At 36.3% G+C, this 135634-nt stretch overlaps 4 protein-coding genes and 2 long non-coding RNA genes across 21 annotated transcripts in view; 4 read left to right on the forward strand and 2 right to left on the reverse strand.

Moving 5' to 3' along the window:
* The first annotated feature begins 546 nt into the window (after positions 1-546).
* LOC124382771 (diacylglycerol kinase beta) lies at positions 547-86434 on the forward strand. 4 transcript variants are annotated; one of them, XM_046845003.1, is made up of 27 exons: positions 547-1327; positions 24326-24682; positions 30645-30721; positions 33664-33684; positions 34185-34338; positions 35132-35194; positions 35591-35821; positions 36463-36615; positions 37853-37902; positions 39967-40041; positions 40698-40817; positions 40925-41042; positions 41265-41353; positions 42716-42832; positions 43405-43503; positions 43603-43710; positions 43802-43875; positions 45105-45179; positions 48067-48152; positions 49770-49859; positions 50974-51134; positions 61356-61420; positions 70317-70407; positions 73442-73643; positions 81114-81234; positions 82178-82238; positions 83313-86434. In XM_046845003.1, the coding sequence occupies exons 2-27, from the start codon at positions 24616-24618 to the stop codon at positions 83409-83411; spliced, it is 2667 nt and encodes an 888-aa protein (XP_046700959.1). In that variant the 5' UTR covers positions 547-1327; positions 24326-24615; the 3' UTR covers positions 83412-86434. The 4 variants fall into 4 exon arrangements, with proteins under 4 accessions (XP_046700959.1, XP_046700958.1, XP_046700960.1 ...); XM_046845002.1 differs by lacking the exon at positions 547-1327 and adding an exon at positions 10842-11161; XM_046845004.1 differs by lacking the exons at positions 547-1327; positions 33664-33684 and adding an exon at positions 10842-11161.
* Positions 63996-80908, reverse strand: LOC124382774. The gene is made up of 3 exons (XR_006925119.1): positions 79467-80908; positions 68491-68599; positions 63996-67998 (listed from the first exon to the last, which is right to left on the reverse strand). It is a non-coding gene; the product is annotated as an uncharacterized LOC124382774 (long non-coding RNA).
* A 4989-nt stretch (positions 86435-91423) lies between the features above and the next one.
* Positions 91424-101320, forward strand: etv5a (ETS variant transcription factor 5a). 3 transcript variants are annotated; one of them, XM_046845740.1, is made up of 13 exons: positions 91424-91558; positions 92971-93101; positions 93193-93286; positions 93474-93521; positions 93963-94013; positions 95557-95680; positions 96280-96555; positions 97230-97516; positions 98282-98341; positions 98662-98730; positions 98844-99013; positions 99127-99228; positions 99344-101320. In XM_046845740.1, the coding sequence occupies exons 2-13, from the start codon at positions 93054-93056 to the stop codon at positions 99572-99574; spliced, it is 1560 nt and encodes a 519-aa protein (XP_046701696.1). In that variant the 5' UTR covers positions 91424-91558; positions 92971-93053; the 3' UTR covers positions 99575-101320. The 3 variants fall into 3 exon arrangements, with proteins under 3 accessions (XP_046701696.1, XP_046701695.1, XP_046701698.1); XM_046845739.1 differs by having other exon boundaries at positions 91441-91544; XM_046845742.1 differs by having other exon boundaries at positions 91441-91544; positions 93196-93286.
* A 501-nt stretch (positions 101321-101821) lies between these two features.
* Positions 101822-105985, reverse strand: LOC124379088. Its single transcript, XR_006924373.1, has 2 exons — positions 105846-105985; positions 101822-102713 (listed from the first exon to the last, which is right to left on the reverse strand). It is a non-coding gene; the product is annotated as an uncharacterized LOC124379088 (long non-coding RNA).
* rbm44 (RNA binding motif protein 44) lies at positions 103554-114257 on the forward strand. Of its 9 annotated transcripts, none has more exons than XM_046839126.1 (18): positions 103564-103618; positions 107719-107773; positions 107847-107953; positions 108062-108136; positions 108237-108297; positions 108391-108521; positions 108600-109684; positions 109783-109844; positions 110129-110311; positions 110394-110559; positions 110645-110691; positions 110780-110885; positions 111126-111237; positions 112437-112568; positions 112645-112715; positions 112833-112903; positions 113046-113259; positions 113401-114257. In XM_046839126.1, the coding sequence occupies exons 1-18, from the start codon at positions 103588-103590 to the stop codon at positions 113668-113670; spliced, it is 2979 nt and encodes a 992-aa protein (XP_046695082.1). In that variant the 5' UTR covers positions 103564-103587; the 3' UTR covers positions 113671-114257. The 9 variants fall into 9 exon arrangements, with proteins under 9 accessions (XP_046695091.1, XP_046695082.1, XP_046695056.1 ...); XM_046839100.1 differs by lacking the exon at positions 103564-103618 and adding an exon at positions 106114-106371; XM_046839110.1 differs by lacking the exon at positions 103564-103618 and adding an exon at positions 106114-106371 and having other exon boundaries at positions 110394-110535.
* Positions 114258-115289: 1032 nt separating this feature from the next.
* Positions 115290-135634, forward strand: part of itgb5 (integrin, beta 5) — a 33849-nt gene continuing 13504 nt past the window's right edge. Inside the window, exons 1-11 of one of the 3 annotated variants that reach the window (XM_046845196.1) lie at positions 115290-115315; positions 116471-116560; positions 116709-116794; positions 117576-117783; positions 117911-118160; positions 120000-120168; positions 120734-120895; positions 122172-122267; positions 122352-122441; positions 123452-123586; positions 126814-127243. In XM_046845196.1, the coding sequence (XP_046701152.1) occupies positions 116476-116560; positions 116709-116794; positions 117576-117783; positions 117911-118160; positions 120000-120168; positions 120734-120895; positions 122172-122267; positions 122352-122441; positions 123452-123586; positions 126814-127243 (1711 nt within the window). In that variant the 5' untranslated portion in view covers positions 115290-115315; positions 116471-116475. Of the gene's footprint in view, positions 115316-115671; positions 115973-116023; positions 116561-116708; positions 116795-117575; positions 117784-117910; positions 118161-119999; positions 120169-120733; positions 120896-122171; positions 122268-122351; positions 122442-123451; positions 123587-126813; positions 127244-135634 lie in introns of those variants that run through there. The other 2 variants (XM_046845195.1, XM_046845194.1) reach the window with 2 other exon arrangements.

The raw sequence follows: 135634 nt of genomic DNA on the forward strand, positions 1-135634 counted from the left end.
CATACACCTGGCTGAGGAGGGCATGCTGAGACCTTAATTATGGAACTTGGCCTGGGACAGGTGACCTTCTAGTGATCTTAAAACACACACACACACACACACACACACACACACACACACACACACACACACCTAGAGTTACTGAGCACTCTTGTATCTTTACATTTTATGACTGCAATCTCATTATTTCACACAGTAAGCCAGAACAATAAAAAATAACAATAATATAGAACAACTAAAACTAAACTAAAGGCTTGTAGAATGGTATAGTATCAGATCCTTGAAGTTATCGATCTTTTTCTTGCCACGGGCATTAGAATAAACAAAAAACCAAAAAACTTCTTGCATACAACTCTGTAACCTCTTTATGTCTGTAAAGCTGCTTTGAGACAATGTCCATTTTGAAAAGCGCTATACAGTTACAAATATTTTTTTCGCCATAAGGTGGCAGCACTGAATTTATTTTATTAGAAGGTGAGACACGTTACAGAGAAATGATAGGCAAATATTTGATCAGTGATTGCAGTGATATTTTTTTCACGGATGTCCTTGTAGATGATGAAGTATGAGTTGGGAGGGTGTGGGGTTTCATGTGTGCTGTACGTGTTATGAAGCCCAGCGTTGATTGATCTGATCAAATCGTGCCGCGGGGTCGCATGAAGACGCTTAGAAAACCTGATTAAGGGGTGATCCTGCTGTCAGACACGACTGCTGCTCTGTTTTACTTGGACCCCAGCGCCCAATGACGTCATCACGTGCTCACGTTCGAACCTCAGAGAACAGGGATTCACCACGAGCGACGCGTGACGTCAGCATGGAAAAAAAAGTATCGCCATGGCAACCAATATCCTCGTCGCAACCCATCATTGCTGCAGCACCAGGAGGCTTCTTCAGCCGAAAAAGCTTCTGATACCGTACATAGTATAGTTACCCAAAAGACCGTGCAAAAAAAAAAAAAATAATAAAAAAGAAGAACGTGTGTGCAAATGAACTAAATGAGATGCACTGACATTATCACGTGTCCCGTATTTTCCGTATTGAACATTTTTTAAAGGGAAAAAAGGCAAGATGAGTCCCCATGTGAGACACTTGGGATGAAACCTGAAAGCTCAGCTGCTTCACACGTTGCAATTACTCTGCTTAGGACACGTCTATTTAGCGTTTACCTTTTATTGGCGTGTCCGGCGTGACAGCTGCACAAAAAGAGCTCATTAAAAAAAACACCCTTTTCCAAAACTGCTTGGATGATCAGATTTCTCTCTTTGTTCGAGCTCCAACATCACGGAAATCAGGAGGAGAAACACACACGGACACACACAGGCTACAGGTAGGTGGTTTGATTTCTTTCCTCACTGTGAGAAATGGACCAGTGCAGTTTCACATCCTGCTTACAAGCTGATACATGTTCACACTGGTCCAAACAGGAACCACTGAGATACAGTCTATCGATCCGTCACGATATCACTCTGACTATATGTATTTTGTGCACTATTGCCCTACTTGAATGTTGTATAAGGTTCACTAAATGGCCCTTGAAACTTTATCTTTTAAAATCAGCTTGAACCTAAATGAATCTTACCACTTTTATTACTCAATACTTAAATAGTGTAGCCCTTTCTCACACCGGTTTGAACAAGAAATCATACATGGTGTATAGGCTCAGTTTCCCTTCTGCTGAACATCTACTAGAAAAAAAAACACCCACCCAGTTTAGTTCTCAATGTGTGGTGTAGGAATTCTAATGCATTTCTTATACCATTCTTCAATGATTCAAAACCACCTTCTGCAGTCTATGTATATACCTGCTCAGTGCCATTTTAGTATATCTTTAGTATATCTATCATTGTTTGACTTGCACACGATTGCTTAATCTCTCACTGCTGCGACTGTTACTATGCTGGCTGGCAAATAGGATCCTCCAAATCAAGCCAGTTGATGCAATGCAGAACAAGAATGCAAGTTTTTTTTTTTTACAGAAGTTTATATTTGATAGCTTTACACAATTGCCTCCATACATGATTGACCCACTGCATTAAGAGTGATGACAAGAAATAGTTTATTTCCACATACTTGTTTATCTCTAATGACGTCTCTAACTGGACACACTGAAGCAGGCCTGTCTTTTTATTAAACAGTATTATTAATATAGATTGTAGAAAGCTACTAGAATCTAAACATTTTATATCCAATGTGGTCCTTTTTCATCCCACAAGCGAAATATTAAACAGCCTGCTTCCACCTGTAAACTTCATATTAAATTAAATACTTGTGCCTTTATGAAAATGAAAGCTCTTATATTTTTTCAGTCCACTGCACATCAGATGCCACATATGTGGCCATAGAATACTACCTATTATTAGGTTTTAAATCTGCTCACAATGCATCTGGGCACTCCAAATAATGCATTTGTATTCAGTTATATGCCTACTATTTGATATTTATATTCATTGTCATTTTGGCCTGACAATAAAAGAGATAAGTGGTAAAATATCAGTTAATAATAATTACTTTTTACAAAAATATATATCAAGTGAATTTAGTTTAGGCTACATTTACTAGATTAAACACACTCGCTGGTTGGAGCATCTCCGGGCTGTGAGAAATGGCATTGTGTGTCTTTGCTATTTCCTGAAAAGCACAGATGTGTTCAAGTTTGGCCATTTCAAAATGGGCAAAAATGCTGTCAGCTGTAAATATGATCCATGAACAGTAAATCCATTGCTAAGTAGAGAACAGAACACAATAGTTCCACTACAGCATCCATCTCAAAAGGGAAATTAGCAGACTTTTACACATCCAGTATAGGGTTCGCTAGTCAGTCAGACTGTACTCTGAGAGATTGGTATTGTTAATCATGATAACACTGTTCCTAACACCAACACTTTGGTAGCAGAGCTGCCTTTGGCTATGACATTCATGTTCATAGACACAGTTATTAATAAAAAAAAATAGTTTTTTTAGTGGTTTAATTTTTTAATATTCTTTGAGGACTTGTACATTATATTATCTTTTAAAGCCAGTCTCTGAGCAGTAGCAATGCTAACCCAATAATATTGTCTTTTGGCATGATTTTTAATGCATGTTGTAATGAGTTAGTAATTTTTTCCATCTTGCACCTGTCTATAGGTGAGAAGGGTAAATGAATAAAACGGGGCATACTGAGAAAATCTGAGAAGAAGCAGCATGTGTGCTTTGCTCTGAAATGTTTACAATGTGCGTAAAGGGGATCCTGGGAGGCTGCTATTTATAGCACTTATTTCATCATTCCTCTGCACACAGCAGTGAGCTGCGGTCTGCATTCTAATGACTGGGGCATGGAGCATCCCACTGCTCTTTCAGACAGCAAAAACGATCCTCAGAAAGCAAAAATTATCCTTCTTTTACTTGCTGCAAACAATTTAAAGGATGTAAAAGATATATTTTGTCAGGCTTTCTTTCTTTCCATGCAAAGACATTTGGCAGGATTATTAAAACATCTATAATAATGATTGTTATACACAGAACTATATCTACAGTTTTGCTAAATACTTTGCCTGAGTTTCAGTTGTATAAAATTGGAAGTTCTGTATGCATGCAACAAAAGGCATTCCTTGCTGCCAAACTGAAGTGTCTTTTGATACTAAGCACTGTGCATGCAGACACAGTCCCTCTAACAGTGTTTCTCCTAAGGTTGTCATAACAGATGGGGTAAGATTATTATCAAACACTATGTGCGTTTGCTTTCTCTCAAAATTTTCCATGCCATATATATATTGCATCAGATATCTTTTATTGTTTTTGGTGGATGAATATTTCGGTGATCGATTTTTTATTCCCACCGTTTTGGTTTATCTTTCTGAATACAGTATTTAATTTCTGTTCCAGTTCAGTTTGATATATTGACAAATGAAACCTATGTTATGTTTGGCTATGTGGTCAAAAGTGAGCTGCTCTATACTTCAGATTGTAAACTACAGCAAAGACATAGATCAGTATTCATAACCTGGATTTTTAAGTGTGTTCTTGACACTTCTTAATCCACACCCTTGAGGCATTCATCAGGGACAGTCGTCCATCATGCAGATGAGATTGATTGGTCAGATAAGAGACTCCAAGAAAGGCTATTCTGATTAGCATTGAAGCATGCTAATCAGACTGACAGTTTCAGGGCTAGTGCCTGTGGTACTGTTCAGTATAAGAGACAAGGTTGTTCTTTACCAGTAGTACTTGAATTGGATTTTGCCTCACTTGCAAAGTGCTTTGGAAACAAGTGATTTATTAGTGTTTGGTTAAACACTGATGCATTTAGCCAGATCATTGGAAATTTTTGCTTGAACTCTTTCAAATACAATGCTAAACTTAAGTCAATATGTTACCTTTTAGATATGGTTTGTTGACCATAATGCAGTGCAATGAAATGCTTGGCTCTCACCAACTGCCTGGGGATGAGAGCAGTAATATATTGCCATGTATTCACTGCCAACCAGGATAGGTGGCACAAATGGAGCATTTTAATTAAAAACTGCTGAGACACAGATATCCGAAGGGAGGCGAGCATGCCAGCACTCCAAGGTTTCCTTACCCAAATGTACCACTTCCTCAGAGGAAAACTGATAAAGTAATTTTGATTATGCAGGCAGAGAAAGTTCTTGAATAATTTATTGCAACTACTACTGTGATTCACGCTTGCTCACATCTTATACACCATATGCAGAATTTTTCTGGTTGGGTATTATTTGCATTGTAGAACTGTACTCTCATCCTTTTTGGAAACTATTTAGTCACATGAATAAATAATTTACTGCTACCTAAATTTGTAGCTACAGACGGACTGCTAAATGTTGACAACATTTTTTTGATTATATATTTTGAAGAAGGTGATTACAGAAGAAGCTCTTTAAACATTTATTTTTTTATGTCATTATAAGTTGCATTTTGCTACGTAAATTGTTTTATATATTGCATAAATTGTTTTATATATTGTTTTATACAGTATATTGCTTATATAATGCTCAACAATTGTCAACTTACATGTAAATGTAAATTCCTGCTTTTTAGTTCGAAATTGCACACTAGATGCTGCTATATTATAATGTGTTAGGTAAAATTCTATGTTTACTGGCAAACTAATGGAAGTGTATTTTTTAACCGAGAAGCAGAAAGTATTGGTGGCCATCAAGATGTTTGCTTAGATCCCTGCCTCCAATCGCTCTGCTCACAATTTCCTGAGAGATTTCCATTGCCATGGTGACAGCAAGCTGCTGATGTCATCCAGACCAGGTTGTTGGGGTTGAGTGATGATGTGCTGCATTGCATCCCCATTTTCCCCTCTGTTTATTTTCTCGAGGAAACCTGAACACCAGGCTTAATCAGGAAGGGCTTAATCAGTCCTATTGGGGAATGCGTCCTTCTTCATTTTCTGCTGTATACATAAAATTATGTTAATATGATGGTGTGAGAAATATTTGGTAGCATTCTTGGCTCTCACGAATATTAGGCAATGCCCAACAGGCAGACATGATATAGGATTACATAGACAATAGACAACATGTAGTAAGAAATGAGCTTTGGGCTCCACAAAGAGGGATACAAATAATTACCACATGTAATAATCACATTTTCATTTAGCATATTTGTGTCTGAAAACTCATGAAGTTATTTCTTCCTATTACTCTATCCAGATGATAATATTTCATTCATAATGATTTCTGGAAGTATAGTCTTGATCACTTAGTCTTGATCATAGCTGCTGAAATGAGAAGAAAGGTCACGGTGTGTATTTACATCAGTGCAGCTGGAAAGTACAGAATCTTAATCTGTTAAGGAAATAAAAAGAAATATTTAACATTTTCACAGCAAAATTTCTAGCAGTTTCTTGAACAAATGGAAAGTTTTAAAATGCACAACAAATAAACTACAGTGTATAGGCTTGTGATGATTAATAGGAAATGACGATGTTATCCTTTCACAGGGGGCATTAACACACCCAGGGGAACCTCTCTCACAGTTTCAAAGCTATTCCTGCATCCTGATTCTCAAATTTTGCCAGCTAATTATTTTCACAGTAGCTGATAACCACCTGTCAGTGGTGAGTGTACTGATTAGTTGCCACTTATTATAGCCCAATACACTTCTCAGACACACTAAAAAAATATTGTTCTTTAAAGTCTGTCCTAAAGACTGGCTGGAGTTATTCCTCGGTTCCTCCACTGTTATCTTATTATTCTCCACAGGGTTTAGCTGAAGGATTATACCAAGAGATTTTACTCTCTGGACATTCTCTCAAGGATGATTCACTTTACCAGCTAGGTTGCAACGTTTGTCTGTCTTCTGTCCTCTCAAAATGAAATCAGTCACCAGAGAGACCTTGCATGAACACCAAAATGAATATGCTAGCAACTTTTTATAAGAAGATTCAGTTTTGGATAAACAATAGTCACACTAGTCTGACATGATTCATCCAGTTTAGTTTTCAAAAACAAATAACACTGAGGCAAGTTTTTACTTAGATATTTATTGTTTTGCTGGTCCTCAAGCATGTAATTCCAATGATAAAAAATTTACAAAGGCTTGAACATGTTTGAGTAAAGTAGACTGGCCATGTTGCCCATCCTTCATTATCAATATTTAGTCTTCAGTGCTCCCTAAAGAGTTGAAGGATGATTTGGTTAAAAAGGTGAATAGTTATAACCGGCTATAATAGGCCACAATGTTACAAACACACCCTGTTACACAGAGTGCTGATGTAAAGCATGCCATTTGTCATATATAGACATACTGTTGTAGTAGATGTTTAGAATTTGGTTATATTGCTATGAGTCAAATGACAATCACAGTTTGGACTGGATAAATATAGTGTAAATCCAGAGCTGCATCTTAGTAAAGTACTTGAATGAAAGGGTTTATTTTTTATGCACAAAGAGACTAGTAAGACTAGGAAGAGTTCTAATGATGACATCAGAGGAAATACTGGAGTAAGAGTAGGCGGCCTGCAGAGGAAATGAGAGCTGTGTAAATCCGCAAATGTGCACAACTGTGGTGGTGGCAAAAAAGATGAACCAGATATTTGAACCTTTTGTTATTTTCTTACAAGTACAGGAAGTTTTATTTTGCCTTAGACTGGCAAACTTCAACTCAGATTTCAACTAATGACTGGGTTACTTAAAGCATCTCAAGACCTCAGTAAAAAAAAAAAATACAATTTAAAACACCTGCATGAATTTCTGAATTCAACCATTATACATTGCATGTAGAACATGGACTTTTTTTACATCCATTTTTTTTTTTGTTAGAAGGCAAACGTGTGTGAAAAGAGTTGCAGCAAGATTATCACCTTTGTTTTTGTGTGGGTGTAAACACACAGCACATACAGGATGGGTGCACATTCACGAGCATAAAGTCAGGCAGAAAAAGAGCTGCGTGACATTTTAGGCTACACAATATAAGTACATTCTGCTCACTGAAATATAACTGACAACCCACACACAGTAGCACTAAAATTCACAAGAACTTTACTTTAAAGCGCAGCCATGTGGTCATGTGTTTACTTTTGAAACATTTTATAGCATTAACTTGTCTACTGGTTTCTACAATGATATGTATGCAGTATAATATATATATAAAACTAAGAAAATGTAGAAGTAAGATAATTATATCCTAATAAAATTACTTATTACTCAGCATTCAATAAAAAAAGTTTATAAAACGTACCTTTTATAATTATAACTCCTGATAAGATTACATAATACATAGTTTCAGACAGTAACACATTTTATTCATTTCATTCTCACTCATCCTTTTTATCATTTTTCATCATAATCATTTAACAGTCTTTAAGTCCTTCTGGAATGACCCTAACTGTAGAGGATATGTATCTGATTAGTGAAATGTATTAGTATTGCTGTCTGGCCTCTCCAGCATATGCTACTTTTAACATGTCTATGCTTTCATTTACAGTGTAGAAGGAAATAAAGAAAAGAATGTCTTAATTTCTATTTAGGAATTTACGCTCTTTCTTGTTCCTTCATAGAAGACATTTTATCTTTTGTTGAATCAGACGTTTTTTGTAGAGCAGTTTTTTAAATCTGTTGCATGGAGAGTCCATAAATATAGATGATTACACTGAAGAAGAACAAAACCATTCACCTTGGGTGTCACAGTGACCATTAGCACTGGCTATTTATAGCTGGTGTAAGAACTAATATGCTGCGTCCACATACAGTATAATGCACCATAAATCTTATCCAAGTCGCCCAGAATCTTGCTTATATTGGATAGCTCTATAAAAAAAAATAAAAAGTGATTTTTGTGAATGGATAGCTATGCCTGTGTTTTTTCACCTAGTAGCAGTGACAACCAGAGGTCTAAAAATATTTAATAAATAAATAAATATATATAACTCGTAATTTTGAGAAATCTATTTTTCAGAGATGCCTTTATATTGATTTTTAAGAAAATTGATTTGAAAAGAGGTTATATTTAGTCTCCAATTTATTGCAACAGGTTTATGCAAATGTAAGTGAATTTCTAGCTGTGCTAAATCACAATGTGGATGCTAAATTGAATCTATTTGCAAGCAGCACCATGTATTGTGCAAGGTTCTGCATATTTATTAAGGCAACATTGCAAAACAAGGTGTGATAGTTTGCTCTCGTGAAAGTCTAACTTCTCCATTTCCAAACCTCAATCGTGGCCATATTGTTATCTTATTATAATGTTATGTAAATGACAGTTTAAAATTACAGAAAATAAACCAGTTAGATTAAAGCATATACTGAATAGACAGAAATAAAGCTTTAAGGAACAACATCAAATCTTTCCGTCTTTCAGTCATTGGGAGTTCAAATCATGACAATGCCAGTCTGTGAGTCTAAAAGAGCAAATTGAGAATTGTGCTCTTTGTTTCGAAGTAAATCTTGCCTTATTTTCTCCACTGTTGATCATGTTTTGCTTACCGATACTGGGTGTCTGTGAGCTCAAGCATGCAGAAAAGGGCAGTTTGTGGCTTGCTCTGAGTTTAGCTAACCTTTGACATAATAAAGCATGAGCAGCAGTTCAAAAAGATACAGTGTCTTGCTTCATATGTTTCAGACAACTGTATGTGTTAGCTTCCATTTACTATCTATGATTGGACTTGTATCAGGTGGAGAACCAGATAGTGGGTGTGAATTAGAAATGAACAATAGAGTAAAATTCCTCTTAAAAAATCTAAAAGTTTAACACTGTCAATTTTGCATTTTAGCACCTTAGTCCTTAGTAGTAATTATATTTTTTTCACACAGTAGTAGACAGCACAACTCAGGTAGACAAGCAGCATGGCTTTTTATTTATCTTTCATAATACAGGCTTGGCATAATGTTGACTCTTTTTCCAGTTGCCAATAATGAAAATAAGATCACTACAGGACATGAATGCAAATGCTTTGTTGATGTGAAGCAGAGCTTTTACTCATACACAGCAAATGGAAAAGTCCCAGAGACACACAAAAAAAGAGGGCGGGAGAGAGAGAGAGCGAGGTAGCGGTAGAAATAGTGTTTTCTTTTATCATGGTTTTAATTTATGTCGTATCATTGCAGTGCAGGGATGTTTTGCTGTGACTAGTTTGTTCCTGCGATAGCAAAGAGGTGGGGCTGAAGCAATGCATTGTGTCTTGTTTCACCTTTGACCAGGCTTTAAATGTAATGTTTTGCATCTAATTTCACATCTACTATACAGTAGAAAGTATACCTGACACATGAACTAATAACATACATTTCTGTGGTAACTTTTTATTTGGTATTATAACAAGTCTTGCTGTTTCAGGACTGAGTTAAGTTCTAATCAAAGTCACTAGCAGCTCAAGTTTATTAGCAGCTTTTCGCCAAATATTAAAAGATGAAATAACGAAAAAAAACAAAACAAATAGAGATATGTGAAGAAAAGCTCAAACAAAACTAAGATAGATTCACAATGTCTGCTTTTGAACATAGAGAAATAGAGGAGTAGAACATGTGATATATTTTTGTCCATTTGTCTGCTCTGTTTATTAAATAATGAAATGCTAGTTTTAACCCCTAAATGTGTATGCATATATATGTATATATTTGCAAGGGGACATTTAAAAATAGTTTTAACTTCAACGTTAATTTGTTGTTTTGTTGCAATGAAAAACATTTTTAACCATATTTCTTTTTTTGTGTCCTAGCTCACTGATTGCGAGCAAATTCACACATGACCACACATGTCAATAATTAAGCTAACAGTAGCAAATTAGTTTTTTACAGTAGACATAATGAAAACTAGGGAAAGTGAAAACTTATTTGTGTTTTCTTGGGTGGGGTGATCAATTATTTTTATGTCGCAGAGAGTGATGTTACAGCCAGTCTGTAAAGTCATTCATTCTGAAAACACAATGATACTCACTACAACTCAAAAATCTCATAACATGGAAATGCTCTGATATGTACCACTTTTTTAATAGTCTCTGCTACCCCTAACCCCAAAATCAATTATACATATCATCTAAAGATGTAATTCAACTAAGTAATTTGCTTTCTGTAAATAAAAAATAGAAGAAAAAAAAAAATAGAAAAATCAGAAAATAACTCTAGTCATTAAGTTTTCAGGATGTGACATGTTTGTCCTTTTTATTTTTCATGCAAATACATGAGAACACAAATAATTTTACGTGCTCAAGATTATAAGGCTGATGTAAGAAATATGTTGAAACTGAGCATATGGCAATGAGGCATGGCCTGTGATGTTTGGGCTGGTTCACAGTGGTTGCGCTGGCCCTATTAGACTGACACACTGATGTTGCACTGTCGATGTAGTGGGGGGTGGAAACAAGCGAGAGAGCACAAGCAGGGGAGAGAGAGCGAGAGAGAGAGAGAGAGAGAGAGAGAGAGAGAGAGAGCAGTCATCTCTGTGTAAACAGGCTGTCAGAAAAGAAAGTGCAGAGACATTTCTGCACACTGCAGACGACAGGAGAACGCTGCATAGAAACAGCAGACGGATAATCACGAGAGGAGAGATGTTTAATTAATTCATGCTGGAAGGAAAAGATGTTGCCACTGAGTAAAAAGGCTCAAGTGCTGTGCATACTCTGTGCCTGTAGCTTTGCGCTCGTGCCTGCATGCCAGAAAGAGGGTCTGTGCTCTGACCATTAGAGAAGCTCACGATATCATCACCTGAATTGCCAGAGGTAGGATGTGATGTTTTTTCTGCTATAATCTTTTTCTTGTTCTCTGTTAGCCTACTTTTGTTGTTCTTTTATTTCTGTGCTAATATATGATGCACAGAATGTAAGTGCCGGATGACTGACATGCTTGTGACCCTTTATCTCTTGGGATTACACATGCGCTTCATTTACTGTAGACGAGGAACTGATTGTCGTGTTTAATTTTGGATCTCATTAGGCTAATTCCATGTTTTGTTTTGTTTTTAAAGTGTATACAAATGGCATGTTTACGTGTCTTTCATGCACACCTAATGCATATTCATATTGTAACATTTTGGCTTTGTTTACCCTCATAATAATAATGTATGCAGCTCGACTGAATATCGTATATTATATGACTATCTTTGTAAGTAAAACTGTATATGTAGTAGATTGTTAGGCTGGGGAACATGATTACTACCTTATTATGTTACTGGTTGTGGTTTATGTAGCCTTGTGTCTGGGAAAAAAAAATCAGACCTCTGTGTGTACATGTAACATGCTATACAGCCTTTTACCAAAAAGATCAATACCATAATAGCAAATTGTATCAAGCCTGTGGGATGGATTTTGGTTGTATTGAGCTAAATACACCGCTCAACCATTTTGCTTTGGGTTTTGCACTTTGTGCACTGCAACATTGACTACCAGTCTGTCTTGTTTCTAATCAAATACTTCTGTAGAGCTAATATGTACATTCCCAACATGTAGAGAATGTAGTCGATAGCAACCTTGTATGTTTAGATATGGTCCAAGAGAAATCTCAATCACATTGCTTAATTACAGATTATTGTGTAAACATTTGCAATTCTGGTTCTTCGGGTCTTGTAAAAATCTATGACAGTTATCACTTTCATTATGTGTGTGAATGTGTGAGTACAAATAAAGACAATAAGAAAGTGTTTTGGGTGAAGCATATCCTGTGGATCACTACTTAATATGTTACACATATAATAAGTAGAAGCAGTCATAAGTATAATAATACTTATTAGAGCTAAAATTCCTAGCAATAAGAAAATTTAAACATTGCTTTTCAAATGAGTTGGTTTCGGTTTGCTGCAATTGGTATGTATTTATTCCGCTACGTGTGTACGCATGTATTCATATATTTATTTATATTATATGCACTGCATTGTCAGAAAGTGCACTGTGACATTCACCATCTCATTTTACACCTACTTAATGACTTCCATTAACAGACACTGACTTTGCAGAGGGCAGCAGGTTAAAGAGAAATAGTGGAAGTCCTGTGTAGAATGTGGCTTTAGTTTTGTCATTGCATTGCAGTTTCTAACCAAATTCTTCTGTTTCCATGACATCCTTCCAAGCTTTCTCGAAATAGTTGCAATGTGTTTAAGCAGACTAGCAGATTATAATGATAAGATAGTAAAAATGTATACATTTTCTTATGGGTATGCTTGTATGATTTAGAGGTAGGGTAAGGGGTTAGGGTAAGGGATTATGGATTGTATATGATTTTAATGGTACGACATTTTTTCGAAATAATGAACTATTAATTAGCTTTTGAAGCTTGATATGTAAGGGAGAGTGATGGACACATTTATTAACATTACAAAGAGGATTTTTTTTCATTGTCTTTTCTTGCCTTTCACAGTAATCCACCAATGTTATATATATATATATATATATATATATATATATATATATATATATATATATATATATATATATATATATATTAATCAAGATGTTTTAAATTGTGTAAAATGTCTTGTCTGAACAGAGTGATTGCACAGCTCTGTGTTATTGTATTTTGCCTATCCAAAGTAGGCGACTCGAGCACACAAATTAGCAGGTGGTGGTGGATTCACTCTCTTCAAACTGAGCCATAATGTTCCTTCACACTACTGCAGCTCTTTTCATAAACACTTATTAATATCATAAATAAATTGTAAATCACCATTTTTCTGAACAGTAAGAACACTAGTCATGTGATGACAATGTAAATAAATGTATTACAGTAGGTTGCTAATGCTTCATTCTTGGTTTTGGGATATTTTGGCTTATTTGCTCTGCAGACTTTTTTGCTTCCTATTCTTATTTCTCATCCAGACTGCTGCAGCATAACAATTTAATATTCATACAGTCCTTTAAAAAATTCCTTCAGTTCCAATAGGAGCAGTAAAACATTTCATGGACACCTCCTTTGCTTCTGTTTTTTTTTTAACGAGAGATTGACCATTTTCTTATTTGTGTCATTTTTGCTTTAAAAGAAATATTGATTTGGTTTAAGCTACCAGTATTTAAGCTTTATAATATTAGTAAGGTTTGAGTTCTCATATAAATATTTTAAATTGCACTACATTTGGTTATGTTGCATATCATTTATGCTGCGGATAAGAAATAGAACAGAATGTGTATTATTTAGAAAGAAAAACAATCATCAATGCAGAAATGTATTCTTTTTTTTATAATAGCATGCCCTGAAGTGTTTTTTTTGTTTTATCACCACAGTAGAATACAAAGAATACAAATGCGTGTTAAAGAACTGCACATTGTACATTTGATCAGTTTCTGTTTATTTTTAATGTTTCAAAACCTCTAGGAAAAAACTTAGCTCCTGTTAGTTCCCTTTATTTTAGTGTATTTTAGAGCTTGTCATGTTTCTGAGAAACCACAGTCATCTTCCTGAATAGTTTCTTGTATTAGAAAGTTTAAAGGAAGAAGCTTTGCATCTAACATGTACTGGTACATGCTTTTTAAGTCATGTAACACAGAAACACTTCAGTATGAATGCATAAATTTAAACTGGTTTTACTTGCATCCAGATTAAACAAGCCATTCTGTTAACTCTCACACAACAGAATTCAACAGTACCTTGGTATAAAATGCATTCATTTGGGTCGACATTTTTTCCCTTATGTAATTAAAATATTTAAAGATAAATAGAAATTACATGGAAATCATATCAATAATGTTCACTTAATCCAGCCCTTCTTTTTCATAACTAACAGACTCAAATATAATATGCCTGCTATCAGTCCTTAACCACCATTATGTTGGTTCACTATTTCATGTGAAACACTTGTGACTGACGTTTCCTACTGTGAAATATGGCTTTATCACTTCTTACCCAGCCACTACTGTACAATATGATAACTACACATACGGTATTTAGCAGTGCTAATATTACTTTGCAATCTAGTCACTTATATCTCCTGCAAATACAAGTCATAATGACAAGTCAAGCCAAAGTGTATTGTAACTTGATAATGTGGTAGTGGAGGATGGATAGTGGAGGACCTGGATGATGGTGTGTGTGTGTGTGTGTGTGTGTGTGTGTGTGTGTGTGTGTGTGTGTTTGTGTGAGATCCACACACATGACGGCATTTATTACAGTGGAATCGTGTGTGTTTATGGGTTTGTGGTTATTAGCCAGTGAGTGTCTTATGATCTGTCATTTTTTTTTCAGTCTTTTATGTAATGTCTGCGTTTACCCTTGTTGTAAAATAAGAATGAAATTGGTATAGTTGACAGTGCTATACCCCTGCAGCTTTTTCATCTCATGGGTGGTCAGTGTAGAAATTTGGCAATGTAGCTTGATCAGCAAAGTATTTAGTGATTCAGGGATATTGTTCAAAATGCTTTCTCAAAGAAACAAATTCCATTAGTTTTACAGAAGTTGTCACATGACATAAAAATGTACATAATTTAGTTTGAGACAGGCCATTTGGCATGGAAACTGTAAAAAAATTAAATTAAAAAAATGTTGAAAGGTACTTATAATGCTTTTTAGAGAAAGCTGCATGGAAAATGTGGTGTAATTAATGTGCCAAGCAGGAACTGCGATCTAATGGTGGCTCTGGATTATGTCGAACAGCACTACATAATATTGTAATTCCAGCTGCATTTTGAAAATACATACAATTTTTAACCATTGGCTTTCATGTTTGTTTGTAGAATTACACAACAGCTTTGGTCATTAGTCTGCTCTGCTAAGGAATGTCAAACTGTTCTTTAAATTAGAATGGAAAACTGAGGTTTTGTGTTTTAGTTTTGTGAATTTTTACTTTAAGACTAAATAATCTTGAGGCTATGCTAGTAAAGCAGTGCTTTATTCATGAAGCACAAGTCAAGTGTGTTTTAGGGACTATGTGTTGGGGAATATAACTGTCACCATTAGGACTTTAATGGGTACATTTCTGCCACTTTCCATAAAGTGTCTAAAATAATCTGTGGATGATAAAAAAGCTTTTATTAGATCAGCCGTGTTGTGTAGACAGTCATTGGGTGTGGCTGTCGTAAAGAAGGTAAGCGAGAGGCACAGTCATAAATTCGACTTCAACCGAAATGTAATTAAAAATCAGTCTGCTTGTTAAAGTCGAAATGAGTTGCAGCGGGTGAGGCAGATAGACAGAGTGGGAGAAAAAGAAAGAGAGGGGAAGGAAGAGAAAAAGAGAGAGTATGCCAAAATAGATGTGATGAAATTTAAACAGATTACTATATTGGGGAGAATATAATGGAGTGTCAATGGAAATGAGAGAAGGAACATGGAGCTTCTGCTATGAGACAAAGAAAGAGCAAAGGGACCATTATTTTAAGACACCCAATGTTTAATTAAGCAAAAGATGATATAACCCTGAATTTGAATATCATTCAAAGTCTTCAAGACTGAAGGTCCTTTAAGTGGCCTTACAAAATATGTATTAAAAAAGCCAGGCCCAATTCAGAAAAAGGTAGTCAGTACTAGTGTAGTAACAGATGAAATGTGAAAGAGAGACTGTCCAACAGGGAAATGTTCATTCCTTTTTTGCTTTCTGTGTAGCCTGAATACCTGAATGACTCAGACTCATTATCTCTGTGAATAGAGGTGAGATATGGAGCAGCACAGCACAGTTGATGCCGATTCCATCTAAAAACCTTTCCTTTAAAGTCTCTTTTCCTATGTTTTAAAGATGGTCATGCCCTGATTTGTCTCTCAAGGTTTTCAAATATAGCACATAATATTAATAAACCAATTGAAATCTTATACCTGTGCCCACAAGATCTATTTTTATATTATATAGTACAGCTTCCTAAAACTGAACATACACTGTCTGTTAGAAGTTTGGAACTTGAAGGTTGGCACCTTGCTTTTTTTGTTTTAGTTTCCAAGCGATGTTTGCCTTCAAAAAACACTTATCATAGAGAAATAGACTTAATCACCACACATACGTACATAAGTATAACCTATAAACAAAGATACAGTTTAAATTATTTTCTTTTCATCAGTGAGCTAGGGTCAGAAGGTAGGGTCAGCCTTAATGTGATGTCTCTGGAGAACAGACGGTTGCTCAATGGCCCAACAGTGGCAGCTTGCAGGGATTTACGGAGAGGAAGGAGGAGGTGCTATCCTTGACCTGGGTGTTCTCAGAGCAAAATCAAGCGAAAAGCACAAAATGAACCATCACTGATACTGAATGTAAGAAAACAGGAGAGCTTTAATGTGGCTTAAATGATATATAGAATAATTAATGTTCATGTAATTTCCTGATTGCTATTATTCTTAGATTGGCTACAGATAGGTACTCTAACAGTCACACGAAGATACACACGCAAACACACACACACACACACACACACACACACACACACACACACACACACACACACACACACACATACACACACACACACACCAAACCTTCGTGTTTCACTTCATCTTCTCCTTGCAAATGTATGACGTCAGGTTGCTAGGCAACTGGATGAGCAAACAGAATCCCTCTCTGCATAGAGGGGTCGCCCCATCCTTCAGATCAGCACGTGCTTCTAACAGCCCATTAACTATGTACATGTACATGTACACACACACACACACACACACACACACACACACACCCCATTAAGCTAGTCTCTTTTTGTCTCTTTATATATTTAGAGGGTTTAGGGGATCTTTAAATTATTTTAATTATTCTTTTATGTATTTGATTTCATGATTAATAATAATAATAATAATAATAATAATAATAATATTATTATTATTATTATTATTATTATTATTATTATTATTATTACTATTAATTTACAAAAACAACAAACAAATTACACAATTAAAAAATCTAATAAACACAAAAGTGAGTACACCCCTCACATTTCAGCAACCATTTTAGTACCGGTATATCTCCTTAAGGGATATACTTAATTTAGACAATAATGGCTGTATGTTGAGTTATTTTCAGAGGACAGTGAATCTATACTGCTGTACAAGCTGCAAATTGACTACTCAAATATATCCAAGTTTCATTTCTATAGTATTGTCCCTTGAGAAGATATAATAAAATGGTTGCTGAAATGTGAGGGGTGTATTCACTCTTGTGACATACTGTATATACATAGGCCTTTCAAAATCTGTTCTGATCTTATTTCAGTGTAGCTGCTCACAGTTCCACTGAAGGCCTCTGCTGGCTTTACTACATCTTATACAGACCGTACAAGCTATACAGACTGTACAAGCACAAAGCCACCAGGCACAATTGGACTGAATACTGTGCTGAACTGTTTTGATCTTAAGGCACTGACTTTGGATAAGTCTTTTATCCCCCATACTATCTCTTATCCCTAATTTGTCTTCAGGACTAGGTGAACTAGACTCTTTCTACATACATACTTGAATAACTATGCCCAGAATACATACATACTTTATATTTTGTTGTCTCTCAATTACATTATAATCCAAATCATATTGTTTAATTGTTCATGTGTAACAGTATGTAATTTATTTTTGCAGTCAACTAGTATAAACTGTTCTCTGCCAGTTCTGTGCAATGTGATGATGAAACATAAATAGCAGCGATAATATAACATCCATATTAACATCTATATTATAAATTCAAAGCACTTAAATAGAAACAAGCAGAAACAAACAACTAAATATAATTAATTTTAAATTATATTTTATTAATTTTAAGCTACAATTGAATATAACTTGTAATGGCAACTGAGTGACACTGAAGACAACAGCTTCACTGTGCCTGAGGGCATTTATTACAGTAACATTGCTCACTTGTTTACTAGGATGATGTCACCACCTTGCCTCTCAACCAATTTGATTGTCATTATGATTGGTATCTTCCTGCATGCATTGTTGAATTCCTGTGGCAGAATACTTGAAATATAAATGTAGAACTTTTCCGTGAATCTGATATTTGCACAGCTATTGATTAATTTATTATGGTCATGAAGAAGAGTAAAGTATCCTCTATGGTCTACAAGTCTATTGTGTATTCGCTTATGGCTATAAGTGAATAATTGAATCTCTATCTTCTGATCTACTGATCTGTTTATATCCTATCATATTATTTCTGCCATTTTATAACAGAAAAAAATAGAATAATGATATAAGTAGTACAGAAAAAATGCTGATCCTTTATGACCCCCCCCAAAAAAAAAATACAACCGAAGAGATGGCAAGATTGTTGTAGATGGGAAAAAAAAAGCCTGATTAAAAGACTTTTGACTGATCAGGATATTGTTATGTAATCCGGTTGTGTGATTTTGAAAATCTTCTTATCTTTCCTTATCTTTATCAATTTTCCACTCTTGATTGTCTCTCTTTGGAAGTTAACTTCTAGTTTGACTGGGCACATTATAATAAGCAACCATTATAAAAACTATATAAACTTATATAAACCTATCACACAATACAGAAAATAAGATCTATACATTCAGTTGAAAAAACGTCCTTAGCTTACCAGTGATAAGTTTCTTAAACATTAATACTTGGTAATCAGTTTCACAAATGTTTATTACTAAGACCTAAACTCTGCTTATACATGCTCTCTTACATTTTCTGGTCCAGTTCCCCACCAATCTGTGTGAAGGTTTGGTGGAGCAGACCTGTGTCTGTTGTCTCCTGTCTCCAAATATCCCTTGTACAGAAACACTAAGCTCCAGAAACATTTAGATATTAAAGTCTCCCAATTGAGCAATGTTCATATTTTTAGCGGTAGACTTGTCTTGTGCTGTTATTATTATTGTCACTATTTTTAAAGCTAATCTGTAGTTTTGATGACTACTGAGATACCAACCAATCATATAGTATCACACTAATAATGTGTGCACGTGTGTGTATGTGTGTGTGTCTGTGTGTGTGTCTTATATTTCTAAATTAGGATTTATAATGAGTCTGAGGTCACATTTGGCAAGACTTTTTATTTTGGGCATTTAAAACTGATCAGTGAACCATGGTCATCCCCTTTAAATAGTAATTTGATCTGTTTTTTCATTTCTCCTGGAAATGATTGAGTTATGCATATGTTATGGGATAGCACCAAACATAACACCTGTGATTTATAGGCAAGATTAAATGCAGACAGTTCCATAAGTACTTTAATAGTGCTACAATTTTAATTAGTTTGCCTTTGTGCACACAATGGATGTGAAATCAAGATGTGTTTAAAGTGTAAATTTGAACTTTGATTTATTTATATGGTTTTATTAAAATATAGTGCATTAACCATTTTTTGTATAGTCGCTCTATTTCCACAGGTTTAAAAGTTGACCCAAGCGTTTCTTGGCCAGGTGTAGTCTGTTTCATTTTATGAAAAATAAATTCCAATTCCAAAGTGTTGAATTTGTATTTAATAGCTGTTTATGGGAACTCTTAAATCCATTGTGGAGTTGTACATAATGTGACACTGTCCAAATTCTAATGAACCTGGCAGTATGTAATTTTTGCATACTTTATACACATAGTACAAATGTATTTAGACACCTTACTTGTTCAGCCATATGTGGTTCTTCCCAAATTGTTACCACAATGTAGTAGATGTGATAGCATTACATTTTCCCATTACTTAGTTTCCATTAGACACAAAGCTGTTCCAACATGAGAATGCTCCTGTGCAAATACCTAGCACCATTAGGATATAGTTTATATGGTTAGAGTGAAAGCTCTGCAGTCCTCTGGGAAGATTATGGAGTGTGCTTGTGGAAATTTGTGCTCATTCGGTCACAAGGTACTGATGTAGGATGAGGAGGCCTGGGATGCAGCCAGTGTTCTACTTCATTCGGCCACTATCCAAAATCTTAGGAAAATAAACATAGAATAAAATGGTTAAAAAAACACATACGAATCTTGTGATCAGGTATCCACAAAGTTTTGTTCATTCTTTAGTAGTTATTGTTTTTATTTATATAGCTCGTCATTTTTAGAACGTTCGGATTCCTTTAAATTAAATTTAATAAAACAAGAATAAGAGCCACTAATCAAACCTGATCTAAATTGATGTTTCAATTAGTGTCGATCTTTGAAAGCTTAACATATCCTATGTTAAGTACCTCAGATGGTTAGTTTCCTCTCTGATGAGACAAAGATAAAACAAAGTGAAGGGTTGCAATGAAAAACTATGGTTGGTTATGGATAGTCTCACAGCTAGACGTCAACAAAAGAAAGCTTACCGAGCTTACATTACCCAGAATATCTGGCAACACCTCTAAGTTCTGGAACGATTTACTGTTTAATGTTTTAAAGTACATCAGCATCCCTTAATATGAATATATTCTCACAGCTTTCAACATATTAAAAACTACAGCGTAATGCAAATCAATATTGCGTTAAGGACAGTTATTTTGAAAAGACCTTTGACATCTATTCATTCTGATTAGGTGTGTATTTATGATTTTCACCTTAATTGCCCAACATTTATTCAAAGGTTGCAATTTTTTTTCTGGCTAAAATACAAATTTTTGTGTGAAATGTGCATTAGTTATATCTATCATATTTATATGTATATATAATTTAACTGATTATTCACACATTTTAATATAATACCCACACAATAATACTTACAGGTCAAAAGCAGGGAACCAATAGACAAAAACAATGTAATAGCCTTTTGTTTAGTTTTTTTTTTGTCAATAAACAAAATTTCTGTTATGGCTTAATAAAAATAAGTATTTTTTTTCATTATTTTTAAATAGTATTTTTGGAGTGTTTGTGTGCTCTCATACTGCTCTCAAACCCCTGTTCTAAGAAGCAGTTTTTAGGCTGATTTTGATACATGGCCAATATCTTATTCATTCGTTTAGACTATGCAAAAGTCTTGTTTTTTAAAGAGACAGTTATAACAGATGTCGGTCGTGTCTGTGCTAAGCTGACACATTACCATTAGCTGCACTTAGATTGTGTGACACTAACAGTTATATTCTAAGTGGATTCTTGTGCCAGAACTATAGTTAAACAAAAACATCACAGTGACTATTTTGGATGTACTACTTTTCCATTTGTTCTGTGCTTAAAATAAAACCCTGTGAGTTTACATTTATCAAACTGATATAAACATCATGGTATGTGTGTGGGCCCTTAAGTCTTTCGACCTGCCTGCACTCTGCATACACACACACACACAGACACACACACATACACCCACACATACAGGTCTCAAACCTTTTGGCTTTAAAGAGAGATAACAAAATTGCAACATGCTAATTTATTTTAATTAAACAACTTTTTGAAAGCTTATGATTTATATTTGACTGATACACGTTTAATTAGAAATGTTAAGATAATTACATAGACAAGTGCTAATTTTGCAACACAGAATCTTGATTGATCCTTCCTCTTCTTCTTCTTTGGGCTGCTCCCATTAGGGGTCGCCACAGCAGATCATCCGTCTCCATACCCCCCTGTCCTCTACATCTCCCTCTTTCAACCCAACTACCTGCATGTCTTCCCTCACCACATCCATAAACCTCCTCCTTGGTCTTCCACTTTTTCTTCTGCCTGGCATCTCCATACTTAGCCTTCTCCTATAGATATACCACATGTCCCTCCTCCTATGTCCAAACCTCTTGTCTTGAAAAAACACCACTTTGTCTTGAAAAATATTTTACATGTGCTGTCCCTCTAATAAACTAATTTCTAATTCTGTCCATCCTTGTCACTCCCAATGAAAATCTTCAGCTCTGCTACCTCCAGCTCCACCTCCTGTCTTTTACTCAATGCCACTGTCTCTAATCCATACAACATCGCAGGACTCACCACAGTCCTATAAACTTTCCCTTTTACTCTTGCAGATACCCTTCTATCACAAATCACTCCTGCTACTCTTCTCCACCCACTCCACCCTGCCTGCACTCTTTTCTTCAATTCTCTAACACACTCTCCATTACTTTGCACTGTTGACCCCAGGTAGTTAAACTTCTCCACCTTCACCACCTCTTCTCCCTGCAACCGCACCACTCCACTGCCCTCCCTCTCGTTCACACACATGTATTCTGTCTTACTCCTACTGACTTTCATTCCCCTTCTCTCCAGCGTGTACCTCCAGCTCTCCAGGCTCTTCTCAACCTGCTCCCTACTCTCAACATAAATCACAATATCATCCGCAAACATCATAGTCCACAGAGACTCCTGTTTGAGAATCTTGATTATGGTTAAGTTTTGAAACTAAGTGTTAAAATGGTCTGTGTGATTAATGAGTAAAACAGAACTCTACTTTAAAATTACAGAATTCCGTTAGTCGAAGACGATGGCTATCGACGTAAGTTTAATTTGCAATGTATGTTAATGTTGATGTTTTATCGTGTATGGGCACCTAATTGTAATTAGTTAAATTCAATATTATTTATATTATTCAATATAAAGATTTTTTCATCACATTTCCCTGAGATGAAAACTCAAAATATGAACATATAAATGAAATAGTACTATTCCTACATTTATTTAGCTTTTCATATTTGCTCTCAAAAATGTTTACCCTAACTGCTAGAGGCAGAGATTGATCAAATCAATATTAGTACTATGCAATTGATGTATTTATTGCATAGTACTAGTATTGATTTGATTAATTGATTGATTAAAATTACACAAAAAGGGTTTTTATTGGAGTTTCTGCAATATGGTCTATTATTAGAGATTGTAGTCATTCAGACACTATTACTATAGAAGTATTATTCAGGAAGCATATTATTTTGTGTGTGTAATCCCTGGAGTATCTTCGTTAATACACAAAATAAAATGGAAGGACTATTTAACTGTGCATGCCTTAACTTAAACATATAGATTTAACATTGTTCTCTCAATTTTGTCTGTTACTATCCACAACATTTTAGTTCCTTTTTATCAACCTTTTTACAGATGATTTATGGTCTTTGAACTCATATTTTACCCATTCACTCAAGTCAGTGTGGGGTAACTGCTGTTGACTTTTCACTGCATTAAACCACACTCTGTTCTCAGAGAGGAAGATGCATTAATTGTTGTTGCACACAGAGCAAAGAGGCAGGCCATGTACATGTGATCCAGCCTATGTCTGACCCTTTGAACATGAAATGTATAAGACCAGTGCTATGTTGTTTTTGCTGGAACAAATTAAGCCCTGGATTTCAGAATAATGATTCAGAAAACTTTTTTCCAATATAATATAATGTTTATATGTATAGTATTTCCTGCTATATTATATACAAATTGTAAAGATGCGGAACATTATTAATGGGTTTTTATAAAATCAGTACGCTTCAAGTTTTGGAATAAACACTTTGGCCAAATTTTATTCCCTACCAATAGCTCAACCTTACTGTATGATGTCAGTAGAATGCACTTGGACAAATGTAGCTTAATTTAAAAATCTGACGGTCAGTTGTTGATCGGAGGCTAAAGTTGTTGTTTGTATTTCATGTGCAAGCAGAACACATTAACATTCCTACATTCCAAGATGATGACTGTAATGTGTTTATTGCCAAATGTGTGTGTTTCTTGTTAAAAATAAAAAACATGATGTAATGCTTGTATGCTTTGGCAGTATGACAGTGGTATAAAAAATGTTGAATTTGTAGCATTTTAATTTTATGCCAAATAAACCCACACTGGTGATCAGTTCCTGGGTCAGATGAACTGTTGCCACTGTTCTGTCATGCTTGTCAAAGCAGTCTGCACTGATTTCACTATTGTGCTTTTGATATATTTTACTAAAACTTTCCTAAGTTATACTTACCACTTATACTTAAATGCAAAGTCCTATATCTAAATATCGAGTACTTATTTACACTATTAATTTATATAATGGAGCCATTAATGATATTATTGATTTGCACATATGATCAATAATATAGTGTCAATAGTATACACTCTATATACAGTACTTTTAGTCTAAGACCTTATGTTTAAAGTAGCTATAATAATATTTAATTGTCTTTTTGTTTCTGTAGGTTGCTGTAGTTAATGGACAGTCAGCTCTCTCCCGTGTGAACTTCCCTGCAGTGCAAATCACAACCCCTTCCTGCCGTACCTCATCTATTTCACCTTGACTCTGCACTTGTGCCCTCTCATCTCCTCATTCCTGCACTTTCCCACTCCAGCACCACCTTTTAGCCATCTGGTCACTGAGGGAGTTGGAATGATGCCAGTCATGCACACCTCCGTTTCCTGTTTCAACCAGGGCTAATCAGAGGTATCTCCAAACCTCCAAATCTCCTCGTCACACACCGCTTCCGGCGAGATGGGCGACAGTAGCTGGGTTTGTCTGAGCCCAGCTGAGTTCTCCCAACTTCAGCAATACAGCGAGTGTGAGTACCAAATAGAAGTGAAAAAGAACAGTAGTGTGTTTTTGAAGGTCCGAATTTTAGATTCTGAGCATCCAAGTCTCCATGCTGGCTTTGCTCCATCATATTACTCCAAATGCCTTTTGCTTATTTAAATTATACTATTTAGATATACAAAAGCAAGCCTTCATATCTCTTCAGATCACCATTCATAGGGCCCAATGAATTCCATGCTCATGTACATTACATATTAAAGAAAATGTTATGCACAATCACATGGAATTGTACACTATCTGTCTTGTTTATTTGAATTTTTAATATCCACTCAGCCATATGTCTATTAACTGTGTAAAATTGTCTGAGTAAATATATATTTTTTTTAAATTGAATAAAAATATAAAAGTGAAGGTGTCCTCAGAAAAGACACTTGAGTTAAAATGCTAAATTCGTAATATACCTGTCTGTCCTATCAATCTTTAATTTATATACATATCAGTAAGAGCATAAATGCCATTGAAAAAACGTTAGTACTAAATGGAAATACAACAAAAGCAAGTATTCTGTGAGGTCTGTAAACAAACCACAGTGTAGCCACAAAAACAGCAACAGTGCCACAAAACAAAATAACAGTAAAAAATTTACTTTGGCAAATACAGTTAAATTCAGGATTGCAAACTAAAAGTTGCTGCATTCATATATAATATTTTGCTGTCATTTTGTACCTTATTCCACTGTTTTTGTTTGGAATTTCTAATATTCTGTATCTTATTTGTAGGCAAATGAATGGTTTTATTAATTTGTAGTTTATAAGGAATCCAAAGATATATTGACAGCAGGTATTGGTGCCTTGCTAGTTCTGTGCCATGCAACATCAGGAAAAGGCCCACCATAGGAACATCCATGATCAAATTTTATTTGGGTGATGAACCAACCACAGCAAGTGGTTGTTTGTTTGTTTGTGTGTGTGTGTGTGTGTGTGTGTGTGTGTGTGTGTGTGTGTGTGTGTGTGTGTGTTTTGTGTTTTGTGAGAGAAAGAGACTATTGGTTTGAGCATTGTCCACCCATTAACATCTTGTGGTCAGAAACGCACCATCAACCAAGAATTAGAAGATGACTAACAAAATCTTTTTTTATGGAAAATTATGCCCAAAGTACTATAGTGTCTAAATTTACAACTTACAGTCATTGGAAAAAGTAAGTACACCCTCCTTTAATTCTGTATACATTTTTAGGGCCTAAATAACAATTGCCTGGCCCTCACCATGTCTAAAATCCAACAAATAACCTCAGTGAGAACAAAAAAGTTAGCTAGAAAAGTAAAACAACATATAGAAACTAGGGTGAAAAAATGTAGCCCCAATAGTTTATTTACATGTAGAAACACCTGTAGCAACAATAACTTGTAAGTAAACCTTATCTGGAAAAGTCTTTCACATTGATTTTGGAGACATTTTGCCAAAGTCTTCTTTACAGCTTTATTTCATTGATGTTTGTGGACACTAGTTAATGAACAGCCCTCTTAAGGTTGCACCACAAAATCCTAATGAGGTTGAAGTTTGGACTTTGACTTGGCTATTCTATTGGGTTTTTTCCTTTTTTAGCCATTTAAGTGTCACTTTGCTGGTCTTGGATTAATTAACTGGAACACTCGCTCCTTGGAAGTATGTCAACTGATTTAAATGCTCTCTATTTGTAAACAAGGCTTTTCATTCATTGTAGAATGCTAAATTCCAAATTGTTTGGATGGAGCATAATAATAATGATGTGTGACATTAACTGCTTGTCTGAGTTTGTAGCTGATTTATTTTTTCTTTGCATGATACCCATGTGCTGCTCAGCAATGGAGCACAAACTGCCAAGAGTTTTACTTTTATTGACTTCACACTTATTAATAAAATACCGTAATTTCCGGACTATTAAGCGCACCCAAATATAAGCCCTGAATTTTACAAAGATTTGTATTTTGAACATAAATACGCCGCACCTGTCTATAAGTCGCAGGTGTCTACACTGAAACTAATTAACTTTACACAGGCTTTAACGAAAGACAGTGTCTGTTACACGGCTTGTATCTAAACAGTAGCCTACCAAGAAAGTCATTGTTCACTGTCTTCCTCCTTCCTTTCACAACAGTTTCTCTCGGGAGTTTATCTTTTGGCATCGTCGTGCGTTTAAAAATCACCATTGGTAAAGCTTTTTTCCCGAAGCTGTGCAGCTCAGAACACAGGTGAAATGCGTTTTTTCATGCCCAGTTGTTTTCAGCTTGACGAATGATTCACATTTCCTGTTGACAGTCCGAGTGAGTGTCAGGTCAAACGTCAGAGGAACCTCTTCCATATTTATGATGTGGTCCGGCCCGATTCAGTGGGAGCGCATCTGATTTAATATAAAGAATTTCATTGGTTCACCAGTTCAGCAATTTCATTGGTCTAATGTTATGTCGCACAGTTTTTAGGCTTGAAGTTTGTGAAAATGGGAAAAACCCAGGAACAATCCATAAACGAAGCCGCTTCGTTGTTTAAGCCGCGGGGTTCAAAACGTGGGAAAAAAGTAGCGGCTTATAGTCCGGAAACAATTCGCTGTTAATTACTTTCTTGATGATTGTGGATATAGGAAGGGTGAAGGGTGAATGTTGGTTTTATCTGATTACCTTCTGAAATGTTTTATTTTTTATTGTCATTTAAGGATATTTGTTGGTATACATTGGTGAGGACCTTAAAATTGTATGTAGGCCCTCATAAATAAATAATAGAACCGAAAGTGGGGAAACTGTCTTTTTTCAGTGGCAAGTATACAGAATATAAAATCATTTTTAAAAACATGTTTTAAAAACCTTTTACAATTAAAGAACATAGTATCAAACACACAGTATTAAAAAATCAAATCAGCAAAGCATACATTGCCATCGCATTAATTTGTCAATTATACTAGTAATTGTCCATCTTTCATTAATTTGCATTGATCAGAAATAGTTCTATGGTGGTCTTTTATGGTGGACTTGTAACAATTTAATATATCATTATGTTGGATGCCAATTCTAAAGCATTTTTCTATATAATTTAAGCCAGAGACTGTGTGGGCTGCCATTGAGCTTTATTTATTTTTTTTACATTAGATGACTGTTGATAAAAGCATATTGTTTATCTACCGCTGTTATAAATGGTTTGTTATATTACCCCTGCCAGCACAAGCATTTGTGTGTGTTTTGGAAGAATATACGTCATTGTTGGCCAGTACTTTTTTGTCTCTTACACTTACAGGTAATGATCCCCAGGCTGTTCAGTAGCCCACTTGATCACAGCATTTAATGTGTAATACAGATATGTATGATGTTTTTTAATATAGAGAGGAATGTAATGATCTCCCTAAATTATTAGAATTAGCAAAGGATTTTTCTTTGCTATTGGCAAAGGCTGCTTTATCTTTTTTCAGTCTGCAGTCTGCAATGGTCCAGTGTGACTGCAGGTTTTCATTTCAGCCAAGCAGGAGCCATTTGATAGTTGATTGATGGCCAAGATAAACTAAAGGAATCAGATGGTTCTTGCTTGTTTGAAACAAAAAAACCCTTTAGATTTCAGTCCACTGCAGTATGTATAGTGAGTAAAATGATTAAAACCTAACTTTAGATTAAAAAGGGCAGCAATCAACAAGACAGTGATAAAGTTGTATAGTTATTTTCTGCAAACACAAATTGATCACAAATAACATTTTGTATTTATGTCAGTTGTTTATGTGTTAATGGACATGTTAGTATAGCTTTAGCCATGTGTGTGTGTGTGTGTGTGTGTGTGTGTGTGTGTGTGTGTGTGTGTGTGTGTGTGTTTGTGTGTGTGTGTCTGTTAACTCATAATCAGTTAAATATATGTGTGAACTTGATTTAAATGTACATCAGAAATACATTTTTGATGTTGTGTAAGTGTTTTGAGTTTCCTCAAAGTAAGCAGAGTAATGGGTCTCTGGCTCATGTCAAATTAATGCTCAGTCTGTGTAGATGTGCATGTATAAATCAGTGCTAATGGCATTAGCAGATGTTTGTCTGTGCTGCATAGCCTTCGGTCATCATATGTGTTCCACCTCACCATCTAACCTCTGGCATTTGCAGTAAAGAGGCTCATTAACATGGACTTGTGATCGAAACTAAGCTAACAATTTATAAATCACAGACTCAGTCAATGCCAGTATGAAGTCATACTTTCCTCACTCACAAACCACAAGTTTACTTTGTTGCTGACTGAGCCTATGGAAAATGACTTGCTTTTGCTTCAGAGGTGAAAAAATTAGGTTTAGTTTTTGCTCATCTTTAGTTTATGCTTTGTGAATAATGCCTCATTTTGACTAAACTGGCTTCTTCAGTTTGGAAGGAAAATACCTTCCACCCAACAGTTTGCTACTAAGCTTTCATAGGCACATTATTACATTTGATTCCAAATATTAATTATAAAAAGTATTATAAAAAGTATTAGGACCCTAACCCTAACCCTAACCCATTACATAGCATTTACTCTTTATTTTTACAATCATAATGGAATCAAATTGAATAATTTCAGCTAAAATATGTATTATAATGTAATGTTATAAAGTACTGTAAGGGTTTTCTTTACTATAAGGGGTAGACAGTGAACAAACTTGGACAAACTATAGATGAATTAGCTAGCCTTCTGGTCATGAAAAAAACACATGATTTGGTACACCAGACATTAGTTAGCAACATCTTGTAAGCAAGGGGTGTGCAATACAGACTACACGATAAAGATTATTTTATAGCTTATGTGTATAGTCTAAGAAAATTTTTAATGTTGAACTTAAGCAAGTTCTGGGCCAAAGATACATGTCATAGATATTCATATTTTTACACATTTGTTTCTAGAGTTTACCGAATGATCCAAAAAAACAGAAAAAGCTCTGTCTTCGGAAGTTTCTTTTTGATTAACATTTTTATTGAGACTGGTTTGTGCTCACAGGAAGGATATGGTAACCCAAATATGCACTCTTCACAAGAAAACCATTAGCCAAAAACAGGAATCTGAGGCTCTAGGGGTGAATAGAATCATTAATATTGTCAGCTGAAGTTTGGAAAAGCATTGCCTCATTTTCTGCCTATATTCTACTGTCCAGTTTCAGTAAGCCAATGCAAAGAATAGTATCCAGGTATTATATAGTGGACAATAAGTAGATATGACAGCTCTCCACTGGAAGAAAAGGTTTTACATTTTGATTCTAAAAAGCAATTTTGCTGAACCTACATGTCTGCTGGACAACTACAAATAAAAATAAATCGCATGGACATGAAATCTGCTTGACTCAGTGCCTAAGCTACTGATTCATGCAACCTTTGTAAAACTCATATTGTGAGATGTAAACAGGTAAATAACTAGAATCATCCCAATTAAACATGTTTAGACATTAGCATTAGCCTACAAATGCAACTTCATACTATGGCAAATGCTATAAATGGTAACTCAAACATAGACTGGTGGTTTACAAGAAAATAGAGTGAAGCTTATTAGCTAAAAATGATTATTCTCCTAAAATATCCTTTGGTCAATTAGCTCTGTTTATTAAATGTCTTCTGTAACAGATGTAACATAGATTTTAAATAGAGTTTCAATGATTATAGAAAATGGCAAATAAAGTTTTAGTCATAACATTAATCATGTTTTTGATGGTCTTCTTATAACATTTTTTTTACCAATAAAGAACATAGTACTTTAGTGTATATGACCACTATTCACTATTTATTTTTACGAGGGCCAACAACACTGGCTAGGTAGTTCTGATGATCTACAGTGCCAAAGACCTACACATTCTGTAAAACCGAGATGCTTTATAAATATTTTAAAAAAGAGCAGTTTCCAAAAAAATAGAAAATAAATATATGTAATAAATTGACTAAAATCCACAGTATATCTATAGTTACATAAAAAGTTGTATTTAAAATTACTTGAAGATTGACATCACTTTTCATTTGCCTTTTTCTCATACACAGATTCTTCTAAAAAGCTGAAAGATGTTTTGGAGGAGTTTCATGGAAATGGTATACTCTCCAAATACAATCCGGAGCAGGTATGTCTTCTTACTGAAGTATGATGTCATTTGATTAAATACCTTGCAAAAACATTTTGGTCTCATGCTATGAGGTAGCAGGACCAGTCTGCAGTAAGGCCTGATTTTGACCTGGTCTTGACATGGCAAGTTACATTACAAAAGGCAAATACACTGATCATTTGCTTGACAGTCTGTCACTATTATATTTCCTAGCTTTCTTCCACCTTGACACAAATATTACACTTGTCTCGGTTTGGCGCCACTGGTTGTGACCCAGAGCCTCGACTAGATCAATACAGAATAACAGTGATGCAGTCAGCAGGTCTGCAGGCAGCGCCAGTGAGCCTGTGGTTTAACACTGCCCACATGCTGTCTTTAGTTCAGAGTGCAGAGCTTTCCAACACAACTGTTGTCATGACAAGGGAATCAGGCATAACCAGAAAATAAAGGTCTACAGCCTGCAGATTTTTATCCCATATGTTTTAATACCTTAAATAAAAATAGTTTGTGGTTGGTTTACACTGCTGCTCTTCTGTGGTAAAAAAGAATGAAAGAAAGAAGGAAGGAAGGAAGGAAGGAAGGATGGATGGATGGATGGATGGATGGATGGATGGATGGATGGATGGATGGATGGATAGATAGATAGATAGATAGATAGATAGATAGATAGATAGATAGATAGATAGATAGATAGATAGATAGATAGATAGATAGATAGAAGTGCAAATAGGATGGATGGATAGATAGATAGATAGATAGATAGATAGATAGATAGATAGATAGATAGATAGATAGATAGATAGATAGATAGATAGATAGAAGTGCAAATAGTAGCAATTGTGCAAATTGACAAGTGCAAGATAAATATGTACTATATGTACAGCATATAAAGCATATGTAAACATATATATATATATATATATATATATATATATATATATATATATATATATATATATATATATATATATATGAACAGTAAATAACTATAAAGACTATAGCAGTGAAGAATATGCAGACACTGATGAAAACTACATGTAGATAGTTATAGGGCTATGAAAAATGTGCTGACACTGTTGTAAAGGTATAACAAGTAGAAAGTTATAAGGCTATGGCTTGAAAAAAATGTGCAGAAAGCTGAATAATCAAGTACACTAAAAATATGTACACGTATATGTGAACTAGTAGGCAGGATGTACAGTATGTAAGGTATATATAGATACAGAATACAGGATATACAGTATGTAAGGTATATATAAATACACATACATATAAATAAAATATTAATGCAAATGTGTGTAATGATCAATATGTGCAGAGAAAGAGTGGTATATAAATTTAGATTTTGCAATATGTACATTGTATGTACAATTGTACAGAACTATATACAGTGTTTATACAGTGTTCTAACAGTGTAGTTTAGAGTTCACTAGTGTGATGGTGGATGGAAAATAGCTGACCCTGACCCTGCTGGTTCTGGTGCTTATTCCAGGTTTGTCAAAACCGAGCCTTTCTTGCAGTGCACTGGCATTACATCCTACCAACAGAATGGAAATTGATTTGTTGGATATTTGCAATCAGTATATAATTCATGATAAATAAATAAATAAATAAATTAAATATTTTGCCACAAGCCTGGTATAATCTTAATCAGGACGAATCTGTGTTTAGATGCTGGCCACTGGGGTGAAATGGGAGAATCAAAATTAAATAGTAAATAAAATACTAAAATTATGCTAGAGAAAAAAAAATACTGCACATTTTTGAAGCACTGATTGTCTATTTTCCATAGGAGCCATTAACCAATATTGTGGAGTGTGACATCACAAAAAACTTAATGCTGAACATGGTCATCTTCTGGCAAAAATTTGTTTCTTTTAGACCTCTGGTAAAACACATTTACTGCAAAAATAATTATTGCTGTTGCTGTACAAATTATTTGGCTGGAATGATTATTCAACATGAAATTATTTTTTTCTTCTTTACTGCCTTCTGCTTTGGAACACATACTGGACATGTTCTGGTGATGAGTAAATTTCTTAGTTTCATGTTGCCGTTTAATGAGACTTTCATTACTTTATCATTTTAATTTAGTATGTTTTTCAAATTCCAATATTTCTTTAAAATAAACACATATATTGGTATAATGTAACACTGATATCCATTTGATGTCAAGTAAAAAAGGATGCAAAACTGCCCTATATAGTCATATTCTTGCAGCATTAGCAGTCAGACAGTCCTTAAATAAAGACCTAAATCTTGCTGTGACCAAGATGTCCAATATATCTGTACTATGATGCTGCCTGTAATCGCACTCAGTGTGATGGTATGGCAATGGATTGTCTATAAATGTAATTTATTGTGATGTGATGCAGTTCCCAATGTGCTTCCCTAAAAGTCTATCTCACTCACGTTGTGCAGCAATGAATTTACACACATTTACATGTATTTGCATTAATATATGTACAACAATATAGTAATCTCACATTGTGCTGCCTCAGTTACAAGTTCTTATACTGCATTACACATTTTCTTCTCAGCATAGTCTGTGGATTTATACTAGCCTACCAGTTTTACACAAATGCAATTTTTAAAGGAAGATCTGATCATCTGTATGTTCATGTGCTACTTCTCCCAGTGCTCCGCTCCTTGCCCTCTATTCATGTCTCCCAAATTGACATTGTGTCTTTTCCAAAAATATTTAAATTTTAACAACAGTTTTCCAAAGACTCTCATCAAGTCCAATCCGAATCCGAATGTTTTTGTTTAAAATTTTTCCAAAGTTATTTGATGTACAAATTAGAACCAGAAAAGGCAAGGGATAGCATTGATGGCATTCTAAATGGGGGTCATCAAAAACAATCACTAGGAACCATTTCACAAAAGCCCATATGCACCTTGGGGTATTAGGACTAAATTCCCTTTCTGCTTCTACCTTCATCCCTGTGACTGCCAAACAGAAGCAAGATGTTCTCAACCAAGTAAGCAAAGGCCCTTTGGGTTTGCATGCTTCTGTGTGTCTACATGCCCAAACATAATACATAACATAGTGCTCCTCTCCTGTTTCTGTCAATGTGTCACGCACAGGTCATACTGTCTCCAAAATTTTAAAGGTCATAGCCAGCTGCTTATGTGTCTGCCATGTGTACTTTTATTCTCTTAATATTTACACCTGTACATCCTTTCATTTTTGAATCAACATTTTTTTGTAGTTTTGTTTATTTGTATATTTTTATGTAATTTATAATATCTACATGAAGTTCCTAAACAAAGGGAAAATACTGCGACTAGAAAATGGCATCTGGCCTGTTACATAGCACTAGCAAAAAAATAGACACCCTTTACCATAATTAATTCACACATGAGATGTATATTTCAAAAAATGTTAAGAATTATATATGTCAAAACGAAGTCTCCCTTTTGCCTTCAAAATGTTCAACATCATCCTCTTTTTCATATTATCTTTGTTTGTTGCCTATAGCCTATCGACTATGAGGGCTTCCAGCTCTTCATGACCACCTACTTAGAGAATGACATCCCGGAGGAACTGTGCCAACATCTCTTTACCTCTTTTAAGAGTAAGACGGGAACAAGCAATTCCCCTGATGTCCCACGCACCGGAGCGCAACTGCTCGGTAAAAAACATTCTTACAATACTACTAAGTTCTCCATAGTTACCCTAAAAAGGTTGTGAGAAAGAATTTGCAAAAATAGTCTTGTATTTATTTTTACTTTTGAATGACTATAAAAAGGTATCAATACTATATAGGTAAAAAGATTGGAAAATTTCAAGAGATTTGGGTCATAATAAATTGTAAAATTTCTATGATTATTATAATTTTCGACATCAGATATCAGGAAATCTGTTGAAACATATTGCATCGTGTGCAGAAGACCTCAAGCCATACTAATAGATTTTCAAGTGGCTTCTTTGTTGACGTAGAGAGACCTCCATTTCTTCACTTCTTCAGGCTTTGACTTTTTGTTTATACTGGGTGAGTGAATAAACAGTCCAGATGGATGGATCGTACTCCTTTACATGTTGAAAATGTTCATTCCCAAAAAACACCCTCTGATAAAGAGGGTAGGCTTGAGTCGATTCCTCACAGCTCTCTGCTCTGTCACGACTTTCTACATAATGTGCAGAGTATGGATTTGCTACAGAGCTGGTCAATGGTGCCATCTAGTGCTATAAAATGTGTACGTTTTACAGAGTTTCAGCAGGTGATGAACATTAGTACGGCATCTCATTATTTCCAAAGCCATAAATATGTCCACAACATTATTCATTTATTCTAAATGTTCTACCTCATTGCCTATGAACATTTCGAACTTTTCAGAAATTTTCACTTTTTTCTTAAACTCATAGTGTTCCCCATCTTGGTCTTTTTCTGTTCTGCCCTTTACTTCTCTTTAATTCACTCGCAGAACCCAAGTCGATTGATGCAGGTATCTCTATTCAGACAGAAGTAGCCTGCGCTCCTATAACAGGTACCTCTGTGTAAAGTGCAACGTGAGAAAAATCATCTGTAGATTTCCCCTCCAGAGATACCACAACCCCTCATCATTGTGTTGGTTTTTAGTGTGTGACTAATCATTAGGATTTTGTTTAGTTGTTTTATTATTTTTAGTTTTCCTTCCCAAATGTGTTGTGCTCACATTTCATATTCTCCATGTTCTACCCAATGATTAGCTACAGCGAAGTGTTGTCTTTATTTCTGTGCACTGTGTTGTCATTCCTCCCCTTTAGCTACCCAAACCTCTGAGTCACTCTCCTTACCTGCAGAATTCTTGCAGCAGCTCTGTCTGGAAGTATGGCCTGTTGTTCTCTCTCCATTGTCACATCTCAGTTATTTTTGTTTCTTGTCATAATTATTCTCGTAACAGGGATGAATGGGAAAAGTATTCTCAGTGCTATGGGCAGACACACTCCAGAGCTCCCAGGTGGTGTGATGCCAGGTTCAGGTGCCACAACCTCACCATGCTCCTCTCGCTCCTCTTCACAACGCTCAGGCACAGGGGTCCACACTCCTCATCGTTCGCCCAAACCCTCAGCAGGCAGCAGCTGCAATGCCCTGGCACCCTCCAAGAGTGCCAACTCCCCTCGACTCTCTCCAGGTTCGTTTCTCCAAATCCAGATGTAATTCTTTTTTTTTTTTATTTCCCCAACTATTATTCCTTATAACATCCCAGGAGCACTGGTTTTGAGGTGGGAATGCAACTTGTATGCAATGCCAGTCCATTGCAGGGCACACAGTTGCATGCTCAATCACACCTATTCATAATTTTGAGCATGTTTTTGGTCTTAGTGAGGAAACTGAAGAATCCACTAGAAACCTATCTGGTCAGTGTGAAAAAAGAATACATTTATCTCAGGGTAAAAGCAGGGACCCTGTTATAAGGCAGGTGTTTTTTTTTATTTGATCTGCAAAAGACTCTAAAATTGCACTTTAATTAAAGTTAACATCAGTTATAACAACTGCAAGCAATTCTGTACCATGCCTTCTATCTCTTATTTGCATTAGCATTACATGTGCGTACACCTGTCATTAGAAGGATTTCCAAATTCATAAAGGGGTTTTGTGTGTTTAATTCCATTAATGTGGTTTATATTGACATAAAATGTGATTATTAATTTGCTTTATTTGATATTTTAAAATAAATATTAAAAGGGAATTGATTTTTGACTATATATAATGTGAGAATTTAATCCTATATGACATTAAGAGACAAAAACTTTTTAAATGTTATGTTCACAGAGCAAAGTCGATCAGACAAGGGGGTGTCTCTGAGGAAAAGTCCATCCCCTCAGAAGAGTTCCATCCCACCCTCAGCACAGATCGTCTTCCTGAAAGACATCGTTTGCTACCTCTCTCTGCTGGAGCGAGGGACTCCAGAGGACAAACTAGAATGTAAGTGTGGAATTTGTATTTTATTAACTCCCGGTGCTCAATCCCCGGCCATTATTCAGTAAAGAACAACCATTTAAGCAGATTAATTTTAAACCTAAATGCACCACCAGCATACATATCTGTAACATAATAAGGAGACACAAGAAATAAAAAACAGAATGGAATAGAATAAATTGGTTATGACTATGGCTCCTTAATTGTATGCTTTACTACCAATATACTATAAACCAGAGATGCCCAAAATAGGGCATGTGGGCCATTCTTGGCCTGTAATGGCCCCCAATGTCATACAGATAATCTCATTTGGAAAACCTTTTGAAAATTAAGGACCATCACTATGAATATCTGAAATAGGAATTGAACTTAATTGTACAATAAATTAAATTGTTTCATTGACCTTTTTATTAGTTTATTTGTTAAGCAGATTTTAAATAGACATGACCATAAATTATAGAAACCATGGCAACTTTAATTTAATAACTCTGCTGTAAACCTTTGAAAGGGCAACAATTCTCTCAACTTTCACATTTGTCCATTATAAAAGACCTTTTCATATGCTCAGGAAGACAGTCCCAAACAAAAGGTCAAGGAAACATATACTTCACACAGGTGAAGTATGAATCTCTATGGCAGCCAATCATAATTTAGTAGCAATTTTAAAGTCTGCTTTGTGGGATAAATGTGATTGCACAAAGTTTAATCTTTTAAGATTATCAATCAATTTTTATTTTCTTGAATTTATTTCCTTATTTGCTTAAAAATCTATTAGAAAATTAATGTTTATTTCCAATTTTCTCTTTTAGATTGCATGGTTTAGGACATAATTTGATATTCGATTAATGTATTTATCAGACTCTAAATGTGAATGAAGCTAATAATGAGACCTGTAACTCGGTATGCTGGGTGTCTGTGAGTTAGCAGGAGGTAGAATTTGGAGGCAGAAAGCTGTGAAATACTCATTCTTGTATTTTTTTCTGTATGTAAGATCAGCCCTTTATACTGCACCAACCCATTTACACTAAGATGATTTTTAGAATTATAACTATCCAAACCTGACATATTTCAAACAAAATCACTGTATTTTATATTTTAACCAATAATTAGAACAAATGTAAATGTTGGGTTGGGTTCCGAGAGCCCATACTTACTCAACTGTTTGCCTGTGTTAATGAATTCTATCACTTTTTCAGGATAGGCTTCCTTGTTTCTACTCTCTTTTAATTTTCTGTCTCTGCAGTCATGTTCCGGTTGTATGATACAGATGGCAATGGCCTGCTGGACAGCTCAGTAAGTCAACTACATTTATTGAGGTCTAGGTAATATGTAAATTGCAGTTATTTTCGTGTATACTTTTCATTTGAAAACGGATTAAGAGTAACTCGTGAGTTTGGACTTATAAATTACTTAAAAATGTATTATGTATAATTAATTTGATTATTATTATTATTAATTAAGTAAATAAAACATTTTTTCACAAGTAATTCACAATTTTTGTTGAGTTAACAGTACAGAGTTTAAAAGAACCATCAAAAGTAGAGGGTCAAAACCTCACATAACCTTCGCGAGTATACATACATATATATATATATATATATATATATATATATATATATATATATATATATATATATATATATATATATATCGTCACTGAACCAACCCCAGCCATTAGGGTTGCACAAGCCAGTGCACTCTTAGTGCTGGTCCCAAGCCCGGATAAATGGGGAGGGTTGTGTTAGGAAGGGCATCCAGCGTATCTCCAGTGTGGGAGAAGCCAGAAAGAAAGTTTTTATATATATATATATATATATATATATATATATATATATATATTTTTTTTTTTTTTTTTTTTTTTTTTTCTAATCAGCCAATCACATGGCAGCAGCTTAATGCATTTAGGCATGTAGACATGGTCAAGACGATCTGCTGCAGTTCAAACCGAGCGTCAGAATGAGGAAGAAAGGTGATTTAAGTGACTTTGAACGTGCTATGGTTGTTGGTGTCAGACGGGCTGGTCTGAGTATTTCAGAAACTGCTGAGCTACTGGGATTTTCACACACAACCATCTCTAGGGTTTACAGAGCATGGACAGAAAAAGAGAAAATATCCAGTGAGCGGCAGTTCTGTGGGCGCAAATGCCTTGTTAATGCCAGAGGTCAGAGGAGAATGGCCAGACTGGTTCGAGCTGATAGAAAGGCAACAGTAACTCAAATAACCACTTGTTACAACTGAGGTATGTAGAAGAGCATCTCTGAAAGCACAACACGTCGAACCTTGAGGCGGATGGGCTACAGCAGCAGAAGACCACACCGGGTGCCACTCCTGACAGCTAAGAACAGGAAACTGAGGCTACAATTCACACAGGCTCACCAAAATTGGACATTAGAAGATTGGAAAAACATTGCCTGGTCTGATGAGTCTTTATTTCTGCTGCGACATTCGGATGGTAGGGTCAGAATTTGGCGTCAACAACATGAAAGCATGGATCCATCCTGCCTTGTATCAACGGTTCAGGCTGGTGGTGGTGGTGTAATGGTGTGGGGGATATTTTCTTGGCACACTTTGGGCCCATTAGTACCAATTGAGCATCGTGTTAATGCCACAGCCTACCTGAGTATTGTTGCTGACCATGTCCATCCCTTTATGACCACAGTGTGCCCATCTTCTGATGGCTACTTCTAACAGGATAACGCGCCATGTCATAAAGCGTGAATCATCTCAGACTGGTTTCTTGAACATGACAATGAGTTCACTGTACTCAAATGGCCTCCACAGTCACCAGATCTCAATCCAATAGAGCACCTTTGGGATGTGGTGGAACGGGAGATTCGCATCATGGATGTGCAGCCGACAAATCAGCAGAAACTGCATGATGCTATCATATCAATATGGACCAAATTCTCTGAGGAATGTTTACAGTACCTTGTTGAATCCATGCCACGAAGGATTAAGGCAGTTCTGAAGGCAAAAGGGGGTCCAACCCGGTACTAGTAAGGTGTACCTAATAAAGTGGCCGGTGAGTGTATATATATATCAAACAGCTACTGTAAAGTCTTAAGATTGCATTGGAGGATTGCTACATACAGCATCATCAGTTCCTAAACTCTTTCTCTAGCAGCACCACCTTAGAAAATGAATCTCTGATGATTTCAGTGGTTATTTAAAGGAACGCTGACAGGAAATCATATATATATATATATATATATATATATATATATATATATATATATATATATATATATATATATAAAACCAGGGTCTTTCAGAGATGGAGTGGTTTCAGTCTGGATAGTGCATTTATTATCATTAAATATTAAACTCAATATAACTTTAGTATAAATATCCACTCAGGAACTGGACCGTATAATCAATCAGATGGTCCATGTAGCAGAATACCTGGAATGGGACTCAACAGAGCTGAAGCCAGTAAGTTCACCCCCTTTTTGGTGCATATGTGTATAGAGTACATAGTCTTCTGTCTTCTTTATTTTATGAAAGAAAAAAAAAATACATATAGTTTAAAATGTTTACATAAATAACAATATAAAGAATGTAAAATGGAATGTTTGTCTAATTCACCATAAAAAATTAATAGCTTTTCCATGATGCTTTTAATGCTCATTTAATGAAGTATGTGTTTGTGTTTTGGTTATAGGATGTGTTTTGGTTATATTATGGTTATATAATAGTTGGGTTATAAGTTATAACAATCAGTTAAATAGATGATATTTGTATGACTGAAACTTCCTGGCACTGTTGCTAATGATCATTCAGATAAATAAATATTTAAGTTTTGCTACAGAAGAAACATATGTCTAGTCATTGGTGTATTCACTTTTGTTTTAGCCAAGTATTTTCTAAAACATTTTTCTGATTTTGTTAATGAGTGTATGAAGTTTAAGTATGTGGAAGCATCATCTCAGATCAATGTCTGACTCCACTGTAATCACTTTTATGTTATATATGTTCAAGTTAATTTATATAGCGCTTTTTACAATGGACATTGTCTCAGAGCAGCTTTACAGAACCTAAGAATTGTAGAACAAAATGTCTCAATGTGCAAATGTGTACTTCTTTTCCAGATCTTAAAAGAAATGATGGAAGAGATTGACTATGACCATGATGGAACAGTCACACTAGAAGAGTGGATAAGAGGGGGAATGACCACTATCCCCTTGCTGGTATTGCTGGGCATGGAAACGGTGTGTTAGAATTCCTCTGTGTGCATTTGCGTGTTCTTCTGAGAGTAAAGTTGCAAAGTGATCTGAACTAAAGGCTGACTACTGGACTAAATTTTTTCTATTTTCAGAATGTACAAGAAGATGGGCAGCATGTATGGAGACTGAAGCACTTCAACAAGCCGGCGTACTGTAACTTCTGTCACACAATGCTGTTAGGAGTGCGCAAACAAGGCCTTTGCTGCTCACGTAAGCTTATATGAATATATAAGAATATAAATGATAGAATAAAGCCGGGAAGTTTTTTTTGTCATTATTAGTTTATGTACTTGTTTTAAGGTAACATCAAAACATTTGCATTTAAAATGTTACATTTCCATTTAATTTCCTATACATATAATTACATAAGTGTAATATTAATTATTTATGGAGATCTCATTTAAAATTATTTCCAAATTTGTTCTTTTGCAGTATGCAAGTACACAGTCCATGAGCGCTGTGTTTCCAAAGACATTGCTGCTTGCATCAGCACCTATGCCAAGTCCCGCAGACACACCAATGTAAGTAGACCAGACACATAATACTCTCTAATATGTTTCATTGTCTACCACAGGTCTGTTAGTCTACACAGAATATTTTTTCACTACTAGATACTATACTATACTATACTATACTATACTATACTATACTTCACTACATTTACGTTTACATTTGCAGCATTTAGCAGATGCCCTTGTCCAGAGCGACGTACAAAAGTGCTTTAAGTCTCTAGCAATGAATAAATCTACACTGGTACGCAAGATTACAAAGTTAATATAAATCAGACTATAACTCTTGATTTTTACAATGCAAACTTGGAAAGTACACTATACTATACTACACTATACTATATTATAGATAGGACTATTAGCATCACCTTGGTGACTTTACAAGCTTTTAACGAGGTCATGCTATATTGTTTTTAAATCTACCTCTTAAGTTTGGAAGAATTCTGTCTGCATATGTCACAGAAAATGTCTATAATATATAAAATTCACTAATCACTCCACAATTAATTATTTGACTTATTTGCATATAAGCTCTTTATCTAATCCGTCATAAATTTGTCAGGGAGGTTTTAAGAATATTTTGTGTCTAGTTCCATGTAGCTGTGTAAAAAAAGATAGAGGGAGTGGAATAAATCCTGTAGCACAGCTTAAGCAAACTCTAATTCGTTTTACTGATTCAATTATATTTTTCTGGAATTGACTTCTGGGCTTGGCATGTTTGCTTTTTGAACAACTATAGAAACACTGTTATAGCATAAGCAAATGATTTGTGTACTGTTTGATTATTATCACTTTTAATTGCTTTGATTTTATAGCACTTCAATGTCAGTTAAGTGTAGTACTGACAGACGTAAAAGTATTGCAGAGTATTAAATTTACAGATTTGCAGAGTCTTTATTAAAAAGGGAAATTGCTGTATCTTTAGTTTACATAATATTAGTCCGGTCATATATTTTTTATTCGTTGATAATCTGATTTATCAGTCTGTATCAGTGTATTATCATAAATTAAAAATATATGGGCTAAACTTGACACTCAGCTACTGTTTTTGTGGCGAGTTACACTGGAAATGTGCAAGAAAATAGGTATTTTTGAAACAACATGATAGCAGGAGATACATATCAAAGACACTGTAAGATAAAACCGTAGTACTGAATTTCAGCCTATTCATCTGTTTTGTAGGTAAAATCTATTTTTACACTGAAAATGGCACCAGAGAGAAATACGGATAAATAAACACATTTTAAGGAGTTTTTGTTGGTTACTAACCAGATTTCTTTTTAATGTAGTCCATTTTACTTTAAATCATTTATCATTTAGTTTGATTATGTTTTATGCTTATACATGGTGTGACACATTTCCTTTCCTTTGTAGGCTATGCAGCATGTTTGGATGGAGGGCAATTCTCCAACCAAGTGTGATCGATGTCACCGGAGTATCAAGTACTACCAGGGCCTTACTGGCCTTCATTGTGTTTGGTGTCAAATAACTGTAAGTGTATATATATATACACACACACACACACACACACACACACACACGTCACCGTCTGTTTTCTATAAAATTTCTGGTATGACTTTAAGTAGCGAGTTTGGTTTTTACAGGCTTAATTAAAAATTATGTCATGAGTTTCAAGGTTTGAAGAGTTTGGTTTTATCCATCTTCTTCACTGTACTTAGATGTATTCTATGGCACATTTGGATTTAATTTTGATGGTAATAAGCAATTTTGGAGAATAAATATTCTTTGGGGTTTTAGAAAATATTTTAATTTAAGTTTTTGTAATGTGCTCCTTTATCCTCTTGGTGGCAGTATTAACCTACTTACCCGTAGCATGATACGCGTTTCTATGTTAAGTCCAATAAATGTTAGATTTTTGGAGGGAAAAAAATCTTTCTCACACATGATGCCTGCAAGGTGGCGCTCAGTGGAACATGGAATGTAATTATTTTTACTACTATTGTGTTCCTGTATGAGTCAGAGGAAAGGGATGCAGGCTTTATTAACTCAGGCTGTTGGTGAGTCTCTGGTTCTTTACTGCAGATTTCTATTTTTATCTGCAGCTCCATAATAAGTGTGCATCTCATGTGAAGCCAGACTGTGATGGTGGAGCATTGAAAGACCACACCCTCTTGCCATCTTACATCTGCCCTGTTGTATTGGTCAGTCAAGGCTTTTTAATTTATACACGGATATAGAGATTAGTGTTAAGCACATTGTGTATTATTACATAATTGGGACACTCAATTTCTCTTGTCCAGGACCGTCACTCTGCGGTGAAAAGAGGAGAGGGGGAGTCGCCCCCCAACGCCAGTCCTGATGACTCCAACCAGTGCTTCAAGTTCACTGGAGATGGTCAAGCACTACAGGTCAGCCATCAAAGTTGTTTGAACAAGCTTTGATACTTTAACTAAGTCTATATATTTTAATATGAATGTGTTTTTTTCTTACCTTTTCAAGATTACCCCTCTTCCTGGAACACATCCTCTACTGGTGCTGGTTAATCCAAAGAGTGGTGGTCGACAGGGAGAAAGGTGTGAGGCATTTCTATTTGGCTCATGTTTTCATGCCCTGTGGTATATCTTACAGAATGTGGTGTAAGCACAGAAATGTTTTATTCATCCTCATCACCATTTTACAGCAGAGCAGTTCACTCTATATGTTACTGTGCCAAACAGTTTTATGATATCATGTTTAAAGTGATTTCAGGACTTTCAGTGTCTTTACTCAAAACAGTTTGTCTGTGGGCAGAATGTCTGCTTTCTGTAATCATGATGTACATATTTAGCATATCTTCCATGTCCATTCTACTATTCCTGTGTGTCACTTTGTCCTAAATATCATCAAAGCAAACAGGAGGCAGCACTGCTGTTCAAGAAGGATGAATGTAGGTGTTGTTACAGCTCTCACCGCCCACCACACATCCACATTTTGCCGAGGGACCAATTTGGGATCCAGCAGGAGAGTCACCATAGCAACGCACTTATAAATACCAATAATGGCCCGATTATTCCCTATTATTAGACTCAAGCTCACACAAAGACGCGTTAACTGCCCCAGATTCAAAAAAGAACACTATTTGAACTGTTCCCTTGATGCAAATAAGTTGATGAAGTGGTCATCACTGAATCAGATTTGATGCCTATTGTATTTTTCCACTGTCTTCATGGTATTCAGTGCTATGAAAGACAGCTTCGAAAGGTTTAGACTCTTGACTCTGCCCGATATTCTTTCCAAGTGAAAGAATTGCGGTTTTAATGGTTTTAAGTGCTCGGATTATCGCTTCTCCCAACGTAATGAGCAATACTCTAGACTAAAAGCTTTTTGTATGATGTGTTTCAGACTTTTAGACTCTCTCATCCCCTTTCTTTCTCTTTCTCTCTCTCTCTCTCTCTCTCTCTCTCTCTCTCTCTCTCTCTTTCTCTTTCCTTTTTCTCTCTTTCTCCACTCTACTACTGAGACACAGAAGAGTAGTGAGAGCTTAAAAATAAAAGTGAAAGGAATTGCAGAGATTTAATTTAACCTTTCAATCAGTACATGCATTTCAAGCAGGACCACAGATATTTGAAGTTACTAAATTGTGTGTGTGTGTGTGTGTGTGTGTGTGTGTGTCTGTGTGTGTGTGTGTTAGAATGAATCAGGTACATAATTTGGCTTCTTCCCTGCTTGTGTTACTTGTTTGTATATACATCGCTCCATATGTTTTTTTAATGTCACTCACTATATCTCAAAATTGTGTATCTTTTTTGTTTTTCTTGATAAGGGTATTGCGGAAGTTCCAGTACCTGCTGAACCCTAGACAGGTTTATAGTCTGGATCGTGGAGGACCCACGGTTGGGTAAGTCACCAAAATAACACTAAACATGAATGTTCAAAAAATTAGTGAGATTGTTTTGTGAGATTTCTCTCGAAGCCTTGTGGATTTAGTGTAGGCTAATAGGCTAATGAGTTACATACTTGGCAGACTTTATTTTATAATAGTAACTCCACCTTCTAGCATCAAAGTACACTAAAAGGAGTGAAGACTGAAAATGCACAAAAAGAAAAGTCTTCTTCCCCCCTAGAAAAAAACAACAGATGACCCAAGTAACATATGAAAAATGACTGACAAGTTACATAAGTGGTTTAAATTTTCTAATCTTAACTAATGACCCAGAAGCCCTGCCCCCTTGTCCTCATCTAACATTAATATCCTCATACCTCAGCTTCATCTTCTGTCTTAAAAGCTACAGTGCCTTTCCTGCCTTTCCATCAAGATAAATTAAGCTTATTAATGCAAAATAAACCCGATCAAAGTATTTTCGCTTAACTAACATTAACTAACAACCGATTTGATCCAACTTTACTTTTGAAGTCATTGTTTCTTTGGTGTTAAATGCCTTGTTTCAGACCTGGAACAGTCACGCCATATTTTTAAAATAACTCCATGCATCTTTTGATGTAAAATCAACTAAAATCAATTCAGCCATTGGGCACTGAGCCATCTGAGCATTTGCTTTGAGCAGTTGTCTTTTTTTATGCACCCCTGAGTTTGACTGTACATTTAAAGTAGAATGAAATCTTGACACTTCCATAAAAAAACAGCAAGACTATAACTCCAGGTTCTCTCAATCCTAACTAAGAAAAGCACTCATGTGACCCAAATAAATGGACTAATACCATTAAATAAACATTATGGAGCCTTGTGCACTCTTGTGAGACTCTTCTGCAGTATTTTATACCAATTTCTTGTATTGTAAAGAAAATATCATCATCATCATCATAATCAACATCATCATCATTTTATGTAATCCAGAACTACAAAAATACAAATTTGTTTCTATGGATTTATTAGGCATGCATAACAATTATTTGGAAATTGATTTAACATGTACACTAAATATAAATATTTCTGTTTTCTACAGTGAGAGTGTGTTCTTGGAAAAAGAAACATTCTAGTTTGGTGAAGCTAAATTCTAGTCTCAAATATTTACTGCTTTCAAAAGACATTTTATATAAAGAGACTAAATAGGAGAATACTCAGAATATGCTTCTGAATATGCCTTTGTACTATAAAGGTTATAGGCATCTTTAATGTGTAAATTAAAATGCTTAGAAGTGTCTTGTTTAACTGAATTGTTTTTTTTAGAAAGTTTTTAAATGTTTGCTGTAGTGCTTTGAGCTTCAGAGAAAAGTTATGCAGTGTTGAAAGACAAACCTGGGCATGTGCCACATCTTGAATCTTAAATCATTCATTCATTCATTCATTCATTCATTCATTCATTTATCTCAGTAAATGATTCAGCCTTGACAGGCTTGTGGTGGATTCAGAGCCTATGGCAGAAACACTGGGGAAAAAAAGTGGAAATTCACCTTGGATGCACCACCAGTCCATTGCAGGACACTATGTGTTTACTTCAACACACTAATGTGTCGAGGGGCAATCCACCTTCCACCAGGTTTTTGGGATGTGGGAGAAAACAGTCAGATTTTAGAATTGACCTGGGTACTCTGGAGTTCTAAAGTGGAATGTCTGTTATCTTTGATTATCAGGCATTAGAATGTTAGCAGAAATAATAAATACATGTTTATGGGCTCTTCATCTTGATGAAGGGTGATCATTGATTTTTAAGGAATGTAAGTCATAGAGAAGGGACTGAGGCAAACATTTATCTGACAGTCAAGTGACGGAGCCATCTGAACCATCAGCAGCAATATAGATTAATCCATAAAATAACTTTCTAATGACTAATTCACAGCATCTGCTACTGAGATGTGCTCATCAAAATGTGCGCTAAATATTGTGAGAGCTAAATGTGTCATCACATGGTACTTAGCTACTCATAGTTTTACATGTGTGACACATTAGCAAATTAGTGCACTTCACAGAAGCGTGAACCTATGTATGCACACACACACACACACACACACACACACACACACACACACACACACACACACACACATGCTGAGACATACACATTTTATGCTTCAGTACATTCTGCACCCCTGAGTGAGTTGTTCAATAGGGCATTTCATTTAGAAAAAAAAAACAAGAACAAAAGGTGAAGTTGTAACACAGGAGAGCAGCCAACCTTTTCTGTCCCACATGCACCACTCCTCATACACACAAACACAGACACACACACAAACACACACACACACACACACACACACAAATACACACAAACACACACAGTCACGACCGGAGCAATGAAAGCCATTCAGAGAAAGGAAGGAGAGGGAGATGCTTAGAGCTGCATAGACAATTGAGAAAGCACAAGAGAACTAAAACAGCTATTAGTAAACATTATTTATTTATTTATTTTTAGGAATAATGTATATTTTGAGTCATGCTCTCTTGTGATTTTACCTTGAGAGCCATACTTCAGCTTTAGGTGGGTTAGCTTTGTCTGTTATGTCATGTCATATTTATGTCATAGTGTTTTTACGCTAATCGTGACTAACACTTTCCTGCTGATTGAACCTTGGAGCTCATGTGTCTCTTTTACCAGGATACAAAGGGTGGGGGGGAACTTGGCTGAGTTTATGCAAAGTAAAATGAATTGTAATTAATTGTGAATAAGGATAATTTTATAATACAATATATGGTGAAAATACACACTGCCTCATGGAAGAGCGCTTTTATCATTTAGAACTGGTTGCTAAATGATGATATAGTGTTAAATCTCTATTGCAAGTTATGTTGCATTTTCTGCCTGACATTCTGACTTTTTGTCTTCCAGATTAAATTTTTTTCGTGATGTGCCTGATTTCCGAGTGTTGGCTTGTGGGGGAGATGGAACAGTGGGCTGGATCTTGGATTGCATTGGTAAGTGTAGTAAAAGTGTATTTTTTATTTATTTTAGTCCAAAGCATCTATAATAGTTAAGTCAAACATTTGCCTTTAAGGCCCTTCTCAAAGGCATAACAGTGACAGCTTGACAGCTTATGACTTTTGATCAGAAGCCCTAACTGAAATCTGGAGTCCATATCAAGCATGAACTAAACTATTTAATGCAATGACTCACATGTTCTACCACATTTGTTTTAACTATGGACAATAATTTAAACATTAAAGCTCAGTGGGCCAAAATAAAAAAAATTGCAGGACTCTGTGAGGAACTTGGAGATATAATTGTAGTAGCATTTAATGGACCTCTGAAAGGATAATAAATTCATAAATTACCTAGGAAGTGTGTACATTCGTCTGTGACTTCTTTCATATGACTGAGTGGTGGATAGCAGTGAACAGATAATGGCCTGCCTTTTCCCCCACTGACAAGCATGCTGATGTTAATGGGTAAGCATTACAGAGGAGCCAGCATGGGGGTTGATAGACATTGCCATTAAGTGCTGATTTAGAATCAGTTTCATCTGATCCTGGATCGGTGGTTATGAGCTGTTATTCTCATGGGAGCCAGTGAGTGTCCATTAGTAAAAGAGCAGAAGAAAGCCAACTTTGTTGAAGTAGCCTGAGTGCTGATTTAAGAGCACCTTCATTGCTCCTTTAATGGCAAAAACTGACTTTTAATTAAATCAACCTCATCCCCGATCAGCTTTCAGAAGTTTCTGCTAGCTGAGCTGACCACATGAGCTTAACATGCATTAGAAAATAGCTTCTGATGGCAGACAATGGTTAATCTCTGTGGTTAGGCAATAAATCCAGAGTATCAACAAAACAAATATCAGATCTCAATAGGCCTTGTGTAAACTACAGTACATGACTGAGAGCCACACTAGATAATCGTCAAGTAAAGAAATACTGTGTGAATACTGTCCTACTGGAATAAATAATAAGATGTCCATGTCTAAATACTTTTTGCCTAATAGACTTGTATTATAACCTCATTGCTTTTTTCGGCTTCTACCATTTTATGTATAATACATTGTTGTTTATTTATACTGTACATTTTTATTGATATATATACGTATATATATATATATATATATATATATATATATATATATATATATATACATATATATATATATACATATATATATATACATATATATATATATATATATATATATGTATATATATAGTGTATATCTAAACAGTGAGAGTTAAATCCACTTATACCATTATATAAGTGGAAAATTAACGGTTCTCATTTGGAACCTAACTAATAGCAAGTTGCGGATTATCTTAAAATTCTCGTGAATCTGCAGCGGGACCGAATGGAAGGAATAACATTTTAAACAGTTTTCACTACGAAATAATAAAACATATTATTGTATTAAAGTGACATAATGTCTAGATTAATTCACTACATTCACGTCCAAAATTAGATTTTCAGAGACACTGTATCACTTTGTGTGTGTATATATATATATATATATATATATATATATATATATATATATATATATATATATATATATATATTTCTTTCAGTTTTTTATATTGTGTGCAGTGTTTACTCACTTCTGTTTTATTCTCCAGATAAGGCTAATTATGCTCGCCACCCTCCTGTCGCCATCCTACCCCTGGGTACTGGGAATGACCTGGCACGCTGCCTCCGCTGGGGTGGAGGTGAGAATCACCTTTATATTTATTTATAGGTTGGGAGGTATTTCCTACTGGTGACTTATATATATATATATATATATTTGAGCTTTATATGTATGTTTGTTGAGGTTGTGATATAATTACCTTGTTACATCATGTCTCTGTTTCTGACATGAATAGGTTGTTTTTTTCTACTGGAGAACTACTGTCAATATTTTATTTGCTTTGGCAAGGGTGGCACTATGATATCCTTCGTAAGTAAAATACAGCCTGACTCAATCTGGTGACAAGTAGTAGTGTGAAACATGAAATATATACTCAAAGTTTAACATTAAACCTAATGAAAATTGAAAACAAAAAACAATCTAACCTAATTATATGAAATCATTAATGTTAATTTTAATTAATTATGCAAGCCCTCTCTGATTTATTGTCCCATGTGAGTGCAGTTGTGCCTAGAGTAAGAGCTTCAGGTGTTATCATGTCCAGACACACAGGGTTGCCAGAAAAGTGTCAATATTCCTGTTTCAGCGACAATGTGCTGGCCCTCGTTAAGACATAACGCCTCCAGCATGGTGAAGTAATACCCAGTGTCTGTGCCCTACCCATTACATAGAACTAATACAGTAATATAAGACAGCCACACTGGCAAGTCTGTCTCTGGGCAGGGAACGTCAGTCACATCATCCATATTGTGCTGACAGAATGGTCTCAGCTTGCAACTTGATTCTCTTGTCTGTTACAGCACTTCGATTTCTTTTCTTCTCAATATTTATTAATTTTTTAATTCACTTGAGTCTCTTGATGGTGAAATAAGCCAAACATATTAACCTTCTATTGCCATTTCTGCATTTTCAAAAATAAAAAAAGAGCATAATCTTGTGCCTGGGATGTGTGGTTCATTGTAATTCCTTTGCTAAATTTGAGTAAAGAAAATTGTAAATAATATTGACCTTTAAAAAATATGATTATTTTATTATTTATTATTATTTATTATTAATGATTATTTATCATACTAGATTTTGTTTTAAGAATTGCAGAATAAACGTGCATGTGCTTTTTTGTGTGCAAAGATACAGGTTAGTCTGTTTACCTCTAGATTACTTGTTGAGTAATATGGTTGCATTCTGTCCTCCAGGCTATGAGGGAGGCAATCTTCTTAAGTTCCTCAGGGACATTGAACACAGTAGTGAAGTGGTGCTGGATCGCTGGACCATTGACATTTCTCCGGATGACAAGGAGGAAAAGGGAGACCCTGTGCCATACAGCATAGTCAATAACTACTTCTCCATTGGAGTGGTGAGCACTTTTCTGCTGTGTGTGTTTCTTTCGTATTAAAATCCTAGCTTGCTACTGCAGATATAATATTTAAAGATTCTAGATAAAAACAGATGTCACAAGTTACACAAAAGCAATGTATATTTTTTAAAAGAAAAAAACATAAAAACACAAGCAATGGATTAAACTAAGAAAGTATTCAGATGTATTTGCCTTATCATACAGTAATTTATCTGATTTAAGATTATTTAAAATTGTTTCATTTGTCACTCTTAAAAACTTCCTGTGCAATTTAGATTCTTAGCAGCCCAAAGAGAGCACTCTCTATCAAAGAAAACACTCTCTTGTAGTGTTCTATACAAATTAAAAGATGAAAACTTTATTTTTCAAAGAGTGCACAATTACAAGTATTGTCAAGGCCTCTGCAAGAATAATTCAATAGTTTGAACAAGTTGTACCACTTGAAAGTAATGTAGGTTCAAAAATGTATCTAGAAATTAGTACAGTCCAGTAGAATCCAGGTAAACAGGATCCAACGGGAATAATTAGCAACCATCTTCACCTCTACTAAAGCTAGTTTAAGTTTAAATAGGAATGTCGATTTTTAGTTAACCAACACATTTCTGATTACACAAGTTTTAGGTGTCTGTTATATCCACATGAAGAACTTTGTATTCACGTTCCATAAACTGCTTTAAATATTTGAATGTACTTCCCAAAGGCTGTAGTTAATTTATCATCAGATCATATTTGTAAGTTTATGAGATATCATTATGTGCTCATTAGACCTAATGGCCATTTAATGGGATACTTACCATATGTAATGTTAAAGGTAAGCATCATTACATTAGAGGAATAATAACTTGCCCAAAATTGAGCAGCATGATTTTCTGTGGAATAGAGAAAATAAGAAATTAAGTAGCCTGCACTCAGTTACTTAGCAACCGCACTGTTCATTGCAATGCAATAAATGCCATTTGTTCACAAGTTTTGGTGGGAAAAGATCAAATTGATGCTAACCTATTCATTGTGAAGTGCAGTCTTTCACAGCAATTGTGGCAATAATTTTAGCCAACATTCTGATTCTTGTTCAGGAAGATGCCACTCTTGAATTGCTCAAGAGATATCTGAGGAATTTAGCATTTTAATTCAATTTAATTTAGGATGAAAGATGATCATAATCCAACACTGGTGTGACTAAACTACTTCAATATCTTCAAACAAAATAGTAACAAACCTTTTTAGACCCATGTAATAATAATAATAATAATAATAATAATAATAATAATATTCATGATAAAACAATGAAAACAATAGCTATACTATTATATTATAACTAATATATTACTTTTATGTATTATTATTATTATTATTATTTGTTGTGCATTGTAATGCATATTAAAAGGGACATATAAAAAAAGGACATATATTTGTCAGTTCTGTGAGTTAAAAGTTTATACATTTATTTCCTGAAATAATTAAAAGTAAGGATAAATATATGTGCTTTTTTTATGAGTATATACAAATTTAACTGGATCTTTGGAGAACACTGGAAAGAACATGGTTTCCCTCTGTCACAGTCCCCATATTCCTCACCTTCCTTAAGACAGTGATTAATGCTTAGATTAATTTCTGTGCTGTTTATAGATGAGAGCTCTATAAATAGTGTGTTTCATTTTAGGAAATAAATATATTTCAATCTGACTCATGCCAGGTGTGTTGGTTACATGCTGCTTCATCACTGTGAGGGATACCAGGTAGCCCAGGTCTCATTTAGAATGTCCAGAAATAGAGAGAAGAGACTTGAAATAGACCACCTGATTTGAATGAAAGGAGTGTGTGAATTGGCAGGAGCAGACACAGGAAGGATTAGGCAAGGTAGTGTACAAAAATAAAGGAAAAAAAACTCACAGGAATGTCACACACTGCAGTGCCATTATGTAACTAAATTCAGCCTCCTACTGACTAGAGCTCAGGCTCGGTTTTCCACATCAACATCCACCGATTCAGGAAAAGTCAAGCTCATGTATTAGTCTGCCTCTTCAGAATGCTGAACTCATGGAAAATTGCATCTAGCTTTGGTTACAAACTCAGATATGACTGATTTACTAGTACTACTTAAAGAAAATGTATCATCATGAACCCTTAGAAACAAACAATATGCTGACTTTATTATTGTAAAGTAAAGGAGGAAACTAGGTAACACTGTTATGAAGTGAGAGTATAAGGTGTGCATTGGCCCATTTATGGTGATATGCGACTGCTGGCTGTGTACAATGTATGCTCTGTGAATCTTATGATAAGTATAGGCTGCCTGTGCCAGGAGGCTCCATCCATGGCTTGACTCCAGTTCTGGTCCTCACAAGGCAAATAAATAAATTCACATGAAATATTTTGGGACATGATTTAAAATAACCCATTGGGGAAATATTTAGCACGTTGTAGGATGGATTGTTTTCTTTGTATGCTTTTAAATGACTTTAGAATTTAGAATGTTAGCTAAGTCCCTGATTATAATTCTAATCAGAAGGTTTTCTTTTTCTTTATTTTTAATTACTCTATGGTTTTGGCAAAATTGTAATCTATACTTTATCTAAAATTCGCGGTTCGGAACTCGTGGTGCGGAAAATTCGTGGGTTCTCATTTGAATCCTAACTAACAGCAAGTTGCGGATTATCTTAAAATCCATGGGAATCCGAATGTTCAGGAACGTTAGGAATAACATTTTAAACTGTTTTCACTCACAAATTTCATAAATCTTTAAAGACAGGTTATTGTATTAAAGTGACATAATGTCTAGATAAATTCACTAAGGTACCATAGGGGCTGCGTGGGTGTGCCCAAAATTCGCGGATTTTCGGGAAGCCGTTACGTTCTAAGACCCCCTGTGAGTTCTGTGGGACAACTGTACATTGTTCTTATTATATTATATACATTTTTATATTATTTAACATATTTACTAGAATGTTTATAGCAGATGCTTACATTATTTAAACCCAACAAAAAGTGCTTCCTGTATGGACCCATTTATTTATCATGTATAAAATAAGACTGTATAAGCTAAGAAACTCAGAAACCTAAAGCTTAGAAAGTTAGATCATTCTTTCTTAAATATTTGGAAACAATGTAACTATAAATAAATAAAATACAAATGGTTGTTTTTAACAAATAATAAATGTTTGACATTGATTTGACATGATTACTATCGTATTGTTTGTGTTCCTCTTATATTACAGGCTCTATTACAGTATTACTTATTGCAAGCTTTCCATCAAATTCTTGCATTTAATTTCTAGTTTATAGTTTTTATTAAAAATTATTGATTCAGTGATGGTCAAACAAATGTAGCAACAGAGGCCCTGTTCTCTATTGCACAGTCATGGCATGCTGCTGGAGCAAAGGGACATGATGCTGAGTGTCCATGAGGAGAGGACAGATGGCTCCACATCGGGAGCCACTGACACCTGAGCAAACCAGTGTGGTGACTCATGTGCTGATGTAATCATTAGCAATGCTGCACTGCCTCATAATTCCCAAAAGGGAACATTTTCCTGCCACCTTCCGCCCGGGGTTGCCATGGCATTACTGGTTACCAGGCCACTATTGCTAGCTGGCTTTGGGGTCATCTGTTTCATGTTCACAATCATTCAAATGCTTACATTTGCTGGCAAGAAAGGAGCTACCGAAGTTAGACAGGTAAAAGGATAGTGGTACTTCCATAACTTTTTAATAGTAAGATAGCATGTGAAGGTCCTCCATTCGTGATTTAAATTATTTGCGCTAAGAGGAAGCCCATTTTACCGCCAGTAAATAACTTTATGAATGTGACCTGTTACAAACAATGAAGTCAGTTTGATTCAGATCAACATTTTGAGTTTTATATAATAATTAAAAAAGGAAAACTTCAGCTATTGTGTAATAGAAAAAATAGCATTTCCTAAACATTTACCATGATGTCATTACTAGTGTTGCTTTTTTCCACATGGAAAATGCAGTAATTGATCACCAGGAAAGATGATACTTGTTCTGTGTCTTTCATCCCCAGATTTCAGTTGTGTTCTTGTTTTGCCACTTTGTGTAATGCAACTGCAGGAAGGTTGATGGGGCTAAAAATAGAAAGAGTTTTATTTATTCTTGAAGTTCATAAGGTTATGTATGGCACATCAGTGTGGATGCAAATTTGTTTAATAAAACATATAAATTGCCCAGAACTGAGTTTGTATTCTTAAATCTGTTTTCGATTTAAATATACATTTGTTGTGGTTTCTGAACCAAAATTATATGACTTATAAAATGATTATTCGACAGTTACACTAACGAACGGATTCGTTGCTAATGTAATCTGTATTACTTACCTGTGTAATTGGGCGGGTTTTGCATTAGGTTCCATGCTGATTCTTTATTACATTTGAAACCCGAAAAAATAGGACAGTGAGTAAGACCCGTTAGTGAAGTTTCAGTTTTACTACTGATGACTTCAAGTGGACAAACCCAGTTTATGAGTGAGGACCATGAATAAAATTTCTGAGACATTTCTATGTTGTCTTAATACAGTGTAGTGATCCTGTTGATAAGTGACTGCTGCTTGATCGGGTTCTTTCTATCTGGAAGGAATGTGTCCAGGGGAATTAGAGAGAGCAACCACATAACACCAGCAGGCATTAAACATACGTCACCTTGCTGTGCCCCTGCACGGGTCAGCTCCATTAGGCCTGGCAGATGAAATCTAACCCGGTCTCCTGCCATCAACAAGCTATCTGTGTCACTGTTCTTTCCTCCCTAGATTGGCAGTGGGTAAAACATAGCTCTGGCATCATATTCTACCTAGTATCATGTCGCACCCAGTTTTTCTAATCATTTAGTTGATTTCTGATCAGTTCAGGTGCATTAATGGATTTTGCTTTGTACTGTATGTGCTGTGCAGTCTAGCAACTTAGGCATGTAGGTTTTTGCTGAAAGATACTTACCATATGTAAGTCTGCCATGGAAAGAGGAATAATCAGGGATCAAAAACAGCCAGGAAACAACGGTATGATAAGCGTGTTTGCCCTATGCTGCTGCTGCTGCTGTGTGTGTGTGTGTGTGTGTGTGTGTGTGTGTGTGTCTGTGTGTGTGTGTGTGTGTGTGTGTGTGTGTGTGTGTGTGTGTGTCTGGCACAGGCTGAAGGTCAGAGGAAGTATCAGTGTCAGGAAGTGTTTGGCTGCCAGGTTCAGACCAGGTTACTGCTGTAATGAATGGCTATGCTGAGAAACACCTTGAGAGTATTAAAGAACAAGGAATGTTTCTCTCTGCCAAACGTAAATCAAAAAGCAAAAAAAAAAACCTAACAAAAAAAACCACTAGAATTGTATTAGTTGTTTCCAGGTAGATGATTAATTACATCGGCACCCTAGAAGCACAGAGTAAGTGTTACGTGGTGGACTAAACACTAATAAGAATCACTGGTTTTGAATATCACCACAATTAGTGTCCAACTTTTCACCTTTGTAATGTGTAGTATGGACTGCGTGAGAGATTTCAAAAGTAACTTGAAGAACTTAGTAATTAGCTAATAAATCTGGTGAGGTTAAATGCTAGAATCTGGAGTTTCACTCTCACAATTCAGTGGAAAGTTTTTGCTGTATGTGTGTGTGTGTGTGTTAGAGAGAGAGAGTGTTAGAGACACTCAGAGAACCTGCAGTGTTTTTGATCCAACTGATCAGCTAATTTTCGAGCCCATCATGAGTTGGCTTGGATGTCTTGTGCCAGGGGAAAGTTCATTGTGCAGGACAGTGGGTTCCAAGGGCTAAAGATTCCTTGGCTTATAGGAGTTATGTGTCTGAACTCATGCTGTCACTTTTATCAAGGGACCATGACATCATTCTAATATATCAGCAACACTTAACTCAACTGTAGTCTTCAAAGGGCTACCTGACACCCGCATAAGCCGTTTATAACAACTGTCATGCAGTACTTCTATATCATGCATTTAAATAAATTAAATTCGATTAGACTTCAGTTTATACTGGTTAGTGTCTGTGGATCTGTAACCCCCGCAACACTGGGCACAAGGTGGGAATATATGCTGGACAGAATACTATAGCCCATTGTACTGATTCACACTGATTCACACTTTTGGGGCAATTTTTAGAGTAGCTAATTCATCTAATGGCATGTATTATTGGAAATTTAAAGAACCCCACAGAAAACCCATGTGGCCACAGGGAAAATATGTAAAACTCCACACAGACAGTAACTAACATCTAAATCAAACGCCAGGACACGCTGTGCTATCCACATGAATATTTTAAGTATTTAAAAAACTGCCAAATAAATTAATTTCCACCTGTTTTAGGGATCTTACGTTGAATTTTTGTGATAAGAAATTATTGGATAAAGGCTGATATGAAAATATATTTTATATTTACTTTTTACTAGGCTTATGTTATCATTTTGTTGTGACTTTTGTAAATGCTGTTTTACTATTACGCCTCTCCCCTTTTCTCACCAACAGCTAAACCCAGAGCCACAATACTCTAGACACAGAAACAAAAGTGTCCTAAATAATATTTTCTTTAATTTATATATGTATGTATATATATATATATATATATATATATATATATATATATATATATATATATATATATATATATATATATATATATGTATGTATGTATGTCAGGTCTTATATAAGTTTTATGCATCTCTCAGTAAACCTTCACTACATTACAGCACATATGTCTGAAAGTATAAGTTATAGAAATGAAAGCTAAAGATATATAACTTAACCCAAGGTTGCGGTGAGTGACTAGTCTTTGCTGCAGGACTGGGTTGTTTGTCTCTGCTTTTACCCCGTGCCCCCTTTACTACAAACAGCTAAATCAAAACAACCTCCACTGCTGTCCAACTAGAAATGTCGCAGCACCGTGTTACATATCTAACGAAACACTGGTAAACATTAGTTGTATTGTGGTACACTGTAGGCTAGTGTCATTGGGTGTCATCTAGTGTCACATGTCATAATACTGCCTTGGCCTTCTTCTGTCACATAAATCTAGTTTTGCTGTAGACAAAGTACATGCTGTACTTTCACATCACAAAAGCATCAGCTTGACCTTATTCAGGCTAAAACAAACTAAAACATTTACAGCCAAAAAATCTCTCACTATCTCACTATTCTTTCCTGTGAGGTGTAAAGTACTTAAACTGCTAATTCAGCATTTGTTTTAAAACCATGAATTTCTAAAACAGTTTCTTGATAATGCAAGTGCTCTACAACTAAATATTTTAGCAGGTTTAATTTTACAGATGTGTTGTGCTGTTGTCAGATAGGGGCAGAATGCAAACCAAAGTTGAAATCCTCCCCTAAGCCCTCCACCCTACATGTTTCCTGTTTCTCCCATCGCTGCACCTGCAGAGCCAGGCAGGAAGCCAATGCAGGTGCTAACGTAGCCTGGTCCGTTCGTGGCTTCATCAGCGCTCCGTCAGCTATCAAACTCTGCAAATCCTGCGCCCGCTCACTTCCTGTCTGTCTGAGAGAGTGAAACAGCGTGCACCGTGAGACGCTGAGACCCTGCTCCATGTCACTCGCTGAGACAGGCGGTATGTGTGTGTGCATTATTTAGCTTGGGCCTGTAAAGGATGTGGTGGCTTTTAAGCTCCCTTGACTGGGTGCATGCCTGCATCTAAATATAGGGATGGATCTGTTACAGTTAGAAGCTTGACTTATCAATTGGCTTCTCTTCTTTGGCTCTGTTGCTTTGATTTTAATCAAGGTTTAGTGGTTGACAGCAGCACGTACCCTTGAGACAACATCGCTGTGACAACAGCGTGTTGCTAGACAAGGAAGCAGCAAACAACCTCTGACGCTGTTTGCACAATGTGTCATAACTTGCTGCAGTTGTGAATTCATTTAATTCTAAGTATCAGACCTCATTCTAGCATTGTGTTAAGAGAGCCCCAACTTTCACAGTACATCAGGCATTTAAAAATATTAATCTTCATTAAAAGTCAAGATCCTATACATTACAAATTCCACTACAATACAAATATGCTTTTTTGCATGATCAATAAAAAATAGTTTTAGAGAAACCGATCATGCTTTCTCGTGCTCATGCAATCAACACATTTTCAGGGCAAGATGAGCAGCAGATGGCTCATGACAGGATTGCAAAATTGGTCTAGTTTCATTTTATAGATTTGTTTTTCTAGCCAATAATAGGGATTCAATCAAGTGTAGATCGTGGGCTTTTGATGAACAGAAGCATTTATATTGTAATATATTGCAAAGATTAGTCAGCGGGAAAGGTAGATTATATATAATGTGTGTCATTCTCGACATTAAAGGGGATGATATCCGAACATCAGAAATGTGTCCACCATGGTGAACTTTTTACCACATGAAAGGCTAAGAAAGAGATGTCTGAAATTTGGATAGTTTATGTGTGGTTTATGATATATAGTTGGGTTGGAAATCTGAAAAAAGACCTGTTATAATGTAGCTGTGCACAATGGTATGTGTTAGTATAAGGTAGTAGACTGTATCATTGATGTTGTCAGCTCTCAATCTCATTTTATGCGTTTACTCTAATATAAATTCACCTGTAGCCTACAGCATAAGTCAAGGGTGATCCCCTTTCAACTTACTTTTGTCTGAGTCTCTATAGTCTTTGTCCTCTCCCACCAAAATCGAGGATTTTTTACAGCCATATTGTTTACATAGACAGACTAGGGAGCTCTATGTAGCTAGAAAGTGTTTGTTTTTTTCATGTACCATAGATCTCATAATCCTGATCTTTCTGCAAATAAACTTTGCAGATAAAACACATTAGATCCAAGCAAATCAAAGTAGTTTTACATTTTTGTTGCCATTTCATCAAGCTCATTTTCTATCTCTGTTGATTATTACAAAAAAAAAAAAACACAGAAAAATCATTTCTAAATGAAATGAGTGTAAATGATTGATGTTTGACACAAAAAAAAAAACCTTGGAGCTAAAGATAAATTGAAGTTTTTGGTTGATAAATGAATTAAATAGTTTCATTAAACATACCCCTGCCCCTCAAGAGTTATGTTTCCTAGAGGAGGCTGATTAAGACAATGAGCTCATATCATTAAACTGAAATTTAACATCATGACTCATTACACTGTAGACTAGTGATTTTACAGAAGGAATATTGACCGTCGTTGGCTCATTATATCACTCATGCTTAAGTGATTTACTCCCTTTTTGCAATCCACTATTAAGAATGGTCTTTGATAGGTCTACTGTCAGAAATAGAATTTGTTTGTTTCTGTTAAATAGTTAAATGATTTTCTCAATACTAGATTTCTTATTGTTGCATTCAAAATGAGATGTCATTAATAACACGTGAGAAGTCAGGAAATAGAGTTATACCATGTGCATAATATTGTTTGTATATATGTATATATGTATATATATATATTTTTTTTTTTTTTTTTTTATTATTTATTTTTTTTTTTTTAATAAAGCACTCTCTGAGCAAAAGTTCCTAAAAGTATTTTTGGATAGTGATTGATCATTAGCACCCTTACTTACTCCTACATAAAAACCCTGTCAGTAAAGAAAGCCCTCTGTTATAAGCGTTATGTAATCAGAAAGAACTGCAGCCATTAGTTGTTTACAATTGCTGCAGTTGTGCTTAAAAACTCAATAAATTACACAAAGGAAAAAGTGTTTCTCTTTTATGCTTTGTCACTGCTACGAGGTTCATGTCTTCAATCCTTTGACCTCTCTACTTACCCTCAGCCCATGTTCCTGGAATGTTTCTCTTTGACTGACACTGTCACTCATTAAGCTAAGTCACTCTTTGGCCCCACTAACTGACAGGTCGTTGTACTTTTTCCAGTCTGACAGGACTATCTGCTGAAACATCTTCAGGCGTTTGAAACAGGGCTTTCATTCACCTCTCCACCTCTTTGCCCTTAATACATGAATGTGCTTCTATTTTAAAATGGCTGTCATTTAAAAAACCCTTAGCATAATCACTAATCTGTTAATAGCATACAGTACATTCAAATCATATAGAATATGTTGAAATGTGTTTCCATGAAGCTTTGCACTAACACTATAGAGATTGATCTTTGCTAAGGGCAGTAGGCAGACATGTCTGAGTCATGTCTGGGCAATGCAATGTTTGTGTTCTTATTGCTCTGCCGAACAATTTACTTTTTAAATGTGCTAAGCACAAATTCCTGTCTTACAGATATGTTAGCTAATCTATTTTCTCTGCCTTTCAGGATGCATCGATAGCTCACCGATTTCACTTGATGCGGGAAAAACATCCAGAAAAGTTCAACAGCAGGTAAAATTCATCAGTGTAAATAGGTCATTGAAAATTGAGGGATGTGCTTCCAATGAATTTATTCAAAAATAAATAGCTACAAATAAATCTTAATTGTGTTATCGTTTTTACATACTATGCAGTTTACCCTAATTGTATGAGATACCCAAAGGTTTTCTAAATGACATCAGTATATTTAAGATTTGATGTATTTTTTTTAAAGGTGAAATGGTGTGCTATTTCTGCTTTTTCTTACTGACAATGCTGTTGTTTTGTGCCTCTTCTGGCCGCATTTGTAACTACTGGGCAATTCATTGTGAATCAATACATGAATAAATGCCACCTACCTGGCAAGATCAATTTGATTACTGTTGCTTGGCTACAGTCGGAAACTGCAGCCAGTTCATAATTTGTAGAGTTTTATATAACCAGCTTTTCAGTTCTGAGCTTTTGAACTATCTTAGTTTGTATAGCTTTTGACGTTTGATATTTCCTTCCTCACTCACTAAAAGTTTATTTGTTCCCAGTTAAAAAATGATCAGGAACATAAACTTTCATTATTTAACTTCCCTGAACACAGGGAGAGTGTTAGTTGAGTTTGCCTTGTAGCCTTCAAAAAGACACTTTGACTCAAAAAAGTTTGATGACTGAGAGGTACTTTATTTCATTCCACTTTAAAAACTGTCAGGGTCATTGTCAGGTTGAGCACAATGGTGCTTGTGGCCAAGCTGCAGAAGGCGGTGGAGTGAATGTCACTGTAATTAAAATGTTATATAATATGTCGCTTGTCAATTCAGAATCATAAGCTTACAGGGCAGTGAAAGGCAAACTAGTCATCTCTCATTAAGGACATATATATATATACAGGGAGTGCAGAATTATTAGGCAAATGAGTATTTTGACCACATCATCCTCGTTATGCATGTTGTCTTACTCCAAGCTGTATAGGCTGGAAAGCCTACTACCAATTAAGCATATTAGGTGATGTGCATCTCTGTAATGAGAAGGGGTGTGGTCTAATGACATCAACACCCTATATCAGGTGTGCATAATTATTAGGCAACTTCCTTTCCTTTGGCAAAATGGGTCAAAAGAAGGACTTGACAGGCTCAGAAAAGTCAAAAATAGTGAGATATATTGCAGAGGGATGCAGCAGTCTTAAAATAGCCAAGCTTCTGAGCGTGATCATCGAACAATCAAGCGTTTCATTCAAAATAGTCGACAGGGTCGCAAGAAGCGTGTGGAAAACCAAGGCGCAAAATAACTGCCCGTGAACTGAGAAAAGTCAAGCGTGCAGCTGCCAAGATGCCACTTGCCACCAGTTTGGCCATATTTCAGAGCTGCAACATCACTGGGTGCCCAAAAGCACAAGGTGTGCAATACTCAGAGACATGGCCAAGGTAAGAAAGGCAGAAAGTCGACCACCACTGAACAAGACACACAAGCTGAAACGTCAAGACTGGGCCAAGAAATATCTCAAGACTGATTTTTCTAAGGTTTTATGGACTGATGAAATGAGAGTGAGTCTTGATGGGCCAGATGGATGGGCCCGTGGCTGGATTGGTAAAGGGCAGAGAGCTCCAGTCCGACTCAGGCGCCAGCAAGGTGGAGGTGGAGTACTGGTTTGGGCTGGTATCATCAAAGATGAGCTTGTGGGGCCTTTTCGGGTTGAGGATGGAGTCAAGCTGAACTCCCAGTCCTACTGCCAGTTTCTGGAAGACACCTTCTTCAAGCAGTGGTACAGGAAGAAGTCTGCATCCTTCAAGAAAAACATGATTTTCATGCAGGACAATGCTCCATCACACACGTCCAAGTACTCCACAGCGTGGCTGGCAAGAAAGGGTATAAAAGAAGAAAATCTAATGATATGGCCTCCTTGTTCACCTGATCTGAACCCCATTGAGAACCTGTGGTCCATCATCAAATGTGCGATTTACAAGGAGGAAAACAGTACACCTCTCTGAACAGTGTCTGGGAGGCTGTGGTTGCTGCTGCACGCAATGTTGATGGTGAACAGATCAAAACACTGACAGAATCCATGGATGGCAGGCTTTTGAGTGTCCTTGCAAAGAAAGGTGGCTATATTGGTCACTGATTTGTTTTTGTTTGGTTTTGAATGTCAGACATGTATATTTGTGAATGTTGAGATGTTATATTGGTTTCACTGGTAAAAATAAATAATTGAAATGGGTATGAATTTGTTTTTGTTGTTGCCTAATAATTATGCACAGTAATAGTCACCTGCACACACAGATATCCCCTAAAATAGCTAAAACTAAAACTACTTCCAAAAATATTCAGCTTTGATATTAATGAGTTTTTGTGTTCATTGAGAACATGGTTGTTGTTCAAATTAATCCTCAAATAAAATTAATCCTCAAAATACAACTTGCCTAATAATTCTGCACTCCTGTATATATATATATATATATATATATATATATATATATATATATATATATATATATATATATATATATAGTGAGAAGGAAAACAGGCAGAATGTTATCTGAACTGCGTTTCATTTCTTTTTATTTTTTTGTATAAATCTAACATTTCCACCATTTTATTTGAAATGTACAGACAGACAAATTTATCAAGGCAATAAATCTTCTGTGATAGAATAAACATTTTAGTTTTTGTTATGACTTACATTATAGGAACTATAAACGATCGTTCCGTCCTGAGCCTCTGCTTTTTTCTGTCTCTTGAAGCTTGTGAGACAAAACAAAAAACAACCAAGCAGTCTCCTCTCTCCTGAAGACTTTGCCATGTCAGCAAACATACTGACTGTTACAAAGCACTGACATTGAAAATCTTCTTCCAAAACACGTCACTGTATCAATGACAACAAAGTAGGTCTATGTTTAATAACATTAAAATTAACCTTGCATTTATACATAGTTTCATAGAAAATCAGTTTACACCATTAAGCTTTCAGCAATTCAACCATACTATGGTGACCACTATTTATACTAAAATACTATACATGCTTTATTTTAAAGAAATATTTATTTTGTGTCTTCAGCTCTCTTTACAATGATTGGACACAGCCTGATTTGAAGTGAAGCAACCGCATTGTCCCACACACTTATCTGATACTGTCTATTGAGGAAAAAAGCCTATGTAGCCCCTGCCAGGACAATTTAACTAAAGTCCTCTACTAGAATTGGACTGTTTGATAGTGGCTTGGTAGTTCTTCTCTCAAGGCTTCAGCAGAATGTGAAAGAAAGGTTAGTTTGCAGTTAGTGTGACAGTAAATAAATGCTGGAATTTCTGTAATTCTGCTTAAACAACAAAAATGCTCAAAAAAGGAATCATTTCTTTAAGCACATTTAAAGGTAAAACCATAGAGGTTTTTTGTCACATCTAGAAACATAAAGGGCTGTGTAAAAGTCTTTAGCACCCTCATGTCATTAAAAAAAAAAACAATTCTCTTTTCCCCCTGTCAGTCACAGCAGCACTAGCTAATTATTCACACCTGTGAGCTTATGTGTGTACAACAATGCAAATAGTGCTTTCTTTTGAGTATTTTAGACAACTCTGAAATCCAACATGAGCAATGTTTCGTAAAATGGTGTAAATGGCTGGCGTCGTGTGGCTCGCACATATTTGAATTCAAAATCAAATACATTTTAAAAAACAAATTCATTTCATTATTTTTTACATGCATCCGCACTTTGCATAAGTTCTTTAGTGTCTGTGGCTTTTGCACAGTACTGTGACAGAGAATGGGCCTTTTAAACAAATCTCTCTTTTATTATGTTAAATTTACAGATTTACATAAAGACAAGCAACAGGCTCATCTATTCAGTAAGACTTGTGTTTACAGTCTAACAATATCAGTTTCAATGCCAGTAGTGGGGCATTAGAATCAGATCTTAATGCCTCATGCAGTGGTGGTTTGATAGAACCAAGCTAGGTTCCAAATGTACAGACACAACTATCATATATTTATTAACAGCTAACACATTATAAAAAAATGCTTTCTGAGAAAATTGGAATGGAATCTAATCTGTTTGTTGACATCCCAAAGCATTAAACATAACTATAAATGTATATAAAAAATATGGTCATTTTTTGATAAATACATTTTTTTGTGTAAAAATCTGTCATATTAAACAGAAAAAAACAAAAAAGTAAAGAAATAAAACACTGGTTTTTTAACAAACATATAGGAAAACGTATGAAGAAAAACATTTTAATTTAAAAATGTATATTCTCAATCTAGTCTTTTACATAAAGCTGTGACTAAATCCATTTTTAAAACCGCTGTATAAATTGAATTGAATTATTAGCATGACAAAATATCTACTTCATACTGTCACATAACTGATTTTTTTATAACAGCATGTCCCAAAGTATTGTCATTCATAATTTCTGTATTTTTTTGTGTATTTTATTTATTATCCAATAAGTCCTTAGTGGATAAATCAGAAACTACTAGTGGAAAATTATATAGTGACAGGTGAGAACAAAGCATTTGTATAGTCTGGTGGGTCAGGTACTATATTATACTTATCACGGTGTGTGTGTGTGTGTGTGTGTGTGTGTGTGTGTGTGTGTGTGTGTGTGTGTGTGTGTGTTTGTGTTTCTGTGCATGTGTTTATTCTTTGTTATATTATACTGGCCTGTGAACTCCATAAGAAGAATACAGTCCAAGCATTAATGCTCATACATAACACAATGGACCAAGGTTTGTGTGTCCAATTCCACTCTTACTCCTTTAATGTGGGAGCTGAGTGGAAGCTTTGGATTAAGAGGTGTCAGTTTGCCCTATGGAAAAAAGGGGAAATGTCTTTGTCTGTTTAATTACAATAACAATAGAGATTCTGGTATTTAGTTTCCCAGTAGAACAATGGGGAAAAAAAGAAGAGACTGCTATAGAACCATTGAAGCTTTATGGTTTGTTATATTGTGTTCTCACATGCATTTTCTTTACCATAATTAAAAATTGTAAATGCAATGTAAAGTGTGCTGTTGAGATTTTGGAAAACACTTATATGAAATCCATATCTATAATAAATTGTGAACACATTGTTTATAGTTACCATGCACTCGTAAGCCATTATAAACACTGCTAAAAGTACATGTGAAAATTAGCATAATTTATTACAAGAAGTGCTTGTATCACAATTTATCACTAATACCAAACAAACTCAACCTTACATTGCATAATGCATTGTTTAATCATATTTGATGATTTTTTTGCTGCAAATCTTTCCCTGATAATACCTGAGTCAAAAGTATCACAAATTATAGATTTTAAAAACTTTTTAATTTTATTTTACATATGTCTCACTTTACTTACAGCTCACAAATGCAACTCTGCATCTATGAGATGTTATAATTAGATTAGATTGATGTATTGTTTATTAGATTATTGTTTTGTGGTCAGTAATGTAGTTGGTCATTCTGTTTTGCTGTTGATCTCAGAACAATAGTGGGCTCTCTATATTGTTCCAAAATGAGGACAGTGGCTCAAGGTACTCACATCACTTGTAAAGCAATATGCAAATGTTGAGACTGCCTTTGACTCTGAATCACGTGTTTGGCTTATGGATCGGCAGAATTCATAACTACAGTGGGGTGGGCGAAACATTTTCATAAGACCTAGAAGTAAAAGTTATTTATGGTTAATTTTGGTCAGGGAATGGCTAAAATAAACAATTTCAGCAGAATGTGTGACTCTCATTCATTCAGTTGTTTTTAACCTTTACTGTCCCTTGTTCTTTATGTGATTCATTTAAATAGCATGAATTAAGGGTTTTCAGATAAAGGTTCAATGACCATGTGAAATCAGAGAGGAAAATACCAAATATGGTCCGAACTTCAGCCTTTTGCTTTTCATACCAGCTTGGGTTTCATAAGCCATATGTCTATGTTTGCATTGTCTGTAAGTGTGCCATGTGCCCATGAGTGTATGAGTGTGATGACTGCATATACGTAGGTGTGTTTGTGTGTGTTGTGTGTGTCTGTGTGTGTGTGAATGTGTGTGTGTGTGTGTGTGTGTGTGTGTGTGTGTGTGTGTGTGTGCGCCAGGGTCCAGAAGAGACCCAGTGTGGCTGTGTTCTGGAACGTGTCATTCCCTGCTGCTCCGTGCCTGCGGTGTGGAGGGATAAATATACTCCTCTACTCCTCTCCTGCCAAAAGAACAGCCCGACAAATCCTCACGCCTTTCTCCTGCTGCTTCTGAGTCGTATACACTCTGCAAGGGGCTGTTGCACACCGCAGGCGACCAAAACCCAGACCTGAGTCATTCCTCTGCTTTGCCTTTGCATTTTTCTGTGAAGTATCAGAGCTCTGTGTCTGATAGGCATCTATATAGTAAACAGCTGAAGACCAGAAACTGTATGTTAGTGGCTTTACATGTCACTGGACATATCTGTGTGCTCACGTTGTGTGCATTTCCCCCAAGCCACTGTTGACAATTTAAGGCACAGTTCAGTCTTTATCAGGAGCAAGTGTTTCGATCTAAAACAAATTGAAACAGTGGCACATTGTCAGGAAGTTTGCAACTGCAAGGTCAGAGGTTCATATAGTAAGTGCGAGGCTCAAATTACAGCCTGAGGCAAGGGTTCATGCGGCTGATGTCGTTCCTGGAAAAAGGGAAAAAGGTATAATAATGTGAAAATCTAAAGGAGGCTTTAGAAATTAATTCTATATTATGAGCAGTGGTATACTGTGTGCTTTTTGTAGATTATTGTTTTTATTTGATGAATATAAATAGACGTGGATGTTTGGATTAGATGTGAAAATTCAAACCTCTGTCCTCCCCCAACTCGTCTTAAATGTCTTGAACACAGTCCAGCCTCTCCAACACTCCAATCCTTCATACATCACCCAGAGGCTGTCTAGATTGCCTAACTAGATTAGGATCAGTTACTGGAGCACTCAACTGCATTGTGACTGGTCACCATAGTGACCCAGAGCAAGAGAGCCACAGGTCATCGGCCTTGAGGGGATTTGAGTAGATGGCTATCTTGAGATGGTAACACTGAGTTAAGTGTATATTTGTGTGGGCGTGTGTTTGGTACTTGTGTGTGTTGCGCTTGAGTAATGTGGTTGTGTAATCCCAAAGGTTTGCTGACCTTTGGCCTGTGTAAGTTCACATGCTGACCAACGCTGTGATAAGGTCAGACATTTGAGCACTCAAGTCTTCATGTGTTCTTTCCACTGACCCGAAGCTGTAGCACCACACTGAAATACAGAGAAATCACAGTGCTTGTTAACTTTTGATGACTGGACCTACCAGTGCCAAAAAAAAAATAAAAAATGTACTTCTTCAAGAAAGCACATTTTAAATATAATTTTGTAGAACTTTTTGGGTGGGTGTCTCTGCTTTTGGCAAAGTGAATGCTTATATGAGGATAACATGCTGCTAAAGAAACTCAATTTTGTAAGCGTTAATTCCAAAGCTAGGAGAAAATCGCGGCCTAATTGTTTTGTTACAGGGTTTCTCAAGTGGAAGCTCTCTAATGAGGTTAGGCAGCTTGCCCCATTGAGAATGCAAAGCATGTCTAATTGTGATCTCAAATATGCTCATAATCCTTTAATTTGACAGAGTAAAGGTAGCGAGCAGCTGGAGGTGAGAGAGACAAAGAGGCCTAAAGTCTAACATTAAGCATGAATCGAGCAAAGAATTTGACAACTTGGCAATAATACACTTGGCTGGAAAATCATACTTTATGGCGTTTTTATAATAAATAGTAGATATAAAATATAATATGGTTTTGGGTAGGTCTATATTTGGATCTGTGGGTTTTCTTTTAAATCTCATGACTAACAGAAGCAATCCATCATTTGCACTGTCAGCCTCTAGATGCACCCGGGCTTGTTGATTAAAGACTCATACCGTCATTACCATCGGTGCGCCGCTGTGCTGGACTCTCTCATGGGTGGGCTTGGTGTAAATTGCTTATTTTGTTAGCAAAGTGAAAATACAACACTTTTATGTAGGCTGGAGAATCGCAAGTACCCTGTGGTACTGCGTTCATTCAAATGTTCTGATAGCATCTAAAATTACTCTTCTCTCTGGTACTCTTTTAAATTCACCCACACACTGCACCAAATGGCTGTCTCTTTCCTTTCTCCACACCATGCTGTTTCCTTCCTCACAAGCTCTTAGGACCCATGTGGGATGCCATGCTCAGGTTGTTGTCTGTAGCACTGGTTTTTCTCTGGGATTGAAGCTGTGTTCAGTGCCACTGATGATCTCTCACACCTGTCTGCCCAGACATTCAGAGTTGCACATCAATATTTCAGCAGCTAGAGGAAGGGCATGGGGTGGGGGATAAGCTCAAAGCTCTTTTGGCAGTGGTAGCCATGTCCTCTGGGACAGGAGAGATTGTAACAGGATACCTAAGAGATAAGATGCGATTCACAAAAAGGCCCTCATGGCATTAATTAACCTATTTCAAGACAAATTCGCTTACATTTTATGCTATTTGGATAAATTCTGAGAGCTTCACAAAAATGTCATCATTTTATGTGCCGGGCACAAATATAATCACTCATGACAATATCAAAAAGTAAACAAGGCACATTTATGGCTGGTATGAAGATACATATGTGTATTTGTTGGAAGTGTGTTGTATGCTGGAGATCAGTGAGGGTAACCTGTTTGATCTGTTGACAACCCAAGGCAGCATTTTTCCGCAGTGTTTGTTGTCACACCAGAATTAGCATACGGGTGTGTCAACACAAACTTGTTTGTTGTTCCAATGACAGAGCAGCTGCATATTCAGATACTAGTTGAAATTTTACTGCAGATTGTCAAGAAACAACATTGTGATTCACACAGTCTTATTTTGTCTTGATATTAAGGTGTTGCAATCACTGATTTATTCAAAACCTTAGGGTCATTCCGTTTTTTTCCTTACTAATCATTTCATGTGTTTTTCTTACACCCTCTCAGGATGAAAAATAAGCTGTGGTACTTTGAATTTGGCACCACGGAGACTATTTCAGCCACGTGCAAGAAGCTGAATGAGAGTGTAGAAGTGGAGGTGAGTTCAACTCCTAAACCCCTATAGAAAATGTAATTATCTAAAGGCCACATTGAGTCCCACGTATCAACTGCCATGTTCAGAATTAGTGAAGACCTTGAAGTCCTCACAATGCTATTACACGTTTTATATCTACTGCAAAGTGTTATTAAAAACATAAACCGTGATTTGTCATTCCAGCAGCAGGTTTTTCACAGATACAACAGATTTCAGGCTGCTGCTACTGGTATTATCAGGTATCTGTGCTGTGTTGAGGCAACACATCAGACTGAGTGGCCCAAAACACACAGGCACAGCAAAACCCGACCTAGACAAAAAAGCTGACCTAATTTTATTTCATAATAATGCAGGACATGTTTAATTATTGTGGGGCAGACCTGTGTGATTTTAATTTCAAGGATTTAAATAAATTGAACTAAAACTAAAACAGTGACTGTTACAAAGCACTGACACTGGAGTCTCACTTCCTAAAGGTTACTAAAAGTTAGACTAGACACATACTAGAAGTTTATAATAGAAAGCTTAATATATTCCTTTGTAATCCACAATGTTTTTGTGAAATCTCTTTGTTATTATTATTATTTTTTTTTTAAGATTATGTGGAGGATCTGTTTCATGAGATGCGGTGAATTAAATGCTATCACAGAAAAGAGATAACATTAGAATTAAACTTAATATAACTTGCAATTTTTCATCAGAGCTGACCAATCCAGTTTGAGAATTCAGCAGTATTGTGCTACAGCTTGTAGTAAATAACTGTTCATTTCAGGGCACCGAGAGAACAGTAATTGATTTCTCATTATATATTATGTTCCCTTGTGTTGCACTGACTAAATACTGAAACCGTAAATCATAAAAGAATGAGTTTTATCATTGTTTATTACCAAAATGTAACCCAAGTGTAAGTATTATTTATTATCGTATCTATTTATAACCTTTTGGTTAATTTAAAACAGAAGTACAAAAAAAGATGGAGATATTTGAAGCTCACATTGCTATGACATGCTCTTCTTCTTCAGCTTAGTCAGGCAGCATTTGATATGTTGATATATATGATTGTTAGCATCCAAAAGTTAGAGACTGCCAACTATAAATGTTCCAATAAAATATATTTTTTAAAGTGAAATGATGAAGAATAAAGTCTGCAAATCTGTGTTTTCATATTGCTCCACTCTGTGGTTTCGTATGCACACTGAAACATCTCATTATGTCATAAATGTGTCAGCTTTCAGCCTTTTGTGTCTATTTAGGTGTTCAAATCATGGTGGTCACACACATCATACAGTAGTGTGAAATGTTTTTATTATTATTATCTTTCCGTTGGGTATTTTCACATTGGGTACATTTTACTTCATGTTTAAATAAAAATCTGGGTTTGCCGTAACACATTTTTTAAACACAGTGACCATTATGGATATTAAATATTGTCTTTACTAAGAAAGTATTTCTTGTGGTTTTACTGTTTGCTAACTGAAGATACTATATATTACTATATTAAATAATTACTTTAGCTCATTGGCATTCAATCAATATTGTGCTAGGCATGGGGGATGATTTTATCTTTTCTGTAACTAAATTAAATTTTGTATTTTATTTCACCAGCTCATACATTTTAATCCTACTGTGATGATATGGATGTTTAGCCTGTTTAGGAAGACAGTGTTTTATTTTTGCATGGGTGCAGTCAGACATTCTTGAGAAAACTGATTTTATGCATATCTGTTGATCTGTACATAGCAGGTCACTCTTAAAACTGCTATGCGGTCATGTAAATATTTTCTACTATTGCAAACCAATCATTATTGTGACAAATTACAATATTTTAGGCTGGTGGTACTGAAGATGTGCAGTTAATCCCTAGCTGGTAGTTAGAATAGAATAGAATAGACTTTATTTGTCACATATACATTACAGCACAGTGAAATTTGTTCTTTGCATATCCCAGCTTGCTTAGAAGCTGGGGTCAGAGCACAGGGTCAGCCATGATACAGCGCCCCTGGAGCATAGAGGGTTAAGGGCCTTGCTCAAGGGCCCAAGAGTGGAAGCTTGGCGATACCGGGGCTTGAACCCCCGACCTTCCGATCGGTAACCCAGCGCCTTAACCGCTGGAGCTACCACTCCCCTAGTTACTGTACTAGTGAAAGAAACATAGTAAATGCTATTATGAAAACAAATAAAAACACCATTTAGGCATTTCTGGTAAAATGTATATTTAATTGATTCGAAACAATACTCAAAAATATTTACCACTGCCATTCCAGTGTTCAAGTGACAATCCATTACAGTGTGTTTTTATGTTTAAAGTACTAATTAAGATTACTACAGTTGGTTAATCATATATCACTTTTAAAATTAATTATATTCAACATACTTATAAGGTGTTGAGTTAACTTTAAATTAGCTAAACTAGCTAAACTGAATTGTCTCTGCACTATTTGAACAAATACACAGATGATGAACAAAAAAAAAAATCACTTCACCACAATATTTCTATTGAGAGAAAGCAGTTCTTCTTTGCAGTGTATGCTTTGCAGCTGTAATTATGGTTTAATCAAACTTCAATCTCCCTCCATTTGCTGCTTATCTCTCAACACTCAACCACTGAAACAAACCACTTTACTGCCAAAAAGTATCTTAGTTTATACAGGCATAGAGGAAACCCTAAAGGCAGCTTCACACCTGTTTGCAGATCGTGTGCTTTTCTGAAAAACTCAAATAATATTATGTAACACCTATAAAGGTTGAATTTCTCCTTTGAATTACAAAATATTAATATATATATATATATATATATATATATATATATATATATATATATACACACACATCTTTCGACATGTCATGAACAAAGTAGTGTGATACGATAAATAGATATGTTTTAAACTAAAACACAGTAACCGTTGTATATTATTAGTCTCATGTCGTTCAGGTAAAGGCAAAGGAATCTTGCTTGTACATATGCCACTAAATGTTGCAAATATAAAGAGAGTGTGGTATTCATGCATGGACTGATATGAATTTATTGTACTCTTAGTGTGATGGCATCATCCTGGACCTCAGCAGCACATCTCTGGAGGGGATTGCTGTGCTCAATATTCCCAGCATGCATGGTGGCTCCAACTTGTGGGGAGAGACCAAGAAGAGACGCAACTACAACCGCATGAGTAAGAAACTGCCCGAAAGGATGTGTGTCAGCACCGTCACTGATGTCAAGGAACTTAAATTTTGTGTTCAAGGTAAGTAGGATCTGGGATAATTTTTGGTTTTGATGCATTTTATACGAAAGTATTTAAATAAGAGAAACCTTAGTCTCCTTACTGCCATGAAACTATCAATTTTCACTGATGGGATACGTTTGAGGTCATTTGCCTGAAGTGGTGTGAGCGAAATCAGATTTCCAGCCATTTCCATTTGAGTATAAAACTGACGGTTGTCTCTGCGGAGCAGCTGGCAATTCAGAGCTGCTTAATGTGCATTATCACTAGCAGCAGCTCTGACTCACCAATCGCTCTTTCGTGGCTTTCATGAGTGAGGCTACCACTCTAACTCTCTCTATTCTCACTGTGTTTTGGGACTTTCCTTCATTAATGTTGCAGGCTAAATGATTAGCAGTGTTAATCTGCATTTAGGGATCTGGGTCAGATGCACCACTTTGCAGTCTCTCACACATATTATACTAGTTTTCAGCACATTTGGTTCCCTCCAAGAAAAATTTAAAAGCACACACCTTTGGGACGCTTCTCTCGGTGCATGTCACTATTCACTGCTCAGAGTCAGGAAGAACACACTGTTCTGTATTAGCAGAGCCCAAGGTCAGAGCAGTGAACAGCTGTTGTATGTCATCAGCAGTTAACTTCAAACTTTGGCATTCTGTTCATTCGGGTCAGATCTGTGTGTCAAACATAGTTTCGTTTTGTAATTGCCATCTCCACTTCATAAAAAAAATCACTTCCTGTTGCATTATACTTTATATATCCCTCAGTTGTGTATTCTTCTGTGGAGCCTTAGGCAATTAAAAATCTCTTTGAAGTGTTCTTCATTATCATGCAGATGACAATTGTCACAATGTCATATTCCACTTTGATGCATTTATATTTCAGAGGAAACTGATACCTCAGCCTTTTTTTATTTGTCTTCTCACCCTTGATAACATCTTTTTGATTTATCATGGTCCTATTTATACTCTCTGTTTTTCTCTTGCACATTATTTTGTTCTCTCGCTCCCTCTCTTTCATCCTGACTCCATTCCTGTCTTTCCTATTGTGCAGGGCATGGGGATCTCCATAGTAACAGGACTGATGGGAGTCACTAATGTACAAAGAATTGGAGGGGAGGTGTGGTAGGATAGAGGGATTGGTGGGTGGATGGCGTTGGTGCTGTTACCAGTAACATGACTCATATCAGTAATCTGCCCTAGAGGCAGTAATACTCAACCCAGCACATAATGCAGCATGTACCAGGATGGAGTGTTGCTCTGGGCTCGCATCACTTTTTCATCCACTTGCTCTGAATCATACCATTAGTGTAGCATTAATGCTGCACTACAAGAAAACTGCATTAACTTCTTGCTGTCCAGGTGTAGTCAGAGAATGCTGATAGAATTGTTGATTTTCTCAATGGTTTTGCTATTTACAGATGTAGGTATCATCTGATACCTTTGAATCAAAGGATTAAAAAAGAAAACTTTTTTAACCATATTTTTTAAGTGGAGAATACCAATAGAAAGCAGTCAGTATAAAAAGCTCTTGCAAGATATGATTAATACACAGCTACATAATTCTATTATCATAAATCTTCAAATCATGCGGCCACACATACAATAAGCAAAGATAAATTAATTTATTGACCAAATCATTTTCTTAAGAATAGCATTTGTCATTAATCGCAACTTGTGTTGTGAATCTGCAATATGATTCAGATTATGTGTTTGTTATTTAAAAAAAATTACTAATAAAAGCAAGTGTGGCGATCCGGTAGATTTTTGAGAGCAGAGATCACACCTTAAAGTTGCTATTCTTTTATCACGAAGTTTAAACATTTTATTAAAACTGCTCCTACATTAGCATTGTGTCTCCATTTTTGACCATAATGAGCTGTGTGGAAAATACAGCCTTCTTTATAGAATCATACATTTGGACCATTTTAATAAAATGGGATGAATGTTGCAGTTTTATATCTCTTTCTTTTATCATTTTTTTTTATCAAACTCTCCATGTCACCTCATCTCTCTTTTGGACAGGGTCGAACAAGAGCAGTGATACTAATCGCTTGGCCTGCTTCCCATACCCTTTGTCTTTCTGTCTGTCTCTCTCTCTCTTTCTCTCACATAGACACAGTAAAAGTGTATGAGTAAAATCATTATGTAAACGGTGAGACTTATTTCAAGAGTCTCTCCTACCAGTAATCATCAACAGCCATTCATATTCAACAGACCACTGGCATCTTTAAGAGTGTCTCTCATTCTTCTGGAGTTCATATTGATTGAGGATGCTTTTGACCTGAAAGGCTGTTTCCCATGATCTGTTTCTTCACAGTTGTGTTTGTGGGTCTACTTTGTGAAGCTTTGTTTGTGAATGGCATGGGAAACAGAGGTTGAGAGAGTCACAAGCGCTCGGGTAAGCAGGGAGCACGTGAACATCGTGTTAGCGCCGAGTGCATAAGAAGACAGAGCGTGTGAATAAGGGCCTTTGTTTCAAATAATTAAGATGGGATGGGATGCGTTTATGTAGGAAGCACAAGCACATGATTATCTTAAGTAGGCTCACACTAAATGCAAAGGAACAAAACTGCTGCTAATACTTTACTAATAATTAAATAGACAATTAGACTGAGAGTATGACAGTATTGTATATTATACATTTTATTAGCTTCTGCAGTCTTGTCTTTTTCTTTCTTTTTTGCAAATGAATCATAGTAAACCCTAAAATGAAAGAATATTAATTGACTTTCTCTTTATTTTTGTAAATTTCTATTTACTTAAAAGTTCATAGCATTTAAGATGCAAAAGAAAAGATCAGATGCAATGGAAAATGGCTTACAAGTGAACTAGAAGTATGAAATCAGAATGCTATTGCAAAAAAAATATATATATATATATTTCTATTTATTAATAGTGTTCATAATGTTTGGTCACCTGGTTATCATTATGTGTCTCTGAAACACCTCTGAAAGTCACTTGACATTTCACTTACATAGGTAATGTGGCGTTAAACTCTTCCCTAAAGTGTTGCCAATTTTAACATATTAGCATATATTAGCATCTCCCTCAAGCAGCCTGTCTCTCTCTCTCTCTCTCTCTCTCTCTCTCTCTCTCTCTCTCTTTCTTTCTCTGTCACATTCTCTCTCACTTTCTCTCTCACTTTCTCTCTCACTCTCTCATTCTCACTCTCATTCTCACTCTCACTCTTTTTTGCTCTGCTCTCTAAACATGTGCGATAGTGAAATAGAGGCAGCTCTTGCAGCTCTATCCTCACACCAAGCTACCGGACGCCCCCACACCTCCACTACAACTCCACCACGGCCAGTTCCTCATGACCATCTGCCATTGCTCTCAGCAGCCCAAGAAACTGAATGTAGAGCTCAGGGACGAGGAGATCAGAAAACATACAAAAAATCTGCACTTGTTCGGCTGCATAACAGGGAGTCCTCAAACACTGTGTAAAAGCTAATATTTTGCCTATGCTGGAGAAAGGAAATGGTTTTATGAAAGCTTCCACTTAAAAACAAGATATCCAAAATTTAGAGAATTGCTATGAATTAGGGATTATATTGTCATCTTTTGTAATTCATTCACATCCCTTTTTATTGTCAGGGATTTTGGGAGCTGTGGCAGATGTACAGAAAGAAATACCTGATACTTTTTTTTTTCTTTTATAAAGACCACATTTGCAAACAGATGCTTTCCAGAGCAGAACTAAATTTGCCTACCAATTCCAGTGTGTTTTGGAGCCGTTGCTGTGAGGTTAGGTGTGTCTCTTCTCTACGTCTGGGCTATTGTTCTGAGCCTGTCTGTGTCTTTTGGCATGACCCCAGAATAAGCACTTAGGCTGTTGGCAGAGACGATTTAAGAGCTGATTTGAGATTGGTCAGAGTGTTCTAATTTGATGTTGGTCAATCTGTTTTGATCCTGGTGCAAAAAAAGCCAATTCAATATGGCTAGGATCTGCCATCCTTACCAGAATACATTCTGCAGGGTTATGTAAGAAGCTGTTTCTGAGTTATTCTTAGCTCAGCCTTTCTGTAATGAACAGCCTGGTATAAAAATGCCAAGATGGGCTGTGAACATTTATTATGTGAAAAACATATAAGGATAAATAATTTCCAACGTTAAATTTATTGGTACCTCAGAAAAACACTAATATTGAATAATACCTACATGTATTAGGTATTGATGCGTATGCTTGTTATTGGGCTATGGCTTTTGAATACATAGGGAGCCTTTTTATTTGTGATACTCTTGTTATAGTTTCTGGGAAAAGTAAAAATGCTTCTCAGTTTGGCATATAAGAATAAGATCAGGAAGATATAGATACAAATTGGTCCATTAAGACTAGGCAGTTTTCCAACCAAAGTACTGTTGTGCATTTGCCTTTCAAACTAGCTTTGCTGATAGAACAATCTTTGGGGGAGGGCCCTCACCTGTCAAGGACAGTCCAGTACTGCTTTTAAAAAAATTCCCTGTGCAGCAGTAAAATCACTTTAAACTTTTACTTTTTTGTGCACAGTAAGTCCATGTGAAAAGTTACTGTCTTGAGTTGAAATAAAGAGTGCAGTTCTTGTTTTCTGTTTATGTTACGGTTTGTATCATATTGTGTTAAGTATGTGTTAACATATGGGAGAATGAAATACAACTACCTGAAATATAAATACACAATACAACTACCCAGCATTTTATGTTACATTTTAACTCTGACTAATATTTCTTACTGCTGCTAATTTACCCCCATACATCCGGATTACTTCTTTACTACTGCTACTTTAGTCCTACTTTAGGAAGAATAAAATAAATCTGACTTTAGTGGCTCAGTTAAATATATTACAGTTGGTGTGTTCAATGTAATACAAAATGACTTTTAGTAGATGCACAGACATATTTTTAAAATAACACAACTGCTTATGCTTTTTTATTGCTCCAATACATATGCTGTAAATTTTTTATAGTTTTATATCTGCAACAATCTCTTATTTAGTTTTTTGCTGTCTGAGCTGCTCTGGTTATTATATAAATGAAAGTAGGAGTAGGCGTAAGCAGCTTGTTCTTGGCTCAGTTTAACAATTGGTAATGTTCACCCGAATGACTTGCTTTGTTACATGTGCCATGATATTTTGCTTCATCCCCCCAAACATTTAATGACTCACTAACTTGCTTAACTTAATTTTCCACTATTCAAGACTTCTTTTATTAGTTTACAAAGCTAATAGAAAACAAATTTATTCCAAGGTAAATGTGCAGTGGATGGTTTTTTAGGTTACATACACTCATAATGGTGCAATTTAAATGCAGCTCTTATGGTTTTTGTATTAAGTTTTAGGCTTTTTGGTAAGACTTTAAGTTTATGAATGTGTCAGGTTGGATTTTTTGGGATGGTTAATTTTATCCATGGAGATCGGTTTTATTGTTGCCTGAATCACTGAACAAATCTTTAGTGTTTACAGAATCATCTTTTCTAATATTCTGTAAATATTTCATATGCATTTATATATTCATTTATTAAAAATATTCAGTTTACAAGCTGCCCAAAAAAAAACTTCTAAATCTTCAAAATGGCACAGATTTTGTTTGGTCAGCATGGATTGTCCCTGTTCTGACCTTCTTGCACTGTTAATGCTTGCGTCACTGGTCTTGTGTTAACAATAATGCTAATATTGTCCAGCATAAGCCAGAAATAATTTCCTCACTTTCCTTACAAAAGCATATTTGTCTTATGTCAGGTCACAGTTGTAATTATTAATAGTGTTTTATTCAAAGAGTACAGGCAGCCCCCGACTTACGAAATAGATAGGGACCGGAAAAGTGTTTATAAGTCGATTGTTTGTAAGTCGAGAAGAGTGAGACTTACGTGTCGCGGTCCCATAATCCATGCCTGCCAGGTGTTCTTCTTCTTCTCCCTCTGTTTACAGCGTTGTCAAATCTGAATAGCGTGCGCGGATTTGGAAAGTTTTCTTGAATATATTTTCTTTGTTTTTTTATATTTTTCTAACGTTTTTTGGGTGGCCGTGTTCGTATTGCCGAAAATTCCTAAGTCGGGCATTCGTAGTTCGGGTTGCATGCCAGCTAAATATTTGCTGTTCTATTTTTCTGTTTATATTCCAGAATGCATTGTTTAATTTTGTTGTGTAATGATCTAGCAGGAATTTGAATGATTGAAATTACTTGTCTTGAATTGTCATTCCTGCTCTGTAGTGGTTAGGATGTTTGGGAAAACTAAACATAGTGAGGGGTATGTGGATTTAAAGCCATTTCTGCATGGTTGTGTTGTCTGCTAATCGGCTGAATGGTCACTGAGCAGTGACAGTACATACCGATTATCACAGAATGTAGGTCAGGTTTTAGAAAGGCAGAGAGAAAGACAGAGAGAGAGAGAGAGAGAGAGAGACAGAAAGACATGAAGACATGTTTAACTTGCGTTTTTTTGTGTTTCCAACCATTTGGGGCCATTTATTACTGTATTATTAATTTCATTGCTCTACATGTATATGGATACAGTTCATACTAAATTGCTCTTTTTCTCTCTATACCTGCCAGTTATCTGAATTTAAAAACACCCACTGAGCTTTAATGTTCTCTGGAACATTATTCCATACGTTACAAGGCAATGTAGGAAAAAAACATCTTCCACCAGCTGAACATCACCTGATCCCCAGGATTAAAAGTAGGACTGCCAAAGCTGAGTGAAGTGCTCAGGACTAGCTATCTTGTTTCAGAAGATCAGCAAGATATGCCTGTTCTAAATACTGGCACTTTAAACATCATAAGCAAGACTTCATAGTCAATGTGGATTAATAGCCACTCTGTGTACTTTGAATAAGACTGAGGTAATGTGCTTGATTTTCTTTTCCTGGTAAGGATACTGCATTCTGGAAAGGCCATGGAGGCTTCCTTAAAGAAGCCAGGCTTGATCACATTACAATAATCTAATATAGAGGTTATGAAAGTATGAATATGTCATATTTTACTTAAGTTTCTCAGAAAATAATATGCTGTTGCAGTTGCAGACATGTTACCAATATGGGAATTGAATAAGTCAGTTAATCTCATGATCAATACAATGAGGGTCAAATGATGCCCTCAAATTATATCGTACCAAATCAGAAACATGTTCAAGACAAGCAGGGGACACAGACAACTGTAGCCAGTTCTCAGTCTGTATTTGCAGAAACTGTATGATATACACAGAAACACTTTATAACTCATTCATGTCCTGCTCCAGAACCTTGCTCTCTACGGGTATTGCATCATTACCGTAGTGTGTGTCGCTTCGCTTGCATGACTCTGTGTGTTCATGCCTACATGAGCAAGACAGAGAGTTAATGAGTGTGTGTCCTATAAGCAAGTACTAAAGTTTAGCCTTGTCTAGTGCTAAACCAGTGATCTTGTGATTTTTGTTTTTCTCATTCACTTCTAACTTCATAACACATTTTTACATATTATAATAGTTTTAGCTAGGACTCATGTGATATTTTCTTTATCTCATCTTCCTGGACAGATCTGAGTGACCAGCTGCTTGAAGTAGTAGGCTTAGAGGGAGCCATAGAGATGGGTCAGATCTACACAGGCCTGAAGAGTGCTGGTCGACGCCTCGCCCAGTGTGCCAGTGTCACCATCAGGTTAGTGTCTAGCAAAATCTTTGACTATATTGTTACCATTTTTCCATCTCATATACATATATTCTTATCCGTCAGTGTTCATTTGCATCTCTATGGGCTCAGACACCCAGACAGAAGTGGCCCTTGCTCCCCCTCACAGCCGTGATGACACAACAGCAGGTTTCTTTCTGCTGAATACTTCAGCCAATAACTTTAACCTTTAGCCTTGCACCACTCTAGCAGCTTCAGCATTCTTAGCAGCCAGGCTTGATGAATAATAATGTTGGCTCAAACACACTAATAATGTCTGAGCACTGCTGTTGTATGGTGGTATATTTTAGTTTACCAATGGCTGGTTTAAGAATATTGGCCTTGTTTTTACCTTTGACACTGAAAATTTTATTTAGTGCTATTTAAATTTCACCAATAAAAAAGCTTTGTAAAAAAATCTCTCCCATTTATCTAGGAAATTAAAAAGAAAAAATTAAGGGCAATTTCATTGCCCATCTCCTCCCATGCAGCATTGTATTACTTTTTATTGGGACAGCTGAAAAAGCTAAACTAATTTAGTAAAACTGTGCGTGTATATATATATATATATATATATATATATATATATATATATATATATATATATATATATATATATATGGGGGGCAGGGGTGTTAAATTGTGTGTGTGTGTGTGTGTGTGTGTGTGTGTGTGTGTGTGTGTTGAGTGAAACTGGGGCCCACTGTGGGAGATGACTTGTAGAAACAAAGAAAGCAGTGTGCAGAATCATCCTGCAACGGTGTTGCAGTGGAACCTCATGCCTATATGCTGCTTGCAAACTGACCCATGACAGCCACTGTCTCTCTCTGTCTCTCTCTCTCTCTCTCTCTCTCTCTCTCTCTCTCTCTCTCTCTCTCTCTCTCTCTCTCTTTCTCTCTCACTTTCTGTCTCCTTATCCCTCTCTTTTTCTCAGGACATCCAGACCTCTGCCTATGCAGATTGATGGGGAGCCATGGATGCAGCCTCCATGCACGGTGATGTGATTTTGGGTTGCATTCAGTGTTTTCTCTCAATTTCATGTGCCTATGTGACAAAATCTGAGCTCACCACTTTTTTTATACAATGATGAATGCTGTCAGAACAGCAGAACCAGTATGCAAAGCTATGTTTTTTTATACTTACATATTTACTTATGTATTAGGCATTGTGTATCAGAAAGATAAATATTTGAAGGTTTATACAAAATGAACGACAGACCATTTGGTTAACTGTGGGTTTTATATCCATAGCAGCCCCAGTTCCACTATTCAACACATGCAGGCATCTCAGCAAGCTCCCTGTTAATTAAAACACTGTCATGTCACAAACCACCACTGACTGATTATGTTATTAAAGAAAGAGGAATGTGCACAGAGATGTCTCTCTGCACATATTACTGCTACAGCCCAAAGTTTTCTGCTAAGTATATATAAACCTACAAACCCTTATAGTCTTCTCTCATTTGCAGAGAAAAAAACTAACACAGTAACTGTTTTGTTTTAGTTTCAAAGCCATTGCACTCACATTAGCAAATTTGAGTATATTTGTTAGGCTAAAAATGGCACTAAGGGAGAAATTAGCTCATGCAGTGTGAGGGCCAGTGTTTCAAAGTAAATTCAATTAAAACTATACATAGTTGTCTGTGAGCATTTATTTTAACCAGGTTTTTGGTCCTTGAAGTGGGTGACTCACATCTGTCAAAGTATAGCCCTCTTAAACCTGCTCTTTTTTCACACTGTGCATCATTTTTTTATGTGCTTGTGTAAGTAATAAAGTTCATCCCAATACATTCAAAACACAAGCTGATGAAAGTCATAAAGTACATACACTAAATGTTTATATAACCATTACATTGTTAGAAAAAAAACCCATTATATAACAAATTTAAATTATTTTAAATTGCATTCTATTTTTAATATTTCCTGAAAGAAAACCTTCTCCAGTAATGTTCTACATAGAACCTTTGGAGCTTCCTCATAATGATTTACTCTTTGGGTGCTAGATGGAACAAGTGAAACCTGAATGTCCTTGGGGTTAATGTCCTAACTTTTTTTATGTTCTGCCCACAGGTACGAATTACACACAAGAATCAGGTGCCCATGCTGATGGGTCCTCCACAGAAAACCCCATTCTTCTTCTTCAAGAAGCGCAACAGAAGTCGGGACTAGACTCACCTATAACACTCACACACATATCTTCACTAATTTCAGCCACTGTATCTGCTCTGCTGGGGTGGTGAAGAGGAATATCTAAGAGGACAACTAGTACAAAAGTCAAATTCTTTGGTGATGGACAAAAATGTAACTCATACCTTTATCTTGCATGGACAAAGGACTCTGATGCCTGTAGTAGCCTAACCTTTAGATACTTCAGTGACTGAGGAAGTCAACCCAGCATCTTGACCAATTCCTGTGTGTTTAAATCTCTGATATTCCTTAAATGGACTGTATAGACTGTACATTTTAATCATTCCTGCCAGAGCCAAGACCACCAGACAATTTACTTTGTATAATACTTTGCTCTCTCACATCCTGTGAGTGGGTTCATCAGACAATACTGACTTAAAAAGACTGGAATGGAAGGGATATATGAAGAATAAAATAAGGTGCTCAGGAACATCTTTAAAAAGAGTGCTGCAACTAATGCTAAGGCCAGGGACGACCTAAAAAATGAACCCTGTTGTGAGAGTTAGAGTGGGTTGGGCTCAGCAAACTGTCATTGTGAAGGAGTCTGGTGAATTATATATCTATACATCTATAAAGCCCCACAACATGCTACTACTTAAAGGGACAAAAGAGTGAGCTCATATTTTATGCAGTGTGTGGGCTGATGAGAAAAGGAAGGCCCTATCATTTTCTTCTGTCCTATCTGGTGTCCACCTTCAGACCAGTGATATCCAAAGGTAGCTAGTGTCCAATTTTTTAAGTAATACTTAAAAGCTTAGCGGTAAGTGCAGACAGCATAGGCCATGTTAAATGGGTAATCGAGGGAGGTAAGAAGTTGACGTGTTTAGTAAAGAGGTTTTTTTAGCCATTTAGAAATAAAGATGGTGGTCCTTTCCCTACTGTCAATTTCTCATTAGTCTGTGTATGCACTATAGATTGAATAAACAGGTGTCAAAAATGAATCCCTCAGGCCATGTCTACGACATTAAGTAGACAACATTGGATTAAGCCCAGCCCTGTGGACCTGCATAGATATCTGACAGACCATAACCCTAAATATATCACCCTATTTCAGGCACATCGTCTTTCCCATGAAACACTATACCTAAAAAACACCATGAAATCATCAGCTCATAATTTTCAAGTCTGATGACAGGGGTGTTAAAACGCCTAAATCATCCTTGTAGGAAAACAAATCTATGTTACTGTGTTTGTGCCAATGTCCAAGCTTAGAAAGTATTCATGTTCTGATGGCTGGACACCATATACGCTGTGAAGTAAATGTTTTTTTAACCATTCTTATATAGCCGATCAAAATGATATCAGCATTAGACTAAGGATGGCTAAAATCGTGTATATGAAGACACCGTAGTTGTATAATCTGAGAACCTTGTGTGCGTATTTACACACACACATATACAGTGTGTATGTGTATATATATATATATATATATATATATATATATATATATATATATATATATATATATGAATGAATGTGTTTGATGATATAACTTGTAGAGTAATGTAAAATAGCTTTAGAGATTAGTAGTGCTATCTCACGGGTGACATTAATGACTGACATATTGTCCCTGATACAGATAAGCACTCTATGATAGTCAAATATATTGGCACTGTGTAGAACTGTGCACCTGAAAGTTAAATTACTTGAGCTTCTCTATTTCAGAGCTAGGATCTTTTCAAATATATATATATATATATATATATATATATATATATATATATATATATATATATATATATATATATGAAAGATTTCATTTCAAGTTGAACATTTTTTAGGTAATTTTAGATTTCAGCACTATTTTAGCACTGATTGTACAGCAGATGTTTCAAAAACTCAATTCTCCAAACAGGCAGACTGCTCTGCCTCTGGTTCCCTTTAATGAACACCAAATCAAAGATAGAGTATCAAGGTCCTACAAAGCAAATTTGTCTTGATAATCACAGGATATGACTTTCAAGTTCATGTTATTCCAGCTAAATCTCCTGTGGTCATCATGACAGTTGTCTTTTAAAGGTCCTCTGGTGCTTAAAAATTTTGGTTTGGTTATGAGTGCATGTTTACAATTTATTTTCATTTTACAATTTAGAATGATGTTTATTGTATAGATATTTTCTCTAACGTCACATCACTGCATGCCTGCTGAATCGAAGAAGACAGCAATGTCTGCTTGAAGAGAGACCTCATTGATTGTCTCAAGAATCTGTCACCTTTTTATTATTTTAATTCAAGACTTGTTCTGCTTTCGCTTAATCGTTGTAGCCTACGGTGTTTATTTCTTGTGTTTTCCTATACTATGTTGAAACATGTTCATGGTAAAAGCACCAATGTGGCTGTTTTTTGGTAGGTTTTCTATTGAGAAAAGTCTGGCACCCTGATAATGTGTTGATGGGGAACAAAAGTAACATTCTTCCCACAGGCAGCATCTCCCCTGACACAGTACATACCACTGTTATGTTCTTTATTGTTTATTTTAACACAGTCAGTAACTAGTGGAGTTAAGCAGAACACACAGAATAACATTTTGCCTTGAGTAGAACATGTTCAATACAAACTGTAAATTCAGCCAAAAAATTAATCAAACATCTTTATTGTGTTACAAGATTAGTTAGCCATTATTATTATTACTTGCTTTTCCCTATTATTAAGAGCGTCACACTGTGTATCTTAACATCATAAGTGTTCTATTGTTAATATTTTACATACGTATTTCTTTGTTTTGTCTTAGTTATCAACGTTTTACTGTTCTATATGTAACACTGTGATATAATTGACAAAGAAATGCTACTTGTCTGAATATCTTACTCATATATTAGGGAACTGAATACTCTATGAAAACCCAATTTCAGAACAACACTTCTTTTAACAGAAACACAGGGTGCACTCTTAAGGTTGTTAGTATCTTTTTTGTATTTTTCCTTTACTAATTGTAGGTCTGACAAAGGCCAAAATGCACACATTTTCTTAACTAGGACAGCATTAAATGACACAGATGCACTAGAGCCAGTATTATCCCTTTGTGTGATTGTACTACATGTCTGTATAAACTCATACCCTTTGACTTAGTGAGCTTGCTGGAACTCTATCTGGTAAGCAGCAAGGGTCAAGGGCACTATTCAAGCCCTGATGAACCGAGATGTGATTCAAGAGCAAAGATTGATGCGTTTCTCCTCCGGCCCCTTTTATCGCCTGTCCACTCCTGCACTCATTCATTCTTAGCATCTATATTGATGGACAAAAGATTTATTGAATTAAAGAGCAGGCTGTGAACTGACTTTGGTGTTGTTGATTGGAAAAGAGCTACAGAAATGCACTTATCCAATAATGGCACTCACTTACTGGTTTTATCCTCCATTTAACCTGATGGAATTTCAATTTAATCAAAGTCACAGCTTTTATGCTAATGAGGTGAATCCCTCTTGGGGAATACTGTTTAGAACAGAAAGGAACACCAATATTGTCTCATGTCAGCCTGACTATGCTTTTTAGATTATTTATTTTATGTTGATTTACAAGTATACAGATTATGTTATGAGCAAATGGGGTTATTCTTTAGTTCAAACCCATCCTTTTAGTTCTAATTATGTTAATCTTAATTAATACACATGACAAACTAAAAAATGACAGCTAAAATCTGGCTATTTAAAGTCTAATATATGTTAAATGGATGTTTTCACAGAAATATATAAGCCATATACAATGTTTACACGATGAAAAACAAAATTGTTTTTGATTATGTGAACTTTGCTTGCTAAAATAGGTCTTTAAGTATGTGCTGATTATACAAGAAGAAGCTCAGCCCTGGGGTGAAGGCTGGGCATCTTGGGCATGCACAGATAATGAGATGGGAATTATCTCTGTATGAGCTATTAATAGTCTGCAAGTTACATCTCGTCTTTGCTTTGGGGAATACAAAAGGCCTGGAGCTGCTTCCTCCCCTCATTCCACTTTTACTAACCATCTGACAGATCTCACATCAAGGTTACAGCAATGCAACTGAACTATACTTAACATTTATCATTTTGGTTTATTAGTATCTGAACATGCTAATACCCAACATTATAATAGATTTTGGGCTCTATAGCACATTTGTGACTATTAAGCAGATGTGCTGCAATATCAGCAGTGCTTTCTAAAGTAAGTAAAAACATTTTCCTTAAAAGAGTAAACTTGTTCATTACTCCTGTAAGAGTAACTACATCACACCACCCAGCAAATGTGTGTACTAAAGGAAAGAAAGATGGGCTCTTTTCATTGGGCTCTTTTTCCCTTTTTCTTGACTATCTCAAATTTTGTCCATAAAAAAAAACCATGAATGGAAGATATGCTACAGCGAGTCTGTAGTATGTGTCACCACTTTGGATTTATTTAAGGAAAGAATCAGAATAGAAACACAATATGCTCTTGCTCGCCCCCCTCACCTCCCACCACATCCGCAGAGACCGACTGAAATATACTATAAAAAAGAGACCTCCACAGTACAGTGTAATTGGCAGACCCTCCTTCAGAGGTAATAATAACATTGGAGATGTATCTGTTTTATAATAATATCTGCCTTTAAATGAGAAAAGGTGGACTCCAGTGCTTTTCATTGAATGAAGGGTTTATCTCACGCTATGTTTATACAAGTTGTCTTGAAAAATAGATAACCAATAATACTGCTGGTCAGACTTCATTGTAGAGCAAAATATTATTTATAAGAGGATGCACAGTCATGCAGTGGGCACTATATCCATCTCACAACATCTCAGCTCATTTTGCTCTCTATATACTGTATGTTTGCATGGTTTTCCTATGGGTCTTTAGTTTCCTCACCTGTCCAAAAACATTTCAGTAGGTAAAGTGGCTAAACTAAACTGCCCCATCTTCTTCTTTCGGCTGCACCCATTAGGGGTCGCCACAGCAGATCATCTGCAAATGCAACTGCAACTGCACCATTCCACTGCACTCCCTCTCATTCACACCCATGTACTTTGTCTTACTCCTACTGACTTTCATTCCCCTTCTCACCAGCGTGTACCTCCAGGCTCTTCTTAACTTGCTCCCTACTTTCACCACAAATCACAATATCATTCGTAAACGTCATAATCCATGGAGACTCCTGTCTGACCTTGTCTGTCAACCTGTCCATCACCACTGCAAACAGAAAAGGGCTCAGAGCTGATCCTTGATGCAATTCAACCTCTGCCTTGATCCAGTCTGTCTTTCCTACAGCACACTTCACTGCTGTCACACTGTCCTCATACATGTCCTGCACCACCCTCACATACTTCTCTGATGCAACTGACTTCCTTATACAATACCACAACTTCTCTCTCAGCACCCTGTTGTACACTTTTTCTAGTTCCACAAACACACAATGCAACTCCTTCTGACCTTCTCTATAGTTCTCCATCAACATTCTCAAAGCAAATATTGCATCCGTAGTGCTCTTCCTTAGCATGAAACCATACTGTTCACAGATGGTTGCCCACTCTTTTCTCAGTCTGGCTTCAACTACTCTTTCCCATAACTTCATATTGTGGCTGACCAACTTTATTCCCCTGTAGTTACTGCCTTATCTCCTTTTTTCAAAAAAAAAATTGGTGCCAGCACACTTAGTTTCCATTCTTTAGGTATCTTCTCACCTTCCAAAACGTTGTTGAACAATCTGGTTAAAAACTCCACTGCCATCTCTCCTAAATATCTCCATGCTTCTACTGGTATGTCATCTGGTCCAACTGACTTTCTACTCTTCATCCTCTTAATAGCTTCCTCCTTACTAATCCTATCCACTTCCTGTTCACCATCTCCACCTTATCCAACCTTCTCTCGCTCTTATTTTCCTTATTCACATGCTTCTCAACATACTTCCTCCATCTTCTCAACACATTCTCCTCACTAATTAAAAATTTCCATCTACATCCTTTATTGCTCTAACTTACAGCACATCCTTCCCAGCTTGGTCCCTCTGCCTGGCCAATAAATAATTTTCTCCTTCTAGTGTTGGGTATTCTCATCTCATCATCCAGCATCTCTTTACCACCACTGAGCCCCTGTCTGACCTCTTCCCTGAATCTCAGAGTACAATCTTCCTCCTTCAGTTGCCATTATCCTATTCTTTTTTCAGTCCTCACTCTCCTCCTCTTCTTCTTCACCTACAAAGCTATCCTACAGACCACGAGCCGATGCTGTCTAGCTACACTGTCCCCTGCCACACTATATAGTCTCCAATCTCCTTCAGGTTGCATATCCTGCATAGAACATAGTCCACCTGTGTGCACCTTCCTCCACTCTTAGACGTCACCCTATGATCATCCTTCTTCTTAAAATAAGTGTTCACCACTGCCATTTTCATACTTTTAACAAATCTACCACCATCTGCCCTTCTACATTCCTCTCCTTAAGACCATACTTACCCATCACCTCCTTATCACCTCTGTTCCCTTCACCTACATGCCCATTAAAGTCTGCCTAATCGCCATTCTTTTATTCCTAGGTACACCTTCTACCACTTCATCTAACTCACTCCAGAATTTTTCCTTCTTCTCCATCTCACAACCCACTTGTGAAGCATAAGCACCAATTAAATTTATTATCACCCCTTCAACTTTCAGCTTCACCTTCATCACCCTATCAGAAACTCTCTTCACCGTCACTTCACTCTTACTGTACTCTTCCTTCAGAATCACCCCTACACCTTCTCTTTCCATCCACACCATAAAAGAACAGTTTAAAGCCACCTCAAATGTTCCAGGCATTACTTCCTTTCCACTTGGTCTCCTGAACACACAACATATCTACCTTTCTTCTCTCCATCATATCAGCTGACTCTCTCCCTTTACCAGTCATAGTACCAACAATTAAAGTACCAACCCTAACCTTTGTCTCTGTAGGCATCTTCCTCCTCTCCTTCTCCTCCTTCAGCCAACAGTAGCCCAATTTCCACCGGTACCCCGTTGGCTAGCAATACCTGTGGCGGTCGTTGGTAACCCAGGCCTCGACCGATCCGGTAAAAAATTCTGATTCGTGATCCGCATATTTGATTTGGCACATGTTTTACACTGGATGCCCTTCGTCATGCAACTCCTTCCCATTTATCCAGACTTGGGAACAGCACTAAGAGTGCACTGGCTTATGCAACGCTAATGGCTGGGTTTAAAGTGTCCCTTGACACATGTAAAAATAAGCAGCATGTATGCATTCACTTGGACAGATATTCTATCCAGGGAGTATTCCTGTCTAACATCCACTGTTAAGCAGGTTTAGTTATAAGTTTCTATTACATTGTAAAAAATAAATTAATGCATTAGAAGAATAGACTTAGTTCAGAACAGGTACAATAACTGTTGTTGGTTTGTAATTCAAAGTTCAAGCTACACTCACACATAAAGCAACTCTTAGTGACAAAGCATCCAGAGGGCTTTCAATTTCAATAAGAACTGGCTACTTTCAGCATCATGAGTAATAGAAATGGTTGGGAATTAGATGTAGGAGTGTCCAACAACACAACAAAGTTGAGAAAAGTTACATACATTGCTGGTGATACAATAGCCTACTTAAAGAATATAGTGTCCTATATTTCATAGTATATTCTATATTACCTTATATTTGATAGTTAATAACATATTTCATGATATACTATGGTATCAGACTTTTTCGAAGCTAGACATATTTGAACAAACGTGTCGTGACTACAGCAGGACTTAAAAAAAAAAAATAAGCCTGATGTTAATTTTACCTGCGATCTGAATTTTGGGTGGATGTCTCTTTAAGAGCCTGCGGCGAGGGAGGGGGAAAAAAACAAGCTGAATGTGAACGTGAATGAAACACAGTCATTCATAAAAATAGGACGAGCTCGAGCTGTGATTGGTCAGACCATACTCATGAATAATTCATTATCTTTCAACGACTATTGGTTGTTGACTTGACTGACAGGAAACGTAGCCAATGGAAATCAGACACTTTTGTTCAGGGAACCCAAGGGGAAACCAGAGCAGTCCATTTACAAAATCCCATTCAAGTTTTGTGTCGGGAGCAGAGCGCATCTACAGACTGAGCGAAACACACGCCAGTGTTTCATTCTCGCGGATTTACAGTCTTTAGCGGGTTTTCAGGACAACAAAACAAACGGTATTTTCTACACGGTGAGAAGAAAGTCCGGTATGCTTTTGCAGATGAAAGATGTGTTATGGAAGCGGTTTTTGATATTGATTAAGTTTATCTTCGACCCTAAACTGCGAATCCAGCAGCTATTTCGCGTTGAGGGGGAAAAAAAAGCGCAACGCCATTTTATCTTACACAGGGCTTACTTTGGCAACCATGTTTTTTTGCATGAAGTTTTCTTAAGGGCTGTGTTTTATATTATTGATGCATGGGAGGTATTGAGCTCAGTGTTCCTCGTGAACTTGTTTATGGCTTTGTGAATGGAGGGCTCGGTTTAATCCTCACACAGATCGGGTTTCATTTCATTGAGAAAAACAAGGGGGCCACGCGAGGGCTGCTCACCTCGGCGGAGAGAGATGGAGCGCGTTCCTCTTACTGTCATGCTGGATGATTATTATTATTATTATTATTATTATTTAGGATTTAGTGTGGGTGTTTTTTTTTTCCTTTAAAACAGATGTATAAGTTTTTTTCCTTTTTCCCCTTCAAAGATTTCAAATGAAAAATAATCAAGAGAAATAGTCAACTCAATAAATATATTTAATTGTAGATATTTTTGTTGCCTTGAACTCGGTGGAAACCCATCGTTTTGTAAACGCCGTGTTTTGAACACGCTGTTGCTGATTTAATGATGCGGGTAATGGAAACGCGGACATGCCTCATTAAAGTGTACAGTTTTTACTCTGAACTTTCTGCGAATCAGCCAGCTGAACATGCGTCATGCGCACTTCTCCTCTCTCTCTTCCCTCTCTCTCTCTCTCTCTCTCTCTCTCTCTCTCTCTCTCTCTCTCGTTCTCTCTCTCTTTCTCTCTCTCTCCTCTCCCTCTCAAAGTCAGTGTTTTACCTCCCAGACGTTCGTGTTTTGTTAGTTTTTTATTATTAAATCCCTATTTTTTGCAGCTCACACAACGACTTTGCTTTTTTTTCACCTTTATGGTTAGTTAAATTATCATGTTAATATGCGCCCGAGAATAAAACTCCAATATTGTGTTTTGCTGTGCTCTGGATCCCTCTAGGCTAGATGATGGAATTGCTTTTCTTTTGGCACAATAACAAATGCAATACATTATATGCACTGGCAAAACATAATCATGCATTTGGTATGCAAAATAATATTCCCAAGCTTGTGATTTTGTGATCGTTTATAATCTTGAGCACAGATGGGAAGAATTTTTTTATTTTTATTTTTTGATTATATAAGGGTAAGGTTCTCAGGGTGTGTTTACATGGTGCAGCACATACACCGTGCTCTCAACACACTCCGATGTAATGAACAACAGAAATAGGAGAAGATAGCAGGTCAAGATTCTTTCAGACTGCGTACGGGACAATAAAGTGTTGTGATTGTGTGCAGTGAGTGGCTCTCTGACCTGTAAATCTGTTCTTTCTGTAGAGGAAAGAGAAATCTGAAGGAATTCTGTCCTCATCGCTTTTGAGCGAAGACCCATTGCTGGGATTTGTAAAGACCCAGGTATCATGGACAGATTTTATGACCAGCAAGTACCATTTATGGTCCCATCAAATGTGAGTCATTTTTTTTCCTCCACTGGTAGTCACATGCACTGAGAGCTTTTTTCATATGGATTTCTATTACAATAACCCGTCTGCTCTAAAGCAGAAATCATCCCAAGTGGAGGAGCCATACAACAGAACCATCAATGAGAGGAAAAGAAAGTTTGTAGACACCGAACTTGCTCAGGACACAGAAGGTACTATAACACTTACATTTTTGTTATTTTAAGTGTTTTTTTTGTTGTTTTTTTTTTTATTTATGTGGAGTAACAAATAGCATTTTGGGGTCTGGGATAAATAGCTTTTACTCTTTTTTTTTAGGTTTCTTAAAGAGTTTTAGCAGTATGATTTATTCAGACTGTGTTCCCTGTGTGTCTATTGCAGAACTCTTCCAGGATCTCAGTCAGCTACAGGAAATCTGGATTGCAGAGGGTGATGATCCTTTTCTTGTTTTCTATTTCCAGTAGAAAATTGTATCCAGTTTCATAGATTTATTTATTTACTTTTGTCTTTGCACATTACTAAAAAAAAAACAATTACACCCAGCTGTACTTAAGAGCTAATTGAACATTTATTGTAAAAACTTTTTTTCCGTTCCATTGTGCAAATTATGGGGTTTGTCTTTCGACAATGTATTCATGGGAGCACAATAAATGCTTTCTTTTGTTGTTATTTTTTTGCCCACTGCTGCTTGGTTATAGTGGCAGGCTTGTTGTGTTTTGCATTATTCAAACTTTACAGTGAGACAGCTGGTTCTAATGCCAGTGCTTGCTCTAGTGCACACAGTACTATTTAGTGAGATTTGTGTATTCATTCTTTTTTTATTTTATTTTATTTTTTTTAACATCAACATCTCTCATTTTGTCTCCACAGCCCAGGTGCCTGATGATGAACAGTTTGTTCCAGACTTTCAGCCGGACAGCTGTGAGTACCTGAGATTTGATATTTATACTCAATTGTCATGTATACTGGATGAAGTCCAGAGAACTCAAGGACCACTAGGGAAGATATTCATTATTCATTTCTTGTTCCAATTTTCTCATTTCTGGTCAAGTCATTTGAGAGGATAAAGGGCTCATTATAAACAGAAAAAGGTGTTGAGTACTTAGGCAGTCTTGGTGATTTTGTTTGGGTTGAAAATTCTCAGTAGAGATCCTGATAACTGATTTTGCTGGTTTGGTTCCCATGGAAACCTTTTGAGATTCTAAACAATAGATTTTTTTTTTTGTTTGTTTGTTTTTTTGTTTTTTTTATAATAATAATTATTAGTAGTAGTATTTAGTACCTACTTGGTCTCAGGCATTGCAAGAAAGAAGCTCATAATGATTTCATGCTTTCATGCACTCAACTTAGTCTTGAATGATCTGAATTCCAGAGGGTGGGAATGCCTATACCCAGACCTGCTGAAACGGAGTAAAGGTGTTCTTACCAGCACCCTTCTTGACACCATTTCAGCTTTCAATATGGGATCTGTTAGGACCTGGCCGCTGCATCCCAGTGAAATGCTTGTGTAATATTCAGCGATGCATTTTATAACTTCCCATTTCTCTTGTTTGACTTGTAATAGTTTATTTGTGTTTTGGTCTGATGCTGAAACTGGGAGTCAGGGTGTAATGTTTTTTATTTCCAGACCTCATTTTTCAGTCTTGTTTGCTTATCCAGTAAAGTGAAGACAGATATAGTACAGTACATTTTTTTTTCTTTCAATTATTATTTACATAGAGAGGCACTCTGTGGGTGTGTAGACAATCTCTTGGCTGTGGCCATTCAGTGCAGTGTGAAATGTTTCACGTGTGTATGATGGTCATCTTGGAATAGGCTTTGGGTACTTGGCACTGGTCCATTTGTCTCTACAGGTTCCTCTTTTGCAGAGCTGTGGGGTTCTTCTGGTTATTTGTAGGACATCTCGTGCATTACTGTAGCCTGCATTAAGAGAAGGGAGGGAAAATCCATCTGCCATTAGGTTTCATTTAAGGGAGTGTCTAATGTTAATCATAGTGCAATGCACTGTAGCTTTCAGCATGCGTTTTGAGTGTTCACATGCCTGCTATGTGATTTCCTAAGCTCAGTATAGTCAACTTGATTTATCTTGCTAGTGTTGCGCTGTGCCCAGGGATCCAGTTTCGTTGGCCATTATGTGGCGCCGGATATGGGAGCTGATGCAGAGATCCAGCGGCTAATGGTTACAGTGTGGGGAGGAAAATCATTCCCAATCATTGAATTACAGCTACTGTGATTCATGAGTATCGATTTGCCCGTGATGGAAATCAAAAGGGAGCACTTTGATTGTTCATGTTTTGCAAAGCCACAGTACTGATGACCGAAGGATGTATCTTTTATACCCTAGCAGTCAGCCAATTAATGGTGTTGAGTAGAACGCTTCTGCAGAAGATCAGTACTATACTGCCATTGATGTGATCGATTAGATGCACTGTATTATATACTTCCACCTCATTGTGTTTTTCAGTGACATTTCATGGCCCTCCTCCAACCAAGATCAAACGGGAGCTGAGTCCTTCCAAAGAGCTCTCCCCCTGCAGTGAAGACAGGAGTCCAATGCTGTATGGAGAGAAGTGCCTTTATAACTACAGGTAAGCATTCAGTGCAAATTTCTCCCTAAGCTGACGTGATAATTACTGCACTTTCCATTACATGATTTTATATTAAATAAATTGAATCAGAATTTTACTCTTTATTTATGTACTCATTTTATTTATACTAATTCTTTAAGCTTAAATTTTGCACATTTACATTTTAGATTTGTAAAATCTTAATACTTTTTCATTATTATTTTTATTAGGGTAAACAATGCATTAGCTTTTAGCATTTCAATATCTCACCATTATCAGACAAGGATGCCATTTCTCTACATTTAACTCAACCACCTGGAAAAAATAGTTCGATTTAATGTCAAACAGGGTTCTTTTTTCTGTTTATTAAAACAAGACTTATACAAAGAAGAATTATTCAAAGAAAGTATGCAAACCATGTTATTAGTTTATCACTAACAAGCAACTACTTATAGTTTTACTGTAAAGCAGCTTTCCAAAATTTGTTTACATTCAAACTTTCTTTTCTTGTTTAGTTTTGTCTTTGTATCATCACTGTGCCATTAACGGCATGCAGTGATAAACCCCCCACCCCACCCCACCCCCTTATGTGACACTGTTTTCTTTCTTGGACCTTGCAGTGCCTATGAAAGGAAAACCTCCACTGGGTTCAAGCCATTGACTCCTCCTTCAACGCCTGTGTCTCCATGCAGTTCTACCACCACTCACCCCATGCATGAACAGACGCCTCCTCTTGTCCATAATTCTACATTAAGGCAACACTCCCTGCACGGACAGACTGCTGTTACCAACTCGGCCCTTAGTCAGAGGGCCCTCCCTCTACATAACCAGACTCCACCTTTTGCAGTGCCATGTCCACCTCAAAACCACAATGCCCCCTTTAACAACGAGCACAGGTGAGTGTCTGATGTTTTACTGTAGTTACCTAGAGTCAGGTCCACAAATAAAATATCAGGACCATACTATATATTATTATTATTTTTTTATTCCTAGCTGCTAATTATTTTTTGCATGTCTGAAGAAGAAATAGTGTTCATTTCAATTAAGTCAGTCTCAGATTTTTTAATTCTTTTAGTGGAAAGGTTTCTTTTCAGTGTATGCTCTGTAGCATGTACTGTAAAAGACATCGTGGTATATAGGTATATATGGTAGCCAAAGTTCACTTACATGAATTTCCCAGGAAAGAACTGCTGTGGTGTTATAATTCAGATAATATGGTGCTGTGGTTGCATTACTGCTTGCCTGTAGGAGAGCTGTCTTAATTTGACCCCCGTGGGAATAGAGAGGCTGGCTGTGCACCCTGCCAGCTGCAGTATGATTTCTGGGAGCATGCCGAGGAATTTGTGGCATGTCATTGGCAGTTAGTAATATGGAGGTTGGAACTCCTTCGTAAGCAACAGACCAGAATGTCTGCTAAGAGCTTCTTTAAAATAGCTCTCCCTTAGGTTTAATCAGATTAAATTTTCTCATTTCACACACTCTATAACAGTACTAGCAAATACATTGAACTAGATGTGTTGGTATATTCTTTAGGTCATTTGAACATTTGTTTAATTACTTTTGTCACTAGGTTTCAGCGCCAGCTCTCAGAACCTTGTTTGCCATTTCTACCTTCTGAGGCCCAGGCAAAGCCAAGCTACATTCCCCAGGCATCAAGCACTTCACCTAGAGATGGCCGGCCGCCGTATCATCGGCAAATGTCAGAGCCAGTGGTTCCTGTTCGTCCTCAGGGTTTTAAACAGGAGCTGTTGGATCCTCGCTACACCGAGCAGGGTGTTCCCAACATGGGCCCACCCCAGGCTGCCTTCCACCCAATGGCCATTAAGCAAGAGCCAAGAGACTTTGGTTTTGATTCTGGTAAATATTAATAAATTATTACATCTTAAAAGGAACAATGAGCTTGTCCAGACCTCATCAGAAAAGGCCAACGTTGGTGCGAAGAAATGGTGCTCAGGTTGTGGAATCTTCTGTGTGTGCGCTTGTCCCTGCCTCACCAGGCTCTGCTAAAACTCACAGATCCATGCAAATAGTCACACACTAACTTTCAGAGAATAGACAGTCTGACGTGGCGATATTCTTTGCCCTTGCAGAATTTTTCTCTGAATAATAGGCCTCACCCATGTAGTTGAATTAAAGGCAGAAAACTGACCTAGTGAGGTTTATAGAAAGTAAATTACAACCCTCTCTAACTGGAACAAGAGTGGTGAATTAAAGACATTTATACAGCTTTGATTTTCTATAGTTGAATAGTTGTGCATTATTCTAACACAATAACACTGTTCCTTGATTTTACCATCACCAAATGTAACCAATTTAAAGTAATGATGTCTAACAGAGGAACATTACTGTTTGATTTCCTTACACATGTTGCTCAGTAATGTTGATCTTAATCTATTGTCTATATAAGTGTGTAGGACCTTATACTGTGGTTGACTAAGAGTAATTCATTTTACATCAGAAATTAGAAAAAGGATACTAGCAATACAGCTGTTGTTTTGTAAGCATTAAGACAGATTTATGCAAATATATTGCCTTTGTCATGGACATTTTCAGTGCATTAATGGTGAAATATTTTATTCTATTATTTTTTATTTTTTAATTGTTTCTTTACTTGATTTTCAGAAGTGCCTAACTGCCGGTCTTCATTTGGGAGAGGAGCAAACTTTTACCAAAGCCAAGAAAGTACGTAATAACTTTGATGAAATGACTGTTTTAAAAGATCATTTGTTTCAGTTCCTGTATTTTGTTCTTGTTTCTCTAAATTACTTGTTCATTTTTTTGCATTTCTAAATAAATTCTGACTGTAATGCGTCATTAGTGTGTGTGTGTGTGTGTGTGTGTGTGTGTGTATATATATATATATATATATATATATATATATATATATATATATATATATATATATATATATATATATATATATATATATATATAATATATAAAATTTGTGACCAAACACAGCTTTTCCCTGCATTTACTCACCTTGTTCCTTTTTCTTGCAGGTTTTTCTTTTGACAGAGATCAACACTTGTATTATGATGACACATGTGTAGTTCCAGAACGACTTGAAGGTAAGACCCCCTAATTAAAATCATGCACATGAGTATACAAGATATATAAATCAGACATTTATTTTCAACTTGAGAATGTTGGTAGGTTTTCATCAGTATTATTTTATAAACAGGAAAAGTCAAGCAGGAGCCTTCTGTATTTCGTGAAGGCCTACCCTACCAACGTCGTGGCTCTCTCCAGCTCTGGCAGTTTCTTGTCACGCTTCTTGATGACCCTGCCAACGGTCACTTCATTGCTTGGACAGGGCGTGGCATGGAGTTTAAGCTTATTGAGCCGGAAGAGGTCAGACCTGTATACAAATTATATATTGTATAAAGTACACTACACATCTTTAATTTTTTTTTTTACGTGCAGTCCTGATATAATTTTTAAATAATGTATAACTTGCACACTAGGTGGCTCGACGTTGGGGCATTCAGAAAAACCGACCAGCCATGAATTATGACAAGCTGAGTCGCTCTCTGCGCTACTACTATGAGAAAGGCATCATGCAGAAGGTAAAGACAAGCTCACATTTATCTAACGTGATGCTTAGCTCACAATTATAATATGCAGTACAGTACGTTCTTTCATTTGCCTTTTAGTAATTTTACTTTTTTTTTTTCTTCTCAGGTTGCTGGTGAAAGGTATGTCTACAAATTTGTGTGTGACCCCGAGGCCCTCTTCTCTATGGCCTTTCCAGACAACCAGAGGCCAAACATTAAGGCTGATCCTGATGGCTTGCCTGTAGTGGAGGATGAGACATTACCCATCACTCACTATGATGAAGGAGGTTCTTATCTGGTAGATGGAGGAGAGCAGTGCGTCACTGGGATGCCTTTTCCGGATGGCTATGTGTACTGACTCTCGTCCCTAACCCACACCCTGAACTGTTGAGCAGACTGGAGCATGTCTGTCCCTGCTGCCTCTACTTCTGCCCTGTTGTCCATTTACAGATTAGCCCTCCCCCAAAAGTTGCATTAAATTAACGGAGAGGTCTGCAAACCATCAAATCTCTGGCGTTGGCCCATGAGAAAGTGTCTGGGAAGTGAGGCATATCTGGACTTCTGCAGCTTAACCTACTTTGTGGTTACTTGCTACTTTGTGTCTTGATGCTGCAGAAAAATGTAAAATCAGTGTGCTGAAGGACTGTTGGGTCTCTGTGCAGACTGAAAGAATTGTAGCAATTTTGACAATCTGTTTTTAAAAAAATTAAAAAAATGACAAAATATTAAGAGGTGCCCTAAAATAAAAAAAAAATATATATATATGTATATCAAAACACAGCACTATTTAATAGCTGCCTATTTGGGTACTAATAGATTTGTGTTACCTCAAAATCATGTAGACATCTATTAGAAGTAAAAAGGGCTTTATTTTGCAAATGAAAAAGTCCCGGTTATTTCTTTCGTTTTGGTTAGACTTGTTTAGAAAGCTGGCTTTTATACAATACTTTGGTTTAACTACATGCAGGACCGCTTCAATCATGGAATTTCTACACAATATGTCCTTTTTTTTTTTATTGTTAAATTGCTTGTTTTTAGTCATTGTAAGTGTTGTGGGGTTGTTTTTGTATCTTTAGTTTGCTCTCTCCCACTGGATTATTCAAAGGATATTGCTCTATAATGACGCTGAAAGAGAGATACTCTAAGACATTCGGTCAGATTACAGTGACTGTTAACCCATTGTTAAACACGTTTCATATGCATTTGACACTTCCTTAAAAAATTGGTACATTATTTAAAACAAGAATTTAATGTTCAAAAAGGAATGCACTAGACAAACTTTCTTCAAGAGAGTTACAGCCTCTGACTACTTAAAATGTATTTAAGGGTCAATGTTTTTATCCTGTTTTGTATTATCTTTGGCTTATTTTTCTTTGGCACTCTACAAGTTTTAAAATGCACCAAGATGGCAGGACAGCCAGGACATTGCATGCAAAAAAGGTGAAAAGAACACCTCCTGGACTCCTTTTCACTGCCAATATGAAGTTGATGAAAGACCACTGCTTTCTTTTTGCATGGTAGTCAACTGACAATTGTCCACTAACATATCGCTTAATGCTGGACAAAGATGAAATTAATTTCTCTGCTTTTTTTCTGAGAAAGATGAACTTATATAAATATATATTTTTGCAACATCTGCATTGTTTTGATTATATTGTATCAGCTGTATAGTACTGCCTAAAACATGTTTAAAATTGGGGATGCTTGTGCTGCTTTCACTGCAGATTCAGGGCTCAATGGACTCCCTTTGTGATGGTTTAGAGCAATGGCTTCCATAAGAGTCCTAAGACATACAGAGCCAAACTGTGTTATTGCTTATCCCAGGTTCTCAACACACATGCAATTGGATTCATTCAAATTTTTTTTATGATTTTGGTACAATTGAAGACTGTTTGAGGAAATACACAGTTAAAGGGAATTATGCTTTGGTATGAAAACTGATCTATATGTATTAGGCTTACTCACTGAATGAGCGGTTTAAGTGATCATGCCTTGTCACCAGAAGGGAGAGTCTGCATGTGTATGCTTCACCTTCTTTCATCATATTGTATACCTTTTAGTTTATAATCTGTTCTGGGTACAATAAACTGTTCTTTCTGCTTCACATCTATTGGAAATTTTCATTTCTCTCACTCTTAGCCCTGTTTGGCAAAGTTCACTCTGTTAAGCTATCAGTGATTTTGTGAGAAAATCTTCCTTTTATATGTAAGAAAAGGTTGGTAAATTTCAGGTTTTTTTTTATGAAGACAATTTCTTCCTTCCATTCACTTGTAGAGTGTATTGATCTCAACTCAAGAAGTGCTCCTTGATCTTATTATGGCTCTCTGTTCTTTCAGAAGTGCTTGTTTCATCTTTACATTAAGGGCTGCCTAGTATACTAATGCATATCTGCCCTTATAGCCAGCAAGCAGCTCTCCATTAATAGGTATTATATAATCATATCCACCTTTGATGAGCAAGTGATGTTTATGGAGCATAGGAATGTTCATACAGATATAAGAATGCAGATTCTAAAGGAGTGCATTAGTTTACAACCCCAATTCCAAAAAGTTCAGATTCTGTATAAAATATAAATTAAAAACCACAATGCATTGATTTACAAATCTCAAACAAATATATTTTATTTACAATAGGCATTCTCTGAAAAAGATGTCTGATGAAACCACATGTTGCTTCACAACTAATGCACCTCCATACCATCAGAGATGCAGGTTTTTGAGCTGATAACCGTCCGGAATGGTCCCGCTCAGGTCCCGAACAGTTTTCCACTTTGCCCAAGTCCATTTTAAATGAGCTTTGGCAAAAAGAAACGGTGGCATTTCTGGATCATGTTTACACATGGCTGCTTCTTTGTGTGATAGAGCCTTAACCTGCATTTATGGATAAAACAGCAAACTGTGTTCACAGTAAATGATTTTTGGGAGGTTTTTCTGAGCCTATGCAGTGATTTTCATTACAGAATCACAGACATGCAACAATGCTTTTTGCCCTCATCACTTATGCACAGAGATTTCTCCAGATTCTTATACTTCTTCCAGATTCTTAATATTTGATGGGATAGTAAAAGTATGTGCAACTGTATGTCAAGGAACATTATTCTGAAATTGTTCTATGATTTGTAAATGCAGTTTTTTGCAGAGTGGTGAACTATTGCTCCAGCTGGTGAAATGGTTCCCCAGCATTGGTGAAATGTTCCTCCAGCTGTTTCTTTTAGTAACACTCAATTTTCCAGCATGTTATTGCTCTGTCCCAACTGTTTTAGCATTGTAATCCATGGCATTTATAACAGCCTGAAGAAGTAATCACACAAATTATTCTTATCATAACCAGTTGGCTTCCTTGATTAACTTTATTCGTTACAACAATTTGGTTTTAATTAAATGAGTGAGATTTGTGAAAACTGACTGAGAAGAAACCACAAGTTCACTCGCATACGTTGTTTAGTCATTCCTTCGGCTTCAGTAACTGCGGTGGATCTGGACCCTATCCCAGAAACACTGGGCAAGAAACAAGAATACACCCAGGATTAGAAGAAGCAGCCTTGGATTGGCCACCAGGCCATCACATGGTTCCATGTGCGCGCGCACACACATTCACATACATGTACAACTTACAAAGCTGTGTATGTATATTTAGCATTTATAAGCATTGCTTGCTTAACCAACATGGAATCCAGCTCACATATGAATGTCCCAGTTTGTACTAAACCCTACAAGGTTAGGGCTGGGACTGATGTTTGCATTTTATTCATTTTCTGCAGTTAAACAAAATCATGATCTTGGGTTCCTTTTAATATGCATATAGGGTCTATCTTATTGTACTGAAAATATCTATACATTTCAAACATGTATATACAATTTTAAATGTACACTTACAGTAAAGCTCATTTTCTTCACATTTGAAAGAAAGTGCAACAATGTTTCTAAACTGGATTGATTATTTGCAGAATCATTATTATTCTGACATTAAGACATTTTATTTTGCAGCACGTTTTAATTGCTATGTCAAGATGTATATCATTTCAGTGCATTTTAGGTAATAATGTCTTGGTGGGCAAATGTAGTATTGTTCTAAAAGGCAGCTTATAAAAATATAGAGGCCCATCACATGTAATCATGACTTTTTATTCTGCATAACAGTGATTACAAACTTTCATTTAATATATATAATTTCTTTAATAGAAGAAAACCGATTAGTGACTCCTGACTTGACACTAGAAACAAGGCTTATGATGTATACAGAGGCTACTGCTGATTGCAGGGTGAATAGTACTGATTGTATGTTTATGTTTAAGCCCCCCCTGCTGGTCACACTGCAGTACTACGTAAACGGTTTTCGCTTTTTGAATAAATTGTGTACCTGCTGGTTACCATGGAGAGTAAGAATGAATGCCAAAACTTTGGTAATTATGTCAAATTTCGTATTATATATTACTTAAATGTGAGTTAAAATACATAATCTGCATTTATATAGCATAATCAAGCAAACATCATAACTGAAGGCGATGGCTAAGTAACATACCGAGATAGCAAAAGATAAATGTCTCGTGCTGACTAGCTGGGTAAAATGCGCACGCGCGCGCACACACACACACATCGCAATAAATTAGATTGTCGTGGAAAAGTTCATTTATTTCAGTAATTCAACTCAAATTGTCAAACTTGTGTATTAAATAAATTCACTGCACAGACTGAAGTAGTTTTAAGTTTTTTGTGATGATTTTGGCTCACATTTAACAAAAACCCACCAATTCACTCAACAAATTAGGGGCTGATTTTGCTTTGATTACTGCCTTATTTCAGCATGACATGGAGGTGATCAGTCTGTGGCACTGCTGAGGAGGTATAGAGCCCACGTTTCTTTGACATTGGCCTTCAGCTCATCTGCATTTTTTTGGTCTCTTGTTTCTCATTTTCCTCTTGACAATACGCCATAGATTCTCTATGGTGTTCAGGTCTGGCGAGTTTGCTGGCCAGTCAAGCACACCAACATCATGGTCATTTAACCAACTTTTGGTGCTTTTGGCAGTGTGGGCTGGTGCCAATCCTGCTGGAAAATTAAATCAGCATCTTTAAAAAGCGGCTGTGCAGAAGGAAGCATGAAGTGCTCTAAAAATGTCTTGGTAAACAGATACAGTGACTTTGGTTTTCAAAAAACACAGTGCACCAACACCAGCAGATGACATTGTGAAAACTTAACACTGGACTTCAAGTAACTTGGGCTATGAGCTTCTCCATCCTTCTTTCAGACTCTAGGACCTTGGTTTCCAAATGAAATACAAAACTTGCTCTCATCAGAAAAGAGGACTTTGGAGCACTGGGCAACAGTCCGGTTCCTCTTCTCTTGAGCCCAGGTAAGAGGCTTTTGACGCTGTATGTGGTTCAGGAGTGGCTTAACAAGAGAAATAAGTGTGGCTAAATTCTGTGACACATCTGTGTGTGATGGCTCTTAATGCCTTACCCCCAGCCTCAGTCCATTCCTTGTGAAGTCCACCCAAATTCTTGAATCGATTTTGCTTGACAAGCCTGTCAAGGCTGCGGTTTGGTTGTGCACCTTTTTCTTCCACAGTTTTTCCTTTCACTCAACTTTCTGTTAAAATGCTTGGATACAGCACTCTTTGAACAGCCAGCTTGTTTGGCAATGAATGTTTGTGGCCTCACCTCCATGTGAAGGGTATCAATGCTTGTCTTCTGGACAACTGTCAGATCAGCAGTCTTCCCCATGATTGTGTAGCCTAGTGAACCAAACTGAGAAACCATTTGGAGGCCTCAGGGAACCTTTGCAGGTGTTTTGAGTTAATTAGCTGATTGGCATGTCACCATATTCTAATTTTTGGAGATTGGGAATTGTGACGGCGAATTAGTGGGTTTTTGTTAAATGTAAGCCAAAATCATCACAATTAAAAGAACCAAAGACTTAAACTACTTCAGTCTGTGTGCACTAAATTTATTTAATACACGAGTTTTACAATTTGAGTTGAATTACTGAAATAAATGAACTTTTCCAGCATATTCTAATTTATTAAGATGCACCTGTGTATATATATATATATATATATATATATATATATATATATATATATATATGTGTGTATATGTATGTGTGTGTGTGAGATAGTATTATGAATCTGATGAAATACGATTTTTTTAAGCATATGAAATGCTGAGACATTTTACAATTATCCAAAGATCAATATCAATGCCCCTGTATTGTAGATGGTAAAGTTTAATATGTGATTATTATCAGAGCTAGTAGATATTTTTTTTATTCTAAACTACATCTGCACTTATTACAAAATGTTTAAATATAAACACAAAAATGACTTGGACTTGAAGGAATAAAGTTCACACTCACCATCCCTCACCAGATTTTCCTTTTTTTCCCATTTTATTCTGTACATAACTGATGTATCCATTATCCTCCTGCTTTCCATCACCACTCTGTCATTCTGTATTTCTTATTTACACTGCTTATTTTTTATTCTATTTATCTACATTGCACATTTTTCTGTACTTGTTATTCATCTTTTAAAACTGATGCTTTTTTGTTAACAGTCATGTTAATAAATATTTTGAAATTATAACTGAAACTGAGCAAAAGAGAAAAACATTTTTACATTTGATGCTCACCATTTAGTGATCTACATGCAAATGGATGGTCAGGAACCCATTTTGTCCGCCACGTCCAGGAAAAAATATAAATACTCAATCACTGTAAACTTTCTACCTTTAAAAAAAAAAAAACCTCAGTAATACTTTTAAGGTCAAAGCTGCCTGAGGACATTAAATTCTCATAATTGCTGGATGATTCTGATTGGTAAAAAATGTGATCAGGTCGCGTGCAAGTGCATAGCAGTGGACCAATGAAAGCGAAATGCACGTGCTCAGCAGGGGACCAATGAAAGCGAAATGCACGTGCTCGAGCTGCTCTCGTTATTACTGCGTGGAGATCGAGGCAATTAATACCAGCAGCATTTCTCAAACTTTGAGTCTATTTATAAGAATATTTGTTTTATTGGGTCAAATGCCTTGTAGACCATGTGGTGTTCTCCTTCCGTTATGGTACCAGTGTATTTAGAGCCAAGCGCGCGCAGGGTAATGTGGCCCGTTATACCGTTTGAGCAGCACGTTTGGTTTGCTACTAACGACACGGTCGGTAAGTTTTTTTTTCAATAACCAAACTAAACTAAACTGCTCACTGTCTTTGCATTGTGGTCTTGCATTGATTAAACCTAACTGTAAAGTATATTAAGTGCCAAAACTCTTTTACTCAAACCATGTACAGTGGAACCCGGTTATGTCGATGTCCTAGGGGGTTGCCAAAAAGCATCGAGATAAACAAAAATCAATATGGCGGCAATATATTAACGTGCTTGAAATTTCTTTATGTACATGATGTGCGTTAATAAATGAGACTGTGCATGCACGTGTTTTTGAAGGGGTTTTTTACACAACAGCGTTGCCGCGATTTGTTTGATGAAGGCATGCTATAAAAATGTACATACATGTTTGTTTACACCAACTAACAGCAGAGATTCACCAGTATACAATACAAACCACCGTCGATTCTCAAAACAAACCTTTATTATATTCTCCAACATTGCAAACACAAAGATCCCTCACAAAATCACAAAAAAACGCGCGGGGTGTAGTTCGTTTTTATAAAAAGCTAACCAGTGTCAACATTAAATTCTCGAGTCATTTCACTCTGACACACAGCTCTGAAAAGTATCCTACACCTGTAGCATCTGTAAGGCTTGATTTTTCCGCCACTTCCGCGAGTTTTTCTGCGGCTGCACAGTGCCGTCTCACTACCGTATTTTCGCGTATATAAGACGCACCCTGGGTGAGGGGTATGTAAAACTTTCTAGAAGACGCGTCTTATATACGCGGAAATACGGTAGTGAGATGGTGACGTGGCAAAAGCCGGCGATTGGTCATTGGGATCGAGATACCCCCCTTTCAAATGTACTCCAGTACTATAACTTTTGGCTATAATGTCCTGTTATCATTTTATCACAAGTCTTAGCTTAATCAACTCTTTTTATGTGAAAAGACACTGCTGCTACTCTTTGCACAACAATCTGTTACTAGAATATTAATGAGTCAAACACCAAAACCTTCATTTCCACTGTTTCAGAAAAATCACACACAAGGCCATGGGTGTTATGGCAAGTTAGATTCAGGAGTCTCTTTATTCATCTCAAAATGTTCTGCTCTATGTTGAACTGATGCTGAACTGTATGATGATGTTAAGTAGATGCCACAAAGTTGTAAAGTTAATCTCACCAAATGGAAATACTTCAGTAAAGTACAAATGCATGAAAAAGCTACTTAAGTACAGTAACATCAATTTACTTCGTTACTGTCCTCCACCGATAGTCACCCTCAATAACGAACACATTTACTGTTATATATTCCATGTAATTAATCATTTGTTCATCACCAGTTAATTTACACTTAGTGAACAGACTAATCTTTTCTAATGTTTTTTTATTTCTAGAGTATCAGGAGCATTGCCTGTCTGTTGACAACGGAAGGAAATTTTTGTTGTGCAAGTTAGTTTTTGAATTATTTTATTATTTAATATCTGTTATACATTCCAATTTTTATCAAATTCACTTTTTCTAGGTCTGTGTATGATCTTGTGAAAATCAGCCACTTCATGGAGTTGAATGATCCAAAGTTGCTTGGCTGGTATTTCTCTTTACCTGCAGAAGACAGGAAACTAATGCAAGGTATGGCCATATTTTTATTTGCATTTAATATAAAGCCGGTAAGAGGGAAAAAAAAAACATCTTTTTCATTAAATGTGATCCAAATTCTACCCTACCTACGTTTTACAGAAGAAGGAGGGCTCCATCAATTTTTGAAACAACATCCTGCTCTTGAAGTACATGGACATATTGTTCATTTAAAACGTAATTATCCTGAACCAATGAATCAGATCAATGAAAATGATTAACATTTTTTCAGTTAAGCAGATTGTTCACTGTTTTTAATTGTTTAATTTCCTTTTAGAGCTTGGCGTAGGAAATTGCCAAACCTTTCAAGCACCTGAAATTTCCATGAATCTTGATGGGTACTTTCATATTTTGTTGAAAAACTTGCACATACTGTGCTAAAGTGAATTATGGGATTTAATTTGCTTGGCATTTCTATAATGTTTCTCTAGATCACGACGGGTTACATTTTATGGCATGTTGCAGTGTGCAAATTGTGGCACAAGTTGTCCATCTGGTGCTAAAAAGTGCAGATGCTGTAACACTCTGTTGCTAAACCCAGAAGAAAACGTTTGCATATCTGGTAAAATATGTTTCATCTGCTATCTGCTTAATTTCTAGTCCAGATTGTTGTAGGGTAAAACATTTTTTCCATGTGCAGAGGATGAAAAGACACTTCAGCTGCTACCAAGCAGTGTACGAGAGGAGCTAAATCTCATAAAAGCCAAAGGACATGTCAGTAAAAATGATTCACTGAGTTCTCATCAGTTGAACTGCATTCAGAGGACCTCCAATAATTTGTCTGCCACCCAAAGCAATCTTTTAAACAGATTCCAGCAAACCGAGCATCCAAGGATGAACAACAGTGATGGCAAGCATTTTTGTCAAATGTGGGAGGAACAAGTGTCGTGTAAAGTGCAGGATATCGGATTGTTTAAAGATTCTTCAGCACAAGCAAGCATTTCACTTGACAGGGAGCTTGAGATGCAAGACCAAAATCCAAGTAGTGATTATGACCAGGTATCCCTGTTACCAGACACCAATTCAGGTATTCCCAATTTAGAAAAGGAGACTCTGCCTGAATTTTACAGTTTCAATAGCACCACAATAGAGCACACATCTGCACAGTTGTGTGACGTCACGGACACCTCTATGATGGCTACTGAAAGCCGCATTGAGGCATTTATCGGTGATGAGCCTGCAGACTGTGGCGCAGACAAAATTACGTTCCATGATTCAGTATCAACCCTCAGCAACTCCTCAGAGTGGACTGATCTCACAGAAGATTGCCATAGTCTCAGTAATGAGGATGAACCAGAATGTGAGGCAGAGAAGTTTCATAGTGTGATTGTCGAAGAAGCCTCAAATTCAACTGACTGTATTCCATGCATTAATCCCAGCTGTTCAGCATCTGGCCAGTGTACTCAAGAGGTTGTGATTACACATGAGAGCTACATTTCTTCTGCCAGCCCGAATGACCTAAATGTTAAAACCACAACACCGTGTGAGGTCTCTCCTTTTCCCCCCAATGTGAGCCAAGCTGTGGATGTCAGCACTGAGTTTAGAGCTTGTTTTACAGCCACCCGGGCAACAGAAATCACTGAGGACTTCTTTGTGAAGCATTGCCAAGATGATTCCACTGACGGTGACTCGTGTCCTGTTAACCGGGCGACAATTCATACACTCACTTCAGACAAAAACACTGTTACTGATGTCTATATGTCTGACTTGGATGCTATTTGTGAGGTAATGTAGCTTATGTATTATTATTACTATTATTATTATTACGTATTTTGGGTGCTGTAGTACTTACTTTCTAAAACGCTCAAATCTTTCTTGTCTAGGAATTTGGGAAATTCCAAATGATTGAAGAAGAGCTAATTCATTTAAAAGAAGAAATGGCAAGGTTACTGACTGATCTGAGCTAACTGACTGGTCTAAAATGATTTCTTTTATGCTCAAATTAAGATCTTTTATTTTTTTTGCAAGAGAATTTGAGTTAAGCAGTCTGTATGTGATTTATTTGTTGAAATTCGACTTGATTGTGGTCCAAGTCATAAATGAAAATAAAATAATTACACGTTTGTTCTTAGATTGTACTGAAAATGTGACCCATTAAATATTTTGAGCAAAAATCAGAATAGTTGCTTGTAAAATCAATACCTAAATTCTTTGATATGCATGATCCAGATCTGGTCCTGACAATGTAGGAGGGCCCAGGAGTGAACAACAGAACGGTATTTGTGGATGTGGTGCCATTTCACGTGCTAAACGGGCCGAGTTGCGTCTACTGGCTCTGCAGTTTGCCATGTGCCAGCAACATTGCTGGAGGCGCTTCCACACATCACCACAGGGTGAAACTTCACTTCAGAGGTATAGAACAGAACTTCAAGTGATGTCTCTATGAGGAAAGGATTTGCTTGTCATTCTATTAAGTATTTTTGTCTTCATGCAGAATCGAAGCACTGCCTGATTCAATGTCGCAGACCCTGATTATCTTGGAGGACAATTACCTCAAGATGAAGAGGAAGATACTGGAAGGTGTTCCTTTGGATAATCTCAAGCCTCTTACTGTGGACACTAAGAGATTAAAAACTGTAACATGCTACAGACCATCTTTGGTATACTTTTGCAAAGGGCTAAGTAAAAAAAAAACATACAAGGATGCATTAAATTTGATTACATTTTTTTTTTTTTTTTTTATAGATTCATGAGACTTTGATAGGTGACAGTCTGCCTGAGCTTTCTTTCAAGTAAGTTTTCTTTACTGTGGAGATAAGTCAGTGATTTAAATTGCATGTGAAAACTTGTTTCATATTTTGCATTAATTGTTAATTTCAGAAGGCCCAGTGTTCTTCAAGATGAAGGTCAGACTAACCAAGCTGATGTGTTGAAAATTAACATCACAGGTGGAGGACACCTCAGCAAGAATTTAACAACTTCTCAGGTATAAATTAAAGTGTGTATGAAATATTTATCGAAAAATGTTTTTCAAGCAAAGCATTAGTGCAGACACTTAAGTCTTAAATATGAGATTTAACAATGATATGCTGATGACTGTAAATGGGTATACATTTACCTATTACTTATGGGAACCTTGTGAGTTACAGTTAATTTGAGTGTAGACTAACATGAGAAAATATCAAAATCCTGAAACGTTCTTAGAATTACTGATTTTCCTTCTCAGGGACAGACATTGTGTGATTCTGCCACATTGTCTAAAACTGCCAGCAGTGAAAGAAGTAGAGATGTGCCTGCCTCCAGCCAACAATCAGCAGACTCGATTGATACCAAGCTTTGTAAGAAGCATTACAAACCAATTGCCATGCAATATAAACTGGTATAGACACTCCCTGTGCACTTTATTTGGAACACATGTACACATTCATTTATGCAGTTATTTAATCAGCCTGATCCTGTGGCCACAATGTATAAAATCATATAGATACAGCACAGCAGCTTTGGTTAATGTTCATCAAAGTGGTCAGATGGGGGGGATTATGTCTATGTAGCATGATTGTTGGTGCTGGTTGGGGGGCTTTTGGTATTTTTAAAACTGAATTCATGAACACAACAGTCTATAAAATTTACTCGCAATGTTACAATAAAAGAAATTGAGAAGCAGTTCTGCAAAACAGAAGTGCTTTGTTCATGAGATGAGGCACAATGGTCCGAAATGACAGGAAGGCTATAGTCTATCGCGTGTATCGCTGCTTCCCCTCTGAGAAAATTTGTCACACTAAATTCAGATAGACTTAATAGAGCCACACGGTCGACAGTCAGAGGAGAGTGCAGCGTTCCAAGATGCAGAACCACTTATGGGCAACATTCATTCTTTTATAAAGCAGCGAGCCTTTGGAACACTCTTCCAAATGAAATTATTTCATGTACAAACTATAGCACATTTACATGCCTGACCAAACAGTGGCTATTAACAAAGCAAACTTGTAAGCACTGTGCATTGTCCCTGATTCAAGAAACTCATTCATTATAGTAACTCTAATAAATACCCTGTGCAACTGTCACACAAGGTACAAACTTGAGGAAGAAGGGCTACAACATTAGAAGTGGGCACAGGTTCATTAAAACTGGAAAGTCATACCAGAAAATATTTGCTGTGTCTGCTGAATCAGGTTTTCTGACGAGACACTCGGATGGAAGGGTCAACATTTAGCACCAATCTCCTGATTCCATGGACTCAACCTGCCTTATGACAACAGTTTTATCTGGTGTAATGTTCTGGAAAATGTTTTATTGGCATAATTCCTGCCCATTAAATCAAGCTGATTAACAATTTTTAATGTCACAGCCTATTTGTCACAGAATTTAGGTGCTTTTTTGTGAAAAAAATCCCTAACTGCTATTAGCATAATGTATCGTTCCTAAAGTGTTCAAGTGTAGATTCTACCATGTTTCTGCTTTGTGGAATGATGTTAAAAATCTACAGTGGTACTGCTATCTGAAAGTTTAAGGTCATTTTATATACACACTGTTTTAGGTACTACTAAAGACATCAACAGCAGTGATGCCTGGTTTGATGCAAAGGAAGAAATTCTATGTGACAGTCAGATTTGTGAAGACAATCAATCAGGGCACATAGAGCGAAGAGACTCGAATCAGCAACAAAAAGGTTATTTAAACAAATAATTTTAAATGTGTTCAAGATTTAAGGCAACTTTTAATAGTTTATTTGCCTTTTGTTGTAGTGGATGCCAGTGGAATGAAAGATCGGTGTTTCTTGCTTTGTGTCTCAAACTTGCCAAACGGTGTTACTGAGGTAAGGATGATTTTGCTTACTTTACTTAAATATTCCAGATCATGGCACCATTGTGACTGTAAATCATCAGTATGTCCTCCAGATGGCAGCACAACTTAAATTATTTACTGATTGTAGCGTGATCTGCTGCTTTGGTTTGCGAAGTACCATGCCAGTCAAGTGTCCCTTTCCAATTTTAGTAACACTGGGTAAGTGTATAATATTTGCAATATGTGATGTAATGGTTGTATTAACATAAATGAGTAGTGGTTATATTCAAACTGTTGTGTTTTTATTTATTTATTTATTTATTTATTTATTTATTTTTCCTCTATGGTTGTGCTTCTGTAGGGTTGCAATAGTTAGCGTGAGAGATGCCAAGGATCTAGAGGCTGCAGTAAGAGAGATGAATGGCCGATCTATTCAAGGCCACACTCTCCATGTGGAACACATCTACACGTCGCCTGCAGATCGTCAAGCCACCTGCAAAGAGTCCCACATTCAACTTTCACCAGCTGCCCATAAACCAGGGTTTGCAGGAAAAGGGAATAATAATGTTTCCAGAGTGAGTATAAATCAACACACTTTCAAAGATAAGAGAGGCTGAATATTTCTACAATGCATGTATTTGAGTTTACAATTAATCTCTTACACTTGACTTTAAAAACAGTTATCCAGCAATTATCGTATTTAATTTGTTTTAAAGCCACTCTGCTGCAGTCTGGATAAGCTTACCAATATATGCAGTACACCCACTGCATCTGGTACATGTGTGCCACAGCACTATGGCACCATGGGCAGTTTTGATACAATCATGGCCCAGTTATCAGTGAGTCACCCACAAATGGGAAGACAGCGGATCGTCAACGCTTTGCTACAGTTGCAGGCAAAGCATCATGGTGTCCTCAGTGGTCTGCCTCTCAAAGATATAGTGGAAATGACCTCTGAACTTCTCACTCGCTCAACCACAAACTGAGCCAGACAAAGGCCACATTCTTCGAGTGTATATTTGAGTCTTTTATTTGTTTCTTTGGTTCTATTAGGCATTTAATTAGTTCAGAAGTAAGTTTGGTTCTTTTGGTGATCTTATGATTGTGATCGTTGTTTATATGGGTATTTTCAATAGGTGTTTTGTTGTAAAATGTTTATATTAAGGAAAATGTTATTCCTTTTAAAATAGGTTTACCTAGTTGCAAGTCACAGGTAAAAAATGGTCTGTTTAACATTTTGTATTAATTGGCCACTTTATGCACTCATGCAAGTGCTTTTGACAAATTAGATTAACAGAAGTCTGAACAATGTAAAAAAAAAAAAACACCTTTTTTTTTGATTGGATATACTTAGTTATTCAAGATGTTTCTTTTTTTTGTGTGTACTTTGAGTATGCATGAGGTATGTTTCCTAATTTACACCAAACTGTGTTCAGTGTTTAGCTGGGTTTCAGTATTGTGTGTGTATAGTTGTTCAGAAAAGTTAATCATTAGACAGTTAAGGCTTTTGAAAAGCAAAACCAATTTTCTAATGTTCTGTTCAATTATTAATAAAAACATTTTGTGCCGTCTTGTTTGTTGTATGGTTATTTATTGCATTACTAAACTTTCTACTCACAAATGTGGGAGCATTTGCAAACATGGATAATGAATATTAAATAATTGGAAGGTGATGGAATTTACACTTGTATTCTTCATTACGGACGCTATAATATGTAGTATTTGTTGTCAAAATGGCTTCACTTCGTAGCGATTCATCTCGTGGAATCAGGACTACTTTCCCGCAGAATTTATCGATACGATTTCCAGTCTGGCCAACAGAGGGCGACAAACGGATACGTTATTTTTCCGTTTTTATTTTACAAATAGATACGTGTAATTTGTGATTCCTACTTAGTGGTGTGTATTAAAGACATCTATATACAGTATACACAAACTGGATAGTATGTAATTGTACCGTTGCAGTACAGCCCTAAACATAAACAGGCTAAAGTAAGTATATTAAGAATTCCCTGTTCACCAGCACTAATCAATATAAAAATATGCAGATAGACATTTTTAGGGCATACACTATATGGCCAAAAGTATCTGCGATTGTAACAAGAACATGTTTTATCAAACTGTGCCTAAAAAGAAAGGTCCATAAAAGTATGGTTTATCAAGGCTTTCTTAAGAAAACTGATGTCCCAAACCCTGACCCCCAACCTCACTGAACGCCTTTGAGTTCTCGTAATGAAGCTGAATTTAAGGTTGTGTATATTTTCAGCAATAATCAATTGCATATTACAGAACAACTCAACTTGATTTTTGTTAATAGTTATAAAAATATTTATTTAGAGGGTTTACATCCAGTCCTGACTTGCAATGCACAGCTGAGTACATGTGGAGTTTTATACAAATTGTAAGAATGGCAAAGTATTTTTTTTTGTTTTTTTACTTTTCACATAACTTCAAATAGAATGGACATAACTTGAAATGGGGAGGATGTAACTGCAAGTGGGAGGGCCTCAGATTCGAGGAACATAACTAAAAGGGAGGGGCATAGTACCATCTGGGAGGAACCTAATATAAAATGGGAGGAACATAACTCCAAGTGGTGGCGGTATAACGCCAAGAGGGAATGAAACAAGAGTTAAGTCCTAATTTATTGATTGATTAATTGATTATTCTAGCTTTGGTCTCCATCAGACTTATCTGATGATAAAACTGCGTTTGAAGGTGCTGTATAGCCACATTTTTTTTATTTTATAAAAGCTTTTAGTTGTATTCTTTCATTGTTTAAAAACCGACTGATTTGCATCCACTGTCATGAAACCGCAATAAGGCAAATAGCCGCAAAATTTGACAGGTAATAGCGTCCAACATTAATCCTGCAGATTAATCCTGGCTTTAGTGCGTGCTCAATCAGGATCACGTGACCGGCCATTCTTAGTTCACGTAACAGTTGGCTCAAATCCAGAACACTTCCTGTGGGACATGTAGTGCACTAACACAGTGTGTTATTCATCTTTAGCAGTAGGTGGCGTGGCCTAGTTTGAAATAGACTAAAGCATAATATTATTTCATGAGTAGTGCAATATTGAGTTGTTTTTTCCAGCTAAAACCACTTTTATAAAAGTCAATCAGTTATGAAGAGCTGAGATTCAGTGTGCACGTCAGTAGCAGAGTGTTTGGAGATGTAAATGTGAGATGAGCACCCTGACCACTAGTTTCTAATTAAAACTGTAATCTAATGCATTGCGAGCAGAGGGGTGAAGTCTGGAGCTGGACATGGAACTGTGATGTAATGTGAGCGCCTTCCTCCTCTCCTCTCCTCTCCTCTCCCTCTCCCTCTCCCTCTTCTCTCCTCTCCTGTGGAATGGGCGGAGTAAAGGAAAGCAATCTCCAAACTTCTGCAGTGAAACACTCGTAGATTTTGATCTGTGTTTTACGTCCTGTCCTTGTTTCTTTTTCTTCCTTTAAAAGAAAAAAACGCGTTTCACGTGTCCGCGATGTGTTTTGCGCGTGTGTTTGGAAGCGACACGCGGTTACTGTCGCTTGTTTAACATTCATTGGAAATGCAGGACGGGAAGGCGATGAGACGGTATGGATTAAACCCTGTGTGTTACAAAGAACAGTTTCTGTGCGGGTTTGTTCACAGACGGCTCGCCAGTTTGGTCAATTTGGGATGGACCAAGAGAAGATCCCTCCAATAAGTCATCTAAAGGATAACGTTTACTTTCCGTGAATCAACCCAGTGTTGTCTTTTGTACTTTTTCCGATTGTCGCCTTTCTCGACTTTTGTAGCCATCATGTGGAGCTTTCGGCTCTGTGGCCAACCAGCTCTCCTTTTATTACCCGGCATTATCCTGCACATCTGTAGTCACACAGCCAGAGGTAAACGCGTTCCTTATAATGAAATGATTTCCTTATTGTGAAATGATCCACCTGCATTTTGTATCTGTTTGAAAAGTTACTGGAACTTTATCTTCATGACCACCAGCAGCCTTCATGTTCTATCATTTATCCTTTGTCCATGGTGTAGGTGTTAATGTATGTATCAGTGGCAGTGCCACATCTTGTGAAGAATGTCTCCTGCTTCACCCGAGCTGTGCCTGGTGCTCTCAGGAGGTAAAGCAGAACACAAGTTCACAACATTTTTATAATGCTTCACTTGTAGTAGAGAGACCTTCAGGTAAACAAGTACAACAGTGTACCCCAGAGACAGAACCTCTAGGAGTTCCTGAGATTTCTGAAGTCATAATTATTTTTAACTGCAAAATCAATTTCACAATTCTACAGTATTTCAATGCAACTCACAATAATTATGGCTGGTTATTCAAATATGTACAATAATACCGCAGCTTGTTTAGTTGCACGCATGGAGCTTTTGATTCTGCTTGACATTTCCTCCAAACGAACATGATTCTTAAACCTACATGTTACTGAGGCTAATAACTATAAGTCTCAAAAACATAAAAGTTTTCAGAATGGTGGTCTGTGATTTCCACCACTATAACGTCCAGATTTTGGACCAATTTTGACAATCACTGCTTTTCAATGCATATTTTGTATCTGTAGTATATACTTTCAAAATGTTAACTAATCTAATAAACATTTTAGATTTTAAAATGTTTAAACTTAAGGCCCATTGCTGTACCTTTTGCAGTTTGTCTTAAAGCCTAAATGCAGTTCTACTTTGCAAATATTGGTTATCAAAATATCAGTATTGTATCAGTATGTGATATTCGCTCTGTTCTATCGACTGCTGAAATGGCTGAACTCAGAATATTTGAAATCTTTGAGATGTTAAAGCTATCTTACAAGATTTAATGGTTGCTCAGAAGCTGTCAGTAAGCCTGTTGTACCTCTGCAGCACAAACTAACATCTGTGTTTTTTTTTTTTAATCAGAATTTTGGAAGGGGAAGGACATTCATGTCACAATGTGATTTGAGCCAGAACTTGCTGAAAAGGGGCTGCAAGGCTCGTTTTATTGAAAACCCGAGGAGTATTAGTTCCATTCTAAAGAATAAACCCTTGAGCTCCAAAGGCTCCATGTCTGCTCAGTATGATGTCATCCAAATCCAGCCACAGAAGATTTCACTCACTCTGAGGCCGGGTATGGCTTTTGTTTGCAAGTATGGATACATATGGGAATTGCCAAATGTCTAAAGTGTACACTTAAAGGAATATCGCTGCTAGGGGAAAAAAAGCTGATCTATTTGTGTGTGTTTAAACTTATTCAGGTCATCCGACCTCATTTGAGGTGCAGGTTCGTCCTGTTGAGGATTATCCTGTTGATCTGTACTACCTGATGGACCTCTCTCTGTCCATGAAGGATGACCTGGATACTATTCGCAACCTGGGAACAAAGCTGGCTGAAGAGATGAAGAAGCTCACAAGTAATTTCCGTCTTGCCTTTGGGACGTTTGTGGATAAGAATTTGTCTCCTTTTTCATACACAGCTCCCAAGTATAAGGAGAACCCCTGCAATGGGTAAGCAATGAGGTCTTCATGAAGCAGCACTAGCTTCTTTGTGATGTTTCAAGCTTTTCATTTGTAGTGCTTACCAATTGTGTCGTGTCCTTTTGTTTTCTTTGTGTACATGTAAAAAGCAAGAACATAACTCAATTAACAAAGATCATGTGTTGCAGTTTTTTTCTTACTTGTGTATAAGTAAGAATTATGATTGCATTTGGTAGATACTGCTCAGTGGCTCTGGCCTTACTGCCTTACTCACTTAATATACTATACAAGACCAACACACAGTTGGAAATTGTTATAAGAGACTATAACATACACTTTCCTGCCATTTAAAACTTAAAAAAGAAACAAACCACAGTTTCAAACATGGTATAGACAGTGTTTGGAAAGGGAACTAACAATAATTTTCTCAAAGTGAAAGTTCTCCGCATGGGAATTCAACCAAAAGGTTTTTACTGGTCAAGATTTCACAAAAGTCTGGATGAAGAGGGGCGGCAAAAGTTACATTCTACTGCTTAAACATTAGTGTTAAATTTAATAATGTCAAATCAAAGACCCTCAGCAGAGAAATGTTCAATGTCAAGTGCAGAAAATAAACCTATACTGCTCTGTCCATTTGTAAGGTTATTTTATGTGTTTGTATAATTGGATCTACCACAAAAGGGAACATGTTTCAGAAACCACGGTGGTTCATATTTTTTAAATATTGCTAGTTTCCTATACATTGGCTCTGCTATTAATTCTTTGTCCCACTAAAGTACTTTTGCTGGGCTTAGCATGAGATATCAGTCTGCCAGTTGATGACTTTTACAATACAGCTTTCACACTTGCTCAAATGCATTGAACACATGGTGTGCAGTGAAAACACACTCTAGATCAGCCATCACTAAATGTGTTTGTTAGTAAGAATAAATGCTGTACACTTAAGCGGTCACATTTTTGTGTGGTATTAGCATAGAACAAGTTTTTTCTTTTTTGTGTTTTTTTTTTTTTTTCTTTTTTTATCAATATTGAGTGAGTATTGGGATGATTGACACAATTTTTTAAATTACATGTAACATCACAATACAATCACAAAGGAAAGCTGACAGACTGAGAATTTGTCCCTGAAGGGCAATTACCCTGCTGCCTACATGCATCAGTGACCATATAGGTTAGTCCTCTATTACTGTTGATTGTAGGTGGCCCTCAGTCTTTTAGTCTTTTTTCCCCCTCATAACATACCACTGCCTAGTAAATTAGTGACTCAGGGAATGTAAGTTACACCTTTATTTAAAAAACACATTTCTAAATCCCTTCAAAAAGTTTACTCAGAAAAGACTATGAACTTGAATATTTAAAAATCTGAAAATAAATGTTAAAGGAATAATCCCACGAGGGGGGAAAAACCCTCTCACACTAATATTTGATGGTAAATGTGTTTCCCTTTAAGAAATTAATAAAATACAATCTTTTAAATGTAAGCTAGCAATTTAATGTTAAAACCGATGTGCTGTTTAAGTTCAAACAGATTAAAGTCTCATTCTTGTTCTCACTCATTTAGTTTCTATTCCCTCTAGGAATTTCAATACACTTCTTGCAAAAGTGATTACAACTTTTTATATAGATAAATATAATGATGCAATTAGAACAAAGAAGATATTTTCTCCTGTAATCACTAAAATTCAAAAGTATTAGGTAAAGGAAAAATGTATATAACATAAATTTTCTTCAGAAATCAGACCTAAGTACAGTATTTATGCTTTGTTACTTTACATATCTGCCATACAGTATAAAAATTTGTGTGAAATGTTAAAAAATAAATCAATATAATAAAAATATTAAGATCTGATATCCTGATACTAATTACAGATACAAGCCTTTCCCAAGCTGTGTCCCATCCTTTGGGTTCCGTAATCACTTATCTCTGACTGACAAAGTGGACCGTTTTAATGAGGAGGTGCAGAAGCAGGTGGTGTCACGGAACAGGGATGCGCCAGAAGGTGGATTTGATGCTATTCTCCAGACGGCTGTTTGCAAGGTCAGTTATGGGTCATGGCTGAAGTTTTGTCCTGCTGCCTACTTAGATTGTTTATACACTGATAGCCCAGTGCTAAAACTCAGTAGAGACCATTCACTTTATTTTGGCAAACATTGAATTGTTTGGTCTGTGTGGGAGAGGCACTCTCGTATCTCTTTTTGATAATGGTTTGCTCTGAACAGTTAATTATTTCTCTCCTTGGAAAAATGACCAGGTTTGTGCAGCTCTATGAAGTATAACTAGACTTCTGCCTTTTGTTTGGCATGCTCTTTTCCATCATTTGGCCAAAGCTAATTTTATTTGTCTCTTTCTTTTTTTTTGTAATTATTTTGAACTGGTCATAGTGGCATGGATAAATAGAGGGTTGTTCTTATTATATTTATGGAAGTTGGAAGTATTGAAAAAAAATGTGGTGCTTATCTAGCCATTTTAAAAGTATTATAATGCTTTGCTGTGTTTAACTCTTTCTTACAATTCTTTAGATTTTTCTCATCACACTTAATAATTAGCTGAAAGTAAAAGCTCAAAATAGGGCTTAACACAAGTTTCTCCCCATTTCTGCTAGGAGAAAATTGGTTGGAGGAAAGAGGCCTATCACCTGCTGGTCTTTGCTACAGATGATGTACCACATCTGGCTTTGGATGGCAAACTGGCTGGTTTAGTTCAGCCTCATGATGGACAGTGCCACCTGAATGATAAAAACGAGTACAGTGCTTCAACAAAGATGGTAGGCGAAGCCTCCTTTTAAAATTCTAAACTGATTACTTAAGTATGGTGAATCAAATGGCAGTAAAACATCTGTGGTGTGCATTCTTTTTTTTAATGGACACATATGAACACCACTTTTTGAATTAAACTTTTCACTTTTGCTGACTTGATTTCCAGTTCAGATCTTAATTCTTTTGTTAGACGTGGAATTAATGTCCCATTTCTTCCATGTTAGCTGGACATACTTGAGGGAAATTTTATCAAATGATTTTCTTTTCAGAAGTGAGACCTAAGGTAAAAGGGAACAGTGAAGAGAAAATTCATAAACCTAATGTAAAATTAGGTTTATTCAAACTATTTACAGTAAAGACACCCTGAATTAACTATGCAATGCATCTAAAAGAATGTGGTATGATTTATGGATTGACAAATTAGCAGCCCAGGGTACCGTAAACAAGCAGGTTTCATGCTTGAGCTGGATTGATTAATTGATTGATTGATTTTGTAGTCAGCCAGCAAACAAGTAGGTTCAAAACCACAAAGAGAATTGAAAGTAGACCTAAAATATTTTAAAAACATGTTTAAAGTTGATGTACTTCACAGTGGTGCATTGTGATGCTATAACTTTAATGCTTGCGAATGTACGTGTATCAAAAACGGTGACGTACGTAAATTTTAAGCATTATAGTTATAGCATTATGACTGGTAGTAGAATGATTTGTTTTGTAGGTGGATTCATTTGTGTTTACAGAAGATTGTAGCAGTATAGTAAAAAGCTGACTATGTAGATGAACAAAGCCAAAACATTCACATATGGCTTTTTGTTGGCAGTGTAAACACAAAGTGATGTATTTACTGGATTACTTTAGTCAACACTATGTTATGTACTGCAATACTATTTCTTTAGCCTAGTTTCTTTTCAATGCACTCTAAACAGCACATCAGAGCCTTTACTAACTAATTCTAACTAACAATTACAAGAACTAGGGTGAAAAAACACATTCGTTAGTTAGTAAAGGCTCTGATGTGCTGTTTTAGAGTGCATAGATTTAGATTTTTCTCAATTACAACACCTTCAAATCACAGTCACATTTACCATTTAAAAAAATATATAACATCATTTTAGCTATTTTGAAAGGGTGTGGGTGAAAGGGCATGTAAACAAAGCAAGAGACCTGAAAGAGTAGTCATTTCCTTTTACAGAGTGTTGAACAAGAAGAGTAATGTGCTCATAGTGACGGGATAAATGTATTTAGCATGCTCACATATGGTTTTCTATATGTTTTCCTCTTCAGGACTACCCTTCATTAGCTCTCCTTGGGGAAAAGCTTGCTGAAAACAACATTTTTCTGATTTTTGCTGTGACCAAAAGGCATTATGTTCTTTATAAGGTATTGTAAGTTAATCAGCTCATAATACCTGGTAATGTATATTTTATTTAGCTTTTTTTAATGACCAGTTTTTATTTCTTCTAGAATTTCACTGCATTAATCCCAGGAACAACAGTGGAGATTCTTGACCAAAGCTCAAAAAACATAATCCAGCTAATTGTTAATGCCTATAATGTAAGTTTACATTATTTGTTTTAAATTTTTTTTACAGGTTTTGCAAATTTTTATAGACTATTTTAACATATGAGAAATCAAAACAAAAATCTATAGTGTTTGCTCTTTCATGAGCAAGCCAGAAGCTAAAAAGGAAATGAAAACCTCCCAATTGTTTGCGTCATACATTGTTGATTCATTTTTAGATTGATTTAATAAAATTGTTTTGTTATGTTCTGCATGCCTCTTACATCATGAAAAAACCCCAGCTCAAACATTAATAATTTTAACAAGAAATGAATTTTTTAACAGAGGGAAGGTCTGGTGTGATCTGGCTTTTGTGGGTGGGTGTGTGTGTGTGTGTGTGTGTGTGTTTTTTTTTTTTTAAAGAATAGTACAGAGTAGATAGACTTTAGACACACCAGATGTTTGCGCTCCATTTTTGGCAAGTTTCTAAAACCAGGGTTTCCAGGGTTATTGTTAGAAAGACAGTAGGATGTTAATGCCCTGTGTTTTGTGGAATGTGCTGGACAAAACTGTTTGGGACCAATGATATTTGATGTTTACAAAAAGGAGAGGGAAAAGGACACTTTATTGACTGACTAGATGAGTAAATTTTTCACAACTTGGTGTCCTGTTTACTTAACTTTTCACTTAATACTGTACTTTAAGATGGCAGGCGGTCATGTGTTGATGGCCTAAAACTAGGCAACTGTCATGTAAAATGATTGCTTATGCATAGAAACATTCTTATACATAATCATCCATTTTCTGCATTAGATACAATATTGAGGTTAAACGAGAACACTATTTGAACCACAATTTAATAACCAAAAGGCTTTCAGACTATGTTTAGAAGTACACCACCATAGATAAGAATAAACAAACTAAATAGCAATGGATTAACTTGTTTAAAATGTGAATAGCATAATGTGAGTCCATATTGTTATAATTTATTATTTGTTAGTTTGTCTGGTTGCATCAAGAATTTTTTTGTGGAACCAAATATTTTTCTCCTTCTCTGTGTGTAGAACATTCGCTCTAAGGTGGAGCTAAGTGTGTGGGATCATCCGGAGGACCTCAGCCTGGCTTTCACTGCCACATGTCAAGATGGCAAGCCTCTATCAGGCCTGAGCAAGTGTGCTGATTTAAAGATTGGAGACACGGTGAGATCGATGTTGCTCATGATTTTATATGTTTAAAATTTCTTTTTAGTTTAATTTTGACTGAGGGAAGAGTTAAGTGTCAGATGAGCGCAGTGACATTCATTTTACCATGAACTTGTGATCTTAATTTAGACTTTGGCAGGATTATCACAGTAAGCAGTTACAGAGGCCACCATTTTGAAACCTCAAAAAAGTTCAGTTTAAAGGGCACGATTTTTTTTTTTTTTTGCTATATCTTGAAAATAACAAGGTTATATATGCTTCTCTGTCTGAATTTAACAGTGTGATTTGAGAGAATTTAAAGTTTGCAGGTTTGTAAAGTATTTGATTCCCATTTTTATTTTTATTTTTTAAACTTATGTCCAATACACAAGTGTTTACACTTATTATGAGGTCAGAGCCTGTACCAAAAAATGTGGAAGCTAACCTTGTTGTGGTTTTCTGCAAATCTAGATTCATGAAAAATGTTTTGTCACTTGAACTCACTGCAACTTTACTGTGTGCTGTTTTGTGCCAGCACTAGCTGTTCTTTTCCTTCAGACTGATAACATGAATGACCCTGATCAGCCTGCTTGAGATTGTTTTAGCCAACATTTGTTCTTCAGATTTGGTATTTCATTTATTTGGAATGAAACCAATGTTTAAACATTAGTACAGTAGTAAAATCCCATGCAATTTCTGCAGTTATTTTAAAGATAAAGTAGATAAAGTGCAAGTTTTCAACAGTGTAAAATTGTAATAATAGTAATTCATTTACATGAACTGGCTCAATATGGCTTAGACAAATTGAATGTTTTTGACTTCCTTATGACTACAAATATATAAACACAATTCTGTACTACAGATATGTCATACTGTGAGTTGGTTTACGCTACTATACACTAGTTGGCCTTCAAGGAATCATCGCTCAAGCTCTTCTGTGTCCTCCTCTCCTGTTTCTTCAATGGAATTGAATGTAGGCTGAGACAAAAGAAAAAGGATGAATAGTCTGAGTGAATGGTAAAGCCTAGCCAGTGGAATAAGCCTCGCTCTGTCTGCTTTTATCATGGAGGAACCATGAAAAAACATGGCAGTTTGTCCTCTAAAGCAGGACACAGCACAGCCCTGAGCCCATGTGTCATTTGCAGGCCTCTAGTAGCCTCTATGAGAAGCCTGACGCTGCATCTCAATGGCCTCACACAATAGTGTAAGGTCTTTTCTGAGCAGAGAAGAGCCTTAGTAACAAGCTCTTGCAAGCATTCTAAAGCTAATCTTGAATTCTTTTCACCACAGTAGGATTCAAGTCTGAGTTTACTAAAAGCCCCATACATAACAGATTGAACTAATCCTATAAAGAAATGGTAAGATGTCACATTATTTAAATTCTGGATGTCTTCTGCATGTTATTTATAGGTCCAATTATATTTTTTGAAATTATAAATATTTCCTCAATTACCTTAATTGTAAATAAAACCTTATTTGTTACTGAACTAATTTAATGGAAGCACATTAATATGCAGAATCACATTTCAAAACTAGAGGAAAACCTTCCCAGTAGAGTGGAAGCTATTACAACTTTTTGTTTTAGGCTTTAGGGTCAGGACCACTTGAATATACATTGCAATCGTTATTATTTTTTTTTTTTCTTTTCTAAAATGTAATCTGGTGTGGGGAAGTGTCTCAAATGAAACATGCATACTCTGAAGAAACAGTAAAGATAGGAACTGAAATTTCAGCCATCATGTGTCTAATTCTATCGTCTCTCTCTACCCATTCTCGACCTACCCAGCCCATTTCCTCTATCTATCCATACACTGTACACGTTTTTTTTCTTTTATCCCTGTCTCATAGACACTAGCATTTTATCCGGCCTGCACCCTCGTGATTCATATGTCCTGCTAATTAGCACCGCTCTGATTTTGATCAAGTTTCATGTGACTCTTATTCTCTTGCCTCTTCAGTTATCATTTGGATTATTCATTTATCTTTGTTATCTAAGGATAAATATCCAGATTCATAGCAGAGGTTTGGTATTTCTGTGGTAGAGCTGAGAATTGTAACATTATTTTATTAAAGTCACAATGCTCTTTAGTGGTCCGCCCGGTAACATGTAATTGGGTCAACGTTTTACTTGTTAAATTAAATTAAGTAATTAAGCAATGTTGCTGGTTCTTCTCTTAGCCAGCCTATAATATCATGATGTATGTCATGAAATGTGAAAATGTATTGGAAAATTAAGAGTATAATTATAAAAGTCTCTTCATTGATCACTTTTATTGTAATGCATAAAATCTTCCATGTACTAAAGGAAAATGAAGATATTATACTGTATTGTATTGTTCACTACTTGGTATCACTGACAAGCTTCGCCACGCATCATTCCTTTAGACATCTCATTTATGAGAGCACCAAAAGCCTAGCTTATGTTGAGTCTGTCTTCTCTGTCAATTCCTAGCTAGTAAAGACCAGACACACTTTGTAGTTTTAAAGGTGTTTCATTCTCTAATCCTCCCTGCTGGGCTTCAAAGCCACTTTAATAACTCGTTTATACGCGTGGTGTTTTTTTTTTTTTGTTTTGTTTTTGGGGGCAGTCATGTAAGGGTTGTTTAAGCATCTTATCTTCTTGTAGACCACTATTAAAATATTGCTTTAAAAAGTATGTTTGTGTAAATCTCCTAGTGTGTACCAATCGTCGTTCTGGACTAAAATACATAGTCAAGAGCAAAGCCATCAATAATTTAATCATTTGATAAATCGGCTGAATGCCTGTATATGAATCATGTCTGAACAAGCTTGTCTAGTATCAGCTGTTTCCCATGTCAGAGCTTCCTTTCTTACTCAGGCCAATCAAAAGGGTGGGCTTCCTGTCATCTGCTGTAATTATGTGTGATTTATTCCGAACTCCTTTATTCATTTATTCCATAGTCATTGAGCTGGCCCTGATTCCTTCCTGTAAGGAAAGATTAAGATCATGCATGAAAAACTGAGGCAGACGCCTTCACTTTCAAGTTACATAACCATTAAGCCAATGTATTTTTTTTTTTTTTATTGTTATAATTTGTTTAGTGATTCCTTCTGATGCCTTCTGGCATAAATATTTTATGTTTAGATTACAATAATTATTTAATTATATGCTTTCTTAATTTACTGAATCATTATTTGATGTTCTTTAAACCTAATGTGTATGAAATGACAAAAGATTTACAGATACCAACTTACAATTGAAAAGAAACTATTCTCTGCTTTAGGTTTCCTTCAACATAAGTGTGGCTGCCCATAGCTGTCCTCCTCCAGGCACCCAGAAGAGTTTCACAATTAAGCCTGTGGGCTTTAAAGATAGTCTGGAAGTCTCTGTGGATTATCAGTGTGATTGTAACTGCACACGCTTTGCTCAGGCCCACAGCAAACACTGTAGCAATGCTGGCACTTACACATGTGGCACATGTCAGTGTGAACCAGGCTACCATGGCACCAACTGTGAGTGCGAGGAGGAAGAAGTAGGCAGTCTGAACCTCTCAGCTTGCCGTGAAGCTAAAGGAAAACAGGTCTGCAGTGGGCGTGGGGAATGCAGCTGTAACTACTGCCGGTGTTACGAGTCCGAGTTTGGCAAAATCTACGGCATGTACTGCGAGTGTGATGACTTTTCCTGTGCTCGCCACAAGGGCATACTTTGTTCAGGTGAGTGATGTGAAAGCTACTGAATATCTGCTCTGAACTACTGTAACACGTGTAAAATGCTGTTGTCTGCTGGTGTCTGGTAATTCCTTGGTATGTGTTCATTATAAAGCATTAAGAGCAATTAACCAGCAATAATGTGTGTCTTATCTTAACCTGATCTTACCTGAACTAACGTTGTACCTTGGCATGCAGCCAGAGTACAGGGCTGGAGAAAATGTGTTTTAATAATTAGTAGCCAGTCCAAAGCCAAATAAAAAAAAAATTGTAACACATCACAAGCAACACAAGGTGATTTTAAAACAATCTGGAATGTATTGAAGAAGAATGAGGATCCATAATGAAAGCTCTTCAAAGGATCATGTTGGCCTTTTTAGTTGTATAAGAATCTGCTTAGATCCACATTTTCTTTTGATAAAGACCAAGGTGTCTAAAAATGCCTTTTGTCAACAATCTCAAATTTCAAAAACACATAATACTAAGACAAATGTAATTTTTTGGGGCTTTATAATTGCCTTAGCATTTGTATGACACTGTGCTGTCAGTTTTAATAAAGTATGGCAGAATGGCAAAAAAAGTGAGGCATGTTCAGCCACAATATTTAGCATCATTACTTGTTTAACTGAACACTGTTTTATTTTTGTTCCATTAAACCAAGGATTATTTTTGCGTCCCTGAATGAAACATCTTCCTGCTTCTATTATAAGCAAGTTAAACCGGTTTCTCTGCATGTCAGCTCTCCACTTCTTTATCCAAAAAACTGCAGTGTGAATTAAAGTTAGATGCCTAATACCAGCTGAACTAAGAGCATGCAAGATGTTTTTAAAGCCTAGTAAATATGGTAGATGCTAGATGCTGCATGTTGGATTCCTAAATTGCCAAACTTAAGCCCTTTGTAGCCTCCCACACAACATAATGCCCACCATGCATCAGTAGACTCTTTGTTAACAGGCTGAATTCTGTTTATCTGTGTGCACAATTGCTGCTCTATAACCTATAAAGCTCTGTGTTTTCCATTAGCCAGAAACTGCCAGCTTGGTCAACAAAATGCTTATTTGTTAGGGAGGAGGCTACAACAGGTCTGTACAAGGCTTGATGAGTGAAGAAGCGTTAATTAAATGGTAGCAGGCCAGCTACTCCTTTCCTGCTGCCTCACCCATGGCCAAGCTCTTAATCACTCTTTCCCACCTTAATGCGATGGGGAGTTTATTGTCAGGAATGCTATAAACTCCCTGATAATTTTAAGAAAGTTAGTGTTGATGTGAATGTGCTCCATGGATTCTTGTTAAACTCCTTATTGGTGTACTCTGTGGCTTTTCGGTTTGGGGCTACTCAGATGAGCCTTGATTAATGGTGTATAAGAAAGAAAGTAGTCTGAGATAAAATCCCTTTCTTTAGAGTGCTCATAAAGAAATTTAAGGTTTGGCATATGCCTGGATATTCAAATGGAAAATGTCATCGTTTCATGTCATCGACATATATATATATATATATATATTTTAAGGCCCTTTAAAACAGTCGGAACACACATGGTGCACAGCAGTGCAGCTGTGGTGAGAAACAAACAAATAGTAATTTAACTGTCCAGTGCCAGCAATAAACAGTACCAACACAACAAAATTAAGTACTTTGGTGCACTCTCAACTGAAACTAATAACCAGAACTGAAAACTACACTACTGTTACTACTAATAAACTACTAACCCAAAACATTATGAGCCTCAGAAGTCAGAATTTTCAGCGATTCCTCTCTGTGGCAGCTACATTTTTCTAGCAAATATGTGACAGCTTATCTGCATTTTAATAATTTTTTTACTTTGACATTTGCACTCCTACTAAATCATAAATAAAAATAAGTAATATTTTGTAAAAAAGTTACATATAAGGAGGATTTGCTGCCCTTTAGCATCCTATTAGGTTGAAAACAGCAACAACTTAAATGAGAAACAAGCTATTATTAACAGCAGGTTAAATAATATATTGTCATTAAATGGAATGTTTTCATTTGATTTGCATTAGGTCAGAGAGTGCACTAGCCAGAGTTTGCAAACTGCATCTGTAGCAAACCACACTAACTCAAATATATTTGTGTGGATTTAATAGCTGTTTTTTTTTTTTTTTTTTTTTTTTTTTTTTTTGTCTCACAATGGCTGACTAGGGAGAGGTTTGCAAATTGGTTTGGTTGTATCTTTGCTTAAAAGAACATTGGCAAGATGAACTTTTCAAGAAAAGTCTGGACATCATGACGAAAGGTCAGACAAAACAGTTAAAAACAGTTCTTAAGCTTTTTTGTGAAATTTTTTTTTTGTTTTCTTTCCTGTAATATTTGCATAAAAACACCCAATTTGCCTTCATTTTGAATCCCCAGAAAAAAACATAATGCACCGGAAAAATGCATGGAAAACCCAGTGTCATTTTATGAGGTTAATGTTGCTGCTTGTGCTAGAGATGATGTATGTGGTGCTGCTGAGGCTGCAGTGAAAGAAGACTTGTCTTGTTTTACAGTCAGGTCCATAAATATTGGGACATCAACACAATTCTAACATTTTTGGCTCTATACACCACCACAATGGATTTGAAATGAAACGAACTGCAGACTGTTAGCTCTAATTTGAGGGCATTTACATCCAAATCAGGTGAACGGTGTAGGAATTACAACAGTTTGCATATGTGCCTCCCACTTGTTAAGGGACCAAAAGTAATGGGCCAATTGGCTTCTGAGCTGTTCCATGGCCAGGTGTGTGTTATTCCCTCATTATACCAATTACAATGAGCAGATAAAAGGTCCTCAAATTAAAGCTGACAGTCTGCAGTTAAAGCACAACTTGTTCGTTTCATTTCAAATCCATTGTGGTGGTGTATAGAGCCAAAAATGTTAGAATTGTGTTGGTGTCCCAATATTTATGGTGTATCTTTTTATTGCAATATTTTATTTTGCTTTTCATAAATTGTAAAATGCTTCACCAATGCATAACTGAAATTTACCTGGCAGCTAAAAAAATCCCACTGTTATTCACCAATATGTTAAGCATTTTAGTAGAACAGGGAATAAAACCAGTGGCTTCAAATGGGTGCAACAGGAGAAGATTTTTGACCGAACACCCATAGGATTTTGCTGTGTGCCATCTAAGGCCAACCAAAGAAATATCCACTAAAACCATAGAAGCTCTTGTCACTTTTTTTCCCCTCAAGTCATTTTTCTGTAGTGTAAGGGGGGGCCATCTCAGTATTCAGTAGTTATTATTGCATATTAAACTCTATACAGGAGACAGTGTTTTTAACCTAGTGTGGTGTAAACAAGAATTGCATTGAAATTTTAATATATTTTGTACTAGGCCTGCAAATAACCATTGTTTTGATAATTGATTATTATTATTTTATTTATATATTTTTATCAGATTTTTAAACTAGACTTTTTTAAAAATGCTTTGCTTTATTATTATTATTATTATTATTATTATTATTATTATTATTATTATGTTTGCTTATTAAGCAACCAGTTTACACAATAGCACTTCATTAAACTACATTTTCGCATGATGAGGATTATACAGTTTTTGCTTACTGTGCCGATGTTTCTCCTTAATCCATGACACCAGTATGTTTTCTTTTCATGTGCTTGTGCATCACTGTGGTACTTCAATGCAACACAAGCTCCACTTTGCATACCTTGCAGGTTGCATTGCTCTTCATTGCGTTTAATATAAAAGAGCTCCCATGTCTTGGATGACTTGGAAAGCACACTTTTTCTTGCTGCCGGTTGACCTGTACTCTGTGTACACTGCTTTGCTATCTTGCCGTCACGCTAACCCTTACTGAACAGCCCAACTAACTGATAACAGCATTCGTTGACAACGAGTTTTATTACTGATTATCAATTTTATCGATTAGTTGTTGTAGCACTAATTTCAACCGCTTTATATTGCTTCAAAAATCTGTTGTAAGAGCAAAAATACTGTGTAGTGTATTTTCATGCAGTGTTTGAAGTTTGGTCATGGAGTTTGATTGTAAATGGTTTTTTTTTAGATGTGTGTTTGCTTAGTTTAGGTTTTACACACTGTATTCCACACCCTGCCATTGCTCCTGTCAGAGCTGCACCTTTATCAAAAACAAAGGCCCTACTGTGTACTTTGTGTACTCTACTGTGGTATTCCTGTTCTCTTTCTTTAAATGAATACAGACAGATGAATAGCATTTATCCAGTCAATGGTGAATGAATGTTGCAGATTTTTTCAGTATTGCTATGTTTAGATTTCAAAGGCATGACCAGGTCCTCTCCAAGACTTCCATTTTACTTTGTACTGTATGAGGGACTTTGCTCAGGGGAAAGTGCACGGACACGTTTTTTTTTTCGGCCGCTGTTGTAAAAGAATGGTACTGCTCTTCAGATCAGTAGCAGTAGTGTCCCATTTAAAAAAAAAAAAAATACAAGGCCAGAGCTGATTGTACTAATGAGGCTGTGCTGGCAGATACTCAGTGGTATGTATAGAACCGAATAAAATAGAACTTCTAGTTCTTAAAACGTTTTAAAACATGATGTACATTCATCAATGTGTTTGTCAGGGGACAGTGAAGGTCATACCAAAAGCTTCAGGTTGCATTTCGTAAAGCAGTTCGTGTTCGATTTTGAGGTGTAGTTTATTTAGTATAATCATCCTGTTATAGAACCTTTTTTTTTGGCTTCAGTTATATTTGCTTCCAGACTTTGCTGAGATTGACCAGAATATTTACCGGAGCACAAAACAAATACAAATGCAAATAGTGGCTCTGCTTTACACAACTTCTTCAAAGGTATTTGGCAGCGAAGCTAGGAGTTTAGATTATTGTGGCTATTATTTAGTATTGAAGTGTGTTGTACTGCATTTTTATTCATTGGCTTGGACTTGCATACAAACTTTGGCCTGTATTGTTTTTATCCAACACATCTGTGCTAGTTGAACTTCATTGCAACTAGGATTGTGTGTTTCTGCAGTTTACTAGACTGTGCATGTTGCAACTGCACATAAATTTCATGATGGTGTCAGGTTTTGTCTCGCAGCCATGTCTGTCTGTCTGTCTGTCTGTCTGTCTGTCTCTCTGTTGTGTTCTTAGACGGTTTAAATTGTACACTTGGGTGTGTATGCATGTTTTGGCATGTCACTGTGCAATAATTCTGCAAAAAAACACATTTTCCTGCGGCCTTTTGGAACTTTAAACACACTGTTAAACATCTGTGACTGATTTGCAGTGTAATGCTACAAGCATTCTGTGATTCAGGCCTTCAAAAAAGTCTAAAAGACTATTCTTTAAACTTTTTTATAATTTGGTATACATGAAGTGATTTGATGTTACTGGGGGGGCACCAGTTTGTTTGGGCACCAGTTTGCCACATGTCCAGCTTGAGTTTCCATTTTAAAATGAACTGTGGGGGTTACAAAACCAAGAATAGGGGGTTCTATTATTTCTTTTATTAACCCAGTGTGTACGTTCATCTGTTCGGATTTTGTTTGGTTTACTTGTAGAGAGATTCCTTCTTTGTGTGAACACACTAGAAGCATGCTGTATTTGGCTTAAAACCAATAAGCTTTATTTGTCTGTTTCATTCTTGCATGTAGATCACAGACGTTTTTTTTTTCATATTTAATCATTTAAATTTAAAACAAGAAGAAGAAAGTTGACATAAAAATACTTCTTCATATACCCCATATTTTTTAAACATTGGTTCAAAGCTCTTTTGCTTGATGTTCGAAACAGAACAGCTGTATAAACGCAACACTGAGACCTTTGGAGGAGCTTTAGACATCTGCATTAGTCTGCTACTGGGAAAATTAAAAATGCCTGCTGCTTTTGTTTTGTTTGTTTTCTATTCACAAGGCTTTATATCATTAGTTACCCAGTGGCAATAACACTTTCTCTTGTTGCAAGGATATAAATTTTTTTTATACCACAGCAGTTTACAAACAATGAAATTTTTTCAGTTTGAACACTTTCATATTGCAGAAAATCAGTTGACCATGAAATTCACCAACACCTAGAACTCCTTTCATAGATATTAAGTATATATTCCCAGAAAACTTGTGGACATATTTTCTTATTGTTAAATACCTGCAGGTTTTGTTTAAGTGACCATTTACAGTACCGTGTTCTAAACTACATCCAGCCGATCTGTCAGTGTTTCTGTTACAGAGAACTAATCAACACCTTCTGTCCAATCAGATTTCAGAAGCACTTTAGACTGCTCAATTCATGCTCAAATAAGATGAACTGATGAACTGTCGCTCATGGGTTCCTAATTTTTCCAAACGCTCACAGCACTACAAGTTTATTTTTAGGCCACGCTAATTTGCAGCGCTGCTCCGGCTAACACATGTGGAGCAAGAATTCTTTTAGTATTACAAGCCTGAGGTTTTGTTTTTGTTGCTGCAGCTAGGCAAGTAATATAACCACTGCTCTATAGACGCATTTAGAAGATATATTGAACATAAAATATTACAGTTCCTTTATGCGAAGGTCTTATTGATGTTATTAGTCTGGATTTTTTTCTAGTTGTATAACTCGCCAGAAATAAAGCATAATGCTGAGGGCAAGACCGAAAATTTAACGACAGTTTCCATTTTCCATGTCACTGCTCAAAGTTGCAATAATAAACAAAACTTCCCAAACAAGCATACACACATTTTTTCCTCTCAACATACTGCAAAACAAGCAGTCAGCATTCTGTGAAAAAAACATGTTGACAATACTCCTGTCACACAATTGTTTAAAGTGGGTTGACCCATTTGAACATACTGTATACATAAGGCTTCCCAAATGTTGTCTTTTCTTTGCTAAACTTCTTAAAAGTTTTTTTTTTTTTTTTTTTTTTTTAACAGGAATAACATCACACAAAAATCTCATTACAGAAGTTTTTACACGAATAAAAATGTCAGAAGTCTCTCTCTCTCTCTCTCTCTCTCTCTCTCTCTCTTTCTCATTCATATATACACTGGCAAACAAAATTAAAAAACAATTTATAAACAATTGAACAATTCTAATATAATGTCATCTTCACTGCTCAACAGTTGAAGGGGTTTTTGTCCTGTCTATACCATGCTACCAGAACACCTTTTCCACAAATTAAGGCATTTAAAAAAATAACCATTATTTTGCAGAAAACACACTGATCAAAATTAGAGAACACTTTCAGATACCTCCCAGTTATTGGTGTTAATCTGGCACCTGGTGCTAATTTCCTTGATTATCTGTCAACCCCTATTTAACTGGCAGCCTAACTTCCAGTTTCACTGACTCTGCAAGATGGTGGGCCGTTCTAAAGTAAATGAAAGCCTCCGGCAGCAGGTTGTCCAGATGAAGGCCAAAGGGATGACCCTATCAGCCATAGCAAGACAAGTTGGTCGTTCCAAATCTGTGATTTCAAGAATATTGAATCTTTACAACATCACAAACTCATTCAAGTCCGCCAAGAAGGCTGGTCATCAATGGAAGACAAATAAAAAACAGGACAGGATACTGCAGAGGATCTCAATGGGCAATCGTTTCCACACTGCAGCTGGAATTTCTCACCAGTTCAGCGCTGAACAGGGTAAAGAGCTGTCTCGTCATACAGTGTCTCGACGTTTAAGAGCATTTGGACTGAAAGCCCACTCTGCAGTGACCAAACCTCTTATTAGCAGAAAGAATCAAAAGGCTAGACTAAGCATCTTGTGTGGACAGAGGAGAACTGGTCCAAAGTTCACTTCAGTGATGAAATGATCATCATCACTGTACCCCGCAACATTTGTATATCTGCTTCAAATGGACATTCGGTGCAACCCAGATGAGGATCGGTTCCCTCTTGAGTCTGGTTCCTCTCAAGGTTTCTTCCTTATGCCATCTTGGGGAGTTTTTCCTTGCCACAGTTGCTTATCAGGGACAAACTTACTTACAAATAACTTATTTACTTTTAATCACCACATTATCTGTGTAAAGCTGCTTTGAGACAATGTTCATTGTTAAAAGCGCTATACAAATAAAAATTTATTGAATTGAATGAAAGCAAGTTTAATTTATTTGGGTCCGATGGGAAACATTATGTTCGGTGACAAACTGGAGAAAGACTGAACCCAAAGTGTGTAAAGAAGTCAGTGAAAAGTGGAGGAGGAAGTGTCATGGTTTGGGGCATGTTTTCTGCAGCAGGAGTTGGGCCTCTTATACAGCTACATGGCAGAGTGAATGCAAATGTTTATCAGAACCTTCTTCAACAACATATGGTTCCTTTTCTGCGTTCATCACCCAATCAGCCCCCAGTGTTCATGCAGGACAACGCTCCATGTCACACAGCAAAACGGGTAAAGCAGTTCCTTGAAACTGAAAACATTAAAATAATTACATGGCCTGCCCAGAGTCCTGATCTCAACCCAATAGAGAACCTCTGGAA

This window comes from Silurus meridionalis, chromosome 3, assembly GCF_014805685.1.
Source record: "Silurus meridionalis isolate SWU-2019-XX chromosome 3, ASM1480568v1, whole genome shotgun sequence".
Lineage (NCBI taxonomy): Eukaryota > Metazoa > Chordata > Actinopteri > Siluriformes > Siluridae > Silurus > Silurus meridionalis.

Excerpts from the sequence above, each read along its gene's own strand:
- etv5a (XM_046845740.1), top strand. The coding sequence starts at position 93,054 with ATGGACAGATTTTATGACCAGCAAGTACCATTTATGGTCCCATCAAAT. Across the intron at positions 93,287-93,473 it reads ACTTGCTCAGGACACAGAAG|AACTCTTCCAGGATCTCAGT; the intron begins GTACTATAACAC and ends TGTCTATTGCAG. Across the intron at positions 97,517-98,281 it reads AGACTTTGGTTTTGATTCTG|AAGTGCCTAACTGCCGGTCT; the intron begins GTAAATATTAAT and ends CTTGATTTTCAG.
- LOC124382771 (XM_046845003.1), top strand. The coding sequence starts at position 24,616 with ATGGGCGACAGTAGCTGGGTTTGTCTGAGCCCAGCTGAGTTCTCCCAA. Across the intron at positions 34,339-35,131 it reads CACCGGAGCGCAACTGCTCG|AACCCAAGTCGATTGATGCA; the intron begins GTAAAAAACATT and ends ATTCACTCGCAG. Across the intron at positions 61,421-70,316 it reads CCAGAAAAGTTCAACAGCAG|GATGAAAAATAAGCTGTGGT; the intron begins GTAAAATTCATC and ends ACACCCTCTCAG.
- rbm44 (XM_046839100.1), top strand. The coding sequence starts at position 106,254 with ATGTGGTGTTCTCCTTCCGTTATGGTACCAGTGTATTTAGAGCCAAGC. Across the intron at positions 108,298-108,390 it reads ATTTCCATGAATCTTGATGG|ATCACGACGGGTTACATTTT; the intron begins GTACTTTCATAT and ends ATGTTTCTCTAG. Across the intron at positions 109,685-109,782 it reads ACTTGGATGCTATTTGTGAG|GAATTTGGGAAATTCCAAAT; the intron begins GTAATGTAGCTT and ends TTTCTTGTCTAG.